The following is a 144,179-nucleotide window of genomic DNA, read 5'->3' on the forward strand; positions in this document are numbered from 1 at the left end:
AATTTTTTTCTCAAAAGGAAAGCGTATTGCTGCAGTTCAATTCTATTTCTATTACAACTATCATTTCAATATCAAGGTTAATTGGTAAACTGCTTTTTGACCCAAGGAAAACTCATATCCTTAACCCCTTTTACTCCCCTTTTGTGTGTAGGAAATTAATTCGAGATCTATGATCAAAGATTTCAATAGAGTAGATGATTATAAATGGGTTTGAATTTTAAATGAGAAAAAAGTAGAGCACTAGGGCAACCTAGCACCACTATCTAGAGAATTTTTCCCTATCTTTTGATAGTAGATCTAGTGTGTCTCCCTGAATTAGAAAGGATCTCACTTGCTTGTCCAATGATCACAACACTAGCATGACCTACGATCGTGAATCGTGACAATTCAGCCCAAACTTTCATCAACAAGTTTTGGTCCTATCCTTTTGCTTAGATCCCTATCTCTAGCTCTATTTGATATTTGTAGCATTTTGTTATTATTATTTTTCTCTAATTGTTTATTTCTTTACCCTAAACTTCACAATTTCATTCAAATTTCAACTCAAAAGGGGGTGACAAAAAATGGTAAATTTAATTAGTGTTTAGTCCTTTCCTAATCGAATTGTGCCTATATCTATTAAATTTAACCCCTTCTTTCAATGTATTGGCTAACTAGCTAAGATTGGTCATTTTATTATCTTAATTGATGAAACCCTAATTTTACCACCAACACATTTTGGTGAACCCAATTCTCATGCTTGTGTTTCTTCTAATTTTCCTTTCAAAATTCATATGCACTTATTTGATTTATATTTTTTATCATTTCTGAAACATATAGCTTATGCACTGCAAAGTTACATCCATTTGATAGCTAGTTCACCACATTACATTTTGGTGAATCTACCTCACTTCATGTTTATTTTTAATTTATTGTCTTAGATATGATTTGTATGCATTTAAACAATCATATTTGCACTTATAAATCATACTTATAAATGAATTACATAGATTTAGAGGTTAAGCTCATAAAAACCCTAATTTATTCTTCTAAAATTGACTCATGGGTTGCATAATTTGTCAATTGTGTTTTTAAATCTGATTGTTGTGATATGTTATGTTTAAATTTAGATGCATCTAGTGTTAAAATTCATAATTCACATTATTTAATTGATTGGTTTATAAAATGTTTGACAAATAAATTATATTGTTTAATCATAGTTTACATTCTGAATCCTTATATTTTCTTCTTTGTGCATGGATTTTGTTACGCTTAGTCCTAAATACAATATTTTAGTGAGAAGTTATAGACCTAAGACTTCCTAAGGTTTCAATACTAAGGATATGGAGCCTCAATTAACTAACATTTTCCATGTGAATGTTGGTGCTTCTTCTAATCGAATAAATTATATCACATATCCCCGTTTACCTCATACTTCTCATGATGAGGATGAATCACTAACTAGGGTTACTATTGACCAATTGGAAAAGATTGATAATAAGTTTAAAAATATTCAATAATGGATGGGTTAACAATACCGAGATAGTGAGGCAATCCCCTTGATTTAAAGATTTAAAAGGATGGGTTAAAGTGATAAGATAGGTGTGGACTTGTTTTGTGGCCTTGCTCGTATTATTGATACTAATATTTTGCTGATAAAAAAATGTGTTAAATTTCTTGGTTAATCTCAACCTATTAACCAATTTAACTAACCATTGCATTCCTTAACTACATTTACATTTTCTATCATGACTACTTATACACAAAATGTTAATCTTTCACATGTTAGTCATGGGCGAAATCCTATTAATAAATATTCTTACACACCTCCATCCACAAGTTCTCCATTTGTTTCACAACCATCTTCTATAACAACATATCCTAATGCTCCTCCTTATTCTCAACCTCCACTTACTTACAATAATATTACTCCTACATCATAATCCAATATGTCCAATTTTAATACATGTACTAAAGAAACTATCAATAGCGTAGCCCAAATTGTTACATCCTTACAACATCCATTGGATTCTTTGAATCAATTCAAATTAAATGGTCCTAAATTTGATGTAGTGAGCCCATTATTTGATGAAATTATTCATGTGGTTCCTCTTATAGATATGGATATTCCCCAATTGAGGGTACATAATGGAAAAGGTAACCCCTTGACTCATGTGAAGACATTTCAAACCTTGTGTTGTGAGTCATACAATGGTATTTTTCTTTACACAACTCCTTATTCTATCACTTCTTTTTAATAATTTGCTAATTCTTTCAATCAATCATTTTAATATAACATTTGTCCTTAAATTATTTTGACTAATTTGATTCATTGTAGGTGAGTTAAATAAAAAACAACTAATTTTATTGGTAGATACAAACATGTTTTGAGTTTACTTTCTTTATGCAATTATGAAAAGTGCTTCATAATTATCATCTTTCAGGGTGTCAATTTGAATCATCCTCTTAAGTGGCTCCAATTGATAATAATGAGAGTTCTTAACAATCATTTAAGAAATTCAAACGCAACAAAGGTTTCATCAATATAAATGACAACATCAGCATTGAAGTGATAGCCATGACATCAGGTGTCACCCCTTTATCCAAGTACTTTAGAAAATAATTAACTCCTCTTTGTGAGCTTTACATAGTATAATATTGAGGTTCATGAGTGATAATTTTTTTCAACTTGCTCCCATCTAACCAATTGACCATTCTACACCATTTCCATTTTCCCATGATCCTAAATATTTTCATCAATATCATTGTCAACTAGGTGATGATAATAAGAAATGTTACTAGCTGATATATAAGATTCAAGAATTTATTGATAACAATACTATATAGATTATGGTAGGTTTGGATGACAAAGTGAATAAGTCTTTATCTCCTCCTAACCAAAACCTCCAAAGCTTCACCAATTTTTTGCCTTCTCATTCTACCAATGTTGTTGAGTATGAGCCACTTTCTTTCTCCCCTAATCACCTTGGTGTAGAATCTAATAATGTTGTTAACATCATTGATGAACCTAAACCTACCAAAGAAATGTGCATTACTTTTGATCCCAGTGAAACTATTCTTGCACCTAACCACCCATTATATATTACTATGAAGATCAGAGAGAAACTATCATGAGTGGTGCTCATTGATCCAGTATGTATGGTGAATGTGATTACCAAATAAAGTATGTTTACTCAATAATTTCATCAAGTAACATATGATAAATATAATGTTACAGTCAATAATTATGATGGTTTTTCTACTATTGGTTTTATTACTCTTCCCATTGAAGTTGGTACTATGTATGTAGATGTTACCTTTTCTATTGTTCCTACATCAAATCAATTTTGTATGAAGTTAGAACATCCTTGGCTATCTTCCATCAAAACTATCCCTTCTAAAATTCTTAAATATTTGAAAATTCCATAATTTGGGGACTATTATAATGATTTATTAGAGCCTTTAAATACCAATCCATAATGAAGTGTGGAAATTTTATCCATGATTACTTTTGCCTAAACAACCTAAGTCCTTAAAGCCATGAAATGACATCCTTTTCTTATCTCATCGAAAAATTAAAAAAATAAGATGATGATGGCCTTGAGTAAACTTAGAGACCCTATACCCATGGATATTCCTCCTCCTCATGCCAAACCTAGTCTTCTTCCTACTCCTTGTATTTCTCCTAGATATTCCACAATCTTGTTGCAAGGTGTACGCCCTTGGTCTCCTTGTGATGTGTAGTGCAACACTCAGTTTTGTGACATGGCTTAACTACCACCCATGTATTCATTAAGTCTTGTGGTTGTATCACTCACTAATAGACTGATCTTTTGGTTCAATAACAACTATGTTTCCAATAAGTGGTAATATAGCCTAGGTCATAAATTCAAACCCCTAACTTGCGTTGAGGGTGATTGTTGCAAGGTGTGTGCCCTTGGTCTTTGAGTGTTGTTCAAAACAATGCTCAGGTTTGTGACATCGCTTACCAACCTCGTATGGATTTATTTTCTTATGGTTGTATTTCACATTAATAGATTGATCTTTTGGTGAAATGACAACTATGTTTCCAAAAACTCCCACCTCCTACATCTTCTAAAGTAAATAATTTGGTATCATCATCTAACTCTCAACCTATTGGGGTTTCTTCCATTCATCTCCCTATAAGGGAAGAAAAGAATCCTATGTCTATTGATCCTCAATATTCATGTCTTGACTAAAACTATAAATGAATTGTTCTACAAAAGAACACCAAAAAGGACATTGTGCTAAGGCTTATTAGCTTGCTTCCAAAACCATTTGCTCCTTGAAAACACCAAATATTTACTTGTTCTCATTTGTCTGGTATTCACTTAACACTAGGAAGGAAGTTCAAATGAAGTCACCTAAATAAATAATTCTAAAAAAAAATGATAGTTCAATTTATTCTTATGTTAAACATCCTATTTTTATTACTCTAGATGATGATAATAATTGAAACATCCCATTTTTATTACTCTAGATGATGATAATAATTTTGTTTATGGTAACGCTATTGATTCTAATGATTTTGATGATATGTATGAGCTTGTTGAGATTAATCATGAGTTATCTTCATATTTTTTGAAAGTATTAACCCTATCTCATAGTAACAAACAAAGTGACTCATCATTAGAGTATGGTCCTTCTTTGGAACTTGTAGTAGTTCCATCTATTGTGTTTGATTTGGCCCATCTTGCATCTTATCCACCATCACCAAATGATGTTAATCTAAATATTGGAAGGAAGATGATTTTATTGACTAGCTTAATTTATGTCATGGACTCTCTTTTATGTGTTTTCTTCTTTGTAATGTGCTTCTCATATGATGTGTTGCTTGATATGTATTTTTGTTATGTTAGGTTCTATTTGGATGATCCTTGTTACTCCATTAGTGCAAAGGTAATAAAGAGATAAAATCTATTGTGACATTCTTGTATTTGTATCTCAATTCTTCTATATATTTTATCTATGTTATGCCATACATGTGCTATTGTTTAAAATTCTACATTGTATTGTAAACATGGGGACAATGTAAAGCATTGATATCTGCTTTTTGGTCTCTTTCATGTTGACTCAAAGAGATTTTTTTTTCTTATCTCCTATGCTCTTCTTTTATTGTGTTTGTAGTTACACTACCTTTGTGGGATGAGGTTGATTCAGTATAATTATTCTTGATATAGATTATTTATCACAAATACTTACCGACCCTAGAGTTAGTGGATCTCTTACATGCTCCTTTTCATATATGTTTTGTGACCACTATCCTTTGATTTGTCTTCTCTTAGGTATCTCATTGTGGTAATGTTCTTGTCTTTTGGATGCATGATACCTTAAAGTTAAATTGCTCCCAATAAGGTGTAAAATTTTTCTTTAATGTAGGGGTGTAATATCTACTCAATGTCACACTTTACACACACATAAATGACATGTTTTCAATATTCAAGTTACTTGGAAAATTGAGCCTTTTTCTTTGTAACTTGGTATTTTCTTTTTCATGACTTGTAATAAGAAAATGTTACTAGGGAAATATAGCCATGCTCTTTCCCTTTCATGTATTGTTCTTTTTATCTCGATATTGGAGTAGTAATATCCTAATTTCCTTGGGGGTTGATGTGTCTTGTCTCTTTCGTATCTTGCTGAAAGTTTTTCAATGCAACTTTGTACTTTACTATGAGTATGCATTTAGTATCACACTCTCTATAAAGTCCGGGCTAAATGTAGCATTATAAACTATACCAACATATAATTCTATCCTCACCTAGACCTCACCTTGGCATTTTTTCTTTCAATACTTGATATTTGCTTTGATTCTGCTCACACCTCCCAAAAAGCTAAAATTTCCCTTTTTCTCTACTCCAAAAGTGATTCTTGATTATCAAGACTAGGGCACTATGACACCCTTGTACTAGCTAAGGAGCATGGCACCAAGGCAACCTAGTCCTCTCAACTAGAACCCAAATTTGGTCCTCATAGCAATCACATCAAGTTAGCAAGAATTTAGGTCTTGTGTCAGCCTACTTCAAAAATTCATATAGTTTTCTGATGGTTAATCTTAAAAGGATGCCTACCCCTCTTATTTGAAAACCTAACATTTGAAGAATCTTAATCAAGATCCTAATTGCAGTTTATCAAATTCAATTTATGTGAGAAAGAAATCAAGCATCCATCAATAATTGAAGGAGAAGTCAAGTCAAATTCAAGCATTCAAGATGGCATCCAATATTAAACTTCTATGATGGCATTATACATCACATCATAAAATCCTTGTGTGAGGATTTAAGCAAGATTCATCAAGGTATACACTTCAATTACAAGCATTCAATTTAAGATCTAGCATTTCCATCAAAAGGAAATCATCTTGCTACAATTCAACTCTATTTCCATTATATTATTTTAATTTCAAGATGAATTCCTTAACTAGCATTTGACCCTATCAACAACCCCTTTTCCTCTCTTTTTGTGTGCAATAAATTGATTAAGGAGCAAAGATAGAAAACTCCAATAGATTTGATGATGACAAATAGGTTTATATTTTCAAGGAGCAAAAATGAGAGGACCAACGTGACCTACCACCACAACACTGAGAATTTTTCTCAATCTTCCAATAGTAGATCGAATGCATCTCCTTAATTTGGAAAAGATCCCACTTGCCTACCCAATGTTTATCAGACTAGGATGAACTACCATCATTGTCTTGACAACTCAACCCAAAATTTTAGCAATAGGTTCTCATCCTATCCTTCTACTTAGATAAATGTTTGTGGCTCTATCTTATATTCATAGCATTTTGTGATTATTATTTTTTCTCTAATTATCTATTTGTTTACCATAAACTTCACAATTTACATCCAAATTTTAACTCAAAATGGGAAGATGACGAATTGCTAAATTTAACTAGTGTTTCAACCATTTTCTAATTGAATTATGGCTAGATGTATTGAATTCATCCTCCTCTTTTAATGTATTGGATAACTAGGTAAGATTGGTGGTTTTATTAGATCTTAATTGATAAAACTTTAATTTTACAACCAATATAGTTGCTTCAATTTGATCCTCAATACTCTTTAAAGATTAGTCATAGTTTATGTTCAGGGACCGTTATAGACTAGTCAATGAACATAGACCTCACTTTTGAGATCAATATCCTCTACACAGTTTCAAGATTTGCATAGCCTAGTTGGGCTCTCCTTATGGTATCACTTAAATATGTGCATTATAACAATCAAATCATTCCTAGAATGCACATTCCAATACATTATGATAAGGATTTTCAAAGAACAACATCAAAACATCTATTACTCTTGCAAAAAATTATATTGTTTTGGAAAAACTAAAATATTTACAAACTCTATAAAATGCTTATGATGTAAGAGATCTTGGAATGGTTCTAGGACTAGAAGAAATAATTTCAATCAAATCAAGGCCTATTTTAGGCTATAGAGTTTCAAAATGTGTAAAGTTTCCTCACAACAATATAAGATATTTCAATATATAAATAAAAACAATTTCCTTACAATAGTGAGACCAATCAATGAGAAAAGAAGATCCTACTTATTTTACCCTATAAAGATAACCTTTCTTAGTATTTTCATTAAATAAATTGCTTTATTCATTAAATAAAAACCATCCCAAAAAACACTCACTACAATAAATATTCAATGAAGATATCCTACTTATTTTACCCTCTAAAGATAACCTTTCTTAGTATTTTCATGAAATAAATTGCTTTATTCAATAAATAGAAACCATCCACAAAAACACTCTCTACAATAAATATTGAACGAAGAGCTCAATAATGATTGATTAAATTATTCGAAAGTGATGTTGAATTAAAAATTGTTGCAACCAGATGTCAGCTTCAATTGAAATGTACATTTATATGACATATATTTCTCCGTAGACCTTGGGTAAGTGCACAAATATGATTTCACATCTATTGGAAGTATTAGACTTAGCCGAAAAGGGAAAATTAGAGCATAAGAAAAGTGATCCTACTTTTCACAAAACAAGATCTCGCTCTGCTTTATAATCCTGAGCCAAAATTGGAATGATATTTTATTTTGTAGTAGGGGTTGAGTTAAAAAAAATAAAAAAATAAAGGAAATAGGATATGTTTTAGTAACAAATAACAAGTGTTGCGATGCAGCTGGAATCCCCGCCTTTTGTAGGAATGGAAAATTTGTTCTATGTTTAAAGCATAGTGATTGCAATTGATTTGTCAAAGCTAAGATCTAGAAAAGAAAGCAGGAAATGCAAGAAAGAGGCTAAGAAGTAGACCTGTGCCTCTTAGCAATCCATAAAATCTAACAAATATCTTAGCAGCCCTCAAAATCTAACAAATATAAATGATAGTTATAGAATATGCATCCTACCCTGAATTGAAACAAGAAAATTTGTGTTAGGAACAAATTCAAACATATTCCTTTCTCCACATCATAAAATAATCAAAAGCTGTGCAATCCGAATTAATAGTGGTGTCACTGCTCTTACCTCCTATCACATCGCATTTTCCAGGTGTTTTTTATCAAAATCACTTGGCAAAAAGTAGAGAAAATACATGATTTAGCCAAATCCGAAAACTGGGAGTTTTACAACATTGCAGGAAAGAGAGATAGATGATCTTTGGGTGAGCTGGTAGAAGCAAATCATCTAATTATAAATAATGAGGAAAGGTCTAGCTAGTTTCTCAAGAAAAGCTATCAAACATCCAAAATAATAAATGCAATTACCAAGACAATTAAATAATGTATACCTTGCCTCTATACTAGTAAACACAAAGTTTCTTTTCATAACTATAGTGATGCAGATATTTTAACAGATCCAAGTAAGCATCTTCCTTGAGAATCAAATACCAGACTCACTTGTCAATTACTTGTGCATTGTTTGTGTAAGTACCCAGTTAGAGCTAAATTAAAATTTTAAAATTAATGAATAGAATAGATTTCCTGTCTCCAAAAACCGGAATAACTACTTTGAATCTCTAATTACTCGATAGTAACAATAAATAAGTTCTCTTTCAGGAAATCCAGAGATACGGCTCCTGTATTATAAATGATAGCATCACTAAAACTTTTTTGTCACAGAATAGATTACGTTGAATATCTGTGAGTACATGGCGACGGGCATATATGTGTCTGTGTTGTTGTTATTGGTCATGACATCTTCTGCTTTTGCTTTTGGTAATATCCATTATTCTTCTCTTTCATTAAATTTCCAAGATTTATTTGGTCATGATACGAGTAAAATGAAATTCTGAAATACTTGCTAGTTTAGAATTTGTTCGGTATTAGAAGTACACTTTGTTTGTTATGTGGCTTGTTCAAATTCTATATTAAATGCATCGATGGGAGCCATATTTGATATTTCTTTTCCATTCCCACTCTGAATTTGTAAATCAACACCAACTATGCCATGATTGTCCTACTGGAATTTTTCCAAAACAAAAGAATTTACTGTGAAGCTGCAGTTTTGCCCTAATTGTCGTGTCAAACTTCCCTTATCTTATTCGGCATTCCCAATAATACTCTCAGCAGAATTTCTAGCGCAAAATTTGTAAATCCTTTGCAAGTTTTCATTTTGGTTTAAGTTGCACTTAGTTCCACTCATTGGTTGAAAGGAGAGCTCTTCAAATTGCACTAAGACTGAAACCCTAAATTGCTTAAGAAATGATATGAACCACAAATCAACAATCATTCTTACATAATTACATTAAGAGCAATGGAAACCCTAATACCTTGATCATTTAATCTTTGTATGTCTAATTAAGAGCAAAGCATTCCTCTAGTATATATTAGCCATGTATATAATAGATACATCGGTAGCTTTCCTGGTTGACAGAGGAGATTGAGGTAATTCTTGTCCCATTAAATAATAGAAGAGACAGCTTGAAAAATATGAATGAAAAATAAAGAAATTAGAACTTTGGTTTACCAAACTCATTGTTGTATGGTTTCTATTTTTATTTTTAAAATACTACATGCATGATGCAGGGGGCATCTCTTGCAGAGTTTATGGACTCTCAACATCACAAATTCCTAGTGCTAAAAAACTATTATAAAATTTTTGGTCGGAGTTTTCAGCAAATCTAAACTTCATGCATTCAACACTATATCCAGTACCCATTATTAATGAGTTTAAAGCATAACCATACCTAAAATGTCTATATCCTAACCTGCAAACAAATAGCAGTGTGAGTGCTTCATACAAATACGTAAAATGCAAAAGAAAATGATAACATACAAAATACCATACGTCTTTATTTTCAGAGAATGCTTTGACTTATGAAAGGAAAGGGTAAAGGAAAATAAGTCTTGCAATGGCTATAGAGCTATATTGGTAACTGCCAATGCATAGAAATGACCTTGATTTTGACTTATCAAAGGCATTTGTTATGACATTACTAGGTACCCGGAATGTTAGAGGAAAGCTTCCATGAGATGATTTGGATAGTGAAGAATGCAAATGCTTACTTTACATCTATTGGATTCCTAAGCTCTCCGGCATGCACACAAACTACTTTGAAAATGCGCTTGCCCACAAACTACTTTGAAAATGTACTCGCCCAAGAAAGAGAGAAAAGGGTACCTAAATTAATATCTAAATTGAAAGCACGAAGAATCTGGCAAAGAGAATGGATCCTAGAAAGTTGGTATCATAGCATTTCCTTATAGCTCACAATGTATACACAATCAGATTTGCAACCACCACAGTCATTAAAATTGCAGTATCACTTTCCCTGAAACTGCAAAATCCGAAAGGTAATAATAAATTTCTAGATACATTAACTGTAATAGAAATATCAAAAATCAAGAAGACCACAGGAACACATAATTATAATTATAAGAAGTAAAACGTTAGAAAAAAACCCTAGGGCTGTCATCAACATAGAATTAAAGCTACAAAAAGGAAAATATTAGAACAGAACGCTTACTGTCGGTGAAAGCACAAGCCTGGTCGAACAAAAAACCTGATGCTAAGCGTAACAAGGAGGGAGAAAAAGATATACTGGGTGCAGGCCTGGAATTTGACGGTCACCCCTGCCTGGAATTTGAATTTTTGATGACGGTTTAGTCATTTCAATGCCTTTCATTTGAAGTTTTAAGAAACATATTAGCTGTCAAAAAATATAAAAGTAGAAGATTGAAGCAATAAAAATCAATGCACATCTTTCTTGGGAAGATATGAAAATCATTAACTTAATGAGAAAATAATGATAAATTAGTAATATATGCAAAAATCTTGAATTTACTAAAGAAGTTTCTAAATTAATACACTAATATATATATTATATTATATATTAACATTAAATGATAATCAATTAATACTTACTAATTTAGTAATAATAAACATATAAATTTTAAATTTATATATATTATGACAAGTTTCTAAATTCCTATATAAAAAATAGAATATATTGTAAAAATTCATATTAAAATATTTAATCAATTATATTCTATCATTTCAATTATGACAAGTTTCTAAGTTCATATAAAAAAATAGAACTATTCTAAAAAATCATATTAAAATATTATAAAATTAGAAACAACTACATCCTTCCATTTCAAAATATTCTAAATAAATTTGTATTTTTTAAATAAACATTCTAAGCTAATATATATATTACCTACTATAGTTTTTTACTATTTATTTATAATTTGAAGTGTCATCTATACGGTTTTAGAAAAAAATAGCATGTCAATGCTACGTTCCACTAATTGTTTAAGCTGTCAAATACGGTTCAAAAGTGAAAAAAAGACCATTTTGCCTGTCAAATTCTAGGCCTGACTGGGTGCTTCTACAAGTAATATTATGTAGTGGTCGACTTACAAATAAAGGGGAAAATGATTAAAAAATACGCAACCAGGTGATCAAAGACAATTTCGACGGCCAGGAGAATGGTCGATGAAGAACCTAAAGCCATGTGTTTGTAATGGGAAAATCTTGCAAGACACTTGTACCTGTCAAAAATCTATTACAATTACTGATTATTATCCTCCTATTTTTGATAGATTATTTGAGCAACAAATATTGGAAAATAACTCAACTACAATTTCACAAACTCATATAAATGCGCAACACAATGAACACAATATTTTCGGAAAATTATCCGTGGAAAAACCCCAAAGGGAAAACCAGTGCTGCGGATGAGAACTATATTAAAACTTCAGCAAATTAAGAGATACAAATACTGCTTGCCTGTTACTAGCAGAGCTTCGATGACCTCCCAATTTCTCCTGCTGAGATTCCACCCTACTACTATCCCAATGCTATCACTGCGCCCTTGCTAACACTGCACGACTACTTGCTAACATTGCAAGTTTCTTCACACAATTCATTCATTCATTCATTGTTTTCCAAATGCCCCCTGACCCCCTTATATACTACTCTCGTTGGAAAACCAACGGCCGAGATTAATTCTCAATCAACAACTAAGATTAAAAAGAACTAAACAACCCTAACCAAATTGGTTGCTAGAAGTTTCTAAAAAGAGTCAAATAATTAATAAGAATTGTTTGAACTCTAACTACATTTGTTAGCAAACAATTATTTACTAATTATTTAGCAAATGGACAAACAATTGTCCAAGCTAACAAACTAACAAACTAACACTCCCTCTTAGCGAGGAAGCTATTCTGCATGACACCCAACTTCTCTCTAAAGAAGATGAATTTCGCCTACCCCAATGCCTTTGTTAGAATGTCTTCTACCTGTTGATCTGTAGGTATAAACTGTAGCTAAACAACTCCACGTTGTACACAATCTCTGATGAAGTGATACTTGATGTCTATATTTTTTGACCTATCATGAAACACCGAATTCTCAGTCAACTTAATGCAACTCTGATTGTCACAAAGTATCATTGTAGTCTCCATCTTCTAACCAAACAAGACTACTAACAACTTCCAAAGCCATATAGCTTCACATGTCGCCATGCTAGCAGCTATGTATTCTGAATTTGCAGAACTCGAAGCCACAAAATTCTACTTCCTACTGAACCAAGAGACAACTCCTGATCCCTAACTGAAACAACACCCTGAAGTGCTCCTCTTGTTTATTGTACTGCCTGCCCAATCTGTGTCAGTATATCCCATCAACCTGATTCCTTCACCTCGAGCATATCTAATCCCATACTCGATTGTACCTTGCAAATAATGTAGTACATGCTTTGCCACTGTCCAATGCACTCCCTTTGGCTCAACCATGAATTGACTAAGAGAGTTAACTGCAAAAGCTATATCTAGCTTGGTGTTGACCAAATACATGAGAGAACCAATCAACTACCTAAATAATGTGGGATCTACATCCTTCACCCTAGATGTATCTACCTTCCTCCAATTCATGATCATAGGTGTAGACATGGCTTTGCAATCTTCCCTCCTAAACCTTTTCAAGATTTCAAAGCAATATTTCCCTTGTCCAAGGAAAATCTCTCCATCTATCTGCCATACCTCCATGCCTAGAAAGTAGTGCATAAGTCCCAAATCCTTCATCTCGAACTCTGCTGCAAGGTCCCTCTTGCACTCTTCTATGAGCCCTAGTGAACCTATTAGAAACAAGTCATCCACATATAGAACAAGAATGAGAATCTCACCCCCAACCACCAAGTAGTAGAGATTAGCATCTACCTCACTCTTCACAAAACCCATTTCCTGCAAGTAATTATCAATGTGTTCATACCATGCTCTAGGAGCCTACTTGAGTTCGTACAAATCTCTCTTTAATCTACACATGTGGGTCTCTTTGTTGTGTGCTACAAAGCCTTCTGGTTGTTCTATGTATACCTCCTCTTTCAACTCACCATTGAGGAACGCTGTCTTGACATCCATTTGATGGATCTGCCATCCCATTTGTGCTGAAATTGAGATTATAGCTTGTATAGAAGTATACCTAGGAACTAGAGCAAATGTCTCCTCATAGTCTATTCCCTCCTTTTGAGAGAACCCTTTTCCCACAAACCTTGCCTTGTATTTCTCGATGCTAACATCTGCACCGTGCTTGATCTTATAGATCCAACATGATCCAACCACAGCTCTATCCATTGGTCTAGGCACTACCTCCCAAACATCATTCTGCATAATTGAAGTATACTCCTCAACCATAGCATCTTGCCACACTTGATGTTGTGCAACCTCCTGATAGCTAGAAGGTTCACTATCTACCAAATGACTAACTAATGCAACATAGTCATCAAACTTGGCTAGTTGTTTCCTTTGTCTACTACTCCTCCTAGGAGTACCCACTAGCTCCTGAGTATTTCTTTGTGTCTGTTGAACCTCACGGTTGTTGCTGCCAATTGTACAAGATGAAATATCAACCTCCATGTCTTCTTGATGCATCTCTTCTTGCACCTGTTGCTCGATACTCTGATAAGTCTCACGTCTTGAGCCTATGCTTGTGCTAGTAACTTTACTAGAGCTTTGGTGACCTTGATTCGGTTGAGTGATCCTTGGAGCTTGTGTTGGCTGCTCACTCTGATCATCTGCTAGCAAATCTCTAGACCTTCTAAATGCCTTTTCCTCCATGAACTTGACATCTCATCAAACAATAATGTACTTGGTCCTTGGAATGAATATCTGATATGCCTTTGAGGTTTCACTGTACCCCACAAAGTACCCTCTTTTTGCAGTCTGATCTAACTTGGTATGTGTATCCTTTGGAATGTGACAATATGCCAAACTCCCAAAGATCCTGAAGTGACTAACATCAGACTTCTTCCTAGTGAATGCTTCCTCTAGTGTCATCTTCCCTAGCACCTTATGTGGAACCTTGTTCAGTATGTATACTTCCGTACTACATGCTTCTACCCATAAGTAATGAGGTAGGTCCTGATCATGTAACATAGCCCATGCTACCTCCGATATGGACTGATTCTTCCTCTCAGCAACCCCATTCTGTTGCGGGTTGTAAGGAACAGTCCACTATCTCTTGATTCCTTCCCTGGTACAACACCCTTGGAATTCATTCCCTTTGTACTTGCCTCCATTGTCTGACTAAAGAACCTTTATCTTCCTTCCTGTCGAGTTCTCCACAAGAGCCTTGAACTCTTGGAAGTGACTAAAAACCTCATCCTTGGTCTTCAAGAAGTATATCCAGGTCTTCCTGGAGAAATCATCAATAAAAGTACTAAAGTACTTATACCCTCTGAGAGATTTCATCGATATTGGTCCACATACATCTAAATATACTAGATCAAGAACACCCTTGGATCTAGTGTCACTCCTTGGAAAAGTTTCTTTCACAAACTTCCCCAACACACATCCCTTACATACATCATCATGCTCTGTGCTCACCTCTGGAACACTTGTCACAATCTCGTGAAGCAATTTAAGAGCTCCATGATGTATATGGCCCATCCTCCTATGCCATAGCTCTCCAAGATCTCTAGGATTACTGCTGCTCATGAGTGCCTTAGGAGTATCAAATTGCAACTTATAAAGTCGACCACTCCTAACTCTAATAGCTATGGGTGATTTCCAATCCTTATGCTTAATCAATACATGTGCCCCTCTAAAGAGTACATTATACCCTTTGTCCTAAAGGACTGATACAAAAATCAAATTCATCCCTAAGCCTAGAACATGCAACACATCATGAAGAGGAATCATCTTACCATTCTCCCTTTGAAACTGAATAGTCCCTTTCCCAACTGAGTTGAGTTTGGACATGTTTCCCATAGAGATCTAGATTCTAGTGCTCTCCTCCTTATAACTGGAGAAGTATTCTCTAACTCTTGTCCTATGAAATGATGCCCCACTATCTATGTACCAAACACTCTGTGAGGTTGAGCTAACCATACATGCTATGAGTGCAAACTCATCTTCCATTCTATTTGAGAGCTCATCTGCACTTGCTGAAGCTACAACTTGCTTCTTACCTTTCTTGTCATTCTTCTTCCTTTCTGGGCAATCACTGACATAGTGGCCAAACTCATGACAGTCGTAGCACTTGATCTTCAACAAGTATTTCTTCTTCTTCTCACCTTGTGGATTTGATCCTTTGTTGGACCCCTTCTTTGCTTTTCCTTTACTCGCTAGGGCAACGTTCTCCTATTCTGCCTCACTTTTCTAACTCTTATTGTTGGCTCCATTAACAAGGCTTAGTCTAAGCTCCTCCTGAGTGAAGTCATTCCAAAGTCGATCCCAACTTGGTAAGGTGTCTCGTCCATTAACAACTTGAACAAAGACATCCCCACTTCTTAGAAAACCCATTTAGGGCTATCTGTACCAACTCAACATCACTTGGTTTATCTCCAATAGCCGCTAACTCATCCTTGACAAGTCTGAGTCTAGTGAGGTAACTCGTCATGTCTTCTCCCTTATTCATATGGGTATTCCTCAACTTTTCTCTGAGAATCAGCTTCTGATTAGTAGTAGCATTCTGGTACAGATTCAGAATGGCATCCCACATCTTCTTTGCAGTATCTAACTTTGCAATATGCGGAACTATATGGTCCTTGACACCATCAAGGATTAGCCTTCTTGCCTTGGAATCATCCTTCTTGTATGTTGCAAGCTGTGTTACATCTGTATGTATACTCACAACAGTGCTAACATATTCCTTGATACCATTCTCTTCTGGCAATAAAGAAATTCTGGCTTTCCAGACACCAAAATTAGACCCTCCATCCAATCTGTCCTGATCTCTTAAACCAACTGAGGCCATCTCAAAGGTTAAAGAAAATAAAAATTCTAAAGAGGTTAAACTAGGTTTTATAAACCCTCAGTTTCCTTCGCCTAGGGTAAATCTCTTCTACCCTTAACCAAGCTCTGATACCATGTGAAAGATCTATTACAATTACTGATTGTTATCCTCCTATTTTTGATAGATTATTTGAGCAACAAATATTCGAAAATAACACAACTGCAATTTCAAAAACTCATATAAATGCGCAACACAATGAACACAATATTTTCGGACAGTTGTCCATGGAAAAACCCTGAAGGGAAAACCAGTACTGCGGATGAGAACTATATTAAAACTTCAGCAAATTAAGAGATACAAATACTGCTTGCCTATTACTGGCAGAGCTTCGATAACCTCCCAATTTCTCCTGCTGAGATTCCATCCCACTACTATCGCAATGCTATCATTGCGGCCTTGCAAACACTGCAAGACTACTTGCTAACACTGCAAGTTTCTTCACACAATTCATTCATTCATTCATTGTTTTCCAAATTCCCCCTGACCCCCTTATATACTACTCTTGTTGGAAAACCAACTGTCGAGATTAATTCTCAATCAATGGCTGAGATTAAAAACAACTAAACAACCATAAACAAATTGGTTGCTAGAAGTTTCTAAAAAGAGTCAAATAATTAATAAGAATTGTTTGAACTCTAACTACATTTGTTAGCAAACAATTATTTACTAATTATTTAGCAAATGGACAAACAACTGTCCAAGCTAACAGACTAACAAACTAACAATACCTACTTGTGGAAGCAAGGCTAAGGCACATGGAATATCAGAAAAAGGTGAAAATGCAAAGATAACAAATTTAATGAAAACATCAATCCAGACCATAGGTTAAAAAAATTATCATGGTTTCTGAAACACCAGTTGATTGGAAAATAGCTACTTGAAAACATTAGTCTTCGCCAAAGGTAGGGACTAATAAATGGGATCGCATTCATTACTAAACATGATCCTAGTCCTTGAAAGTATTATTCTTTTAAGAAAATGCCTAGGAGGTTATTTTCAACAATATTGGCTTCACAATAAAGGTGATCCCACTCCATGTCACCCAAATTAGGCCTCAAGCTTCCTGTATCTTGGTGATTTTTGTCGTCGTTTTTTTGGTTTCTATTTTACTACTATGTTTTAATTCAAAATATTGACTTTTAGTTTAGGTTTTTAAAATATTTTGATTTAACAATGTAGGATCAAAATGTAAATGTACATTGGTGCAATGTTTAGTTTATATCAAAATGCATGATTTTTAAATATCCTCAAGGATTAGATTTCTCAAAATAACATGAGTTAGAAAAGTATATCCAAATGCATGAATTTTTATGTTCATTATCTAACAAATATAAACCATAAACCATGAACCATAAGCCATAAACCATAAACTAAATGCACAAATGTAAGATGAATTTCAATATTCATTATGTAACAAATATAAACTTTTAATTGTAAACCTTAAAACAAATGAAAAAATATACTATGAATTTTGATATTTATTATATGTAAGAAATATAAACCCTAAACCTTAACCCATAAACCAAAATGACAAATATAATAATTTAATTTATTTTAAAAGATTAAATGTGAAAGTTAATAAATATTTATTAATAATCATTTGAAACCCCAAAATAAGATAATTAAATAACTCCATATAAAGAAAAAACTATTTTTGTTTATCAATTTTTGTGCATCTATTTGCCAAATGTTTAAAAAACTTCTTAAAGCAATGTTCTACAAAATGTGTGTCGTGCTCTTTATCATCACTAATATAGAAGTTGTATTCTTTCTTAATGAATAATGCTTCAAATCCACTGTCAACACCATCCAAATCTAGTTGTGCATGTCAATAACACCCATGCATCATAATAGTGAGTACTTTGAAAAGTAATAATCTGATTGATTTTTTTTTTTTATGTACAAAAGATTAATTTTCTGCGAAGTCAACTACTAATAAAATATTTCCAACTGGTAAAGCGTCTCTTAATGTTTGAAATGATTGTGCTTTCCACTTGGAAAAAAATCCATGATGTATGCAACTATGTATCATTTTAAAAAAAAAATATCAATAAATGTTCTAATAAGTATCTCCTCTTCTACAAAATCTAACTTTGTGGATTCTTTACCAATTTTTTTTTCAAACTTTAGTAGTTGTAACTCTTATAATTTACCATGTTTGTCATGTCATTGTCTTAATTTCTCAAAGGCAATTTAGCCAAATCACCATAAGTTTCAGAAACTCCTTATATGCAATCTATTTGACTAGTTGTATTATCATCTGATTTATCATATAAGATGGATGCTATGAATTGACTTGTTGACTTAGGAGGAGAATTTTGAAAATCGTCACTTTCTTCCTTAATCTTTCGAAACACTTGTAGGGATCAAATTCAATATGGTAACAATAACACGTTTCAAAAAATTATTCATCTTCACATAATATGGCCTAAATGTTCAAGCATTGTTTTTCCAATATTTATATGAGGATTTGAATCAAAAAACATCACATATAATTCATGTTTTGTTGTGTATAACCAATGTTTTACATGCTGATCATAATGATTGAACCAAATCCTACATTTGATAACATCTCTACTATTTGAAGAAGGACAAGTATTATCATTCCAAAAAGTTGAGACCATGTTTATAACAACATCTTCAATCCTGTTAAAATGAGGAGCTCTACACATAATTGGCCAATTTCCTTCCAAGGTACTATCATCCAAAATATTTCTCCTTTTCACATATTTTGAGATTGTATTTCTACTAAAATCAAACTCGGTTGAAAGTGAAGAATTTTTTCCTTTTTGGGGCATTTTTTAATTTAGCATAGATGTAAACATCACTTTTCTTAAAATCCTCTTATCTACTAATTGATATTTTCTCCCAATGGAACCCAGACCTTTCCTAACATTTTCAACAATAGCTTTTTGTAACTAAGAATCTTTCCTCTTTTTAATTGTTGTATCTACACCCAATAACTTTAACAAATTTTTAAACTCATTATTAACAAGTACAATTAATGACAGTTGGGATTTATCTAGTGTACCAAGATTTTATAAATGAGAAATTAGTTCCTTTGGAATTCTATTGATGAACTCCTTTTAGTATGTCTAGGTCATTCACTATAAAGTTTCAATTCCTCAACATCCATTACAAGAAAATATCTAAATTTTTGTTAGAAATATTTTTCTTCACCTATTTAGCCAGATTCGCAATATGCTCACCCATACCAGTAAAAGGAAGCAACTTTGGCCCCTCTCCAACCTTGGTTGTTTGGAATTGGGCCTCCTCCCTAGTTTCAACTATGTCTTCTTTAGCCTTGTTTTCTCTAATATCTAATTTTGCATGAGCAACTCCTACTTCAAAACTTACTTCTTCTTGAGCCCATTCTTTAGGCAAATGTTGAATATATATGTAAGAGAGAGAGAGAGGGTTCCCAAAAAGACTTAATGTGAGAGATTGAAAGAACCAAACACTCCAAACAAGATTTCTTTTATCACACCAATTCCAAATGTTTGTTGATCTAAGATAGCACAAACACTCAAAGTTGTGTGTTGTGGTTTGAAATAAATCCTTCAATAGAGAACCCTTATTTTATAATTAGGCTGGGTTATTCATCAAACCTTTACATACAGGGTTTAATAATTTAGAGGAACTGTAATCAAAGGTTCATATCTGGGTCCATCTCCCTTGGATCTTGCTAGAGTTTTGGAGGAATAATATTCTAAATTTGATAGGCCTATTTCTTCGCAAGTCAATAGGACCATCTCATAAAATAATGAAAAAATTGGTAATTACTTATCCTTGTATTAGTATTGAAATAGATTTAAATGTACTTCTAATAGACTCTATGAAAATTTGACTGGGATCTACTACTTGGGTCCAATAGTTGGATCATGGAGCTCTTCTATTTAGTTGATGACTATGTCATGAGTATGGACATCAACGAAGAAAATTTGTTGAGTCTTCATTCAAAAGGCCTCCTCATCAACCACTAAAATTTGATAAACGGATAACCCATTTGCTAGATGGGGGTGTTGGATATTGTTGAGAAGTTTTTTGAGTGATGTGTTGTCATTGATGTCAACATATTCCTTTGTGTGTTATAATGTTACAGTCATATTAAGTGAATTTGTTTGGCCACTGTATTGCAGTTGATTTTTCATGCGTTAAAGGGTTTTGAGATAATTATATTTGGTTGACTCAACTAAATTTTTAGTTCCCCACATGAAGAATTGATCAAGTTATGAGATCTGGTATTGCAGTTGGTATTTCAGTTGTTTAGTGTTTCCCGAGTTTAGTAAATTGATGTGTATTGCTCTATTGTTGTAATATTTATCTGTGAATGAGTGGGATGTGTTTTGAACATTGATGTGTATCCTCTGTTTGAGTGGTTCATGATTTGGTGGGTCATAAGTGAATCTTTCAGTTTGATAGTTAGTTTTGTGAGTGTTCTTCAGAACAGGCAGAGAGATGATGATTCTAGTAATCTGAGTTGATGCAGTTGTTGTAGTGTGATTCACATTGATTGTGGATGTTTATAGATCATGTGGTATGTGTGTTGGTGGTCCACATTGATTGGTGAGCATGTTATTTATAATTTTCCTTGGTATAGTGGTGTTCTTCATGTTCTTCGTGAACATGATGATTGTAGCACATTGTAGATGACTGAGGCATAATTCTTGGAGGTGTTTCATGTTTGAGGTGGTTGTTTATATTCGTACTATGTCTTAGCTGAAAGTGTATTGGTTTGCATATATTATTATAGTGTGTATGATTATATATTTGTAATTTTTGATGTGCATTGAGCTGACCTTGAAATATGGGTTGATGACATGTATAAATATATGTAATAATCATGTGAGAGATGTTTCTGTGAATTATCTATGAGTGTATCTAAATGTGTGTGATCGGATAAGTGTGTGAACAAATTTTTTGAGCTTTCAGAAGTGTGAAGAAGTTTGGCAGAGCAAATTAGACTATGTTCTTAACTAGAACTATACTCAAGCATGAGGAGATGTTATTATTTTAGTTCATGACCTTTTGGATCTAATCTGAATGTTTTGTAAGATAGTTAGTCTTCCTATAAGGTAGTTATCCTTCCTAGGGGTTTCATCGCTTCTTGTTTTGTAATTTGAGCAATGAACTCAAGGGATTGTGCTTGAATGAATGTGAATTCTCCATTGTAATATTTCACTTACTCCTAATAGGGTATTATTTCATTGTGGGTAGTTTCTTACCATGTTATTTCCCTTAACCAAGTTTTCCACATCAAAATCTTGGTGTTATGTGTGTCATTGATGTGGTGTTGATTTATGCTTTCACTGTTAGTTAATAGATCTGATTTGTGTTTGAAGTTGTAGTAAGTTCTTGAGAAATCTTATTCCCCCCTCTCAATTTTTCGGTTACAACAATTGGTATCAGAGCCAGATCCTCTGAAAGAAGCTTGATCGCCTGAGCTGATATAGGATGGACACCTATGCTTACAAGAAGGATAGTCTGAGATTTGATTGATCAAACTACACTCTTTGGAAGAACCGAATGGACTGTCATTTGAGTTGTATTGGAGAAGAGTACTAGAAGATTAATAAGAAACAATATAGTGTTCCTCAGAATGGTCCTAAAATTCCAGATGAAATAAAGGAAGCTGGATATGATATTAGAGCTAAAGAAGCATTGTTGAGTGCCTTGACTAATTTTGAGATGACTAATGTGATGGATTTGCAGACTGCTCATGAGATATGGAAGAAGTTGGAAACCTTGTATGAAGGTGATAGCTATGTGAAGGTTGCTAAGTTACAAAGAATGAAAAGAAAGTACGAGATGTTGAAGATGGGAAAAGATGATAATATTACGTCTTTTATGGATAAATTGAATGTTCTTGTGTTGAATATTAGATGTTCCAGTTGAGTATTGAAAAAATTAGAGATTGTTGCTAAAGTATTGAGATCCTTGCCTCTTACTTATAAACATAAAGTTGCTTCTATTGAGGAGATCTGGACTGTGACAAATGTGACTAGACACATGCTGATTCGAAAGCTTCCTACCTTTGAATTGTGTGAGTTTGGTGAATCTCTTCTTAAGAAAGAATCTGCATTCAAAGCTACTATTTCCGAGAAGCAGAGACATGATCTGAGAGAAAGTTCTACAAAGGTGTGTAGATGTAAAAAGGAGATGAAGGAGATGGAAGAAGAAGAAAGGGAGCTTGAGGAGCTTGAAGCCCTTATTTTTCAGAATATTTTTTAAAGGAGACGATAAGTATGAAGGAAAGTTATCTCTTAAGTGCTTTTCATGTAATAAAATAAGACATTTTGCTTCAAGGTGTCTGGAAAGAGTTTCTAAGAAGCCATTCAATATTTACAAGTTCAAATATCAGAAGAAATACTATTATGTTATTGATGAAGGTGTGATAGATGATGAATGGGTATTTATTGCTATTAAGGAAGATGAACCGGTGCCTACTGATTCTATTAGTTGCACTAATGAAGAGAAAGATCAGGTTGCTAAAGTTGAAGAGAAAGATGAATAGGTTATTCACAGTGGTTGCTCTCATCATATGAAAAGTGACAAGAGTATGCTTGTGAGTATATGGAAAAGTATGATGGTGGTATTGTTAGGTTTAGTGATGACAAAACTTGAACAATCTATGGTAGAGGTTCCATTTCTCTTGATAGTAAGCATAATACCAATGATGTCTTATATATTCAAGGTCTAAAGCATAACCTTTTGAGTGTTTGTCAGATGGTTGATAAGGGATATGACTTGCATTTCAAGAATGGAAAATGTAAGATTTTGAGTAGATATGAAACTGAGATTGCATCAGGTACAAAAACTAAAGGTAATATATTTCACTTGAATGTTGATGGTCAAAGTTCTTTGATTTCTGAGATTGATGAAAGTTGGTTATGACATAGAAGGATGTGTCATGTAAATTTTGATTACATGGTTAAAATAAGTTGTATTCAGGCAGTGAGAGATCTACCTAAGTTAATGAAGCCTAGTAATCCAATATGTAAGGAACGTCAATTAGGGAAGCAAACAAGAGTTAATTTTAAAGTAAACAATATAATTCTAATGGATTATTGGATATTGTGCATACTTATTTGTGTGGTCCTTCTATAGTGAGAAGATTGCAGGGTGACAAATATTTCATGTTGTTGATCGATGACTATTCAAGGATGATGTGGGTTACTTTCTTAAGGGAGAAGTCTCAAGCATTGGATAAGTTCAATATTTTCAAAGATATGGTTGAGACTAAAGAAGGATAACAATACATGGGATCTTGTTCCTAGACCTAAGGATAAAAATGTAATTGGAATTAAATGGGTCTTCTAGAATAAGTTGAATGAATAGGGTGAAGTTGTTAGGAATAAATAAAGACTTGTTTGTAAGGGTTATTCTTAGATGGAAGGAATTGAATTTGAGGAGACCTTTTCTCCGGTGGAAAGAATTGAGGTTCTTAGATTGTTTCTTGCTTATGTTTCTTACAAATATTTTAAGGTTTATCGGATGGATGTCAAGTTAGCCACTCTAAATGGTGAGTTGGAAAAGGAAGTTTATATAGAGCATCTGGATCAATTTTAGTTGACTGATGAAAAGGATATGGTATGCCAATTGAAGAAAGAATTATATGGATTGAAGAAAGCCCCTAGATCCTTGTATGCTAGATTGGATAAGTATTTGATGAAGCTTTGATTCAATACTGCTGATAGTAATTTATATTTTAGGATTGATCAGGATAACATTTTTATTGTTGAAGCTTTTGTTGATGACATCATTTTTGGAGGTAATTATGATTTGTGTAAGAAATTTGTTGAAGAGAGGTAAAATGAGTTTGAGATGTCTATGATTGGTGAAATGAAATTCTTTTTTGGGATTGCAAATTACCCAGTCAAAGATATTTTCATATTTTAGTCCAAGTATGTGAAGAAATTGTTGAAGAAGTTTGGTTTAGATGATTCAAAGCTAGTTGGTAAACCTATGGTAACTGGATTTAAATTGACAAAGGATGATGACTCTCTAAAATAAAATTAGACCAAATATAGGTCAATTATTGGTGGATTATTATATTTAACTTAGACTAGACGTGATACTACAAATGTTGTGTATCTTGTTGCTAGATTTCAAGATAATCCTAAGGAATCTCATGTTCTAGTTGTGAAAAGAATATTCGGATACTTGAAGGGGACAATTAATTTTGGTCTGTGGTATCCTCAAGATGATGAATTTACTTTGAGTTCTTTTACTGACAATGATTGGGTAGGTGATATTGATGACCAGAATAGTACTAGTGGTAGTGCATTTTTTTTGGGTAAGAAGTTGGTTTCATGAGTGAGCAAGAAGTAGAATTCTATCTCTTTATCTAATGTCGAGGTTGAGTACATTGTTGTTGCTAGTAATTGTACTTAGGAAATATGGATGAATTAGGTGTTGAAAGATATCATAGTTACCTATGATGAGCCTATAGCTACATACTATGATAATTCAAGTGCTATTAACATTTATAATAATTTGATGTTGCATTCTAAGACTAATCATATATCTATCATGTTTCATTTTCAAAGAGAGAAGATGAATGAGAAGGAAGTTTGATTGGAGTATGTATCTACAAAGGAACTAATTAAAAAAATCTTTACTAAGCCTTTTCCTAAGGATACTTCTGAGTATATCAAAGAGTAGCAAGGAGTGATTGCCACTCCTGACAAGAACTAAGATGCATGGATTTGCATTAGTCTGGTGGATTTCATAAAGGTATCTTATGATCTGGATTGATAAGTTGTGGTTGGTACTCAAAGGGAGTAGTCATTATTATAATTCAGATGTTTAGATTGGTGCCTTTATCTTTGATGTCAAAGGGGGAGAAGAATCATATGAAAAAACCCAAAGCAATTTGGGGGAGAGAAGCAATAATTTGAGTATGAGTTATTGGTTAGAGGGGGAGCTGATTCTTTGATTTTGGGGAGATTATTGAGAGTTGAATTCTTTCTTTGCATTGACTATTTTTCATATTCATATGTTGGCATTGGTGCCAAAGGGGGAGATTATTGGATATTGTTGAGAAGTTTGTTGAGTGATGTATTGTCATTGATGTCATCATATTCCTTTGTGTGTTTTAGTGTTACAATCTAAGTAAGTGAGTTGGTTTGGCTAGTGTGTTGTAGTTGAGCTATCACAAACTTAAGGGTTTTAAGATAAATATCTCTAGTTGATTCAACTAATGTTTCAATGGTCTACATGAAGAATTGATCAAGTTATGAGATCCAGTATTTTGATTGGTATTTTAGTTATTCAGGGTTGCCTGAGTTTGGTAAATCGATGTGTATGGCTCCAGTATTGAAATATATTTCTCAATGGATGTGTGGGATGTCCTTTAAATATTGATATCCATCCTCAGTTTGAGTGGTTCATGATTTGGATTTTCACAAATGAATCTTTCAGTTTGACAGTTAGTTTTGTGAGTGTTCTTAAGAACCGATAGAGAGATGATGATGATTCTAGTAATATGAGTTTATGTGGTTGTTGCAGTATGATTCATGTTGCTTGTGGATGTTTCTAGATCAAGTGTTATCCATGTTGGTAGTCTGCATTGATCAGTGAGTCGTTATTGATAATTTTTCTTGGTATAGTGGTGTTCTGTTAGATATTTGATTAACTCGAAAGACACTGAGAGTTGGGGGTGAATCAGTGTGTGACCGGTAGATGAAATATTTATACTTATTTTCAACTTTATAAGTGAAATTTATACTGGTAAGCAAATAATAATGCAGTAAAGAGAAACAAAAGAATCAGCATCAATAGACAACATAACATAGATATTTTTGGTGAGGAAACTTGGTAGGGGAAAAACCTCAATGAGATTTGTGACCCACAATATTTACTCACTAGCCAATATGAATAAATATGACTTAGTACAATAGGGGCCTGCCCATGTAGGAAGGCCAACTACTTGGAGCTCACTTCTCAACAAAAAAAATGTAGTCCCAGTGACTACACAATTGGATGGTTAAATTCGATAACAATGTACTACATTAAAATAACATCTTCAATGCTGGATTTAGTACCGGTTTAAGCTCTGTTTGATACCTCTGCCAAAAAGCTTATCAGTAAATGATTCTACTTTCATATAATATTCTTTACTCTGCTCTGCTTCTTACTCGCTCTCAAAATAAATACATCAAAGTGCATAAACAACTATCCGTTATCATATCCCTATCTCATCTCAAATATCGTTTACATACACACATACCTACATACAATACTTAGTTCTATATGTCAATTGACCTACAAGATCTCACACATATATGAGTCTTTATGATACATCATGCCAGCCATACAAATATAATTTACATTACAAACAATATTATTGACAAGTCGGCTTAGACTATCGATAATCTTTTGCCGGTGTAAACTTTAGCTGGTGTAAACTAGATGCCAGTGTCCGTAGGTGAAGTCTATTGTTGGTACAACCTATGAACCATGTTTCTAGTTAGTTACCAATTTGTTTTCACTATTGCCATCAATGACAACATATACCATTCTCATCTGAGTGTATAATTCCAACAATCTCCTCAACACTCATGAGAAAAATAAAAAACTGAAAGTGCTCCCCCTGAGAAAATGATCTCCTTCTGTTCACTTGTCACTATACCTTTCTCTATACATTTTTCTCATTATACCTCTCCCTCTTTGAAATCAATGACAAATGATGTCAAAAGAATTAAAAATTCAAAAATTTACTTAGAACCCTAAAGCTGGTTATGTACAATCTAAAAAATATCTCCCAAAACCAAGTTAAGACCCTACAAGAATTTTGTACTATTGTATATTATTGTCTATGTCTGCATGATCATCTTGGTGAGATAATGCATCTGTTGCTCCGGCCATCTTTCTCCTTGAATTTTTGGTTTGGATAGTGCATTTTGGTGTGTTAATAGATTATCCTATCTTGGACCAAGTTTATTCTTTAACTCCCAGGTTTTCATCTTCAACCTTGCTTTCTCTTTTTACATATTTTCAATTTTTTCTTCATATGTAGCCATTTCCTGATCCAAAACTGATGTTAGTTCCAAAGAACCAATCATGTTATCTACAATGCCATCAATCTCTTTATGAGTTTTCCTTATCTGTTCATCATTGTCTTTTGTGAAATGATGAGGTTTTCAGGCTTCCCAGTAGAATTCCTTGTATTCTAAAAGGGGAATTCAATGCCAGTAGCACTGAATCAATCTGTTCTCTACAATCCTTTATTGTTTTGTCAAAAAATATTCCTTTTCCTTATTAACTCTTTCCTGAATAGTCTCCTCATTTATTTTATCTACTGTTTGAATGTTAGAAGAAATGAATTTGGACAATGTGTCCAATTTACCTATTGAACCAACAATGTGATCTACATTGCATGCTAGTGCAATCATTTGCAAAATAGGTAGAGATTCATCAATAGCCTTAAATGCTAAGGCATTGCATGTAGTTATCTTTTTGATATCTAATCCAAAAGTACTTCTGTTACTGTTGTCAGTCTGAAGTCCACAATAGAAGTACTGGGAGAAGTGTTGGGTTCTACAATAATTTCCTTCTCTTCTACAGATACCTATTCAGCCACCTTAACCACTTCCTTATTCACTTTCTCTTCCTTATTCTCACTCTTATTCTCTATTGGTTCAGATTATGTCCATTCTTGTTCTTTCTTTGCCAGTATCTCAACATTCGATTGAGTGTCAATGACCGGTGAGTTGACATTTTGAGATTCAAATTTCTTCTCCTCAACAATTTTCTTATCCAGTACAATATTGATATCCTGAGTGTCAACATTCATTGTAAATAGAATGTTTGACTCGGGATCAACATCATTTGTTTTCACTTCCTCTAACTTCCCTTCAAGCTGATTTTAAATTTTCATCGGTGCCTCTGCTACTAACAGTGGGGTGTCCTATGCTGGTGGAGGTAAGTTATCTTTTATTGTGAAATTAGGAACACTACCAAACTTACTCTTATCCTTATCTTCTTTTTGATATACCTTAGTGAAGGATTTGTCAATATTTTGTCTATCTTTTTCATCCCTTTCCTCTTTCTCAACAAATAATATGTCCCACTTATCTGCTATTTCATCTGCTATCACTTTTATTCTGCCGGCCATGAGACTAACTAGCCGCTGACCACTTGCAAAAATAGTCCTGTTAGCTTCAATTATTAAACCATCAATTTCTTATTTAGAGTTAATAGAATGAACCACTAACAGTGCCTCAACCTTCAATTTATTATCTAGTTCCATACTACATATTTTGTTAGCTTCAAGTCTTAGATATAAATCATTTGGGATAACATCTATAACTTCAATAAGAACTTTCTTATATATATCTAGATACAAAATTATACTTTCCTCAATGGTATCTTAATAGAATTTTTAAAAGAATGATAGAACCTACTAACATTTCCAAGATTTCCATCCTTAGTTATTTCATTGATAAGATCTTCTAGTGAAAGTGTACCAGGTACCTTTTGTTTTGGTTTCTTTTGTGTGACCTTCTTCTTGGGACCATTGGGCTCTCTCAGAGCTTGTTTCTTCTTTCTTAGAGTCCTTGATTTCTTTGATGATGGAGCAGGTGCCAATGATGGTTTTCTTTTTTTCCTATCCACCCTTTTGAATTCAGTAGCCTTGTCATTATCAAAGTTAGATGAGGTAGTCATAGGAGAAATATGTGCTATGAATTGTTGTTTTGATTTTCTTTCTTGTGCAGCAACACCACTCATTGTTGGCATTACAATAGAAAAGGAGATTGTTGGCATTTCAATAAGGATGTTGAGAAGGTTGTTGAAGATCATTGATATAACCGAAGAAGGATGATTACTATCTTAATAATATTATTTTGTCATTGATTTCAAGCAATTGATTTTTTGACTCAGAATGATGTTGCCATATTTTAAGAAGTATGTTTTGATGAAAATCAAGAGGTCGGTAAGTGACTAAAAAAGAATGTGATAATGAAGGAGAATAATAAGTTATTCAATGGGCAACTGTTACCGAGTTAGACAATGATGAGATCATGTTGTTTTGATTGTTTTGATATCCTACATATGATGTTTAATACTATACTATATCACCGAGCAAAGAACCTAGTCTGTAAACCCTAAGGTTATCGATATCGGTTAAAGAAGGCAGAATGTCTACCGAGTGAAGTTCAGTATTTACCGAGTTATAATAGATCACATTCAATGGATAAAAGCATTATTTAATAAGGGATGTTGATGAGCTGGAGATGAATAAATGATTGGTATGCCGTACATGAAGTATGTTGAGGATCGAAGACATGGAAAATCAAAAAGGAAGACCTACAGCACAGATTGAACCGCAACAACCTAGGACAAGTACCAAGGAAGGAATGCAAGTTCCAAGGAAAGGTAAAACATTTTTTAGATCGAAGGATACATTGAACTTGGTCAAGTTTGAAGATCTGACGGCTAAGATTGATCATGGGAAATGTGATCAAGGAGAATTAGTGGTTAGAGATTGTTTATAAATAAGGAATTGTTGATGAACAATAGATGTGGGCAAATGTATGCACAATGATGCTATAGTAATGTTTACTGAGCATAGAAGCTTGAATATCTGATTGAAGAATAGATTGAAAATCCTAGCAAGCCCAACAAGGGATAAGATAAGTCATATGACAAGATTGTTTTGAGCAAATAGAATCTACTTTAGCATTTCAGATGTGAAGTTGCTGATATATTTTATTACTGTTGTTTATTTTGTAAGTAATAGAAAATCTCTTAACCGAGTGGACTTAATAGTCTTATTTGTAAACCCTCTACCAAGGTAACATTCTAAATGAGTGTTTGAAATCCTTTGACAAGGTCACTTCTAACAAGGTGCAAAAATCTAACAAGTCTAAGGGAAATCCCTTAACTGAGTCACATCTAACAATGTGTTTGTACTATTTAAAAGGATTTTCTTTTAACCAAGCATACTCTAGAAGGGTATATTTCTTAGTGGGTTTGAAATCCCACAGTGGTTTTTCCCTATTTGGGTTTCCACATTAAATCTGGTGTTATATGTGTTATGATGTTTAAGTGTATCTATTTATAAGTATTGAATGATTTACAGTCTTAGTTGCATATCATTAAAGGCTACCGAGGTTGAATCTGTTGAATATATTGGATTGTATGTTTTTATGATTCACCCCCCTTCTCATCTCAACTAACACTCATCAGATCAAGTTTCAACAATCCCTTTGTAACAACTTCAACAAACTTTGAAACATCTTTTATTAATTTGTCTCTTTTCTTCCTCTACTTCTGAATTTCAACATCTTTTTCAATAACTTTAGCATTGCCAAATATATTTTTAGTTGGTTCCAGTGGAGAATCTAGGAGTATCTTGGCATAAGATTCCAAGATGTGTGAATCCACTTCATAACCCATCTCAATTATCTAGATAGTTTTAGGTCTAATTGCCTCCATCCATACTTCATCTCTTTGTCATATTTGTCAACAATTCTTTGAGGGATTATTTCCCTTTGTCTCATTTTAGCTTGAAAGTCCTTAAAGTATTCTTTTACCTGGTTGTCACAATCTAAGCCCATGCTAGTAATTGCCTCCTTTATTTGTTTTCCAATAGAAATATCATAGGCAAAGTCTTTGTAGCCTATACCGGGAATCTCCTTTTAGAAATATAGAATAAAAAATACAAGTAAATTGCCAAACTTGAAAGTTCCCTTCTTATCACCTTTAATCTTATCCAAATTTTCTATTGGTTCATCTTTCAACCACTCACAAATATCAATTTTATCATTGTTCATTATCATCTCATAAGAACTATGAATGCATAGACTGGAAATAGAATTGAGCCTATTAGTATGAGAAACTTTTTATCCAATAACCATACTTGCATATTTGACATTTTTATTAGTTATATCACTAACCCTAAGTGATCTGTTATCTGATGTTGCACTGGTTAAGTTCATGGAACCTCTTTGTTTGGAATTTTCTTTTTCTTCTCAGGCCTAGTGCCGGTAGAAGGTGAACCCGTAACAACCTTAATCGCTTCCTTAGTGATTTTGAAAACTGAGTCTAGCCATAAAAATTCACCATGAACTCTGCTAAGAACATAACAGACAATCTCATCTGAAAATTCAGGAATGTGAAGGATGTCTACGAACCCTAAATATTCCACAATCTTGTGTTGTAGTTTGACTATACCTTTTTTATCTATGATAACATTAATGAACATGTTTTTTAAATCTTCAGACTCTAAATCTTCAATGTTACAATGAATGTATGCCCCAGGGTCTTCAACAAATGCAACTCCCTTCGGGATTTTTGAAAATGCACCAATGGAGTCATCAAAATTAGCTATCTTAGGGATTATCTTAAAGAATGGTTTAGGATGCTTGATATTTTATACAATAGTAGGGTTTGAAATGAATTCAGGAATGGAAGATGAGGAAGCCATTTCATAAGATAAATACCTTTTAACTGAAAACCTTGGATTCCTTGAAAAAATATTGTTGCTTTTCTTTTTGAATGCTAGTGCTCAACTTTTGCGCTCTTTGAATGCTTGAAACCTTGGTAAGTCAAAATGAGAAATTAAAATGCTTTATAACCAAAAAGTTAACTTACAACCATAATAAATGCTTTACCGGTTAATTGAATACTCAACATATCTGTGTGTAAAGAAGAATTATGACTTCTTACCACCATTTGAGGGTAAAATGCACAATCTTCAATTTGTTTCCTTACCCCTAAGGATTATTCCTTAGTTAGATGAAGAATCTTGTGTCAGTGTCAGATTTCTCTGTTTTGCCAGTGTAGAGATAGATTCATCATTTCTCTAATCTCTCTTCTTGACCCATTATTTAGTGAATTCTTGCTTGATTTCATTCACCTTTTCCTTGCCTTTGTTATTAGATCCTTTGTTGTTTGCCAATACATTCTTGCTTCTACAAAATCTTGCAATATGCCTAATCTTGTTACATGCATAACAAGTTACATTGTTTCTTTCAATAGCTTTTCCATAACCTTGCCCTATTTGAGTTCTGGATTGATTAGATAGATGTCCAAATCTACCACAAGCATAGCATTTTACATTCATTCTGCAATTGTCTGAGTTATGACCATATTTATTGCATTTGGAACATTGATTGGTGGATGAGTTTGTATTCTGATTATTTCTAAATCTACACTAATTTTCTCTATGACCAAATTTGTTGCAATTAAAAAAATTTCCATTGAATTTATAAGCACTAGGTTGCATTACCAGTTGGTAGTGATCATGATTATTTGCAGTTTCGTAACTTTTTCCATGTTCAAATCCAAGTCCAACTATTTCTCCATCAGGTTTTTGAATTTTTAGCATATCATCAAGCTTGTTCGAACTCTTTTTGAATTTGTCCTTGTATTTATTTGCAACAACCAACACACTTCCCAAAGTACCAACTTGTCTCATAAGTTCCTCTTTGTCATGTTGCATGTGAGTCAACTCTATTTTAAGCATATCATTATCATAACTAAGCCTTAGAGATTCATCTAATCTTTCATTACTTCTTCTAACCAAATCTTCCTCATTCTTATTTCTATCTTCAATATCCTTACATAGTCTCATGGTTAAATATTGCATCTCATTCTTCATGTTACAGTTCTCTTATCTTAGTTTCTCTACAATATCTCTGAGAGTTTATTTTTCTTCATCATCTTGTTTTTGCAGTTGCACATGTAATTCTTTTCTCTTATTCTTTGCTATGACCAGGTTTTCTTGAAGTTCTTTGATGAATTCCTGAGCAGATCTGAGTTCATCTTCCAATCTGATATTCTTCAATTTTTCTACATCAAAATCTTCAAGAGCCACTTCCAACTATTGTCTAAAACTTTCCATCGGTACTGGTTTCAAAATCTTCCTCAATATGTTAGGCTTCTGCAAATAGAGGACCAAGCTCTAATACAAATTGTTAGATATTTGGTTAACCCCAAAGACATTGAGAGGGGGGGTGAATCAGTGTCTAACCAGTAGATGAAAGATTTAAACTTATTTGCAACTTTATAATTGAAATTAATATTTCGGTAAGAAAATAATAATGTAGTAAAGAGAAAAAAAAGAATCAACATCAATGCACACCATAACACAGATTTTTTTTTGCGAGGAAACCTGGTAGGGGAAAAACCTCAGTGGGATTTGTGACCCACAATATTTACTCACTAGCCAATATGAATAAATATTACTTAGTGTAGTAGGGGCATGCACATGCAGGAAGGCCAACTACCTAGAGCTCACAACTCAACAACAAAAATAGAGTTCCACTGACTACACAATTAGAGTGTTAAATCCAATAACAATGTACTACTTTAAAATAGCATCTGCAATGCTAGATTCGATACTGATTTAAGCTTTGTCTGATACCTCTACCAAAAAATTTGCAGGTAAATGATTCTACTTTCATAGAATAGTCTTCACTCTACTCTTCTTCTTATTCACTCTCAAAATAAATACATCAAAGTGCATAAACAACTATTCGGTATCATATCCCTATCTCATCTCAAATATAGCTTACATACACACATACCTACATACATTACTTACTTCTATAAATATCAAATGACCTACAAGATCTCATACATATATGAGTCTTTACAATACATCATGTCGGCCATACAAATATAATTTATATTACAAACAATATTATTGCCAAGTCATCTTAGACTGTCGGTATAATCTTTTCCCGGTGTAAACTACAACTAGTGTGAACTGGATGCTAGTGTCGGTAGGTGAAATCTGTTGCTGATATAACCTATGAACCATGTTGCTAGTTAGTTGCCACCATGTTGCCACTGTTGCCATCAATGACAACATCTGCCATTTGTTAGAGTTTCAAGCAGATCCAAAGCAAATATGAACTAACAATTATATGCAGATTTAAACACAAAAGATAAAGAAATAAAACAAGACACAGATAACACAAAGATTTAATGTGGTTCACCCAGAATGGGTTACATCCACCATACACAGCCATTTAATATTTCTTATTATCTAGCAAAAATAGTACATCAACCTTACAATGCCTTAAGTATCCCAACCTCTTATATTATGCGTTTTTAGGGCAACAAACAAAGTCAACCTTTTTAGGGTTTTATTACATTATCGAGGTGCTTTCTTTAGGCCATACAAATGTTTCTTTAGCCTGCACACCAAATTCTCTTTACCTTTGACCTCATATCCCTATGGTTGCAACATGTAAATTTCGTCCTCCAAATCTCCATGGAGAAAAGCTATTTTGACATCTAATTGTTCAAGATGTAAATCAACTGCAGCCACAACACTAAGTACAGTTCTAATTGAAGTCATTTTTACAACTAGAGAAAACATTTCATCATAATCTATACCCTTTTTCTATGCAAAACCTTTTACCACAAGTCTGGCCTTATATCTTTTCTGACCTCCTTCCTCCTCCTTCATCATATAAACTCATTTGTTAGGCAAAGCTCTTTTTTCTGTAGGTAAAGGGACTAAGTCCCAAGTCTTATTTTTCATCAAAGAGTTCATCTCCTCTTTCATGCCTAGCTTCCACTATTATTTGGCATCCACCTACATTGCTTCTTCATATTCTTCGGGTTCACCAGAATCAGTTAATAAAATAGAATACAAAGAAGGAGAAAATCTTTCAGGGGGTCTACTTGACCTCGTAGAACATCTAAAACTTGTAGGATTTTGTGGGAAAATCTGTTGTTGCTAAGCATCAGGTACCTGTGACATTTCATTTTTAGGAATCTCATCCAACACCACATATTCTTGTTTGTCCTGTTCATGCTTTGTTTCCTGCATCTGTTCTTTATACATAACCTTCTCATTGAATATAACATCTCTACTTCTAATTATTTTCTGATTTTCAAAATCCCATAATCGATAGCCATATTCATCTATCCCATATCCAATGAAGGTACATTTCCAAGATTTAGCGTCAAGCTTGGTTCTGTTTTCTTTATCAATATGGACAAAAGCTTCACAACCAAAGGTTTTTAGAAAAGAATAATTTACCTTTTTACCAGTCCATGCCTCCTTCGGAATACCACCATCCAAAGGGGTTGAAGGTCCTCTATTTATCAAATAGACAACAGTATGTACAACATTTGCCCAAAAATGTAAGGGCAAGCTAGCATGCAATCTCATGCTCCTCGTGCATTCCATGATAGTCCTATTCATTCTCTCTGACACACCATTTTCATGTGGAGTTCCTAGAACTGTCTTCTGCTTTCAAATCCCATTTAAGGAGCACTAATCTTCAAATTCTTTGCTGCAATACTTACCTCCATTATCCAATCTGAGACACTTCAACTTTTTTTCTATCTCATTCACAACCAAAGCTTTCCATTTCTTAAAAGTTTCAAAAACATCTAATTTTTGTTTTAGGAAATATACCCATATTTTTCCTATTGAGTCATCAATAAAAATAACATAATAACAAGAGTCATCAAGAGATGATACTTGAGCTGGTCCCCATACATCTAAATGCACAAGCTCTAACTTCTCACTCTTCTTCTCTTTCCCAACCTTGAGAAATCTGACTCTTTTCTGTTTACCATAAACACAGTTTTCACAAAACTCTAAATCAATCTTCTTTAGTCCTAGCAATAGATTTTTGGAGTGAAGGGTTTTCATCCCTTTCTCACTCATGTGCCCAAGCCTATGGTGCCACATTATCAAATCTGTTCTTGCAACATCTATTGTTGTTGTCCCTGTAGTAACTTTATCTATAGCAGCTAGGGTAGAGTAAGTGTTACCAGTACATAGATATAATGTGCCTACCTTCACACCTTTAGCTACTACTAATGATCCTTTAGTGACCTTCTACATAGTGTCTGAGAAGGTAACTATGCAACCTTCACTACCTTGTTGCCCTACAAAAATTAAATTTCTTCTTAAATTAGGAACATGTCTTACCTCCTGCAGAAGCCAGTCATTTCCATTCTGCAACTTGATCTTTATCTTTCCTTTTCCAACAATTTGACAGGGCTCATCATCACCCAAATATACCTGTCCAAAATCTCCTTGAACATAATCTAGAAAATATTTTCTATGGGGTGTAGTATGAAATGAAGCCCCAAACTCTATTACCTAGGAATCATTAACATTATCCAAACATAAGATTAAAGCATCTTGTAAAGTATTACTTGCAATATTATCTTCCTTATTGTCATTTTCATTTTTTTCTCCTTCTTTACTTTTTCGAGACCAACAGTCTTTCTTTAGATGACCAGGCTTTCCGCAGTACCAGTAATCTTTCTTTCCTCTAGATTGAGAACATCCTTTCTTTGACTTCCCTTATGACTTCTCATTCCCAGGGCCTTTTCCTCTTTCCTTTGATCTTCCTCTATTCTCCACATTCAAAACACTACTTGATGATGTTGGAGTCTCACCTATGCTTTTCCTTTACATTTCCTCGCTTAGGATAACACCAACAATATCATCAAATACCAAAGTATTTTTACTAGAGACAGAGTTACTTACAGTCATAACCAAGCTATTCCAGCTTTCTGGCAAAGAACATAAAATCAAGAGAGCCCTAACCTCTTATGCAAAGGTAATTTTTACCAAAGATAGTTGACTGGTAATTGTATTAAATTCATTTAAGTGCTCTACTACAAATCCTCCCTCACTCATTTTCAAATTAAACAAATGCTTCATAAGAAATACCTTATTCGAAGTTGAGGTTTTCTCATACAACTTAGCCATTGTCGCCATCAATTCTACAGTCATTTTTGCTTCTGTTATATTGAATGCTACAGATGGTGTAAGGCACAATCGAATGGATCCCAGTGCCTTTCTATCTAAAATGTCCCACTCTTCATCTAACATTGTGGTTGCTTTCTTTGCCTTTCCTTCCAATGGCTGCCACAAATCCTTTTGATACAGGTAATCCTCCATCTGCATTTTCCATAATTGATAGTTCTGGTCATTAAACTTTTCGACCTTGAATTTGGAATCCTCCATTGCTCCCACTCAAATCTGAGAGTCCAATTTACAAAAAACCTCGCTCTGATACCAATTGTTAGGGTTTCAAGCAGATCCAAAGCAAATATGAACTAACAATTATATGCAGATTTAAATACAAAAGATAAAGAAATAAAAGACACAGATAACATAGAGATTTAATGTGGTTCACCAAGAATGGGTTTCATCCACCATACATAGCCATCCAATCTTTCTTATTATCCAGCAAAAATATTACATCAACCTTACAATGTCGTAAGCATCCCAGCCGCTTATAACATGTGTTTTAAGGGCAACAAACAAAGTCGGCCTTTTTAGGGTTTTATTACAATGTCAGTTTTCATCAACAAAAAAAATACCCCGGCAAGGATACGTGCTAAGTGTACAATACTTTGCCGATCAGTCGCCACATTTCAACACCATTCTCATCTGAGTGTATAATGCCAACATGTTCTTCATATTCTTGTTTGACATGATGATTGTATCGTGTTATGGATGATAAAGGTATAATTGTTGGAGGTGCTCATATTGGGTGTGGTTCTTTAGGTTAATACTATATCTTAGCTGATATTTTATTGGTTTGTATGTAGTATCTTAGTGTGTATGATTATATCTTTGTAATTTGTGATGTGTGTTGAGCTTGCCTTGAAAGATAGGTGGATTACATGTATAAATATTTTTAATAATCATGTGAGAGATAGGTCTGAGAAGTATTTGAGAGTTCATCTAAATGTGTGTGATCAGATAAGAGTGCAAAATTTTTTTTTGATCTTTTCGATGTGTCAAGAAGTCTGGTAGAGAAGATTAGACTATATGCTTAACCAAAACTGCACTCAAGCATGAGGAGATGCTACTCTTTCAGTTCATGACCTTCTGGATGTAATCTGAATGTTTTGTAAGACAATGAGTCTTCCTATGAGGTAGTGAACCTTCTCAAGGGTTGCACCCCTTCTTGTTTTGTAATTTGAGCAGTGAGTTCTAGGCAATGTGCCTAAATGCACGTGCATTCCCCATTGTAAAATTTTAGTTACATCTTAACAGGGTATTATCTCATTGTCGGTAGGTTTCAACCATGGGTATTATCTGATTTGTGTTTGAAGCTGAAGTAAGTTTTTGAGAAAATTGATTCCCTCATGAGTTTTTTATTCTAAATAAGCCTCAAAATAGGGGATATAAATAAGGAGTTTTTTATTCTAATGAAGCCTCAAAATAAGGAAGAGGCCAAATGATACTTCAAATTCTAAAGAAATTGAAGGATTGTAAAATCATCTTGACACCTTGAAATACTTATAATAGATTGATTGGATGGCTATACGGATGCATTTTGTTGAAGATCTCTTGGAAGAGATTTGTAGATGGCCACTAATTATTGATAAGCTTCATATCACATTTGACCATAATAGAGATGTTTTTTTACCATTTGTAAAGTTAATGAAACTACTAGGTATATATTATTTGATTGTATTGTTGCAAAGGAAATCTAGTTAATGTTTGGTTTTTCATTTCCATTGCATGTTAGCCCTCTTGATATTATTACCGGTTACATTAAAGGCCTTAAAAAGGTAGCAATCTATTTTGAAATTTGTTATCTTGCGAAATTGTTTGGTATATATGGAAAATAAGAAATGAACAAAGGTTTGAAAGAAAAGAGAGGGTCCTTACTGAGTCTTTTCATAGACTCACACATTTTTTTGTCTCTTCACAGGTGGATTTACTGGTTAGGATGATCAAGGACAAATTCCAAAGATTTCTGAGTGACGACCATATTAGGATCTTTGTACATGAGCTCTCTTGCGGCTACACATGGCATAGACTTAATGTGGAAGGTACACCCTTTGTCAGTTCCCTAGATTCTCTTTTGGAGAAAATCAGAGGCAATAGAGCCCTGATTTGCTAGGAGATGACATACTCAGCCAGGATGAGAGATGACTAGAGATTGGTCTTGATGGAAGGCTCAATGGGATGGGTCTCATGGATGTAAAGAATTGGTCATTTTTCATGTTGTCATAATTTCGTATCTAATCAAATGTATATCATTAGTCAACCCTTCATAGTTAGGGATCCATGAGGGTCAAAATATAATTGTAGCATTATTTTTTGAGGCCACTAAGGCTATGAGAATCTCAGATTTATACTCCTGTTTTGTTTCTCTTTAAATAATATTAAAAAAAAGATCCCTTGGAAGAGCTTCACAAATCTCCTAGGGAGGTCACCATCTAGGGTAATCTTAGCTTACATTATCTACATACATGTAAATTAAAATTGGGATCAAAAGGTTCTTGGCAATTTGGAGACAACAAAGAATTAAATTTTTTGAGTTGAATTTGCCATTGTTTGCATTATTCCCTTGTTAGTGACATTGGGTTAAGACCTTGAAAAAAGAAATAAAAATCTTCCCACTCTAGTGTTTCAACAAAATAATTCCACAAAGAGATGGCTAAAGAAGCCCCCTAAAGTGGGTTGAAAGATATATCAAGGTAAAATAAATTTTATGCGCGAGAATTTGGTGGAGTTAGGATATGTTAAATTAGTTGATTTTTATTTCTCCAATGTTTAAAAATGATGGGAGTCTCTCATAGAAAGTAAAGGGATTGAACAACATCCTTACATGAAATGTTTTTTGTGATTTGATTAAACTTCATGCTCCTGATATTTTGTTTATCTAGAAGTCAAAGGTGTCTATAGAAGGTGATGCCCTGCTAAATGGACAAGGTTAGTCAATGAGAAACAACACAAGAAAACCAGAAAATCGTTAGTGTTAATCAATCAAAAACTAATCTAAACAGGCATATCAAGAGAGACACTAAAAACATTAAAGTATATTTAACTAAAGAAGCAAATATGATGAGGCATCTCCAAATACCTCCTAACATGCTCTTAGCTCCTTCTCCCTTGTTCTTCTCCTCTCCAAGTTCCAAAGTAGTGTAGCTCTCAGTAGCTTTTTGCACTATGGATGCTTATGGAGGATTGAGATTGTAGTATTGCTCTAAATATAAAAATAAAAAGCTAAAATACTAGATGATATTAAAATGATTGATTTTAACCCAAAATGACAAGATATTAGTTGATTATGCTAAAATGCTCTCTTGAAATGCCTATAGCTTAAATGCATACAAGTTTTCAGGATCTGGATTATGAAGGAATGAGCTCTATTTATAGGAAAAATGGAGCAATGGATGGTTGAGATTGAGCAATCTCAACAAGGGTCAGGATTGAATGATTTCAAATCCATGTGAGGGCTTTCAACCCAATCCCAAGATGACAAGTGTCAATGTGAGATAGGTTGAGAGGAGAGGGAATAAGCATTTAATGCTTGAAATGACCTTGGGAGTTTAAAGTCAAGGTTGGTTGAAATGAATAAACTCTTTATTCAAAGAATAAAGCTTTTATCCAATGGATAAACTCTTGTGCAAATGTGAAAGGGATGAATATGGTCAACACAATAAATGTTTGGGGAGACAAGTTTGAAATAACCATAAATGGTTATGTAAGAGCCATAAATGGTCATGTAAGAGCCATTAGTGGTCTTGGAAGACTTTGGGGGTTAATTTGTTGAACACACAAAGCATTAAATGCTTTTCAAAGACTTTGGAGTCTTTGAGAAGTGACTCCATTTTGCTTAGGAATGTGACAATAATTAGGGGATGGATTAGGCTAATTAGGAAGGGGTTAGAAGAATCTAGAAGGGGATTAGATCTTTGCAAGTGGATTTGGTGGGTGAGGGAAAATAGGATTTGTATATGGTGAAAATGGATAACAACAATAACAATATTGAAAGACTAAAATGGATTCAACCACTAAACCCTAGCCTAACAATGAACAAAGATCCACCATAACATATGAAGATAACCTAAGACAATGCAAAATAACTCAAAATCACAAAGATTATACCATCACATGTCCAATAGGGTTTTGATCTCCATTCTTCCTATCTCCATTGATCTTGTTTGATATATTTGCTCTCAGATTTTTATATGCACAAGAGCTCAATAAAGAACGGAATGTGGTTGCAAGTGGAATTGTAGTGTAGCCAAGTACTCCAAAATCAGTCATTAGGATGTGTCATTAGGGATTAGGGTTTGACAATGAAGAAAGCATCTCCTTAAATAGAAGACACAATATGAAATGGAGGGATAAGATTGAGAGGTGTAAAAAGAGAGGTCGGCTAGGATTAGAGGGTAGGTAAAAGAAATACCAAAATAATGAAAGAGGTAGGTAGTGTAGGAATTAAGAGATGAATGACATGTGTCATGTGTAGAAAAAGATAATGAATTAATTAAATAAATAAAGATCTATTTAATTAATAGAAGAAGTAGGACAATTAAATAAATAAAATATTTATTTAATTTAGGAAAGGGATAATTTAAATAAATAAATGTATTTATTTAAATGAGAAATAAGGCTAGAAGAGGATAAATGAATTAATTAAAATAAATAAAGATTTATTTAATTAATAGAAGAATTAGGCTTAGATAATTAAATAAATAAAATATTTATTTAATTAGACATGACAATTTTGAGTGTCTACATTTTGCCCCTCTTTGAGACAATGCGGCTTGTCGCGTTGTTTCAAAGAAGATAAGATGAATTGATATAGAGTTGCCCCAAGATGGGAATTATATGCCCCCTCGAGAGATTGGATGAAAATATCTGAAAAGATTGCAGAGAATCGCTCGATAAGAAAGACGGGATAGAATGGGTTGATTAGATAAAGTGACAAAGTCACAGGATGAAGAATACTGACTCGGGAAATGAAGACAAGGGCTAGGGTAGGCTATAAGATAGACCACGGGCAAAAGACATCCTCATTGTCATCCACACCCTTAGAAGATCATAGTGCAGAGCGAGAAAAGAGCAGCAGCAGTCAGCAGCGATGGCATCCATTCATAGATTCGACCGTGTTCGCCGATTCCAGCGACCAGCCGATGCAGGAGAGCCGGTAAGCACCCGAAAACCTCCTCGTACTTTCACACATTTCAAGCTTTGTCATAAATGCATGTTTAGTAGCAATAAATGCACTAGGAATAGGATAGTTGAAATATGCAAAAACGCGCAACCGCGTCTGTGTCAGTGCCAGGCGCGTCTGCGTCGGACAGGCGTGTCTGTGTCGGGTCTAGGCGCGTCTGTGCCTGGAACCGTGTTTGTGCTGAATGCGGACGCGTTTGTGAAATGTAGAAGCATCTGTGCACTGTAGGGGCGTTTATGTCATGTAGGGACGTATGTGCTCCCTGGTCGTGTTTGTGCATGGTATAGGCACGTTTGTGTTCAAAAAACGCGTCTGTGTTGCAGAAGCACGTTTATGCAGTCTATAAGCGCGTTTAGGTGTTAAAAGCGCGTTTGTGTGTTAAAAGTGCGTTTGTGTGTCAAAATGCATGGTTTTAGTCTTTTAGGTCAAACCGGCAGTTCTGTGATGAACATACGCTGTCGATTGGATAAGCTGCTGAGAGGATACACTCAAGCAGGTCCTCTAGGAAGAGTAGAATAGATCAAGGCACTTTGTGATGAACAGGGAGCACCAAGATAGGCAGCACTTTGTGATGAACAGGGAGTGCGAATGTGAGTGACACTTTGTGATGAACAGGGAATGTCACACACGTAGTACTTTGTGATGAATAGGAAGCACTACTAGGGTAGATAGCAACACTTTGTGATGAATAGTGAGTGTCACTAGGATAGATAACCAGATGCATTTAGGTAGCAAGTAGCATTTTGTGATAAACAGTGAATGCCATGATAACTGACAAAATTGATTGTGACTGCAAGAGTATTTGCCGATGTTAGAGTCACGGGAGAGATTCCCGTCGACTCAGAGGTTGCGACCAGAGTTGTCGATCCAGGATAGGATTTCCATTGAGGAGATGGGTCTTACACATGTGCTATTTGTGCCTGAGTTTCGGGCAAACATGGGTTTGCTGACTGCATTGGCTGAGAGATGGCACTCTGAGACATGCACGTTTCATCTGCCGATGGGTGAGATGACAGTTACATTAGAGGATGTCTACAGGATTCTGCATATCCCTATTGATGGAGAGTTGATTCCATATGATCGTGACAGTGACAGGGAGGCATTGAGACGGGTCTTCCAGGATCCCGGGTTGGAGATGCGAGGAGGTCATGTAGCCTGAGATACCATGACTGCCACAGGTTTAGCTTTGCCAGCGGTTATTGGAGGAGCTATCAGTGGGTACTTGTGTCCAGACAGGGCCACACGAGGATTGGCAGTGGGCTGGGGAGGGGCATTGGAGACGCTGATGACAGAGCACACTAGGTATGCATGGGGGCCATGCGTCCTGGCACATTTATATTATGAGCTGCATCAGTTTGTGTACCACGGATCAGTGGGTTTGGGCTGCGGCGTGACTCTCTTGCAGGTGTGGGCTTATGAGCACCTTCCCATCACATGACCCATTCATTTCAGAGGCAGAGGACAGGGACGGAGCTTCGTGCACTTGTACGACATGATTACTTCCCAGCCTCGGATTGGTAGATTGGAGCATTGGAGGCGCGTCATAGATGACATAGACATGGTCATCTGGAGGCCGTACCTGGGGTGCGAGGAGTGGGATGACGACATATTGGAGCTACCCTATGCATTCAGGAGCAGGTATCTGATTGGGCGGGCGCCCTATATTCTGGAGAGGCAGCTTGTCGATAGGGTATGCAGGCAGTTTGGGCGGATTCAGCGGATGCCACGAGGCTGGGGCATGTATGCCCGCACAGTCAGAGATCAGGTACAGTTCAGGCCACTGCTATCATATGATCAGGCTGTGACACAGCTGGCAGAGATGATGCCGTTACCATGGGACATGTGGCCAGAGGTAGAGGATGCAGAGATGGACGCAGAGTACTCTGTGTATTGGGCAGAGCATCCATTTCTGAAATTGACAGATCTGGGAGAGCTGCTGGAGGGAGAGGTGGGAGGGGATGATGATGATGGTGGAGGAGATGGAGGCAGGGGCCGACGGAGGTGGAGGGGAGTGGTGGGAGAGAGGCGAGTAGCACCTCGGAGGGAGGGAGGACAGGAGAGAGCAGCTCCGGTGGTGAGAGGATGGGGTGGACTGCCCCTACAGGTACCAGCAGCACAGGGTCCTAGACAAGGACCGAGACAGGTGCAGGCAGAGGGACAGAGACAGGTACAGCCACAGGTACCTAGACAGGCACAGGGACAGGCACCTGTAGAGGAGGAGCCACAGGCAGAGGCGGAGGGGGGAGATCCTGAGGAGGATGAGCTGCTAGGGCTGAGAGAGATCTGCCAGGGCCAGGCAGATGAGATTGAGGATTTGGTGCGGGAGAGAGATCACCTCAGGATCAGGGTCAGAGACACAGAGCGGGAGAGGGATCAGGCCATCCAGAGATATACTGAGGCCAAGACAGCTCTGAGGGCAGGGAGGCGGGCAGCAGAGGATGCAGGGGCAGGCTACGCATATGTCTTGCGAGCCGGAGAGGAGATCGCCTACTAGAGGGATCTATACTATGCAGCCGTGCCAGCAGATCAGCGGGCTAGGAGCTTCCATAGATCGTCGCGCACAGCAACGGCTACGAGAGGGAGTCGTAGGAGGCAGGCATCCAGCGGTGGGGTCATGGGTCCTCCACCACCACCAGAGAGACAGGGGGATCTTGGAGCGGGTCCATCTACAGCTCAGACTCCGTCGAGGCCAGGCGGCTCCGAGGGAGGGAGTTCATCATAGCCATAGAGGGCTCCCCATTGTATCAGTATATGTACCATTGTTGTATTGTAGACACCCGCGGGTGATTATTTTGTAGCCATATGATTCGTTTGACATCATTGTATCATGACACTTTTGATTATATATGAGAGATGGTCCATTTTTGCGGCAGCTATATGCATGTGTACCTTATGTGATGAGATGTTTCTTATTTGAATGGATGCTTATATGATGTAATGCAATATATTTTTGTTCTTTTATGTTGTATATGTAATGCATGATGTACATGTGAATGTATGTAATGCAGATGAATATGATAATGCAAATGATTATTTACATAATGAAAATGTGAGATGTGCTAACATGTGTTATATGCAGGATGTGATGCATTTATGATAGCTATATGTATGTAGGAAATGCTTATATGTAGTAATGCAGATGTAGCTATATGAAATGCAAATGTTTTTGGTGTGTCATCATACTCAGTCATGTGATAGCGGGCTACGCGGACTCGAGAAGGACAATGGAAGTCAATCAAGAAAGGGGGATGGAAGACAGAAGATATGAACGTGAAAGAGCTTCTTGTGCGTTATCATCATTGAGCTTATTATGGCAAAATAGGTTATGACAATCGAGGCATTTGTTCGACCCAGAAAGTCATTGTACCTGTTTGCATGGAGATAAGACAGTCACAAACAAGGAATGCCCCAGTTCATACTAGACTCACAGTGTCCTCATATCCTTGTACAAGTCATAGCATTACTAAAAAGACAATCCACAGACAGCAAACAAAATAGGTGACGATACCCCATCCTCGCCTTTCTAGTCAAAGACATCCTGGAGATAGAATCTCTAGTCAAAGACATCCTGGAAAAGCTAAAAGACATGTCACCAAAAAGATAAAATCAAAAGAAAACCAAGACTCGACACCAACATCCACTGTAGTCCTCAAGTTTAGTGTCTCTTGTCACTTGTATAAGTCATGTTTGATTGTGGTCACAATGTTCACTTTCACAAAAAGGATAGATTAACACTGAACCATATGTTGTCTGAGTCTGTTGAAAGATTTGATTTTGTTGAAGCTCATTGTTGCTGCTGTGTCTCATTTGAAACTGACTGAATCCATGAAACTGATACCTTATTGCGGAGAAGATGGAACTTTATTGTGGACTGGCGATGCAGATGTTGCTTTATTGCGGATTGTGCGCGGATAGACTTGAAGGAAGCTGGAAGAAACTGTATTCCTCAAAACATGTGATGTTCTCAGTTCCACACCCATTACTAGATGTAGGAATTGGCCGTAGTCACAGACAGGATCTGATTTATTATGGATGGAAAGGGAGTGAAAAAAGGGGGGGTTATGGATGGCTAACCAATCTTGGGTAGATCAATAACAAGCCATGATGGGAATGGGTAGGTTTATTGTGAGTGAATAGGTTGTGAGTGTGTGCAAAGTGAAAGATGAAAGAGAATCCTGAAGGAGAGAGGAGCAAAGTCTCTACGCATGGCGCTGGTGACCTAGTTTTCACCATGGTACTTGCCCAGGGCGCCACCGAAGTGGTTTTCACCGTTGGAGGAAATTATTTCTCTTTACTTTTTTGGATTTTTCAATTTTTTTGTTGTCACAAGGCGCCTGTTTGCCAGGTTTTCACCATGTAACGATTTTTTTGCATTTTATAATTTTTTTGTATTTTTGAATTTTTTTGATTTTTTTGTATTTTTGAATTTTTTGATTTTTTTGTATTTTTGAATTTTTTTGATTTTTTTGTATTTTTGAATTTTTTTGATTTTTTTGTATTTTTGAATTAGGATATTCCAACGAGCTATGTGTAGAACCTGCGAAGGTGCATGCTGTTGATAGGATCCTCCAAGGGTTCACCTTCTGTAGTTGAGAGCTGATATGCCCCAGATCCATATACTACTGTGATGATGTAAGGACCAAGCCAGTTTGGTTCGAACTTGCCCTTCTTATCTCTGTCTTGCTGATTCTTGGGGTTCTCTCTGAGGACTAAGTCACCTACCCCAAATGTGCGAGGCTTGACTTTGTGATTGTAACTGCGATTCATTCTTTGTTGGTAAGCCTTGAGATGATTAAAAGCAGTGTGCCTTCGTTCCTCCAGCAGTTCTAGTTCTTGTAAGCGAGAGACCCTGTAGTCTTCATCATTGATTATGTTTCTTAAAGAGACTCGTAAAGAAGGTAGCTCGACCTCAATAGGCAAGATGGCTTCAGCGCCGTAGACAAGTGAGTAGGGTGTAGCTCTTGTAGGTGTGCGGACACTTGTGCGGTAGGCCCAAAGTGCAGGATTGAGTTGGACATGCCAGTTACGGCCAGCGTCGTCGACTGTCTTCTTAAGGATTTTGAGAATTGTTTTATTAGACGCCTCAGCTTGGCCATTACCTTGGGGATAATATGGTGTGGAGAAACGATGGGAGATATGGAAGCGCTCACAGAGTTCACGAACATCCTGATTTTTGAAAGGACGCCTGTTGTTAGTGATAATGGAAGTAGGAATCCCGTATCGACAAATGATGTAGTTCAGGATGAAAGTAGCGATTTGTTTCCTAGTAACTTGTGTGAGAGGAACGGCTTCAATCCACTTTGTGAAATATTCTGTGGCTGTGATAATGAATTTATGTCCATTGGAAGAAGGAGGGTGAATCTTGCCTATGAGATCGAGTGCCCACTGACAAAAGGGCCAAGGAGATGCAAGTGGCTGTAGTTCCTGTGCTGGTGCATGTATAAGGTCTCCATGAATTTGACACTGCTTACACTTCTTGACAAACTGATATGCATCTTTTTCCATAGTATGCCAGTAGTATCCAGTCCTGATGAGTTTCTTGGCCAAGGTAGGACCACTAGTATGCGGACCACATATCCCTTTGTGTACTTCTCGTAACGCAATCTGAGCTTCATCACTCTCTACACATCTAAGGAGGGTGCCATCTAGACCTCGTCGGTATAGGATATCAGCTAGGATAACGTATCGGGAGGATTGGCGAATGAAAGTGCGGCGTTGGTTGTTCGATAGATCGGGAGGTAAGATATTGTCACGAAGGTATGTGAATATGGAACCATATAACTGGGATTCAGGACCAACAACACATATCATTTCCGTAGGAGTGATCTCATATGAAGGAATCAGCAGGTTGTCTACCAGGAACTCATAGCAGGTCTCATTTTGCGGTAGATCAATGAGCGAAGCAATTGTAGCCATGGCATCTGCAGCACGATTCTGTTCTCTTGGTATCTGCTCAAACTCTATCTTTACAAAGTGTTGTTTTAGATCATCTACCAGTTGTTTGTAAGGCATTAGCTTTTCATCTTTTGTGTGATAATCATTGGTTGCTTGACGGATGACAAGTTGAGAATCCCCAAAAACACGAAGTTCTTGGATCTTCCATTGAACTGCAATTCTGAGCCCAGTTGTTAATGCCTCCTATTCCGCTATATTGTTAGTGCAAGGAAATGATAAGCGGTATGACTTTGGTATAGAATCACCTTGGGGAGTTATAAAGAGTATACCCACTCCTGCCCCGTGCTGTGTGTATGAGCCGTCAAAGTATAGTTGCCAGGGCTTTGCATGTGATATTGTTAAAATTGCTTCATCTGGAAATTCTGACTGTAGAGGAGCATCATCTAACATGGGAGCATCTACCAGTTGATCTACAATTGCTTGTCCTTTTATAGCTTTTCTCTCCACGTATTCAATGTCGAATTCACTCAAGATCATTACCCACTTGGCCAGCCGCCCAGTAAGTGTAGCTTTGTTGAGAAGATATTTTAGTGGATCAATTCTGGCAATCAACCTAGTCTTGTGAGTGAGCATATAATGTCATAATTTCTGTGAAGCAAAGACCACAGCGAGACATGCACGCTCAATTGGTGTGTAGTTCAGCTCATATCCCACCAATGTGCGACTGATATAGTAGACCGCTTTTTCCTTGCCGTCAGGTATTTGCTGTGCTAAAAGTGCCCCCAGTGCTGTTGGAGTAGCTGATATGTAAAGTAGCAATGGTTGATCTGGAATTGGTGGCATCAAAATTGGCGGGTTCAAAAGATAGTCTTTAAGTGCCTGAAAAGCCTGTCGACAGTTCTCATCCCATTTGAACTTGATGTTTTTGTGTAGTAGGTGCTGGAAAGGGTTACACTTATCTGCAAGTTGTGCTATGAATCTTCATATGGACTGGAGTCTCCCTTGTAAAGACCGAAGTTGACTGATATTCTTGGGTGGCGGCATGTCCAAAATAGCCTTGACCTCTGCTGGATCAGCCTCTATTCCTCTTTTAGACACAATGAATCCTAGGAGCTTCCCGGAGGTTACTCCAAAGACACATTTCTTAGGATTTAGTCTTACCTTGTACTTTTCCAACCGATCAAAAGCAACTGAAAGTATGTCCAAGTGTGTATTTCTGTCTATTGATTTAACCAAAAGATCGTCAACATAATCTTCCACGGTTATGTGCATGAGATCATGGAAGATAGTAGTCATAGCTCGTTGATACGTGGCACCTGCATTTTTCAGCCCAAAGGGCATGACATTCCAACAGAAGGTTCCCCATGGACAAGTAAATGATGTTTTATGTTGATCTTCAGGTCCTATCCTGATTTGATTATATCCAGAAAATCCGTCCATTAAGGATAACATCTCATGGCCTGCTATGAGATCAACAATTAAATCAATGTTTGGTAATGGGAAATCGTCCTTTGGACAAGCCTTGTTGATATCCCTGAAGTCTGTACATATTCGGATGCTGCGATCTGGTTTGCTAACAGGTACTAAGTTGGAAATCCATTCGGGATAATCAATTGGGCGTATGAATCTGACATCCAGTAATTTCTCCAGCTCTGCCTTGACTAATAATGCCACTTGTGGATGCATTTTCCTCAATTTCTGCTTTACTGGTTTTGCCCCCGGTTTGACTGTTAAATGATGCATTACTAAATCCGGGTCTAGTCCAAGCATATCAGCATAAGACCATGCGAAGTTGATTTGTCGTTCCTTAAAGAAGCCTATGAATCTTGCTCTCTCGGCCTCTGTCAATGATTGAGCCAAAAATATGTTATGTGGAACCTCTGCTGTGCCAATGTTTGTCTTTATAGTCTCCTCTACCAACATGGATGATTTTTCCTCATATGATGCTGGGAGAATGTCAAGCCTTCCATCTTCGGGCGCCTCAGAGAGGTTTTCACCCTCAGATACGTCCTTTCTTTTTACTTTTTCGGAGTCAGATAGTGCCACAGTGTGGTTTTCGCCATAAGACCCTTGTTTTGTTTTTATTTTCACATTTTTGCGACTAGAAGGCCCGACACCCTCACCAAAGTATGCCATGTTATTAAGCTCTATGGCGTATCCTGCTTTATGGTCTCTAGGAGGAAGATCATTGCGAATGCCAAGATAATCGACAATAGCTTCATCATTTTGAAATGTATCAAGCTGTGCTGGTCCATCCTGATCCCAGTCAATGAGTTGGGGGTGAACAAGGGGAAGGTCTTTAGTGTTTTCAGGGTTCGCAAGGCTAATAGTGAAGATGTGGTTATATTCAGGTATGTCCAGATAGTCATCGAGGTCGTCAATGGCACTCTCCTCATCAGTTTCGATCGTGAGTGAGTCCAAATCATCATCACTAGTAGCACCCTTAGGAACAGGTGTCCTCATCCTATGTGATCTTGACCTAGGGCCTTGAAACGACGACTGTGCGGAATCCTCATGGGTTGGTTCTTGACCAACTCTGAATTTCTTGTAAAACTCCTCCTCCTCTGTAGGTTCCTCTGGCTCTCTAAATGTCTCGTTGAGCTCATAGTCGCTGGAGGATTTGTCTAAACCCCATTCCCATTCATTGGAATCTATAGAATAGTCATCTTCTTGTTGAACTTCAGCCACTTTGACTCGCCATATCTATTTTGTTCTTTTATTGTGAATCTTGGGATTTAGAAAACCAAGCCTCTTGGAGCGTTCCCTTCTTGTAGTTAGCTCAGGTTGTAAAGGCTCCATGACACCTTCTTTGCGTAGTCCAAGAGGACTTTTTCCATCATACCCGAATCTTTGCAGAATTTTGAAACCTTTGCCATAGTTCTCACAGGGTATTATAATTTTATCATGTGTATCCTCTTCAGTGTCCTTATATAGCATTTTATATAAATTTTCTTCCTCTAGTTCACCCCATTTTTGAAAGATGGTAGGATCCCATTTGAGTAGCCTAATGGAGATTTTCTTATTAGGATGTGGCCTCCCATATTCTTTTGGAGAGCTCAGGACTTTTCGTAAAAACATTGTCTGATTCAGAGTGTATTCTCCCATGCCTTTTTCTTGAAACTTGCCTTTTTTTTGGATGTCGAGGGTTTTAATGACTCAGGATCAATGTATGCCGAAGAAGGAGTAGCCTCACGATTACTGGGAATGATAGTTTCAGTATGTGATCTCAAGTTATTACAATATATGAATGGATTTGGATCACCATTGACTGTTACCTCGACTCCATTATGAGGAAACTTTATGCATTGATGGTATGTTGATGGGACTGCCCTCATTTCATGAATCCAAGGACATCCTAGCAATATGTCATACGTGAGATCAAGATCTAGGACTTGACAAACCACATCCTTTGTGACTGGCCCTATTCTTAGCGGTAAGGTGACTATGCCCTTGGACGAGCGCTCTTCATCATCATAAGCCTTGATTGTGATTTGGTTTGTAGCATTCACAGCCTTGTCAGAATATCCCAATTGTCTTATGGTACTCAAGGTACAAATATTAAGACCTGCTCCTCCATCTATCAGGACTCGCTTTATTCGGTGTTTATGTATGAAAGCTTCAACGTGTAGAGGTGCATTATGTGGCTGACTTATGGAGGCGTCATCGGCTTCTGTAAATATGAGGGAGTGTGGAACGGATAGGTATCCCACCATGGCTTGAAACTTGTCCACGTTCAGATCAGTAGGGACGGCAGTATCTCTCAAGGTTTTATCAAGGATAGCTTTATGTGCAGGAGATATACGTAAGAGCTCAAGAATAGAGATGAGTGCGGGTGTTTTCCCTAATTGTTCTACAAGGTCATACTCAGGCTTAATTGATAAAGGATTGGTATTCTTAGTGGAGGTACCTGGCAATGTAATCTTACCTCAACGGGTTGTAACATGACATTCAGAGGTAGATGCGGACGAAGATCCCACACCTTTTAGGACAATTTTGGGTCTTTGAGAAGGATTCTCAGGATTTTTGTTTTTGATAGTAATGGTAGAAATATGATTGTCCATTGAGATGTGATTGATAGTAGAATCATAATTGTAAGGTGCTCTAGTGTAATTGGCTTGATCATCTGTGACTTTGCCTTTTCCCTTGTCATGTTTTGGGAATGGTTCCTTAAACATCTCATGCTCTTGATTAGATGAATGTCCCTCAATCTCAATGTCGCCTCTGTCAATGAGATCTTGCACAATGTTTTTCAATCGATGGCAATTACCTGTCTTGTGACCCTTGCTCTTATGAAACTCACAATACTCATCATCATTCCACCAATTTGGTTTTACCTTTGGTTCATAAGGAGGAAAGTCTGGAACTGTAATCACTTTGTTTGCCACAAGCTTTTTGAATACTGATTCAAGTGGTTCCCCCAATGGAGTGTACTTCCTTCGAGGTTTAGAAGTTGTTTGGTTGTTCACCTGATTGTTGGTAGAACTTGATCCAGAAAAGATGAACTTGGGTCTCACTGTGTTGGCATCAACAACACCATCATTAACTGTGTTCTTGTTCTTGTTCCAAAATTTTGGTTTGTCCTTTCCTTTGAAGTCCTCTTTGTTTTCTTTAAATAGTTTGATAACTCCTTGTTCAATTAAGACTTTTTCTGTTGCTAGGCCCTTTTCAATGACATCCTTGAATGTAGACAAACAAGCTTTTCTGAGATCATAGCCAATAGCTTTATTAACGTTTTGTGTGAACATCTCCACCATCTGTTTTTGCGGGATTTCACAAGAGCATCGGCTAGCTAGGTTTCTCCATCTCTGTAAAAATGTTGCGAAAGATTCTCCTTCTTTTTGTTTCGTATTGCACAAGGTAGTAACTAAGACATCTGTTTCAATGTTGTAAGAGAAATGCTGAATGAAAGCTTCTGCCAAATCGCCCCATGACTTAATACCAGGAGGTAATTGAGAAAACCATTCCATAGCCTGATCTCCTAAGCTCTGTGGGAACAACCTCATTAAGTATGTTTCTTCTGCCGCTATCTTAATGCAAGCTGTGAAGAATTGTCTTATGTGTGCCTTGGGGTCTCCTCTCCCTCTATATTTGTCAAATTTTGGTGTTACAAAGTGCGGAGGAAACGGAGGCATTGGAATGCTCTTATCGAATGGATAAGGGCATATATCTCTCATAGTATATGTGGGTTTTGATGTGCCCATGTCTTCCACTTTCTTTTGTAGATCTCTAATTTGTTGCTCCAAATTATTTTTGGGAGGAGATGGATTTCTTGTAGCATACCCCATGTTTGAAACACCCATTTGAGGAGGAGCTTGTTGCATGTATGGATGATACTGATCGTAGACATGTCCATATGGAGGTCTATATTGTTGCGACATGTATGGAGCACTTGGCATAACTTCTTGTTGAGGGACCCCATATCTATTTTGTGTGTATAAACCATATTCAATAGGCCTTTCATTTTCCATTGTGTTGCCCCCAATTTTGACATGGGGTCTCCTTGTGTCAAAATTTTGAGGATGTCCTTGAGTATCCACTCGTCTTTATGGATCTATACCTTGAGCATGTGTTTGAGCATAGGGCCTCCATGAGGGTCTTTGATTGTAAGTATCATATGCTTGAGCTTGTGTATGTGGGATCTCTGGTTTTTGAAGCAAAACTGATGGTGACTCCAGCATCATATTATTCGGTCCTCTATTTCCTCCACTATTTGGTCTCCTTTGATCCATGTTGAGTTGAGTTTGCTGTGAGGGTCGACTTTCCATAAGTTGAGATAAGTCAAAATCATGTGGTATTTTAGCTCCACTTTGTGCCATCATGTTTAAAAAGTATTGACGATCTCTCCTCATTATCTCTTCAACCAATCTATTGAATTGAGGATCCATTATGGATTCTTGTATGTCTGCTGATAGTATTGAAGAATTGTCCACTGTGTCATTGTGTGTAGCATTGTTTATAGTGTTTGCGCTCTCCACATTTGGATTGTGTCTATAAACATTCATGTCTGGTAATGTAGTGTGCTCAGGATTGTAGAATAGATCATTGTCATACTCATAAGAACTCATGTTTATGGATTCTTGAGCTTCTTTAGCTATTCTCCTAGATTTTTGAAGGCGGGTTTCAACCATGAACTAGGTGTTAGACCAAGATGTGAGAAACTAGATGAAAATGACAAGAGTATGGAAGACCAAGAGTTGTATGGAGTGTAAATGAATCTTGAGGTGTACTTGCAATGTCCAAAGTGTAAGACCAAGTATGTAAGTAGTAGAGTAGGTGTGACTTCCAAAGAGAGGATAGTTTCTCTTGATGAGGTAAGCTGACCTTGACTCTAAGTAACACCAAATGAGACCCAAAAGTAAGAAACCTTGATGAGGGACCACTTAGCAAAGTGTAGTAGTATGTAGTGTGTTGAAAGAGTATAGTGAGGACAAGCAAGTGACCTTTTGACTCAAGTTTAGACAATTGTGAATGTAAAATGAGGTATGAAGCAATGATGGACTGTGTGAAACCTTAGAACAGGCCGAATGCTAGATTAAACCTGAAGAGACAACCTAGGAAGCTCAAATATGCCGAAACTGATTTTCTTTGTTTGCTTGACTGTTAAAGTTTTCAAATCCTGACACAGACGCCTCTGTATACTTCACAGACGCGGTTTTAAGACACAGACGCTACTCTGTTTGACGCAGATGCTGTTAAAAACACAGACGCTATTCTGTACTTCACAGATGCGTTTATCTGACACAGACGCGGTTTGAACAGACACAGACGCGTTTCTGTAACCTTAGTGCAATCTTTCCTATCTGTGAATTTGTTTTGCTGTGACTAAATCTGATTGTTCGACTGTTTTTCGTGACAAGAGGACACAATGTTGATAACTCAATGTTTGCAGACTGTTTAGACTCCAAAAAGTGTGTTGTTTGATGTAAAAAGTTTTTGCATACACTTGAAGACACAAAAGACACAATGTTTTACTGTTTTGTTTTGAGTGTTTGAGTGTTTAGCATAAGACAAGCACAAATCTTAGGGCTGGCCAAGACAATAGTTGTTGATCCCACATAGGGCTTTACCCCCGAGGCTACGCTATTCAGAGCAGATACTTAGATGCTTGACCTCACTGGCTCCACCCTCGGCACTCACTTCTCGGGTTAGCCAAGCATCAGTCCCCATGAAAACTCCCCATGGCGACCTTTGTATCTCTACTAAGAACCGTATGTGTGTGGGCCGCTACCAGAGGTCCGACCTCCTGCCTCAACAACTAGAAGGATTTGGGCATCTAAAACAAAGAGGTGCTAGTAAGGGCATCCGCTCGTGTGGCCATACATGCGGCACTTTCAGCTCTGTAAATACAGAAGGCTCCCAGCCGGTAGGGGTTACGCCCTACAAATGATCAAATAAATTTGATCAAACGGGTTTATGGGGAGACATAGTGTCGGTACGAACTAATCAGCACACGTTATCCATAGTTTTCACCATGAATACATTTGATTATAGTGGTTTGGATGAGGTGGGTTTTCCTCGCTACCACTTGGGTCATTCTCTTCTCACTAGTAGTCCTAATGACCACACGGGAAGACAGGCCCTCTAAAGAGTAAACAAAAAGAGCCTATTGCTCAAGACACAAAAGACAATGATTCAATTTTAGTGCACCAATTGAAGTGTTTGCTAAGCTATGAAACAAGGCACACAATAAAAATTACAAAACCCTAGCTAAGGCCCTGCAACAAAATTGTTAGTAGTTTGGGTTGTTTCAAATGATAACCCCTTCCTGCAAGCACACAAGTTAGGTAAATTTTAGAAAACCCAAAAAGACTTTGTGAAAAGGGGCCTTCAACAAAACGTATTTAGCCCCCAAAGCAAGCTGCACAAAACCAGGTTAGCTAGATCTACAAGGTTAGCCAAAAATAAACCAGATCTAAAACCCTAAGTACAAAATCCGAAAACCCGAATCAAAGAAACTTGAAAAATTTGCAAAACAGAAAGCACAGATGCCTTTATACTAGACACAGACGCGTCTGCGCGACATAGACGTTGTTCTGTGATTCACAGACGCGATCAAAGGTCACAGACGCGACTCCAGAACGCAGATCCGATAAGATCAGTCACAGACGCGGTTAAAATTTTCAGACGCGATTCGAAAAACCTGCAAAAATAAAGATCTGGCAAAACACAGGCGCGATTCACGATATCACAGACGCTTCTGAAACACAAAAACGCAATCCGAACACTCGCAGACGCGGAAAAAAACCTAAAATGTCATCGAAATCGTCCGATCTGCAACTTCAAAAATGCAAAATCTACAACAAAAATGTTAAATGCAAAGGGACAAGAGTCCCACCGGGCGTGCCAAAATGTATATGGTGAAAATGGATAACAACAATAACAATATTGAAAGACTAAAATGGATTCAACCACTAAACCCTAGCCTAAGAATGAACAAAGATCCACCATAACATATGAAGATAACCTAAGACAATGCAAAATAACTCAAAATCACAAAGATTATACCATCACATGTCCAATAGGGTTTTGATCTCCATTCTTCTTATCTCCATTGATCTTGTTTGATATATTTGCTCTCAGATTTTTATATGCACAAGAGCTCAATAAAGAACGGAATGTGGTTGCAAGTGGAATTGTAGTGTAGCCAAGTACTCCAAAATCAGTCATTAGGATGTGTCATTAGGGATTAGGGTTTGACAATGAAGAAAGCATCTCCTTAAATAGAAGACACAATATGAAATGGAGGGATAAGATTGAGAGGTGTAAAAAGAGAGGTCGGCTAGGATTAGAGGGTAGGTAAAAGAAATACCAAAATAATGAAAGAGGTAGGTAGTGTAGGAATTAAGAGATGAATGACATGTGTCATGTGTAGAAAAAGATAATGAATTAATTAAATAAATAAAGATCTATTTAATTAATAGAAGAAGTAGGACAATTAAATAAATAAAATATTTATTTAATTTAGGAAAGGGATAATTTAAATAAATAAATGTATTTATTTAAATGAGAAATAAGGCTAGAAGAGGATAAATGAATAAATTAAAATAAATAAAGATTTATTTAATTAATAGAAGAATTAGGCTTAGATAATTAAATAAATAAAATATTTATTTAATTAGACATGACAATTTTGAGTGTGTACAGGATTTTATTAAAATAAATTAATTTATTTCAATAAATATGTGCAAGTTGCATTTGTAGGAAAATGCAAGTGGCGGGATAATGATTTAAATAAATGTTTTATTTAATTTATTTAAAAGAGGAAAAGGGGGATTTTAATTAAATAAATAGATTTTATTTATTTAATTGATTTTAATTTGATTTAATGAATTAATTAAAATAAATTGAATAATTTATTTAATTAATAGGAGAATGTTTGGAGATGAATTAATTAAATATCTATTTAATTAACTAATGGCTAGTGGATTTTTAATCAAATAAATAGCAAATACTCATTTAATTAAAATGGACAGATTTGTGTGACTATAGAAGGTATTTCTTACATTGCTTCCAAATTATGGTGGTGTTATTATTGTTAATGAATTGGTTGCCAATGGAGTGTTTTTGGTTTAGTCTACTTTTGGGACTCACAAAATACTTCTCCTAATTCATGGATCTCTAGAAGCTATTCTATGTTATTGTGGCATCTAAGCTTGTTTCTAGAGAACTATACCGTTCTACTAATTTTAATGTCCTTGTTGACACTCTTGGAAAATTGTTTCTTTGGCCACATATTTGGAATGTTTGGTCCTAGGATCCCTATTACCATTAGATCATGGATGTGTACTTTAATGTGATTACTAGTCTAGAGAAAAAGAGGGGTGGGTTGAATAAGATGTATCCCTCCTCCTAGGCCTTTAAGGGTAATAGTTTTCTCTAAGAATTGATTTATATTAAACCTAGTAATTGCATGTACACCTAGATCAATAAATGTTGAGAGGATTCAATATCTAAATGTTTGGATAGGTTCTTAGTCTGTATATTTTGTATTGGCAACTATTGGAATATCAACTCTGAAATTCCACATTGGAGTGGATTTGACTACTAGCCTATTAAATTGTTTGCACCATTATTTGGTGACTCTAAGAATCCTTCCTTAAAGTTTCAAATTTTGTGGCCCTACCAAGTAATTCATTAGATAATAAGTTGAATCTTTGATGGATTGGCTACAAGATGGAGATGAAAATATGGTTTTCTTCTTTAAAGCTCTATTAAGCTCAAAATGTATGGGAACATGATCCCCTCTATTATGTTGTCCATGGCGCTCAATTATCTTTCCTTTAAGATATCTCTAAGGTGGTTATTAGATATTTTTCTTTCATGTTTATGGAGGATTATACTCTTGTTGATGAGGAGAACCAAAGTTTTTACTATATTCCTCATGTTGTTTTCAATAAAATGAAGAAAGGAAAAGCCCCTACCCTTGACAAATTCCCAATAGAATTCTTTCAAGAATTTTGGGAGATTATTGATTATGATTTGTTGTAGGCGGTGCAAGAATTACATAGGAGAAAATAAATGCTGACATTAATGAACTCTACATTTCTTGTATTCATTCCAATAGAGAAGAGCTTACTTTGTTTGAGATTTTTAGGTTGATTTTTCTTTGCAATTTAGTCTATAACATGATCTCTAAAATTTTCATAAAGAGACATAAGCCTTAGCTCAATACCATTATATTTCCCAAGCAAGGGGGTGTTGTAGGAAAAAAAAAATTTGATGGTGCGGCCATTGCTTCTAAGACCATACATTCCCAAAATATCTCCAAGGAGAAGGTAATGTTCATAAAATTATAGATGTACAAAGTGTATAATAGTGTTAAGTGGTCTTTTCTATACAAATATCTCTTTTCCTTTAGCCATGGCTTAGATTTCATTAATTGGTGATGTGTTGCATCAAGACTAATTCCTATACTATCATAATAAATAGTGAGTCTTCATAGCTATTTTTTACCTCTACAGTATTTTAGTAGTGGGATTCTCTATCCCCTTGTCTTTTTATTATAATGGCTTACAGTTTGTGATGGATCGTAAATTCCTAGGTGTGAGAAAGGCTTATTTATGGTTGGAGATGGGATGACTTCTTAGAACCATAATTTATCTACAACTCGTGGTTGATACTAATTTGATGGGAATGACATAAATTAGGGAATAAACTAATGTTAGAAGATCCTTGGATATCTATTTGGCAGCTTTGGTGCAAAAATTAATGAAGTCTTCTATTTATTTCTTCAATGTTGCCCCACTCATTAAAACTATGATTTTTTAAATCCTTTGATTCTAGGTTGGTTCTCTTTCTTTTGTTGATTTGGGCATTATTCTCTAAGTTGTACCCTTTCCTCGAGAGACCTGTCATAATGTGCTAGATAAATTCCAATAAAAACTCAGTCACTGAACACATGGCTGGCTTTCTTTTGCTAATAAAGTGTTGCTTTCAAAGATTATGGGCAAGTGATACCAATTTATAGACATATGGTGCAAATCACTCCCTTAAGATCCATCAAGGATCTATATACTCTTTTAAGCCTACACCTATGAGTTGGTAACTTGGAATTATAAAAGTAGAGCTTGGTTAAGTTGAAAAATATTTGTGGACCAAAGCAGCAGGGTTGTCTTGGTCTACAACTATCTTACATCATATCTCATACCTTTGTAACAATGCTTTACTAAACTTGGTGTATTAATTTTACGATAAAAAATGGGCCAAGATCATCAATTCCAAATACTTGAAAAGTGAGAGGGATGAAGATATTCCTAGAGTTTTCTTTGTGGCTAAGGGTTCTATGATTTGTCATATTCCTAAAAAGGGGTTCAAATTCATTAAGTAGGGTCTATTTTAGTGTGCAATAGGGGATATGAAGCTATTTCTTAGAATGATTTCTCAGATGGTTTTCCCTATTTGGGTTAGCTATACACACCTACAAAATCTATGTTGTAGTTTCTTGGAGGATCCCTAGGCCAAAGTGGAGGATTTTAAAGTTGTTTAGTGATTGGGTGAGATTGAGGTGTATAGGTGGAAGGAGTCCATTGAATGACTATAGGGGGGTTCAACTAAGGATCATGAGGAGTTATCCTATATCTTAGTTGGATGCATTTGTAGTTCTATAAGGAGTAGAGATATCTTGGATTGGAGTGCTAATTTGAGAGGTGTTTTCTTTTTGTAGTCTGGCTATTAGGAATTTCACCACCAAAACTATGAAGGAGTTAAGATCCCTTTGTGGAATAATTTATCATGGCCTAAATGTAACTTCTTTTTGTGGTTAGTTGCCTATAATAGATTCCCAACTTAGTACAATATTCAAAAAGAGGTATTTTAGTGACCGTCAAGATTTTTCATCTATCGTGCAACAAAGAGGAATGGTCCTCCCATATATTTTTGTAGTGCACTTGATGTACTCTAGAGATATTTGTCACTTTTTTTGGGGTCTATGGAAATAGATGTGTATTCATGCCTCTTCCATTACTAACTTCTGGAGAACTTTGCAGAGGCCTCCATCCAAAACCTTCTTTCTACAAGTAGCTTGGACTATTGGGCATTGTTCCATCATATAGAAAATTTGGCTTGAAAGAAACAAAATAATATTTGAAGGAAGGAGTTTGGGTACTCAACAACTTCAGATTAGAATTTTGGAAATGATTTAAGACATTATTCTTTCTATGTGTGAGGACTCCATCCCCTTATAATCTAGACAAATTTATATGATCAAGGGTTTTAGATTTTGAGAGAAGACGCCTATTTCTTCTACAATTTGGTTGAGTAATTCCATTAAGAAAACAAAGAGAGTGGGTAGGTGGACTCTACCTCCCGAAGGTATATTCAAAATTAATTTTGATTGGTCTTCTAGGGGGACTCTTATCCATGATGGGATTAGTGGAGTTAGAAAAGAAAGTTGGTTGGAGAGGACTTATGTGATTAATGGGTGTGTTGACCAGGGTTCTACGGGGGTTTTATCCTTTGTATTGGTGGGAGTTGTTGGTTAATTCTTTGGACCCCCTAGTTGAATTGCATGAACCCTTCGATTATATTGTTGCTTTCTTTAGATTGAATAAATTTTTATCCCTTTAATTAAAATATAAAGAGTTTACTATGACAAGGGTGCAATAAGATATAAAGAAAGCTAAAAACAACAAAAAATACATAAACCCCAGAATATTCAAGTTCTTGTCTTACTCCATTATAGTTTAGTAATTATTACACCACTATTATAAGATTTAACTCTTAAGATGCTTGCCCTTAGTTTCAATCAACTCAGTGGAAGCATGCCAGATTCTCGTGGAAGTCTATCTTTGTTGGGGGGGTTATGGCTTCAAGACAATCAAATGAGGGGTAATTTACCAGATTCCTTGGACAATATCACTTTACTCACAAATTTGAATATTGCCAGTAACCAATTAACTCAGACCATTTCCACTTCACTTTCTCAACTTTCCTTCCTACATGAATATCTTGCTGATGGTAATCATTTCAATGAAACCATCACTTCTTCATCATTTGAACAACTAAACCTATCACTAAATTATTTGTAGTTGATTTTAGAAACTTACTTTCACAATCTTACAAGCTTAGAGTGCTTGTATTTAATAGATTATGTGATAAATATTAGCAAAACTTGGATTCCATCCTTTCAATTAAAACGATTATTTTTAGTATCATGTACAATTGATGGTGAATTTCCAAATTGGATTTCAACTTAATTTTCACTTGAATCTTTGCAGTTAGTTAACACATGTCTTGTGGGAGAAATTCCCTCTTGGCTATGGGAGAGTAGTCCTCTGTTGTACTCTCTAGATATTTCAAGAAATTAGCTAGAAGGAAGCCTCTTCTCAAATACTTCAATATATATGCAATTAACATATCTAGATGTGTCTAGGAATGCATTCAGTGGGCACTTCCATCAATTTGGTCTCTTAGTATGAAGGTGTTACAACTCAATGACAATTTTTTTAGTGGGAATGTTTTTTCAAGTCTAGGTGGATTATCTCGACTTGTTTTATTAAATATTGCAAACAACAACTTAGTTGGACTTATCCCTATAAGTTTGCCAATGCTCTTTCCTTACAGTCCTAAATTTGGGAAATAATAGTTTGGAGGGAAGCATTCCACATGATTTTAGTAAGATAAGTAGATTATATACATTAGTTGTCCACAAGAATAATCTAAATGGATCATTCCCTTCCACATTAGCAAATTGTTTAGATTTGCATGTTCTTCATATTGGGAACAACTTATTTAGAGGTAAAATACTAGCATCAATTAGAAAATTTTCAAAGCTAAGAGTATTGGTGATGAAGAAGAAAAATTTTATAGGTAGTATTCTGATGGACTTGAAAAGAACTGAGAGGGAGGGGTGAATCAGTGACACCAAATTAAATACTACTTTAAACACTAACCAGTAGATGAACTTAACAAAGCTTTTAAACACAATGCATGCAATCCATAAAGATATAACAGCATGCACAAAAAGTAAATCATCCACCATAACACAAGTGTCTATACATGGAAATCCCAAATAGGTAAAAACCACGGTGAGATGAGACTCACAAGTTAACTATCTACAATAATAGATAACTGATCGGTTAAGGTCTACAAAGTGCTCTGCTAGGAGCGAATCTTGATAGAGATCCCAAAGCTTGGTTAGAAGCTTATACAATGTTAAGAGTAGTACCCTGTTAGGAGTAACCATGCTGGAGGATTTAAGAATCCAAACTAATGGATCACCCTCTTAGAGGATTTATACATTGAAGCAGGTTAGAGCTTACCCAATTAAGGGATTTGAGTTTATTGTAATGGTTAGAAAACAACAAGAATGATTTGATTTGTTCTGAGTAGCACAATACTTGCTTGATCAGATCCTTCTAATTACATTCAACATTTCTCTTCAACATACCCTTTATCTTAACACTTATTGCTCTTCAAAAAGATTTCTCTCTCCAAGCATACCATCTATTATTTTCTCTCTTCACATTAAGTTTTATAGAGATGATGATATATATAGACATTCAGATTTCATGTCGGCTTAGGAAATCATAACACAATTACCTAGATGCAATGTATCTGGACAGGTTCTCGTAACTCATCACAATAATTAGCGCCAAGTAGTTGGTGTTGGTAACTCATCACAAAAATCAACAAACACCAATGGAACAATCAATACCAATTTGAATAAAACATATGAACCATTGTCCTTCAGTCTCTGCTTGATCTCCATCTTGATCTTGATTTTGATGCTGACTTAGTATAACCATAGGTTGTCTCTTATGCACATACTGGTTGACACAAAGTACTTGTTAGAGATAAACCTCTAACATATTGGTTAACAATGTAAACATTTGAAGTTACATCGATAGTCAATATAATTATATGTGTGTGTGAGAGTGTTTCATCAATGACAACAAGTGATGAATACATTACAATCATCATCAAGCCAACAATCTCCCCCTTTGGCATTGATGGAAACATGTAGAAAATTTTACAGTAATACTGCTAAGTGTGCATACACAACAAATTTACACATATACTCATACTTCCCCTTAATGTATGTATAAATAAATAAATTTCAAAACACACGTACATATTTCTACACCCCCTTTGACAACAATGCCAAATTGAAAACGCAAAATATATATATATATATATATATATATATATATATATAGAAAATTTATAACACAGTGTTTAGCATATACAATAATAACAAAAAAAACTGTATCAAATTTCAAGCATAAGCAATTCTCATGAAAATAATATTGTAGCCTGTCTTCAATTGTGACAAAGTGTTTGTCAGGGACTCCAACAGGTTATCAATATACTCGAATGTAGAAAACAACTGGGAATGAAATTCTTCCATTGAGTCCAGGGTGTTGGTTTCGAGGGTTGCTACAATAGCTTCTGCATTGGAGTAGGCTCTCTATAATATGTCTACTTGTGATGTGAGCAGACTCTTGAGTTCCTTTAGAGACCGAAGTCTCTTAGCCTTCTCATTATCATAGAAATGCAGTTTGTTATGCAAATCATCTACAGATTTGTTAAATGCAAGTAGAGAGACCTAGAGTGGGACATATGCCTTGCATACCCTTTCTAGCTCATGCTCGGTTTTTGTTTGTCTTTTCAAAATGTTAGAATAAAATAAAGAAACATTAGAGGTGGAAGCAAGATAATTTTCTCCTATTTCAATAGCATTTCTCAATAGATCCTTATTGTGCGACAGAGCCATTTCCCCACTATCAATATCTGTTGCCAGTTTATCTCCAAACTTCTTCTTGTGATTCTTTTCAACATACAGTTGAGCAGCATCTTCTAGTGACTTGATGTGATTAGATGCATCTGCAACTAACTGACCCAGTTTGCTAATGGGTGTAGAAATATGTGCTATAGTTGTTTCCGGTAGTAAACCACAAAAAATTTGTACTGCAATCTGAATTGTTTCTACCTCAACCCTTTTTTCTTTCAGTCTCTTCTTATGTGCTCTAGATTGTATAACATTACCAATATTCATCACTTTTTATGTGCTCAAAGTGTTCATATCAATAGGTCTTGAAATACTTAAAGAATCATCATCATCATCATCATCATCATCTTCAAGTTGTTTCTGCTTTGCTGGTTTAGGGGATACAACCTTAATGATAGCTTTCTCTATATTCTTCTCTGTTGTTGTTTCTTGTGATTGTGTGACAGCACTTTCAGTAGTCTCCTTCTGAATTTTTTTAATTATCGATGGAGATTGAGGCTTCTCCAGTTGTTCTGTTGCCAGTGGATTGACCACTTTTAGTTGAGTAGCCGGTTGTTTAACTAGTGTAACCTATACATTTGTGATAGCTGGGGGATCCATATCTAGTGTAGTGTTGTCTCTAGATAAGTCCACTATGTTTCGAACATTATCATCCACAAGAATAATGGAATCATCCTTCTTCTTGAGTGGATAGACCTCATTAAGTTGAACAATTTCCTCTTCATCCGTTTCTGGTAGAGTAACATCATCAGTAGGATTAGCCTCATTTTTAGAATGGATGAGTACTTCCCTCTTCTTGATTGCACAGGCTATTTGATGTGTCTCAAATTCAATACTTGCCCTTTTTCCATTAAGAAGTTTCAATCTTCTTGTTTTCAAAGAAAAATGTACTTTTTACTCATCAAATAAGGTACTGACTTCATCCATAGATAGGTTAGGAAAATATTGTAAAAATATTTCATCAATAATTTCTTTTCCCAATTGAACAACTTCCTCCCATTTGTCTAAAAGAATATTATACAAAGAGATTGAAATATCCTTTTCCAAGTCATGTAGAAATCTTTTGTAATGACCCAAATAAGTGATTACCTATTGGATGACTTGCTTCTACTCATCTTCAGTGAAAGAATCAAAATGTTCTTTGACATTGTCCAACCTATTACTCCCCAGTGTCTTCAATGTTCTCTCAAAAATTGTATCAGGTTTGTAAGTAGATACATCAATAGGTGTAGTTGTCTTTGGCACTACCTTTACCTTCTTGGATGTTTTGCCGGTTGCTTTCACCTTCTTTGGTTCTCAATCAAAATCCAATCCCTCAGACACTGGTTGCAAAATCAATTTCCTTCCTCTCTTCTTTGTCTCTTTCTTAACATATACTTTGGGTTCCAATTTCTTTTTGGTTAGGACAATCCTAGTTACCCTAGTACTCTTTTTTGTTGGAGGTGCTTCATTAGACTTTTTATTCTTTCCTTTTGTACTTTTAACAGGTGCGGTTTTGGTTTGTTCAGGCGCCTGTTGGACTACCACAATGTCTAATTTTTCCTACTTCTTATCTATAGGTGATGCTACTAGGGTATTAGCATAACCAACAAGTAAGTCATGGCTAACCTCATAACTCATATCTTCCATTTCTTCTTCTCTAGGCTCAATTTATTGCATTAAGCAAAGGTTAGTGGTAATGGTGAAGATTATGTCCTTCTTAAAGTGTTTTACTACATCTTTCAGTAGCCTCATTCTCATACTCATCTTCTTTTGGAACTCATTGAAATACTTGTTCAGAGAAGCATGAAAATTATTCTTTAGAGCCTTGATGATATTCTTAATTTGTGCAGAGACTGGTGAGTCCTTTGACCACTCAATGTCTCCAATTCCTAGTAGAAAGTTTTGAAAGTAAAAGAATAGACTAACTAATAGTTGACCATACTTGAATTTTAGACTACTATCCTTTTTGATAGATTACAAATTCAAAAATAGTTGTCTTCTCATAGCTTCATAGAGATCATAGTTTGTATTATCAACAATCATTCTATGAGCTGTGTGAACTCCTATAGATGGAACACTATTAAGTCTATTGGAGTAAAATAATCAGTAACCTATCACCATTGTTGCTAGTTTTACTGTAGTGTTCTTAATATTATTGACAGAAAAGGCAGGGCTATCAGAAGTAGAACCGATTAATTTGAAGATAGTATCCTTAGAAATTTTCCTTAACTTAGGTACTTCACTGGTTGATAAATAGCTAGTCACAACCTGAATAGATTCCTTTGTAATTGTGTGAGTCCTTTCTAAGTGTATGTTTTCTCCATGAGCTCTACTCAAAATTATTCTGATATGTGCTTCTTCGAAATATTCAAGAAAATAAGAGGCATTATCAAAACCTTTTTCAAAAACCCTAGCATATTGTGTCATAATTTTACCATCCTCATCACAAAGTGATTTGAAGTGTGTGTAGATGTATAGAGACCCTAAGTCTTCTAACTTGTAGTCTATATAACCAGACAAATTACCTTTGACCAAAACTCTGCTTGGAACTTGCAACAATGCATTATATGACATCATTTGTTCTGCCTTTGCAGCTTCCATAGGCTCAGAATTGATCATCAACCTCTCTATAGACTTTGAAGTAGATGCCATTCTAGAGAAACAATATTCGAGGTAGTATGTTCAAAGAAATACCTTTTTTCACGTAGGTGCCCCGTTTATAGGTTGAAATGCCCAAGTGCACACTAGTTCGGCTTTCTGTAACCTTCAATTCAGCTCAATTTCTCAAATCATGAAACAATTCGATGATCAACAACAACAGAATCTTACTTAGCTTTGAAATCACTTCAAATTTCTTTCTTGAATGAGTTAGGGTAAAAAACAATAAAGTAAAACTCACTTTTATCCTTTTTACCTACTGCAATAAATGCTCGCCCATTAGGGTTACAAAACCTAATTTCACCACTCAATTGGAAAACTAATTGATAATAGTTTGACAAAAAGTTACCTAAATTCCATGATTCAAAATTCTTTCCCGCTCATTTTTTTTTACAAGGGGTTCGGACATATTTTACCGTTAAGCTCCCCTTAGCCATATTAAAAAGGCTTAAGTCACTGGTACAGGGTTCTCTTCACTGGGTGAAGGAAAAACTTCTTCTTTAGGTTACTCATTACTTTTCTTCTTCCAAGTTTGATTCATTTCCTCTCTAGTTTCTTCAACATTAAATTTCTTCTTTCCTTTTTGATCCTTAGAAGAGTTGACCAGTTTGTTGTTTTTGGATCTATATAATTTTGCTAAGTGCCCCGATTTATTATAGTGATAACAGGTCATACCAGATACTCCATGGTCCTACATTTTCTCTTCCTATTCTTCTTTTGCAGTTCATAGCCATATGAACAAAGTTATTACAGAAGGTGCAAATAACATTTGTTACCTTTTAAATCTCGAATGGACTAAAGCAGTTGTCATAGGATCTTTGCCAGTTCAATTTTACCCAGTTATCAAATTTCCTTATCCAGTTACCATTGGGTCTTGTATGCATGTGTGGCACATGATTGTTTGCTCCATATCTGCACTCAACAGATCTACGTCCATGCATTCCACATGTGAAGCAATGACCTTCAAATTTATTGAACACATACCTAGCATTGTAGGCATTTTAGTTAGCATTTTGATTAGGTTTGTCCCTACAAACATTTGTAGTGTGAATAGGTTTATGGCAAATGAAGCAGACAAGTTTTGTGAGGCCCTACCCAGACTCATCTTAGCATTTCAGTGATTTTCATGTTGAGACTATTATGGATGCTTTATTTTTATGCATTATGGATTTAGAACTTATATGATCCCATGATTTGGATAACATTGAAGTATATTGATGCTTCATTTCTATGAATTATAGATATATGATTCTAGAATAGGATAACTTTGAGATGTTGTATGTCCTTATTGGATTTGCAGGACTTTATTATGATGCTAGAAATAGGATGCATATCTTATGTATGGATCAAAATTATGAGGATTATGATAATTGCTTATGTGGATTGATTTGGATATATGATATATTGATTTGTTTAATGTCAATTGTATATAGAGTGTTTGATGTGTATTCTTATTCATGTGTTTAATATCATATGAGACTATTGGGAAATACTAATGTGTAACTAAGATGCATAGGAAAATTATCCATATGACCATGGAAATATTATGGACAACCAAACCTAGACCTATGTATGTTCGTAAAACCAGGGGTCGTCTATTTGGAGAGACAACACCCTGTATGTATTGTATTTTATTCATGAAAGTAAATGGTGCATGTATGTTAAAGTGTATTTATAAATTTGTTTAAATCCAACAAGAGACAATTTCCATGTGTAATTATGTAATTTATTTTATTGTGTCACTTGACACATGTGTTGATTAGTGTCTTGATTTTGACTTGTCTCTTGGAGGGAGATTGTTTCAACAAAAGCCCTTTTCAAATATTTAAGTGTGGTCCCAAATTTGCCTTGGGTAGAGAGTCTTGGGAGTGGTCAACTCAGGTTTGACCCGAAGGTTAACTTCAGATGGGTTTCTAAGAGGTCAAATGGACTCCTAGGATTAGTTTAAGGATTTTTCCAAAGGTCCATAGGGTATACCTATGGGTAAGTGGTATTTTTAAGCATGTGACTACTCCCATGTGAGTGTTTAGTCACCTCAAAAAATGGTTTTCCCAAGATGAGCAAAAATTCAACTTAGAAGATTCCTCCTAGGTTAGATAACCTTCATTTCTTGTGTCAGTTTCTCTTCCCCACCTTCTCTTTCTAGTTTTAGTAACCTGTAAGAGGTTGGGAAGACCAACCAATGGGAACTCTCACTCCATCCAAGGGGTTGGGAAGAGTGAGAGAAGCCTTCTTAGGCAAGGATTAGGGACTTAGTGAGTTAATCACCCACTCTCCATCTTTGGAGATTGTGGAATTTTGAAAAGAAGAGTTTTAGGATAGAATTTTGGCTCAGTGTTGGAGGGAAGATTTGTGGAATTGGGCTGCTCTTCCTCAAGCTAGTTCTAGAAAACCTTTAGGTAGATTGAAGGTTGGTTCATATTCTTCCTTTCATGTTATTTATTTATGTTTAAAGGATTACTTGTATGTAAATGTGGTTTTCTTGTATTTCCTTTGTGAAAGATTATGTGATCTTCCTTTTATTTCTTTTATGCATTTTTCTTATGTTGGGAGCATCCAAGGCCTTCTACTCTTGGGAGAGTAGAATGGTCTTGGGGGTGGAAGGAGTTTGACGGCCTTAGAGTGAGAGGCTCTCATTATGAGAGTGAACTCAAGGGTTGTTTATGAAACCCTTGCTGCATAGCCTTGTTTATGCATTTAGGGGTCATAAGGGGAGAAAGTATGGCATGTATGCCTTGGGGGGCATAAGGATGTGGGGTTAATGGACTTAAGTTGTATTTATGGTTGCCATGAGATGGCTTGCAATCTACCATTCTTGCAGTTTCCTCAAGGTATTTGGTCCACTTCCACCCTTGTAAAAACATCACATTTTGTGGTGGAGTTTAGTCTTGGTTGGGAAAGTGTTTGTTGAGTTGTTTCCCTTTCTTGTTTGTGTTTTCTTGAGTGTAACCCATCTAGGGCTTGATTCTCCAAGCTCGAGGGTGGCTTCTAGTAAGCCTAGGCTAGGAGGTGACCTCTCCATGGTCATAGCCTTAAGATTTGTTGTAGGTTTTCTTGGAAGAGAAGGAAAGGAAAAGCTAGGGAATGCCACCATCATAATTTGTCTTAATTGTAGATGAAAATGTATTTATTTATTTGAGTCCTCATTTAATAGAAATGAGAGACTAAGTGGGGTTTATCTTCCCATTTGTAAAAGCTGCTATTTTGGAAATGAAAGTAGTTTCTATTTCATGTCTTAGAAAAAAAAAATGCATTCTTCTATTGAGCTATTTTGCAAAATGAAATATTTATTTATGGATTGTCTTTTATAGATATTGAATAATATTGTTTGCATTATCTTGTTTTTAAATATAAAAGTCCATTCTATCTCTTTATGCATATTGAAAATCATGAAAATAAATGGAGTAGAATAGCATGAAAGTTAGTAAGTTTGAAATGATCTCTTAGTCCTATTTATTCTTTTCCAAATACAAATATAGTAAAATAGATTTTAGCATGGAAATTAATGTTGCATTTAACTTGGTAATATAGTTTTAAATGAAATTCTAGCTATGTTAATGTTGCTATAATTTATTTGTTTTCTATATATATATATATATATATAAAATGCAGCAGATGAAGATAGGAAAATTAATATTTCTATAGTTAACCCTATAATATTAAAATGTAAGAGAAATACATTTATTTTATTATACTAGGATTTTCCTTATGTGTTAGTAAATAAGAGATATATTCACATTAGAGAAAACTAATAAGTTGCATGCCTTGTATAGCAAAAAAAAAATAGTTAGTCTTAAAATGCTTGCTACCATTAAATCACTGTCATAATATTTATTTTTGTTTTTAAAAAAAATATACAGATTAAATCTTAGGCAAAGGAAGTAAAGAACTTTCACAATGCTAGTTTTAGTTTTTAGAGGAAATAGTTAGTTTTTATGATCTACATTAAGAGTAAAAATGAGGATAAAATCTAGAACGTATATACAAATATTAACCTTTCAAAAAAAAAAAAGAGATGAGCAGTGCATTTATTTACAATTAGCCATCCTTTTATTCTTTTTTGCATGATTTACAAAGTTTAAATAAGTTAAATATATATATATATATAAATATATATATATATAAATATATATATATATATAAATATATATATATATATATAATGATTAAAGCAAAAAAAAAGAATTATAAAAAAAAATATGAAGATTTCGGAAGAGGGCCAAACCACTGTGTTTATACACAGTGGTCGGCATGGGGAAGTGTCGCCACTATGGGTAAAGACAGTGACGACATGGGTCGTACTATGTTTACACATAGTGTGCGGCACGGGCTGCCACTGTGGTCGGCACGGGACCACCACTGTGGGTAACCACAGTGGGCAGCACCTGGCCGCCACTATGGGTAAACACAACGGTGTCCGGGGAGCCTTCCCACCCTATGTGCCCAATCTCCCTCCCGCACCACTCTCAGAACGCCTCCACTCAACCCTCTTCAGCCCTGCAAACAGATGAGCGCTAACCCAAAATTCAGGTTAGGGCAACATAAGAAATTTTTTTAAATGGGGTGAGCATGGATAGTTGTATTATAATATTTTTTCTTAGGGTTTGTTTATTTTATTTTTATGTGTGGATATTTTGGAAGAAGGGGCGGGGGGGGGGAAGCCCTATTGAAATTTTGAATAGGGTACCCTCATTTTCTTATTATAATTTTTTTTTTTCCCTAAGTTGTTGTTCCTTTTTTAATATTATGTTTCATTATTGACCATATATATTTATATATATTTAAAAATATATATATTTATATACATTGTGTATGTATAGGTTTAGATAGAATTGTTGATTTAATTTGAAATGGGTTTTTATTTCTTCACTTATTTCAAATCAATCAGCTCTAGATTTTAATATATATAAGTATGTTAATAAATTTTTATAGATGTTTAAATTTAAATCTTTATTTTGGAGCTTTAAATTTATTAAGAATTATTAAATTACTTTTGTAAGATATTCAGCCATAGGGTATTATTTTTAGTCCACCTCAATTTTGGCCTTTCTAGACTAAATTTTATAGTGCAATTTATACTATGAATTTATTGGCCCTTTAGTTGCATTTTAGGCACATTATACATATTGCTCAATTGAATAATAGGTTTTAATAATCTAAGTGCTAGGACTAATTTATTTAGTTCCTAAAGCAATAAAAAAGGTTATTGGAGATAAATAATATCTCTTGTCAATTAAATTAGAGATTTTTGTTTAAATAAATTTATTTATTAAAATTGATGAACTAATAATAATTCTTTTGGAGAGTTAATATTCCGCATTTAATTTAATTTATTTTTCACATACTTGATTTAGATGCTAGAATAACTTTAGTTGAAAAGAATTCAACATAGTTAAGACAAGACTTAATTATTGTGTTTCATTTTAGCAAACTTAGTTTTATTAGGTTGTTATTTTTATTAAAAAAATTATTCCATTTGTGGCCAAAAGTTTGGGCATGACATTTTGGTATCAGAGCAAGGTTTCCAACACTAGGAACCTTTCTCCATTACGTTTCGCTTTAATTATTTAATTAATTAATTATATTATATTTATTTTTAATTAATTAAATTTTTTCTCCAAAAAGTTATTTACTTATTTCATTTTCTCATAAGGATGCCTCCGACTATGTGAGAAGCTCGCAAATGTGGTAGATGTCCTAGGCATGTACGCATGGCACACGAAGAGGTCGATAGGGAGGAATCAGTTTCAGAAAGGAACCCAGAGGCTCCTCTTGAACGGTTGGTTGACCTGAACCGAGACATCTTATTAGCACTTCAGAACCTGATTGGGATAGTTAAGGATAGACTTCCAGTAGTTGATCATCATGTTGAAAACTAGAACTCAGGGAGCCATAGATAGGGAACAGAGTAGGAGTCCACCTCCTAATCCCGTGGAGAGTCGAGATGGGCATGAGACTGAGTCCATTCATCTACCAGGACCACTTCCTGTAGCAGTGCCAGTGTGTTATGAGAGATCACACCGTGATCTAGGGGATCTTATCAGAGAGGTTATGCGCCTCCAACCACCATCTTTTGGGGGATCTACCAACGGGGTAGAAGCTGAGGCTTGGCTTTTGAGCCTAGATAGGTGCTTTGCATTGTGATCCTATGAGAGTAATCTAAAGGCAGGCGTAGTAGTCCACCTATTAAGAGGAATGGTCTCCACATGGTAGAGACAAGAGGAATACAAGTGTGGCCTAGTCGTAGACACCCTCACATGGGAGATTTTTACGGAGAGGTTCAGGGAGAGGTACTTGTCAAAGCATTGTAGACAACATAGGGTAGATGAGTTCCACGACCTCCAGCAAAAGGGTCTCTTAGTGACCTAGTATGAGAGAAAGTTCTTCGAGCTCTTACCATATATGGACTACCTGAAAGACAAAAAGCTTCTTGTCAACCATTTTATCAGAGGACTGAATGCCAGCATAGCAGGACCGATGAGGATGGCTGCTCCAAGGAGACTTTGGGTTGCTGTGAAGAAGGCCTTGATAGCAAAGGAGATTCTGGTCAGGGCACAAGACACGAGGGATCAATTTCAAAACTGAAACCCTATACCCTAGACATACAAGTTTCAAAAACCCCATTGGAAGGGTAATAGAAGACACACATCAGGGTTCTCCAAACCCCCTCCTCCGCAACAGTCGCAATAGAACTAGAGGCAAAGGCCTCCGCAGAGTCAAGAGGGCATAAAGCCCGAGTAGTGGCAGTCTCAAGGTTAGAGGCGAGATTAGTGATCCCAGGTTCCTTACACACCTTCGGTGAGGACTCAGCAGTCCTCCAGGAGTGGGTACAGTGGTTCTAGTAGGACAAGGGGACAGTCTTTCTCTAGGCCTCAAGGCATGCAGTTTCAGGTGTTTCAAGTGTGGGGCCATGGGGTATATGCCGAGGGAGTGTCCTCAGGGTCAGATGGTAGGCAGTCAGCAGGTGGTAGCATCAGAGCCTACAATTGGGGATATGCACAAGTCCCATAGGGTCCTCACAGTGGTAGACAATCACCAGGCATAGCACTAGGCCATAGTTATTGAGGCTACAGGTATGATCAGGGGTAGCAGTGTATCTATATTGTTTTATTTAGGAGCTATTGACTCCTTTATATCTCCATTGGTTGTGCAGCACTGCAAGCTAGTGGCAATTAGACAAGGTGTCAGTTAGGAAGTGGAGTTAGCTTCAGGGGCTAGAGTGTCAGTGGAATCAGAGGTTAGGGGATGTTAGCTTCAGATCAGTAATACCACCACCTTAGTAGACCTTAGAGTTACACCACTCAGATCTTATGGCATCATACTTGGCATGGATTGGCTTTATGCCCACAGAGCTAACATGGATTGTCACCTAAAAGAGATTGAGTGTGAGGATGATCATGGTTTACTCATAGTAATCACCAAGATTCAGAGACCTATGTCTCTTCATATGATTTTCGTAATGTAGCTTAATCAAAGCATGCGAAAGGGATGTCAATTATGTGCCTTTACCATCAATTATAGAGAGGAAGAGGATGAAAAGGAACCATCTATTGATGACCATCCTATCCTTAAGGGATATTTAGACATGTTTCCTTGAGAGTTACCTGGTATGCCGCCCCGTAGAGAGATTGAATTTCATATAGACCTTGTACCAGGAGCTGAGCTAGTTTTGACAACACCTTATAGGATGACCACAAATGAGCTTAATGAGCTCAAGATGCAGCTTGAGGAACTCCTAGAGAAGGGCCACATTCATCCTAGCATATCCCCTTGGGGTGCACCAGTCATCTTCATGAAGAAGAAGGATGAATCTCTTCATTTATGCATGGATTACCTTCAGTTGAACAAAGTAACCATCAAGAACCAATATTTTGCCCAAGATCGATGATTTATTCGACCAACTTGAGGGTGCCAAAGTATTTTCCAAAATTGATCTGAATTCAAGGTACAATCAGTTGAGAATAGTGGAAAGCGATATCCACAAGACCGCATTTTGCACTAGATATGGCCACTATGAGTTCACTATGGTTCCATTCGGTCTTACGAATGCCCCAGTTATTTTCATGAGCCTCATGAATGGGGTATTCCACACATTCCTTAACCATTTTGTGATTGTGTTCCTTGATGACATATTGATATGTTCTCGGAATGAGAAGGAGCATGAGGAACACCTGAGACAGGTTTTGCAGTGTTTGAGGGATAATCAGTTGTATGGTAGTTTGTCGAAGTGTGCTTTCTTTAGATCAGAGCTCAAGTACCTTGGGCATGTTATATCTGGTGATGGGATCTCAGTTGACCCATCAAAGATTAGAGCTATTATGGATTGGCCAGTGCAAACCAGTGTGACCGAGGTTAGGAGCTTCATGGGCTTAGCAGGTTATTACTGATGCTTTGTTGAGGGATTCTCTAGAGTCTCACATCCTATTACTTCTCTTCAGCATAAAGGAAAGAAATTTGAGTGGATAAAGAAGTGCAAGAGGGCCTTTTAGGAATTCAAAAAGGCACTTACTAGTGCACCTATCCTTGTAGTGTCAGATCCCTCAGCTGACTTCATGGTTTGCACAGATGCTTCCCTATAGGGCTTAGGAGCAGTCCTCATGTAGGATGGTAGGGCTATAGCTTTTGACTCTAGGAAACTTAAGACTCGTGAGCTTAAATACCCTACACATGATCTTGAGCTTGTAGTAGTAGTGCATGCACTTGTGAGGTGGAGACACTTCCTTTTGGGTCATCATTTTGAGCTTCATTCAGACCATCAGAGCCTTCAGTACATATTCACTTAGCCAAATCTTAATGCACATCAGAAGAGACGGATGGAATTCTTATGCCAGTATGATTTTGACATTCACTACATCAAGGGGAAAGGAAACATAGTTGTAGATTCCTTGAGTAGGAGATGTCATGATGTATACTCCATATATATGGGAACAGACTTGAGAGATCGTATATTGCAGTAGTTGCTAGAGGATGGATGGTATTTAGAGGTTTGTCAGGTGATACAATCTCAGGAGACCCTAGAAGGGAAGTATGTTGATTATTCCTTGGAGTTCAATGGACTATTATGCCATAGAGGGCGCATCTATGTACCTTCTTCCAGGGAATTCTGAGAGTTCATTGTGATGGAGGCTCATAGAGCTCCTTATGCAGTGCATCCTTGAGTTAAGAAGATGCATGCTGACTTGAGATAGTTATATCATTGGCCAAGAATGTGACAACTTATTGCTGAGTTAGTAGCCTGATGCCTTATGTGTCAAAGAGTCAAAGCGAAGCACTGCCATCTAGGATGGTTGCTCCAGTCTCATGGTATACTAGAGTGGAAGTGGGATACTATATGCATGGATTTCATCATTGGTCTCCCCATGTCATCTCATCACCATGATGCCATCTTGGTGATAGTTGACAAGTTGATCAAAGTGGCCCACTTTTCACCAGTTTGGACTACCTTCACAGCACCAGCAGTAGCACAGGTGTTCTTGCAAGACATCGTCAGACTTCATGGCATTCCACACAAGATTATTTCTGATAGGGATTCCCTCTTCCATTGTAGGCAGCTATGTGCACCAAGCTTAATTTCAGTACAACCTATCATCCGGATACAGATGGTCAGACAGAATGGGTTAACCAGGTGTTAGAGGATATGTTTCACATGTATGTCATGGATCATCAGACCAGATGGGAAGAGTACCTTCCCTTAGTGGAGTTTTCCTATAAAAATGGGCATCACACTTCTTTGGGGATGCCACCCTATAAGACATTATATGGCAGGCCTTGTAGGATACCGTTGAGTTGGGACCACATAGAGGACAGAGTTACTATTGGTCCTAAGATAGTTTGGGATATGGAGCAGCAGGTGGATCTGATTAGGCGACATCTTAGAGAGGCACAGGATAGACAGAAGAAGTATGCAGATGTGAAGAGGATAGATCATAGCTACTTGGTTGGAGACAGAGTCTTCTTGAGAGTGCGACCGCATAAGAGTCCAATTTGTTACAAAAAGGGTTCTAAGCTTGCACTTCGCTTTGTAGGACCATTTGAGATCCTTGAGAGCATAGGACCAGTTGCCTATCATTTAGCATTGCTACCTAGCCTGTCATGCATCCACGATCTATTTCATGTATCAGTTTTGAGGAATTATATCTATCATGAGTCTCATACTTTAGATTGGGATGCGTTGCAGGTGGAGTCGGATGGGTGGCTAGCTTTGGAGCCCATTCTCATTTTGGCATGCCGGATGCTGGCCATTCGAGGCCGAGAGCTGGACTAGGTTAGGGTCCAGTGGGATTGCTATGATGAGGTTACAGCCTCATGGGAGGACGCAACATGTATGAGATCTCAGTACCCCCATCTCTTTGATGAACTCCAAAAGGAAGTTCATGCCTAGAGGGGGAGGGTGTGAGGCCCTACCCCAACTCATCCTAGCATTTCAATGATTTTCATGTTGAGACTATTATGGATGCTTTATTTTTATGCATTATGGATTTAAAACTTATATGATCCCATGATTTGGATAGCATTTATGTATATTGATGCTTCATTTCTATGAATTATAGATATAGAACTCTATATGATTCTAGAATAGAATAACTTTGAGATGTTGTATGTCATTATTGGATTTGCAGGACTTTATATTGATGCTAGCAATAGAATGCATATCTTACGTATGGATCAAAATTATGAGGATTATGATAATTGCTTATGTGGATTGATTTGGAGATATGATATATTGATTTGTTTAATGTCAATTGTATGTAGAGTGTTTGATGTGTATTCTTATTCATGTGTTTAATAGTATATGAGACTATTGGGAAATACTAATGTGTAATTAAGATGCGCAGGAAAATTATCCATGTGACCATGGAAACATTACGGAGAACCAAACCTAGACCTATGTAGGTTCGTAAAACTAGGGGTTGCCTATTTGGAGAAACAACACCCCGTATCTATCATATTTTATTCATGAAATTAAATGTTGCATGTGTGTTAAAGTGTATTTATAAATTTGTTTAAATCCAACAAGAGACAATTTCCATGTCTAATTATGTAATGTATTTTATTGTGTCACTTGACAATGTACTGATTAGTGTCTTGATTTTGACTTGTCTCTTGAAGGGAGATTGTTTCAACCAAAGCCCTTTTCAAATATTTGAGTGTGGTCCCAAATTTGCCTTGCGTAGAGAGTCTTGGGAGTGCTTAACTCGGGTTTGACCAGAAGGTTAACTTCAGATGGCTTTCTAAGAGGTCAAATGGACTCCTAGGATTAGTTTAAGGGTTTTTCCAAAGGTCCATAGGGTATACCTATGGGTTAGGGGTATTTTTAAGCATGTGACTACTCCCATGTGACTGTTTAGTCACCTCAAAAATTGGTTTTCCAAAGATGAGCGAAAATTGAACTTAGAGGGTTCCTCCTAGGTTAGATAACCTTCCTTTCTTGTGTCAGTTTCTCTTCCCCACCTTCTCTTACCTTTTCTCTTTCCAGTTTTAGTAACTTGTAAGAGGTTGGGAAGACCAACCAATGGGAACTCTCACTCTATCCAAGGGGTTGGGAAGAGGGAGAGAAGCCTTCTTAGGCAAGGATTAGGGACTTAGTGAGTTAATTACCCACTCTCCATCTTTGGAGATATGCAATTTTGAAAAGAAGAGTTTTAGGATAGAATTTTGGCTAAGTGTTGGAGGGAAGATTTGTGGAATTCGGTTGCTCTTCCTCAAACTAGTTCTAGAAAACCTTTGGGCAGACTGAAGGTTGGTTCATATTCTTCCTTTCATGTTGTATATTTATGTTTAAAGGATTGCTTGTATGTAAATGTGGTTTTCTTGTATTTCTGTTGTGAAAGATTATGTGATCTTCCTTTTATTTATTTTATGCATTTTTCTTGTGTTGGGCGTATCCAAGGCCTTCTACTCTTGGGAGAGTAGAATGGTCTTGGTGGTGGAAGGAGTTTGATAGCCTTAGAGTGAGAGGCTCTCATTATGAGAGTGAACTCAAGGGTTGTTTATGAGACCCTTATTGCATAGCCTTGTTTATGCATTTGGGGGTCATAAGGGGAGAAAGTATGGCATGTATGGCTTGGAGGGCATAAGGATGTGGGGTTAATGGACTGGAGTAGAATAGCATTAAAGTTAGTAAGCTTGAAATGATCTCTTAGTCCTATTTATTCTTTTCCAAATGCAAATATAGTAAAATAGATTTTAGCATGGACATTAATGTTGCATTTAACTTGGTAATATAGTTTTAAATGAAATTCTAGAAATGTTAATGATGCTGTAATTTTTTTTTTTCTATCATTTTAAAATATATATATATATAATGCAGGAAATGAAGATAGGAAAATTAATCTTTCTATAGTTAACCCTATAAGATTCAAATGGAAGAGAAATACATTTATTTTATTATACTAGGATCTGCCTTATGTGTTAGTAAATAAGAGATTTATTCACATAAGAGAAAACTAATAAATTGAATGCCTTGTATAGCAAAAAAAAAATAGTTAGTCTTAAAATGCTTGCTACCATTAAATCACTATCATAATATTTATTTTTGTTTTGAAAAAAAATATACAAATTAAATCTTAGGTAAAGGAAGTAGAGAACTTTCACAATGCTAGTTTTAGTTTGCAGAGGAAATAGTTAGTTTTTATGATCTGCATTAAGAGTAAAAATGAGGATAAAATCTCGAACATATATACTAATATTAACCTTTCAAAAAAAAAAAAGAGATGAGGAATGCATTTATTTACATTTTCCCATCCTTTTATTCCTTTCTGCATGATTTACAAAGTTTAAATAAGTATATATATATATATATATATATATCATTCCCTACATATATATATAAATGTACATATATATATATATATATATATATATATATATATATATATATATATCTTTAATGATTAAAGAAAAAAATAGAATTATAAAAAAAAATATGAAGATTTCAGAAGAGGGCCTAGCCACTCTGTTTATACACAGTGGTCAGCACGGGGAAGTGCCGCCACTATGGCTAAAGATAGTGTCAGCACATGCCGAACTGTGTTTACACACAGTGTGCGGCAAGAGCCGCTACAGTGGTTGGCATGAGGCCGCCACTGTGGGTAACCACAATGGAACGACTTCCGGCCGCCACTGTGGGTGCCCACAGTGGGCACCACCCGACCACCTTTGTGGGGAAACACAGTGGTGTTCGGGGAACCTTCCCACCCTACGTGCCCGATCTCCCTCCCGTGCCACTCTCAGAACGCCTCCGCTCAACCCTCTTCGGCCCTGCAAACACATGAGCCCTAACCCAAAATTCGGGCTAGGGCAAGATAAGAAATTTAAAAAAAAGGGGTGAGCATGGATAGTTGTATTATAATATTTTTTGTTAGGGTTTGTTTATTTTATTTTTATGTGTGGATATTTTGGAAGAATGGGGGGAGAAAGCCCTTTTGAAATTTTGAATAGGGTACCCCCATTTTCTTATTGTTTGTTTGTTTTTTTTTCCTAAGTTGTAGTTCCTTTTTATCTACTATGTTTCATTATTGACCATATATATATTTATAAATATTTAAAAATATATATATTTATATACATTGTGTAGGTATAGGTTTAGATAGAATTGTTGATTTAATTTGGAATGGGTTTTTATTTCTTCATTTATTTTAAATCAATTAGCTCTAGATTTTAATATATATAAGTATGTTAAAAAAAATTTATAGATGTTTAAATTTAAATCTTTATTTTGAAGATTTAAATTTATTAAGAATTATTAATTGACTTTTGTAAGTTATTCAGCCATAGGGGATTATTTTTAGTCCACCTCAATTTTGGCCTTTTGAGACTAAATTTTATAGGGATATTTATACTATGAATTTATTGGCCCTTTAGTTGCATTTTAGGCACATTATACATATTGCTCAATTGAATAATAGGTTTTAATAATCTAAGTGCTAGGACTAATTTATTTAGTTCCTAAAGCAATAAAAAAGGTTATTGGAGATAAATAATATCTCTTCTCAATTAAATTAGAGATTTTTGTTTAAATAAATTTATTTATTAAAATTGATGAAGTAATAATAATTCTTTTGGAGAGTTAATATTCCGCATTTAATTTAATTTATTTTTCGCATACTTGATTTAGATGTTAGAATAACTTTAGTTGAAAAGAATTCAACATAGTTAAGACAAGACTTAATTATTGAGTTTTATTTTAGCAAACTTAGTTTTATTAGGTTGTTATTTAAAAAAAAAAATTATTCCGTTTGTGCCCAAAAGTTTGGGCATGACATGTTTAAAGACCTTCTTACCAGTAGGCTTATTGATCTTAGGAGAAGATTTGTTCTTATGATTGTTTCTCCTTGTACCAAAGGATTCACTTTTTTCAGTTGTCTGAAAATAAAGCCCAGAGATATCACCCTTCATTCTTTGTGATTGAATTTGTTCTTCCAGCATGGTAGAAATTTTGACAAACTTCACCAACTTCTCATTGGCTTCAGTAAGTTATTTGATGAGATCATCATTATGCTTAGATATGTTCTCTTTTAGAGATGATGAAAGCTCAAGATCTAGGTGTAGGTTCTCCTTTCCTTCTCTTTCAGCAATCAAATTCTCATGCATATTGTCTTTTTCTTGTTTGATCTTTGTAATCTCTTCATCTTTTTCCTTGATAAGATCTTGAGCAACTCTTCTAGCTTCCAGTTCCTTACTCATACGGATAGTGAGACCTTCTAGCTCTCTCCTCAAATTCAGTTTCTCACTATTTAACTTTTAAACTTCCTCTACTAAAGCATCTATATTGGCTTCATCTAAAGAACTATTATTAGATATCTCTAATAGTTGTTTAGATAACTCTCTTCATTTGACTTGAGAAGCTTTTAGTTTGACCCTTAGGTTTTCAAGCTCATTTCTACTAGCTTCTAGCTCTCTAGCCATCTCAAAGTAGCTCATATCCCCCATGATGGTTTCAAGGATCCCTTCTAAGTGGTTAGGCTTCAAATAAGATAGGCTCTGATACCAATTGGTGGACTTGAAAAGAACTCAAAGGGGGGGGGGGGGGGGGGGGCGCGGTGGGTGTGAATCATCAACACCAAATCAAATACTACTTTAAACACTAATTGGTAGATGAACTTAACAAATATTTTAAACACAATGCATGCAATCCATAAATATATAACAACATCCACAAAAAATAAAGAACCCACCATAACACAAGTGTTTATACGTGGAAAACCCAAATAGGTAAAAACCACGGTAAGATGAGACTCACAAGTTAACTATTTGTAGTACTAGATAACTGACTGGTTAAGGTCTACAAAGTGCTTTGCTAGGATTGAATCTTGTTAGAAATCCCAAAGCTTGGTTAGAAGGTTATACCCTATTAAGAGTAGTACCCTGTTAGGAGTAACCTTGCTAGAGGATTTAAGAATCCAAACTAATGGATCACCCTATTAGAGGATTTATATATTGAAGTTGGTTAGATCTTAACCAGTTAAGGGATTTTAGTCTATTGTAATGGTTAGAAAATAACAAGAATGATTTGATTTGTTTTGAGTAGCACAATACTTGCTTGATCTGATCCTTCAAGTATACTCAACATTTCTCTTCAACATACTCTTTATCTTAACACTTATTTCTCTTAAAAAATATTTCAATCTCCATGCATACCATCTATTTTTTTCTCTCTTCACATTAAGTTTTACTGAGATGTTGATATATATAGACATTTAGATTTCATGTCAGCTTAGGAAATAATAACACAATTTCCTAAGTGCAATGTATCTGGACAAGTGACCATAACTCATAACAAAAATTACCGCCAAGTATTCGGTGTTGGTAACTCATCACAAAAATCAACAAACACTAGTTGGAATAATCAATACTAGTTTGATTAAAACATATGAACCGTTGTCCTTGAGTCTTTTCTTGATCTCCATATTGAACTTCATTTTGATGCCAACTTTGTATAACCATAGGTTATCTCTTATGCACATATTGGTTGACACAAAGTACCAATTAGATATAAACCTCTAACATACTAGTTAATAGTGTAAACATTTGAAGTTACACCGGTAGTCAATATAGTCATATGTGTGTGTGAGAGTGTTTCATCAATGACAACAAGTGATGAATACATTAGAATCATCATCAAGCCAACATATTCCTCTAGAGATAGGCCAATTAATGAATCTAAAAATATTTCTTCTTTCATCCAATCATATATCAGGTTCTATTTCACACACAATTGTATCATTAAAAGCAATGACAATAGAGAGTCGAGATGGTTATGTATTGTCTGAGCTAGGAACTCTTTATCAAGATGGATTGTATATGACATTAATTGGAATAGTTCAACACTATGAATATATTCTTCCCACTCTCACATCAATCGATCTCTTAAACAATGTACTGGAGCGAGAAATTTCTTCTAATTTGGGGATTTTGAAGGGGTCGAAGTTTCTAAATCTTTCAATGAACAATTTGACAGGCACTTTTCCAAATAGTTTGGGAGAATTTGAATATTTGGAGTCACTAGACCTTTCAAGGAATCCATTTTCAGGACAAGTCCCTATAGATCTCGAGTTTCTAGATTCTTTGGGATCACTAAATTAATCAAACAACAAAATTTTTGAAGGCATACCACAAGGATGACATATAACTGACACATTTAATGAATCCTCTTATTCAGGAAATCCACTTTTATGGGGATGTCGCCTACCCAAAAATTGTTCTTGGTAACAATTTTCTCCACCCGATCCTCCAATTTTATATAACAATGAAAAGAAAAAATTTGAATATCCTTGGTATAAGGTGGTAGTTGGGTTGTCATATGGAGCTTCTTTTGGAGGAGTGATATCATTGATCCTCGTAAAGGTGAGATGGAGAAGGAGATACTTCAATAATTTTTTTAATTAAGGATAAATAGGTTTTGAGGGTACCTGAAACCCCAAACAACAGGTTTTGAAGGGACCTGAAACTCTTAGATTTTACCAAGATTTGGAATGCAAAATACTACACTTCCAAAGATAAAAAACCATGGAAACCAACAACTCAAACACATCTAAATAGAATAATGTCATCCAAATATTAGCACAACCACAAGCAGAAAGTGTCAGCCAAACAATCAAGGTATAGCCAATACAAAATAGGTTGGCCACACCATCAAGGCTATAACCTCAAACTATAAAAATAAAAAGTAAATGATGAGGGTCTAATAGGAACCCTCAGCCAAACAACAGGGATATTCCCAGCTCCCTTACCCTGTAACAAAAAACTCCAAGCAACAAAATGCTAGCCTAGACCTTAACCAAAAAATAACCATAGTCTATACTGGGCCCTTGAAAACTATCAACATCTAGCCAGAGAAGATTACACAAAAAAGCATTAAAAGATGAGCTAAAACATAGGGGTTTTGAAAGGCTCCCCTAACCTTCAGAATGGGGTTTTATATGGCTCCCAAAACTACTAGGATGAAGCCAACAACCTCAAATATTCTGATAGTTGCACCTCTCACAACAAAGAATTTATCCACCCCAATAGGATATCAACCCACCTTAATAGGGGCTAAAAGGTAGGAAACCATCAACAAAGAGAACAAAGCTTCAAACCATGAACCAAAGTCCAACCACCAAAATATGGAATCACAACGCTTGGCTAGAAAATTGGGTTTTAAAAAGTCTCCCAGAACCAAATGATGAAGAAGAGGCTTGAACAAGTTCAAATCCAAGTAGAAAAGAAAAAGCAAAATCTCCACCTCAATAGGAGAATAGGGGTGGAAACTCTTCAGCCAGAAAATAGAAGCAATTAACCATTTGGCCTTGACAGATAGGTTGTCACCAGCCACCTACCAACACCACCTAGATTGCACCTCAACACCCAGCTCCACCTCAACAGGAGGGAGATTGTCTCCAATACCATCCATTTCTGCCATCGGATAAATGAAAGGCCACCTTAATAAGGAAAAATGAAGAAAATCTTGATAAACTTATAAGGCATGGAGAGGGCAGGGGCGTGAACCAGTGCAAACAAAAACTTAATAAATCTGATCACTACTTTCACCAACTTGAAAATCAATAAGAATGCAAGAAGTATAACCACATAAGAAAACATCAAACAAAGTGTGCAAACCATTACACAATGATTTTTCATGTGGAAACCAAAATGGGTAAAACTACTGTGGGAACTAGTACCCACAAAGATCTTCTAACTGCAGTATAGAAATCTAATCAGTTAAGGTCATACAACAACCCTATTAGGGGTACACCTGGTTAAGAGTGTTTTATCTCGGTTAAGAGCTATACAATAAGGCCTGTTAGGACCCATCCTTATTAGGAGCTACCCACATTACTGGGATTTACAAAGATAAGCTAATGTGTCACCTGGCTAGATGATTTCACCTTTAGACCTACTACGATCCTACCACACCTTGTTAGGAGTGACCTCGTTAGAGGATTTTCTTGCTGCAACTGTTAGGAAGATAACAAGTTCAACTGATTTGAAGCTAGCACCTCTATGCCTGATTAGATCCACTTCTGCTCATCTTCTATCACCTACTAAACATCAAAACCTAACTTATCCTTCAACCGCATGATCAAGTTCTCACTCTTGATCCATGAAATCATACAATTTACATCGGTTTATAAAGAACTTGGTTAGGTCAGTTAAGAACCTTGGAACAATTTCCTAGGTTCATTAAATCTAGTCACCTTTTACATTTTCCCACTCATTACACTTTTCTTATGTTGGAAAAGTAATTCATAAATAAAAAATATAACAATAAGTCTACCAGTTACCGACCAAACTAACTTTGCTATACCGGTTCTCTATTCTTCCTAACTGTGACTAGAAAATTCATCATAACTCATTCAATACACTGAATCTGCTAATGTGGTTTGGAACATAGGTTCATGTTCCTATTTCCAACACTCCTATATAACCACAACATCTAACTCTTCTCTAATCATCCGTACCAGTCACTTGATCATCGCTATGTTCATGTTTACCAGTTGACAACAACTTAGTAGTTTTTCTATCTAACTAATTCCACTACCGATTAGGCTATACCGGTTGGTCTAGATGACCTAAATGACTAAACAAACATGGTTTCCATCAATTACAATACAACTAAAGTCAATAAACAACCTATTACAACTATATCATCATCATAAAACCATCAATCTCTCCCTTTGGCATTGATGGCATCACATTACAACAATCATAACTCAACTCAAATACATGTAATACAAACTCCCCCTTAGCAATTACATGCTATTACAAAATTTTGACTGACTTATACTACTCCCCCTTTGATAGCAATGACAAAGGTAAGAAAATACATTTGAAACAAATGAATACAACACACCAAACTTTGCATTACCAAATGTATAAGAAATCAAAACTTTATAATTTCATTTTCAGAAAAACATTAGCAAAATTAGTCTTCAATATTTTCAAATCATTCTCCCATGTCTCCAAAAGATTACATGTAATTTCAATGTGTGTTTGGACTTGGTATGCAAGCTCTTGCATAGCATCAAGTGTACTCATTTCAGATGTAGTCAAATTTTCCTTTGTCTCTTTGTATCCTCTTTGCAAAATTTCTAATTTGGTAATTAGATGATTCTGTAGAGAGAGGGCAAGCCAAGAGATATTGCAAGAGAAAACACAAATGGAACCAAGAAGACAACCTATTAAAAAATCTTCAAATAAACTCCAAGACAAAGGAGGAACCAAAAGAACCAAAAGCAACCCTAAAAGGCTAGCCAAATAAAGCAAAAAAAAGAGGGAAAAGGGCATTGAAAGCAAACAATGCACCCCCACCCTCATGGCTTTACGCCATGGTTCCGAAAAGAACACCTCCACCATGAGAAGGAATGGAGAGACAACATACAGAACACCCCACCCCAAGGATAGAAGACAAACCAAGGGGAAAGGAAAGCTCACAAACCCTATGAAGAGTCATGTTACTGAAATACCACCTGGGTCCCAAATCTTTACCCTACACCAAAACAAAGAGGGGAAAAAAGAGACCCCAGAACCATCACTAGAGGAAACCCAAACACCTTCAGATGCCACCATTTTGGGTCCCATAATAAAGTTGATACAATATTGATGTTTTTGTTTCCATGGATGAATAATTTCACAATATGAAGGGATAGATCTACAATTGATTGATATGTCAGAGGTAAATTTTTTTAAAAATCATTATTTGAAGTACTAATTGTTATTAAAAATATTATAGTTATAACATTCAAAATGAAACTAATAATTATTAATTTAATAATAGAATCATTTGATTGTTATTAATATATAGTTGTGTACATGAATTTGTTTTGCATGATAGTTTCTTGTCATACCTACCTTAATAAAGATGTGTTGATGTTGTTGGTCTCACTAAGCCATTTATCTTATATATGCAATCTATTTGTGTTAAATCAAGACTATATAGTTTATTTGTTATAATTCGCTTATCTATTCCAAATAGTTTTGTGAAGGACCCACCCATAGTAGTAAGTTCCTATATTTCTAGAAAGAAAGAAATAATTTGAATTTATTTCTAAAATTAACTATTTTATTTACAAATGTAAAAGAAAGAATGCTTTCCACTAGCAATCTACTTTTAAAAAAATATTAAGGTGCAAATAATATATGAAATGTGAAGACTTTATATTCGTAAAAATCATAAATATATTCATGCTTCATTCAACAAGATGAGATGTCTCAAAATTTTCAACTTCTTAATTTTGTACACTCGTGGATTCCCATTGTTCATTGGCTACTCATGCTATTCAACACCTTTTTCATGGAAAAGATAGAAGATTTATATTGTAGCATTTTAGGTGTTGAATTGATTTTTGGTGCCCAAACAATTTCTATTATACTTGTTGTTTACGCATTATTTTTTATGAATAAATATAATTATTCACAAATAAATATTTATATATTAAAAATGTATAGTAATTAATAAATAAAAATTTAAAATAAATAATTAAAGAAATAGACTTAAACTTCACCCACAAATAAATTTAATTATAAGAATACACTTAATTATTACATCTTAAATATAAACCTTTATTATAATCCTTTATTTAATTTTTAAAAAAATGTATTAGAACATGTTCTACACTCCAATATACATCTCTTTTACATAGGATTAGAAAAATGTACTTCCAAGTATCCCAAAGAAACTTTAATATAATAAACTTAAAATTGAAACTTAAACTAGGTCTCTCTCTATATATATACTAAACTTTTAGCAATTTAATTACGAAAATTAAGCTTAAACTTCACCTACAAAAAAATTAAATAATAACAATGCATTAATTTGTTACCTCTTCAATATAACCTTTGCCCTTTTTAAAAAATTATTAACTATCTTTATTTCATTTTTTTTTTTTGAGTTTTGATATTTGAATACTGTATATATTTTTTATTGGAATTGTTAATATGTTCTGATTAATAAAAATTGAGATTGTAATGCCCCTCCCTTTTCGTTTATTAGTGATTAGATGTAAAAATAATTACATTTAAATATATTAAACTGATTAGGCAAATGATATAAAGGCATATGAATATAAATGTATAATTTTATTAATAATATAATCCACAAACATAATTAGTTAATTAATTTTTTTGTCAATTAAGATTAATATTTAAGTTAAGATAGATTGATTTTTTAATTGTTTGAAGGCGATTTAGTTGTGACGATTGGGGGAAGTTTATAGCTTCCCAATTTATTCTGAGTGGGGGTTGGTTGCCAGGGGAAGGAAGGCTGGTTGCGAGAAAATTCTGGAGAATTGGAAGGCAGGAGACATTGCTGAAAGAACATGGCCGGATTGAAGGATTCAGGACTATCTTTGGATTTTGATAAATTGCGAGGTACGATCGAAACTCCTTCCATACTGGTTGTCTGAAACGGTGTTCCTTTATGGTTGCATAGAACTCAGGAAAGGATCATAGACTGGGAGAATACCTCGATAGGATTTGTTTGTTGTGTATATGTTAAAGATATTAGTTTCCCACAATCCATGTTGGGTGTGTGTGTGCAGCTTTCCGTTAGATCAAAATCCAATACGCAGGATGTAATCTGTCTCAAATGGATTGATACCCATCACCCAAATTCTGTGATATACGTTTCGTTCGGCAGCACCGCCATCAAATCAAACGAGCAGCTGGAGGAATTGGCAATCGGGTTGGAGAAAAGCCGGCACCCCTTTCTGTGGGTGTAAGACATAGTTCTGCGCTATGAGTATATTTTCTCTACTCCCGCATGCATAGACCTCTCAAAACAATGAATTAGAGGGAGCAGTTGCTTCTGATTTTAGGAATTTGAATGGGAGGCTTCTAAATCTTTTAATGAACATTTTTTTATGAATAGGTCTTTTCTATTAAGTATAAATATTAAAGTACATATTCACAAAAAAAGATCGCGGGATACAATATCATTCCGTGAGAATGACACAACAAGATGCCAGAATTAAAAAAACAAAGTTATTCATCAAAAACCTTCCTCAAGAAGCCAAAGCAGAGGCAGTCGACGGACGAGGATCAAGATCATCTTTCTTGCCCCATACATCAGCGGGGTCAGGAGTCGGGTCCGACACGGACCGCCCATCTTTACGGTCTTTGTCTTCTTCTATTTTCTCCCGCTTGGGAGGCGAAATCGCTAGAGCCAGGTGGGGAAACTTGGATGCGGTGGCAAAGGTCCACCCATAGCCATCACCAATAGTAGGAGCCTAAGTCACAGGAGCAGCAGAGGGCCACTTCGAGATAGAGTCACGATGTGAAGGAGAAGTTGAGCGATGTCTCCACGCAATGTCTCTCCCGCTAGAGCAGTTGCGAGGAGCTTGGGACCATGGGGTCTTGGAGCGTCACATGAAGGAATTGCAACCATGACAGTGGCCATGAAGTAGAGTGCAGTCGACAAAAAGAATCTGGCAGCACTCTAGCAAACGCACAAGGGGCATTGCCCTAGTGCTAGAGGAGCTCCTGTAAGTGGCCCACCTCCAGAGCCACTTTGTCAACTTGTACCTGAATCTGCATTAATACACTATTACAAATGCACGCTTTAGCATAGAGTCAAGCATTGATATCCAAAGAGCTATGAGTAAAAAGATTTGTGTTTCTATCTTTCCAAAGAGTAAATAGGATCTTCATTCTGAAAGCATGCCATATCTAGGAAAATTTGAAGGGGATTCTAGGCGAGTCGCCCAAAAGAGCCATATGCCAAGAAAAAGGCTCAGGCCAAAAGAAATCATGGATCCAGCTCTAGTACTATTGAGCTCTTCTACAGAACCAAGAAATGTGCATAAAAATTTCTGGGTGATCACAAAAAGGGCATTGGGGATCAGGAACCCCGAAATGCTTAAGTCTGGATCTGAAAGGCAACCCTTGAAAAAGCACACACCAAGCAAAGTGTGCAATCTTGGGTTTAGTGGTGGTGGACTAGACAACAAGAAACTTGAGTCTCTAGGAATTCTAAGAAGATTGCAAGTGCTACCACTAATTGAAAATATGGACAATAGGCAAATGGGGAACCAACCAGAGATAACCCATTTTGGGTTTGTAACTGGTGAAACAAGTCCAATAATACCACTTCCAATCTTTCCACCAAGGTCAGACAGACTAAATGTCAAGCTTATGTAGGCAATGTGATGGTAAGGTTGAGACCAGAAGGTCATAAGTCTGTCGATTTGGTCGAGACAAATGAAATTGGACCTAGAGGTCATCCCATGAGCAGAGACTCATAGAAGCTCTAGAAAATAGATCCTTAGGTGTTCGAATGTCGCATTTGTGAAAACACGGAGCACCAACACCCTGGACTTTGGCCAGTGGTAACCCTTGCACTTGAAAAAGAGGTGACCACTAGAGGTTGTGTTGATTCATGGAGATCTCGTCGCAAAAACCATCACTTGCCCATCAAAGCCAAGGCTTGATAGCTCACCAAGCACACCAGATACTTTTAACAACAAAAGTACCATGGATTTGAATAGGGTCTTTCATAATGAGGAGAGTTTAAAAACCAATCGCCTTCCAAGCCAGCCTATTGGTAGGAAATCCTGAAGAAATGCAATGCCGAAGAAGAATTTTCCAAGCCTCATCAACAAATAAGGCAAGCCCTTGTTTTTGGTTAGAAATAAGGCTGAGCCCACCGGACTCCTTGGGAAGACAGCAATACTCCAAGTGACTATGTAGAAATGTGAGATTTTGCCAAGATCAAGAGCTCAATGAAATGTACAAAATAGAGACACAATATAGGACAAGAATAAACTGTATTCTCATCAATAGAAAATGATCAATAATATCAAAAAATACATACAATATATATGATCTTGCTTATATAGGCAAGGCTAGGGATATGGGAGCACACAAAAATGACATGTGGCTCAATAAGAAACAAGGGTAGGTAGGAAATAGGTGTGGGTAGGTAGGAGAAATAATATAATAGTCCACATGAGGTGGATCACCCACTGAATGTGGAGTAACAACAAGATCAACACCATAAAAGGTGGAATTTCTCCTACACACACTATCCCAATGTGGCACAAACACCCAAGTGTCTCATACCCAAACTACTATGAAATGCATTTCCTAAGTAAACTTAAGTAAGTGTAATATTATCCATGATGAATAATTATTTACACCAACACCCCCCCTTAAGTGCAACTTAGGGGAATGCACTTAAGTCTACAATGCAACTAAGCAATGCAAGATGGGTCCTGGCTACGAGGCCATGTTAGGTACCCATGTACAAATGCAAATGAAATCTCTCACAAAGTGGGGAAAGAGAGAAAAACCCAATGGAAAAAAACCCTCCCTCAAAAGAGAGATGAAAACATACAAGAGAACTCTCATAGAAGAATGTGAGGAACAAAACCCCATGTGAGGAAAAATTCCCCTCCATATGAGAGAAGAAGAGAAGCTAGGAAGCCCCCCCTCAATGTGGAATCTGCACCAATGATAGAAGCTCGATGTATGAAGAAATTGCTCCACGAACGTCGAACAACATTCCTCCCCTTAGGAAGAAACAAAACCAAAGGTGTATCCATGAAGTCTCCCCAATCATGAAGGGAAGATGTATGAAGAAAACTCATGATGAAAGGAATCTCTGAAAACTGCTCAAGTGTCCCCATGTCGATGCTGAAAGATACCCCCTCCAAAGGTGGTAAACTATGCCACACTGCTGAAAAAGGCACTCCAAGATCTAGTGGAGATGGATGTAGAACATGTCCCAAAGACTCACATGTCTCCTCAAAACATAAAGAGACCTCCTCCAATTGTTGCACATAAGCATCCACAATCATGTCAACCTTCAAAGAATGATCATGTAGAGAATGAACAAGAGGGTCAGAGTGTTCCCTCGCAACACTCAAAGAAGGATCACCTTCATCAAAGAGAAGATGAATGTCATCAATGATGTCTCCCAAATCCGCAATGTAGGATTCCATAAATAAACCTGCAATATCAGTCAAGTAATCATCCCATGAATCTGAAGCTGGAAGACAATGAATATCTTGCTACACTGAATCACATGAAGGCAAAATTGTCGCACTATCTGCATCATCAGGTGTAATAGGTGATGTGATATCAATATGAGGAGATGAAATACAAGACTCAAGAATGGGGTTACATGTGAGAATCCCCATGTTCAAGTGTCCAAAGTTCTCCTCAAAATCTGAACCATCACAAGAAGTGTGATCAACATGTGTAGAATCATCAAATGTGAAATCATCATCATCAACAAAATTTGAAAAGGAGTATAACCGAGATGCATGATCAACTACCCCAATCACAATGATAGCTCTAGTCTCTAAGTCTCTAATGAAAACTGAGTTAGGTGTGAACTCCACAACTCTCTTAGTTGCGCCATGTGTGATTTGATAGATAGAAAGGAGATTGTTTGTCAAGTGAGGTACACACAACACATCATTGAAGGAGTTATCCCCAATGTCAATAGATCCTTTCCCAATCACATCCATGTATGTATGATTGCCCATCAAAATCTGTGGCATGGTGCAAGGCTCAAATGTAGAGAACATAGACTGCGAAGATGCCATATGATGAGAAGCCCCTGAATCTAGAAGCCATCTCTCTAAATTATGACTAATAGTAGCACATAGAGCTTTTCCTTTTCTTGTCCCAAAAGAGTGAGTCTTCCCACTTGTAGTAGCCATGAATGCTTTCCCTTTTCCTTTTGAATGTGAGGAAGTGGAAGTTGATGAATCATCCTTCTTGTAGACTTTAGGCAAATCAATGTTATGCTTTTTGATGATATGTGTGAGCTCATCAATCTTCTTAGAATGGCAACGATGCTCCTCATGACCAATCTTTTTACACTAAGAACAAGTAGGTCTCTTCCTCTTTGGTGAATTATCTTTCTTGGAAGAGGATGAATCTCCTTGTTTTGGAGAAGATGGTGCTTTGTCCTTAGGCTTTGATTGCCATTTCTTCTTGTTTGAGTTGTCCTTTCCTTGATTTCCTTTGTTCCCTTGATTTGCCACTAATGCTTGAGACTTAGAAGCCTTAAGAATGTCCATGCTTATCAACTTAGTTTGTTCCATCATCAACATTTCATTGAAAGCATCAAATGTAGGCATTTTGTAGCTTGAACCCATTGTCATCCTATGGGTTTGGAAACTAGAAACAAATGCTACATATTCTTGTGGAAGCTTGCCTATCAAGTTGAATATCAATTGAGTATCCTTCTTATCAATGCCACAATCTTTGAGTTGTGCCCTCAACTCATTTGCCTTAGTGACATAATCTTGTATAGTATCAAAGTTCTTGGGATCTAACATGGTGAGATCACTATCAATTTGATATCCCCTAATCTCATCAACTTGACCATACAAGTCTTGTAACTTTTGCCAAGCATCCTTGATTAGAGTACACTTCTCAATATGAAAAATGAGATCCTTTGATACATACTTTCTTAAGGTACCAATTGCCATGATATTTTTAGTGAGCCAATCCAAGTGACCAACTGGATCAAACTTAGGATCAGTGGGAGCAACAATAGTTCCATCAATGTAATGAGTGAGACCTTTTTCCATAAGTTTACTCCAAGCATCAATTTTCCAAGTAGCATAATTATGAGGAGTTAAGAGAGGAAACTTAGAAGAACCCATAGCAGTAAAAATGAAGGAATACAAGAGCACAAAAGCACAAGAGACACCCCCCAAATTCAATCAATCAAAGTACCCCCCCCCAAAGTGATGATTTTGGCACTTTATACTTAGTGCGATTACAATGAGCCACTTGAAAAACAAGGCAAAGTGGACTTATGATGCAAATTTTACAGCTTCTCAAATGAGATACAAGAGACATCAATCAATAGTGCAATGACTCTAATTGAGATTCAAGCAAATATACAAGTACCAAGAGAGCCAAAAATGGCCAAAATCTGAAAGTACAATTTTTACTTACAATGGCATCAATCTGATAGCATCATGTGAAAGTAAATGAAAAAATACACACTTTCAAAAAAAATGGCACCTGAAAAGGAGGTCGTATGACCCTAAATGAAGCCTCTGAAGTTGCAAAAACTGGGATTACTCAGGTACAGTCATCAAAAACTACATTTTTTGAAAAAAAGTACATAAAAATCAAAAATAAAATTCACCACTGCGGAGTGCACGAAATTCTAGGCCATTTAAAAAAAAATTGCATCGGAAAAGGAGCAAAAATGAGCAAGTTATGGCCATTTGAAGTTGAACTGCAAAATCAAAAAGCTCAATGAGAGGGGCCTACAAAATTTTTGAAAAATGATGACGTGGTGCTGATGTCACCAAGTCACTGTGTTAAATTTGATGGCCATATGACCATCGCAAAAAATTCACCTCCCTGCTGACTGGGTGTCCGTATTGTATGGATTTGCTGACTGGGCGGCTCTACGTGGCAGATGACGTGGCAGATGACTGTGCATACGGGTTTTACCCGTGGGCCAGTGGCCGCTTGCCATGTGGCGGATGCAGGTCCTCCTAGTTAGTTGACCACCAGGGAGGGAGGCGCTGCCGGAGGCGATAGAGACCGGCGGGCCCGGTGCCAAGAGGGCCGGCAGCGGGCCGGGAATCGAGGACGGGGGCTAGTGTCGGGAGGAGCTGGCGCGGCGGCGGCGACGGCGACGTGGACGACAGGTACAGGCGTGGATGACGGTGGGATGATCTGCGGGTACATAGCGCGAGTACAATAGACCTATGGAGTCCGGCCGGTACGGGCTGCAACCTGCATACTGTGGGTACGGGGGGGTCTGCGGACCCCCAAAAAATGCAGAAAAAAACCCTTTTTTTTTTTTTTTTTTTAATTTTATTTTTGATTTTCCGAAAAAAAATTTGAAAAGATAAATTATTTTTTTGAAAAATTAATAAAAAATTTGGAAATCCGTACAATAATAGCAAAATTGGCGAAAAAAATTTTCTCACCAAAATAGGCCGACTTTATAACCAAAATTCATGGAAATGGCCTTCTGGACGCAATGGCGGGGTCGAATCTGGTCTAGGACGCCTCCAAAAGATGCTGCTCCTCAGATATGCCTCTTGACATCGCAATAATGTCTCTTCAAAATGAATCAATGAGCCCCCAATGGCTCTAACACCATGTGAGATTTTGCCAAGATCAAGAGCTCAATTAAATGTACAAAATAGAGACACAATATAAGACAAGAATAAACTGTATTCTCATCAATAGAAAATGATCAATAATATCAAAAAATACATACAATGTAGATGAGTTTGCTTATATAGGCAAGGCTAGGGATATGTGAACACACAAACATGACATGTGGCTCAATAAGTAACAAGGGTAGGTAGGAAATAGGTGTAGGTAAGTAGGAGATATAATATAATAGTCCACATGAGGTGGATCACCCACTGAATGTGGAGTGTAACAACAAGATCAACACCATAAAAGGTGGAATTTCTCCTACACACACTATCCCAATGTGGCACAAACACCCAAGTGTCTCATACCCAAACTACTATGAAATGCATTTCCTAAGTAAACTTAAGTAAGTGTAATAATATCCATGATGAATAATTATTTACACCAACAAGAAACCTTGATGGTTGGACCTAGAGGCCCAAAGAAAAGCCCACAGAAGTTTTTCCAACTTCACATAAGAGGCCTTAGAAAGAGCTCAACATGAAGAGTAATAGACATGAGTGGCAGCCAAAACCTTTGAACAAATTTACTAGCCAGAGAGAGAGGCTTGGTAATCCAATAGGCCATTTTTTTCTCAATCCTAGCTAAAATAGAATTCCAAAGATCCATAGGCGAAGCTTGAATTGCAAAAGCAATACCTAAAAAGAAAATTTTTTTGCCATGATGAAGCCATTTCTAGTCATATTGAAGAATCCAAGGAAGGGTGGGAAGAAAAGACTACCCACAACATGGGGTCATGTGCCATCGAATGGCCAAATGAAAAGTCGAACAAAAAGTGTCCAGACATTGAAGTGCGACCTGTATATTGTCTTCTTCCTTAGTGAGAGTGAGGAAGGAGTCATTTGCAAAATGCCCATTAACAAGTTGAGAAAGTGACTCAAGCAAGTAGATACCATGGACATGCCCAACAGAGATAGCATTAGCAAGTAAGTATCCAAACCCCTCCACTGCAAGAACATATAAAGTAGGAGCTAGAAGACATCCCTAGTGAATCGATCTAAAAAGGTCAAAAGCCTCAGACTGTCGACCATTAAAGGTGATACTAGGAAAGGCATCCCTAAATAACATCTAGACAAACTAAATGAATTTGGGGCCAAAGCCAAGAGCTTTGAGCATAGCGAAAATAAATGGCCACTCAATGTAATCATATGCCTTAGCGAAGTCAATCTTAAGAAAGATTTCCCATTGTTTAGAGCGTCTGGCCCAGTCCATTCCTTCCCAAGCAACAGTAATATTATCCAGAATAAACCTGGACTTGATAAATCTAGTCTGCTTTGGATGAACAATAAGAGGCAGGAGATGATGAATTTTGAGAGCTAAGGCTTTGACAATGATCTTATACGATACATTGAGCAAGGTAATAGGCCTCCAATTGCAAATGTCCTCCAGATCCCTAGCCTTAGGGATAAATTTTATATTACCCCAGTTAAGCATCGCTTCGAGGGACCAGAAAGAAAAGCTTCACAGTAGGCCTTATGAAGGTTAGGACCACCACAAGGCCAAAGGGATTTGTAGAATTTGCAGGGGAAACCATCACACCCAGGGGATTTATCATCCACCATAGAAAAATAGCTTCCTTGAGATTGTCAATCATCAGTAAGAGATTACAAAAAGTTTGTTGAGACACGGAGAGTCATTTGGAAATTGTAGACATATAAAAATTTGCATTAATTTGTCTGCATTTAATTTCAAATTTCTCTTAACATTGGGTGAGTAATTATTACACTATTATTTCTCCATAATTCATTATTCATAATTCCCACCTTTCATTATATTATTATTAATATCATACCATTTATCCATTAAATTTATTAAATAAAACATTATATCATATTCATGCATTCACCTTATATACATTTATCTATTTATTTAATAAAACCCTTAAATATCCCCTCCTACCACTTACCATTTTCCACTTACCATTTCCCATTTACCACTCATCTTCCCTATACCACTCATCTTGCATTATCCCACATTCATCCCACAACATGAACTCACCCAGAGAAATTCTATTTAAACAAAGCCCCCTCTCTTATTTGATATATCTCAGCTTTATGCGTCAAACTTAGGCCAGTTTGCAGTCCATTATCATCTTATCTACTATCTTTGCATTCTCAAATCTCCATTTCCTTATAGCTTTTTGCATAAGTGCTTCTGAGAGCAAACATATCAAATGTGAAATCTTGAGGAATAGGAGAGCAATGGAGGCAAATTCCTGTTAATGCATGTGTGTTTCTTTGTTTATTTTGGCTTTGCATGTGTGTGTTTTGCAGGTACTTCAATGTTGGATGTTGGAAGAAGCTAAATCCATGATTTAGTTTCCCATTTCCTCCATCTACAATTGGCACGCCCAGTGGGACCAAATAGTTTGTCCCCTTTGTTGTTCTGATTTTTCGCTTGATAGCTATTGTTTATTTGTCCTGATTGAGACTGTCTTTTGAATACATGTATTACATGTATTGTTCATGCTCAAATCTGATATGGTTTGTGTGCTTTGTCTTGCTCATATGTTTGCAAATTAAAACAACTCCAATACTTGATTATGGTTGCATTTTGGATAGATTGTGATATGGTTTCAATTTAGTTTATATGCCTTGTCTTTGCATCCCTATTTTGCAGGTTATATACGTGAAGCATACCCCATTCTGCAATAATGGCATTTCCTGGAAGAGCATTCCTTTGAGGCATTTTAAATCAGTTCACACATATTTGCAGATTTGAAATAGTTCATATGCCTTCGCATTATTTAGTCTATGTTGTGAACAGTTCACATGCCTTAATGGTTTATTTGCTAGATTCTTTCCAATGCATACATCTGTGTGAGGCGTTTGTTTTTTAGTAGTTCATTGCATCCTTCGAACACGTACCTGGTTTTTGCATAAACATTAAACATTTGCTGCATACATATTGATGTCTGGTATACATTCTGTAGATTCAGGCATTTTTTTTCCAGGTACATACGTTATATTTGAGTTGTTTTTCTATTTAGCAGTTGGCTGCTCTCTCTATGTAGCCCTCTTCACAGCTCACACATTCAAACATTTATTTCTCAAAACAGTTTCATCCTTGGTCTACCATCCACCTGTTGTATTCTGCAGAAATAAATTTAAATACCTTGTTCTGGCATTAAACAAAAAGGAAACAAATTACACCAAATCATGTCTTTGACAACTCATATGCAGGAAAGTAACGTCTAATGAGTGTGCTGCAGGGAGGAAAGTAACGTAGAGTCTTTTTCTTTAAAGTAGTTTTCGGCGTTAGTTTTAAAGTTCTATGCATTAGATTTAAAGTTAGCCTTTTTAATTAGTTTTAACTTTAATTTTAAGTTAGCTTTTATATTAGTTTAGTTTTACGTAATTTACTTTTTTTCTTTAAGATTAGTTTTAAATTACTTTTCTTTAAATTAGATTTTTATTAGATTTTTAAAATTAGATTTTTATTAGATTTTTTTAGATTTTAATTAGTTTTTTCAGATTTGATTTTAATTAGATTTTTTATAATTTGTTTATTAGAATTAGATTTTTAAATTGTTAGTTTAGATTTTTAATTTGTTAAGTAGATTAAATTTTAAATTGTTGTTAATTAGACTAATGTTTATTTTTGTGTCAGTGTGTTTTGATCTCTTTTTGTGAACTAATCTTTGTTGCTTTGTGTGCTTGTGCAGGTCCTCTCTTGTGACATCTAATCTCGTGTGTTGAAGATCATATCTTGAAACTACTAACATTGTTTGATGCAGGACGCATGTCGAAGAAATGGTGATTTGAAACAGATTGTCTGATTTTTAGATTAGATCACATTTCGAATTGGTGCTTTAAAATTTACTAGTGTCTTTCGTGTTTTGAGCATTAGGCTCTTTTGTGTTTACCTTTTTAGAGGGCCTGCCTCCCGAGAAGCCCTTAAGGCTCGGTGAGAGGGAATGACCCAAGTGGTAACGGGCTAAAGCCAAGCTCTTCCGAACCACTATAAATAAATGTGTTTGTGACAAAAGTTGCAAGCAACGAGTGCTGATTAGTTCATACTGACGGTATGTCTCCCCATAAACCCTATAGAGCGCAAAATCTATAGGCTAGGAGCCTTCCTTAACAGAGCATACGCCGCCACATGTATGGCCACTCGAACGGATGCCCTTACTAGATATCATTTATGTTAGAAGCCAAAAACCTTCTAGTTGTTGACGCAGGAGGTCGGACCTCTGAAGCGGCTCACATTCTTACGATTCTTAGTAGAGATACAAAGTTCGCCACGGGGAGTTTTCATGGGGACTGATGCTTGGCTGCCCCAAAGAAGTGAGTGTCAAGGGTGGAGCCAGTGGGGTCAAGCATCTAAGTATCCACTCTGAATTGCGTAGCTTGGGGTAACCCCCCAAGTGAGATTCAACAACTATTGTCCTGGTCAGCCTTAGGAATTGTGCTTGAATGTGTTTTTATTGCAAAATCAAACAAACACTATGTCTGCCATGTTTTCTGAATGTGGGCACAAACAAACAAGAACATTTCACAATCAACACCACACTTGACATTGAAACACTTTACAAAAACCTTGGTCTAAGCTTTGAAGTATCCATCCACATTGTAAAACAACATTGTCCTTGAAACGTTGAACTTGTGTTCTCAAAACAACCATTTCAAATCTCTTGAGACATTGCTTTTGAAGTTTTGATCTTGTAGGTCCTCACATAGTCACATCATTCTAGCTTTCCATACCCTCTTCGATCCTTGCATAGTCTTCACCTAGTTGCACCTTTCATCCTTGCATATCTTATTTAAGCATACCTAGTCTTTGCATATCCCCCTAGATCAAACCCATGCATAATCTCCTTGGATCATACCCATAATCTTTGCATAGCCTTCCATCATCACTTTAGGACATAACCTTAAACCCTGCACAAGTTCCTTAGGTCATTTCATCATTGGTCCTAACATTTCATTATTATTTGCATACCAAAATCCAAAACAAAACCAAAAATATTGCTTGCACTTAGGATTTCTCATCTTAGGTCTGACATCAACTTTTCATCATCAATCCCCCTTATCACTTGAGGTGCATCTTCCTTGAGTTAGGAAATCTATTAGTGTCTTTGAGTTGGTATTCCGCTTGGAGTTCATCATCTCCTATTATAGCATGCCCTCTCTTTGATAACTTATCCTTGTGTCTATCCATCATAGCACAAGTCAAATCCCACATTAGATATATTTTCAGACCTAGAGTATCCTTAGTCCTTGCATCAAACATCCTCATATCTCATTTAGGGTTTAGTTGCACATCACTTTCCTATCATATAGATCACATTTTGCATCAATCCTTTAGCACATTCCCATCTCAATCATGCCACATAGATTACATTTTTACATTGATCCTTATCACATCCTAATCTCACTCATATCATATAGTTCCCCCCTTTGCACTTTAGGGTTCACATCATATCTAGAGTCTCATACATTATCCTAGGTCAAAGATCAGAACTATCATAAATATCCATTGCTACCTTGGCTCAACAAATTCAAGATCTCAAGAGAGAAATATATGACATTCAAGTTCAACAAAATGAATCAATGACCCCTTTTGAGAAACAAATTCATGCTATCAATAGTGACAAACTTCAAGGAATGCTAAAATGACTATATAAGGTGGAACAACAAATAATTGAAAATCAAAAGCCAAATCTCAAGAAAGATCACATGAGTCCTTCACCAAGAAAACAAGACATTTCTTCCAAATATCCCTTAGATAGATAGTTTACACCTTTGGGGCAATCTATTGAGTTAGCTTTGAAAGAGCTTCTTGACCACAATCTTATCATATTGCCTAACAAGACTACATGGGGATGTGAATTTTTGAGCAATTATTGTGAATATCATAGACATAACAAACATAAGACTTCAGATTGCATGGAACTAAAACATAAGATTCAAGACCTCCTTGATAATGGTATCATTGAAATTGAAGATCCTAATGACTCATCTATAGAGAAACAAGGTAGTACTCCTAAGAATTATCAAAATAATACACCTATGTCTAGCAAGGCTCCACATGTGGCCTCCATCTCTTCCATGATGCCTTCATCTCCTAAAACTTCTCAACAACAATCCATACCATCTCCTTCAAACAATGAACCTAATGGTGAAACTTCTCATGTGGAACCTCCGAGGCTATCAACAGTACAAATCCAAGCTAACCCATTATTTTATACAAATCCTTTATACGATTCAGATATCTTAGATCCTATGCCATCATGCACTCCAGTTCCAATCATACCCACTCTAGAAGGCCCCATCCAAAATGCTTCACCATCATGCAAAAACAAGAACACCTTCCAAGAATCCCCCATGCATATCGCAAACACTACCCCTTCCTTAGAAGTGGCTCCATGTCAAGAGGATAATCTGAAAAATGAAGAAATGAGTTCTATCATAAATCAAGATCAAGACACCAAAACTCTCCAATCCCTTCCAATGGTTGAAAAAGATCCTACCTCCCTAGAATCCCATGATGATCCCCTTGTACCTTTCTATTTCTTCCAAGATGATCCCCTTCCATCTCAAGAGAGAATCATCCTTCCAAATCCTATTCCTAATCCACTTCCTAAGCAAGATCATGATGCCTCTTCCACCTTTTCAAATGGTCCTACTCAAAATGAAGTGTCAAACACCCTTCCTATTTTATGCAATGGTCCTCTTCCATGTCAAGATCAAAGTATCCCTTTATTCCCTTGTCATAATTCTCCATGTTTGCCTCAATATTCCATCATTCCCATGAAGCCCTCTCATTATCCTATCATTCCTTTCAAGACACCTCCACCTCAAAGTGGACTTGCCTCTAGCATCAAAAGTAAGAAGAAACCCTTTGTTAAAAAGATCTTCCAAAGCATGCATTATCAAAGAAAAGGGTTAGACATTCATGAACAGGGTATATTAGGACCCCTTGATATAAAAGAAAATCTTGATTATAATGGCTACATTGCTCACTCTCAAGATGTTGGTATCCCTCATAAATCCCACATTTATCTAATTAAATCCAAATGCATGCCTTCCCCTTCACCCCTTCCATCTATTTTAGGTCCCTATATCCCTCCATCCCTTATGCGGGATCAACAAAGGCACACATCTTCAAGCATCTTCCATCCATCCAAAATACCTTCATATCTTTCCTATCCATCTACACATTTTTTTCCTTCTCCAAGCAATTTGGATGCCAAGCATACAAGTCACGAGTCAAGCAATCCACATGCATTTAAGTATCATCATGTCCCATCTAATCGACATGTATAAACAAATAAAAATGTGATCCAAAAAGAGAAAGAGATATACAAAAGTCCACAAAGGCCCGTTGAGAAAAAGAAAGAAATTTCAAAAACCATATGGGTTCCTAAGGTGCTTATAGAAGCAATGCAATCCATTTCCAAAACGCCACAAAGGCCCACAAAGAAAGAAGAAAAGTCAAGATGTGTATGGCTTCCCAAGTCTTACATCGAGACAATGCATTCTAAAGTATCACAAAAAAATGAAAAATCAAGAACCATGTGGATTCCCAAGTCGCTCGTACAGGACTTGCACACTAAAGAAAAATCAAAATTGGCTTTCAAGTTTGTTACCCCAGCTTCTCCCACATCCACTATCCTAAAACCTATTTCACCTCCTACATCCATTTTGGCTCCTTGTGTCCTAAAATCCTCCTCAACCTTTCCATCAAAATCACAAACTCCAAAATCCACTACTCCTCCACTAGCCCACCACCCCTCAAGGTGCGTGCCAATGTTGATCTTGCCAGCATTTCCGTCCAGCCATGCACAATTCTTCCAACATCCCATCCATTATCCAAAAATTATGTTCTATCCTTCCATCCCTCTTATCCAATCCTTTGCATAAATGCTTATAACCTTTTTGTCTTATCATCCATTTCATCTCCCTTTACCATCACCCTATTGACATCTTTGAACATACCTTCAATAGCCATGGATCATTATAGAACATCTTTCAAGGATATTATCTAGAGAACAACTTGATTCCCGAGTCATATCTCCTATCAAGTATCCATCATCTTCCAATAGTTCGAAAAAAGTCAAAAACATGAAAGAAAGAAGTCAAAATCAGAAAAAAAAAAAAATGAAAAATAAGAGAAAAAGAAAAAAAATAGTCAAAAAAAAAGAAAAGAAAAGAAAAAAAGTGAAAAATCAAAAAAAAAAGTAAAGAGAAAAAAAATAAAATCGTCCATTGGTGAAAACTTGGCAAATAGGCACCTTGGGCAAGTACCATGATGAAAACCTGGCAAACAGACGTCATGTGTAATTCATTATTTTCTTGCATTAACTCACTGGGGGCAAGTTCCATCCATGTGTGTCCATTTATTATCCCCCATCCTCCATTATCCCTCATTCACTCTATATCCATCCATATCCCTTTTTCCACCTTTGATCTTGACAAGGTTAAGGATCTTTACAAGCTTTTGTGTGTCCTATCTATTCCACTTGATCCACAGCCTTAAGCTCCTATCCATTATTTTGTCAATTGCTTGCTTCCATCCATCATTACCCCCTTTTGATCTTGCTTATCATATCTGCCTCCTAGCCAAATCTATCCCTTGATCTTGATTCAAACTAAGGACATAAAATGTAACAAACCTCTTGGCATGGTCATTTCTTTGGACCATATGACATTAGTTACACCATACCCTTTCTTTATATTGCTATATCCGGTCCTTGAGCTTGGATTAACATGCTACCTTATTCTAAGATAGTACTTGACAATCACATAAGCTTTCTCCATCATTTGTTTATCCATTCATGTCCTATTCATTCATTCATCCACTCAAAATCCCTTTTACCTTGCTAGACACAAGGGGCAAACATGAAAAAATCTTAAAAATCATAAAATGTCCTGAAAAAACCTTAAAAATCATAAAATGTCCTGAAAAAATCTTAAAAATCATAAAATGTCCTGAAAAAATCTTTAAAATTATAAAATGTCCTAGAAAAAATCTTAAAAATCATAAAATGTCTTGAAAAAATCTTAAAAATTAAAACATTCATAAAACCCTAAAAATCATAAAACTCCAAAAACATGCAATAAACATTGCGATGACACAAATACTTCAGACAAACATGCAACTTTGGAACTTCAATAGACTCATGACAGGATGAGACTTAAATTGAGCAAACAGGACAACATCTGATCAACTTATACACCTGAACCCATCAACTGTGAACAAAAAAAATCATTCAACGTAAAACATATTGTTTGCTTATTTTCTCTTGGTTGTTTCTGATTTTCCTTTTTGGTGACATGTCTTTTAGCTTTTCCAGGATGTCTTTGACTAGAAAGGCGAGGATGGGGCATGTTCACTTGTTTGCTGCTTGCGGGATGTTCCTTAGAAATATGACAACACGTCTTAGGACATGATCACTTAAGATCATTGAGGACATATTGGTCTAATACACACTAAGGCATTCCTTTACTGTCTGATATGTTTTCTTTCACGCAATTGGTGTGACTGATTCATTTGGATCTAATTGATATCCAAAGATTTTTTTGCCTTTTGCTATAATAAGCTCGATGATGATACAAGCACTTAAAAAGCACAATACTTCTCATCACCTTTCATATCCTATTTCTCATCATTCTTCATAATCATCACTTTTCTCTTCTCATCCTCCTTTTCATCTATCTTTTTCATCATTTCTTTCATCATTTTCTTCATTCTTCTTATTGCAGTGATATCGATCAAACACTTTATCCAACCGATGCATGTCTTTGAATCTTTAATCTCTTTTTCAACCAACGTGCTTCGTGCAATCTCAATGCCCCTGAAGTCAATCAATCAATCAATCAATCAATCAATCATTAGATCACCTTATCTTGTGCTAACATCAATCCCTATCAGCTTAATCAGCTCAATCAGCTCAATCAGCTTATCAACCTGGCTATACTGTTCATTCCATCAATTGTTCAATTACGCCTCATCAATTGTGCATTTCCATCCAATGTACATCTCATTCTAATTACTTGCACAATATCAATCATCCAATCTTTCTCTCCCACGATCTATCGAGAGACCAATCTCCATCAATCTGTTCGATCAATCTCTTGAGGGGGCATAACCAATCAATCATCACCCTTACCAAGACACCTATGGGGCATATATTAGTTGATCATTTTCTTTGAAACAACGCGATAGGCTGCATTGTCTCAAAGAGGGGCAAAATGTAGACATATAAAAATTTCCATTAATTTGTCTGCATTTAATTTCAAATTTCTCTTAACATTGGGTGAGTAATTATTACACTATTATTTCTCCATAATTCATTATTCATAATTCCCACCTTTCATTATATTATTATTAATATCATACCATTTATCCATTAAATTTATTAAATAAAACATTATATCATATTCATGCATTCACCTTATATACATTTATCTATTTATTTAATAAAACCCTTAAATATCCCCTCCTACCACTTACCATTTTCCACTTACCATTTCCCATTTACCACTCATCTTCCCTATACCACTCATCTTCCATTATCCCACATTCATCCCACAACATGAACTCACCCAGAGAAATTCTATTTAAACAAAGCCCCCTCTCTTATTTGATATATCTCATCTTTATGCGTCAAACTTATGCCAGCTTGCAGTCCATTATCATCCTATCTACTATCTTTGCATTCTCAAATCTCCATTTCCTTATAGCTTTTTGCATAAGTGCTTCTGAGAGAAAACATATCAAATGTGAAATCTTGAGGAATAGGAGAGCAATGGAGGCAAATTCCTGTTAATGCATGTGTGTTTCTTTGTTTATTTTGGCTTTGCATGTGTGTGTTTTGTAGGTACTTAATTGTTGGATGTTGGAAGAAGCTAAATCCATGATTTAGTTTCCCATTTCCTCCATCTACAGGAATAACAGCTAAGCGATCTTGCAAAGCTTGGGCTCTGGCCAGATAATTTCCCTGCCCTGTGAACACCTTCTCATAATGACAGACAAAAGCTTGCATAATATCAGGCAGCTCGGTGAGAAGAACATGCCCTTCTTTGATTTTTTTATTCCCTACAAAGGTATGATGAGCACACAAAGCCAGAAAAAATTCTTTGGAGGCCCTATTGCCCACCTTGCGCCAATGTAACCTGGATTTAATTTGAGCTCCTCTGGAAGAATAGCTATCTGTAACTTGTTCTTTATGACAGAACTGAGCTAATCGAAGTTGCAGGTTAGAATCAAAAGGATTCAAGGCTAGAGCTTTTGTGGCAGCACAAAGATCTTTGGTGGTCGTGGCATACGACCACCTACAGTACATGGCAAGTTGTTGACCATAAATGCACATAAACCTTGCAGAGCAGGTAATGTCATCATTCCACCATGCAATCCAACCACTGTGATGATGAGGCCTGGGCTCTAAATTCCAAACCCTTTGAATGTGGGCCATTATGGCTTGATGATGTAGGAGAGATGTGTTAAGATATAACTGCATCTTGGAAGGACGTTGCCTAGCTGGCTGCCATTTAATGCTAAAAGTTATGGGGAAGTGATTGGACAACGTCACATCAACAAGAGGACTGACGGGAAAATCTTGATCTTCAGAAAAAGTAAAAAAAGATTGTGCAGTTATCATAACACAATCAAGCCTCTTAAATATTCTGTGAAAGAGAGCTCTGAAATTAGACAAAGTGTGCTAGACCCCACCAATGTAGCGATGGTTTGTGTTGGGGTCGAAAAGACCGAGCTTATTACGCATATAGTACCGGGGTTCCCTCTCACCAGTTGTCCATAGAAAAGGCAAAATTTTGTCCTTATCGGTTACCACCTCAACCATATTGAAGTCTCCACACATGACCCAAGTTGCAAGAGGCAGATTATCAGCAATCCAACACCATAGGTGTGCTCTATCAACTACATCATTGGGAGAATACACATTAACAATCCCAATGAAATGATTATCAATTCTCACAAAAACCCATATAGCGCATTGCATGGGATCAAAATCATGAGAAATAACTACAAAGAGCCAATGAGGTGAAATGAGAGTAGAAAATCCACCTCAACCAGCTTCGTGTTGGGAGGCAAAAACAATGCCATTTGGCCAAATAACACGACATTCAGCAGTGAGCATGAAACCAACAATTTTAACTTCCTAAAAATAGAGAAAATCCAAGCCTGCAACACATTGATGAAGATCTCAAATAGAATACTTTCTGGTGAGGTCTGTGAGACCTCGAACATTGCATGAGATGTAATTCATGAAAACTCTTGCATATCATCATCGTCCCCAAGATAGGAGAATCTATTGCACAAAAAATATGAACTGAGACCGGGAAGAGACTCCCCGACAAAGATAATTTGTCATTTTTTTGAAGCATCATCCACAATCTCAACATGCCCAAAAGGGCTACGAGAATGACGCAGAGAGTGTGAAGCTGAAATTACAGATGCAGCCTGAGGAGTGCAAACTCAATGGGGTCAAGCAGTACCCTTAGAAGAACCCTTCCCCTACTATTCAGGGTTTGAAACTGAAGCAAACGATGTAGAGACCGCTTGGGTAGACAGTGTCTGCGTAGGAGGCTCTGCCATCGGCTGGGAACTTGAACAAATGAGTGACTTTTGGGTTGAAGCCACATAGTTTTTGCCTTTGCGAACTACAGTGGTGCATTCATCCTTCTTAGCTCCCTCCACAAGTTGAGATCTGGTCTCCTTAACATGGGGTTCTATTTTTGGAATAGCCAAGGGACAATCCCTGATTTTGTGTTCCATTGACTAGCACCGATACCAAGTATTGGGAAGGTACAAATAAAGAACTTTCTAGGTGAAGGTATTTCCTCCCAATTTAATATCAATAGTTTATTTTAGGTCGCGTGAAAGGTCGACCTCAATGCAAACCCTCTTTTGAGGGCAAGCATTAAAAAAATGGTTTGGCTCAAAGAAGACAACTTTGCCAACAAACTGAGCAATAGTTTGCATGAAAGGCCAACAAGGCAAAGGAAGACTAGGGAACTCAACCCAGACTGGGACTCACAAATTTTTTTCATCCAAGATAGAAAAGTCTCGAGACCAGCACCCATGAGAGAGGATAGCCTAAATGGAAGACTAAACGGTCCATGACCCATGAGAGAGGATAGCCTCAACATGGGAAGGGTTTGAAAAGCGAAACGAAAAGAAGCCCTTGGTGAGGCTTTGGACACTAGCAAATAGGACTCCATGAGGAGACCAGGCTTTGGCGACCCTGTCACGAAGGATGCTTTGAGGAGGGATCCTACCCACAAAATAGCCTATCAAAGTGCATTTTTCAAGCCACTCACAGGCATTATCAAAATCTTGAATAGGAAGCAAAACATCAGGCAAGGGCATACCTTGTGAAACACTTTTAAAACATATTTGTGAGAGTTCTTGTTCTGATGTGCCATGAGGGTCTGTCGCAGAAACTCCAACACCAGCATCAATTGTTGGGCTAAAGTTGGTCGGAGCCATAATAAATGCAAAAGTCTCGTAGTAAATGCGGTCTGAAAAAGTAATACGCAACCTCAAATCCTACCAGAATATTTACAATTAGTTTGATAAATGAACAATTTTAATGCGACTATTCCAAATACTTTGGGAGAAATTAGTAAGCTAGATTCATTAGACCTTTCACAAAATCATTTTTTAGGAAAGTCCCTTTAGAGATTGAATTTCTAAACTCTTCGGATTCACTAAATTTATCGAACAACAATCTTTTAGGAAGTATTCCCCAAGGATGACATATAAGCAACACACATTTGGATAATCCTCCTATCAGGCAATCTGTATTTATTGGGATGTCCACTACCCAAAAGTTGTTCTTGGCCACAATTTTTCCTCCTCCTCTAGTTTTAATGAACAAAGAAATGAAAAGAACTAAATATCCATGGTATGAGATAGTAGTGGGGCTACCATAAGGCATATATTTTGGAGGGATATTGTCATTGATCCTTATAAGAATTAGTTGGACAAGGACTTACTTCAATAAAGTTCAGAAAATTGTAAAGTTCTTGTTTCAATGGATGAAACATTTGACACTAGGAAAAAATATGCATATAGAATTCAAAGAAATGTGAGAGGTAGGCTCTGCAGTTTCTTTTTCTTTGAAATATTCAACACAATACAAATTATTTTAATGTTAAATTCAATGAGAAATCAGTATTAAATTTGTTAGACAAATTATTATTAGCTCTTACATTTATTTTCATTTTTGCAGCTATGACCTCAAGAAAGGAAATATCTCCTTAGATGGAGTTTATTGCTACATGTTATCTTCAGCACAATATCTATGAGTGCCTTGTTACTTATTTATTGTAGACACTTACCTGATAGGATCTTCTGTCAACTATGCAATTGCTAATGGCTTTGCTAATGAATCTTTCACATGGTTGCTTTTTTTTCTATGTATAAATGCTAAGATTTTGGTTTTGATGCCGGTAATACCTTATTGCTTCTTTGTTATTAGTGATTTTACTATTATTTTTGTATACCACCTCTATGGTCATTTTAGTTGAAGGCGTGTATTTTTTATTGGATTTTATTACATCAATTATTCTAAAACTCTTATGATTGTCTTAGCTTGTTGGTTGTGCTACTTTTATGTCTTTATGTATAGTTATTATCTCTAGCTTAAATAGATAAATCCTACTTGGCTACTCTGGTCTTTGTATAATTGTACCTTATGTTTCAATTGCTACATGATTTTAACATATTATACTCAACTTTAATTAACATTAAAAAAAGTTAACATTTTGATGATTTAGGTAGATCATGAGTACAACATATTTTATAATATATCTATTTTATTTGGTTGCCTAAATTATAAACTATGCCAACAAATGCTATTATAAAGAGGAATCTTATTGTTAGCAAAACTAATTTGAAAATTTGGTTTTTCTTGGTCAAATTTATTATTAATTGATTATAAAGTTCTATGCATTCACAAATTTAAATCTAAATTTTTCTTTTAGTTATTGCATAATATAAAAGAGTCTCCACTAGTAGAAGAAAACTAAGAAATCGTAAACTTGACAATATGACAAAATAAGTTAAAAAATGATAATTATTACTAAGCTCAAACTCCCGAGCCACTCAACCCTCACCAGCTTCTACTTGACGCTTTCCTTGTCTTCTCTATATTCCAATTTTCTTGCCAGGATAGATTGCCAAGGATGGTATTTGCAGAATCTATTACTTTTCTCTGGCTAAATCTTGTCCAAGAGGATACCAAATTCACCGAAAAAGCGAATAAGATCAAATCTGGATCAATCCCATGGTACTCAATGTGACAGTCTCTCAAGGAATGAATATAACTATAGCAATGGTACTCAATGCGACAATCTCTCAAGGAATGCGTGATGCTGTATCATTCACATTTGGGTGTAGCGCCTTTTTTTTTCCTATATGATAACAGTGAGCATAACCTGGAGGAAACTGTGGATACTCTAGAATGTGAACTCAATGTGACCAGGTATCGTTGGCCATGTAAAACTGTTGGAGATTGTAATCTCAACTACCACATATGAACCTGTCACCTCCGACGACTCTGCATCCGCACTCAATCTACAACATTAAAGATATGCATTAAGATCAACTCTCTGCATAGATTCAAATGGACTGCACATTAACTACTTAAAACTCTTCAAGTTCCCATCTGTTGACCTCATATCATCAATGACAACATATAAATTCATTATCACTTCTTCAATAATTGTAACAATTTTTATTATATCATCAAAGGAAACACAACAATTTGTCAACAATCAAAGATAAAAAATATTGTTAGACATCAAGTTGACATCAATAACAACACATATTGCCAATAGTATTTGATTATGAAACTTTTAGATATAAGAAAATTTGTTGAAATCATGACGTGGCTTTGCTAATGGTGAGCCCAAATGAAGTTATTCTTTAAAGACCCTTGTGTAATTCTTTTTGTTTTATTTTAGTACCTATTAAAATATTTCTATGGATGGACCCATTCTATCTTTTATGATCTGACAACCCCTATCCTTGAAGTAGAATGAATTTCTAGGATTTTGTAGCTCAACATTGAGACAAGGGAACAATACAATAATTCTAACACAGGATTTAAACACAATAAATGGACCTTTTATACCTTGTTTACCTTGTTCCTCTAATTCAGCTAAATTGAAGTGCAATATTTAAGTTGCACTTGATGGGTTCTTTGGATGATGGATTGATTACAGAATGTGCCTTCTCTATATTCCAATAGCATGACTTGAGGATGTGACGTTTTAAAAGGAAAATGATTGCATGATGATAGCATAAGAGTGTAATTGTTCACATAGAATGGAAGGCTATAATCTATAGTTTTTTCATGAGGAAAAATCAAGGACTAAGATATAATGTTAATAGACAAATAGAATTTAAAGAATATTGATATATCATGAACTAAATATGTAATCATACAACATGTGTCATTTGAGGTGTAAGAGCTTGGAATATTCAAATGTGTGATACAGATTGCACATATGGTAGATATGCTCACACATGTGTGAGAAAAAGGGTAGGAATAAGTCAACAGGTCAATGGGTGATGTGAAATTTAAACATGATTACAACAACGTGTGCTCAAATATGTGGAGAATGGAGTGGGATAAGGTGGCCTACTCACAAATGTGGGAGCATGAGGAGGATAGGGACATATGACATAGCATATTAGAATTAGACTTCAATCCATGTAGCTGAATTAAATGGTTGAAATATTTAAAAATATTTTTGAGAGGCATATTCATCATTATCATAATCTTAATTTTAATGATTGATAAAATGAATTTCCATGAAAATTGCAAGAAAATTAATAGGTACGTAATTTTTACAATAGATTGAAGCATGCGAGGATTCAAGCTTGTTGGCAATATGAAGGAATTGATTATGTGTTACATTGATGTTTGTCATTGATTTCAACACTAGCTTATTTGGTTGTCTGCTGACTTTCGGTAGAGTGGTTGGATTGTGATGATCATTCTGGTGATCATGTTTTGTTTGTGGAATGGGTTTGATTTGGTCATTCATGTGGTTCATATGTGTATCACATTTAGTTGTTTCTGGATTTGGTGATCCAGAAACTATCATATATTCTAGTAAGCCTTTTGGTTATCGCTAAGGGTTTTATTGACAGAGCTTTGTTTAAAATATTTTGATAGATTCGATAAGTGGTGCTGATGTGGCTTCTAGAAGGTCTTCAGGATGTTGATGGTTGTCATGTTTGTGTTCTAGTTGTTTGGTGGTGTTGCTTTTGACTTATGGCGACCTATTATAGGTCTGGTGCTCTCCTTCTTAGGTTATGGACTAGTTTGTGTAACATGTTGATGGATGCTCCGGATGCATTACTAGTTGGATTTATTTTTTGGATAATGTTGTTTCAGCCTCAAGACAACTTGGGTTATCATTGGTTTGCATTTTTATGTAATGGACTTATTGTGTTATCTTTTTGGTGGTTGGCCTAATTTTTTAGGTCACGGGTTTGTATAAATATGATGTAAGATCTCTTTGTAGATCATGGTCATGGGTTATGGGATTATCTGTGTGCGAATAAATTTGTAATTATATGTAGAGGTTTTGATCTGTCATAGGTGATTGAATTTGGTTTATGTAATAGGTTTGAGACATCCGGTATTGAGCTAATTGGAACTATACTCAGGCATAGGAGATGTTATTCTTCCATTTCAATCTTCTTCCTGGATTGTAGTCTGATGATTTCTTGTAGGCAGTGAGACTCCTTTGTGATGAGTAGTGCACTTTGGGCAGTGTGCCTTCCTGCATGTGCATGCCCCTTATTGAAATCACATACTTACTGTAGAAGTATCATCTGACTGTGGGTAGGGTTTTCCACTGTGGTTTTTCCCTTTACCAAGTTTTCCACGTACAAATCTGGGTGTTATGTGTTGTGAATGCATGGTGTTTGGTTTATGGTTTATGTTTGTGCTTAATTGATATATATCTTCTATTTTGGTATTTTTTAATTCATTTTGGTAAAAAAATTTAAGTGCTTAAAGTTTCATAATCTATTGACAAAAAATTCACTTGCCCTCTCAGTTGTCCACCTATTATCTTAACAATTGGTAGCAGAGCCTAGTCCTCTCTATAGAATCTTAACCACTTGAGGAAGATCCTATGAAATCTAATCATTCAACTTCAATTTCTTACCTGAAGGACAACCGTAGGCTTCAAGGAACAAATTATAGAGTATGGAAGCTTTGGATGGAGACTCGTCTGAGATGTCTTAGCAAAGAGATTTGGGAGATTATTTAGAAAGGCTATACTCCTTATGATCAAAATTTGGTAATCCTGCATAGGCTAACTTGGATAAGGACATTGAAAATTATTGGATAGCTAGATGATGTAGAGTGGGAAACTAGAAGGTAAGAAGACCCGAAATCACCCCTCTATGCCTTGTCTAAGACCTATTACAACCCCACAACTAGGGTTCAACACACACCAATGCAACCTATCACCTACTACACTTCCTAAGGAGGGTTTGGACTGTTCACCAACTAAGATCACTCACCCTAACCTTCCAACCAAGTTTAGAAGTCTCCTTTTTGTACACAGGTCAAGAAACCCCTATTCAGGCCTAATCCTAGTAGCCCTCCTAGATCGGTATTTCCTAAATAATTCAACATTCTCCCAAAAAACTCTAGGAAAAAATTACAGATTTGAATACCCTTTTTGGCCTTACATCCAATCCCAACAGATTGAGACTTGAATTTGCTCCAGCACCCCTAAGAACCTACTGAGTTTACAGACCTAATAGGCCTAATTAGGTTTGTTTTCCGAAGAAACTACTTGAAAATTGGGTTGCAGAACCCAAATCACCACTTGAAAATGTTCCTTAGGCATTTAATAGACCAAATCCACCACTAGACTAGTCACCAAACACTCCCTAGGTGATTGTTTTTTCATTCCTCCTTGTACGCTAGACTAAACACATTATCTTGTTTAGCCTAGGGCTTGGTGGAAACCATACCAACCCTCACTCCTAGATTCCACCTTTTTGAAATTCCAATGTACACCCCCTTAATGTGCATTTTCCAAAAGTTTGTTTAATTCTGAAAAGGAATTTGCAAGTTAGGGCCACATCTTTGGTGAAACCCTATGAACCGGGGTTTGGGATGATAATTTTTGTTAAACTGCCCACAACTCACTCCAAACTCTATCAGTTGGAGTCAGACCACTTTCATTCAAACCTGCACTCACACCACAATAAAACCAATTCAATATTTCATTCAAGTAGATCCTTTGTCAGATCGTATGGTATGGAAAACTATGGAAACTGGGTAAAATGAGAATAGTCTTCTTATTCAAACCACCAAATCTATACATACCTCATCCAACAACAACATGGATGATCTTAGATGCAAAAATAGGCCTTTCCCTAATGGCTACAACTATGTTCCAATTGGTTATGGCCATTGTAATCTATTTTCCCAATCGGTGGAAAAAGTTGCTTAGCAACTTTTGACAATTTTGTGTTTTTGACACTTTTGACATGCCAACATGCCTAATGGACTTTTTAGACCTATCCTAGGCCTAAAAAAACCCAAGACAACCTATCAATATGCCTCCCACACTACATGAACTCCATGGCCTAAGTTGGTCTCTAGGTTTATAAATGACTTTAGCACCAATTGGCCTTACAAGTGGGTTCTTTATTACATCCAAAGGATCCAAACTGATCCAACACATTATCCTAGGGTCTAAGATAGCCAATCCAACACTCAAATAGAAAATGAAATCCAAAGACCAAGAGGGTGCCCTACACCATACTCTTGGGGCTAGAAAATACTCAAGTCTCTTGAGTTGGCAAATCTGGAACCTTACATCCAATCTTCTCCAAAGCCTGCTCTAGCATCCAAGTTGCATCTTCTAAGGGTTTTTCCTTCCATTGGACTAGGTACTCATAGTAGGTATGCCTCCTTTTATTATTACTCACTCTCTTGTCAAGTGCATGCTCAACTTCAAGTTTAGGCTGCTTAGGTAGGTCTTGTAACATCTCTTCCTTGCTGGAAACATCTTGACTTGCATCACACACATCAGTAACAGGACCTTTATATGCATATATATCTAAAACATTTAAAGCATTAGAGATCCAATATCTGAAGGAAGATCAATCTTGTAGGCATTTCTGCCACACTTTTGAATGATTTTGAAAGGACCTATCTTCTTCATCATCAACGTGGTGCATCTCTCCTTGGCAAGTCTCTCCTTCTTGAGATGAATCATCACCACATCTCCAACCTTACCTTTTCCTATCTGTTGCATGCTTGTATCTGTTTGAGGTTTGTTCCAACCTATCCTTTACTTGTTGGTGTATGTCTCTCATCACTTCTACAAAGTTCTTTGCTTGTACACTTCTTCCTTCCAATTTCTTCACATCTCTCAACTCTAATGCATCTCTAGGGTGTGACCCATACACTATTTCAAAGGGACTTTGACTAGTGTTCCTATTCACTGAGTCATTATAAGAAAATCTTGCATGGGAAAGTATTGAATCCCATGTAGCTCCTTGATCCTTAGTTAAACGCCTTAATAGGTTTCCAAGTGACCTATTGATGACCTCACTCTATCCATCAAATTGGGGATTATAGGATGATGTAAATTACAAATTGGTACCCAACCTTCCCCAAAGTGTTTGCCAAAAATGCCCAATAAAATTATAATCTCTATCTGAGATGATTAACAGTGGTAAACCATGTAACCTTACAATATCCTTGAAGAATACACCTGCTATGTGAGATACATCATGGATGGTTTTACAAGGTAGAAAGTGAGCTATTTTTGAAAATCTGTCAACAACTACATAGATACTATCATAACCCTATCTAGTCTTTGGGAGTCCTAATACAAAGTCTATGTTGACCGAATCCCATGGCTTGTTTGGTATGGGCAAAGGAGTATACAAACCTACATTTGAACTGCTACCCTTGACCTTTTGACAAATCATACAACCATCCACATAATTTATGATCTCAAACTACATGTTTTCTCTCAGGGAGCCTTTAGGGATGTAAATGTTAGGACTCGGAGGCAACTGAGAGGGGGGGGGGGTGAATCAGTTGTCTATTAATTTCAACCCAAATATAACACAACCAAACTTAATGCATAATACTGGTAAACCAATCTTTATGTCAGTTAACAATTTAAGAGTTAATTGCAATACCAATAAAGTTTAATGCATCAAACAGAAAGACAAATAACATCCACAACACATGACATAGATATTTGTATGTGGAAACCCTGAAAAGGAAAAAACCACAATGGGAAACCTTACCCACAATCAGATGAAACTACTGTAGATATTATGTGTGTACAATATGGGGTCTACACATGCAAAAAGGCCAACTACCTAGAGCTCACTGCTCAATCACAAAATGGGAGTCACACTGACTACAATTGGATGGTTAAATCCAATGATAATGTACTGCACAAAATAACATCTTCATATGTTGGATTCAGTACCGGTTAAGCTCCGATTTACCTTCTTCAAACCTTTCTTGAATATTTAAATGATATCTGTGTGTATAGCTCTACTTATATTCGCATATACCAAAATACCTTATGCTCTACTACTTATTACATTCCCATATCAATCTCACAAATTAGATCTTACATAAATACAAAAATATAAGACCAAATGTGTAGGTCAGCTCACTAAGAATATTACAATAAAATCAATTACAAATGAATCAATATGCGATGCATCATGTCAGCTCAATGCAATAATAAATCATCTTCATAATGTGTCGTACTGATCTGGAATAGATAATGATTGCTGGTCCATAACCTAGACCTATTTGTCGGTAATAGAAAATATGCAAACTCGATTAGACCAATAACCAAATCACCAAAACAAAGTGTCCAAACAATGTCTTCGACATAACCAAGTAATCTCCAAGTCATCCTTAGTGCCGGTGAACAATATAACTTGTTGGTGAACTAGATACCAGTGACTGTGCATAAGTCACTGAACATGTCGGTGAACATAACCAGATATCTTTGAGTGTTGATAGGTGTTGAAAAGTGTCAACATCAATGACAATACTAGTGCAACACATCCAAAATACCAACAGCAAAGATGGCTTCCCTTGAAAAGTAGACCTTCCTATAAAATAAAGTCTGAGAACTCCTTATGGTGCTTGTCACCCATTTCCTTACATACTTGGTATGCTTCTTTGAAATCCTCATCTCCTTGGTACATATCCTTCATAGAATTGATGCTTATGCTCTCCAATTGAACCTCCTTTACTGTCAAGTTCCTCCTGCTAAGGGCATCAACTACCTTATTTGCTACTCCTTTCTTGTGCTTGATGGTGAAAGTTAATGCTTGAAGGTATTCCATCCACTTCATATAATGGTGATTCAACTTGTCTTGTCTATTCAAGAAAATCAGAGTATGGTTATCAGTATAGACTACAAACTCTTTTTGTAGCAAATAATGGATCCACTTCCTCAAAGATTGATCCATTGCATACATCTCTAAGTCATAGGTTGATTACTTTTGTTTGGCTTCATTCAACTTTTCACTAAAGAAGGCTACTGTTCTACCTTCTTGAGTCAAGAATCCTCTTGCTCCCTTGTTACTAGCATCACATTCTATGGTGACAACCTTATGGAAATTAGGTAGAACCAATATAGGCTGCCCTACTACCGTTGTTTTCAAATACTCAAAGGACTTATCTGCTTTAGTAATCCATGCAAACTAACATTTTCTACCCCACTTTATAGTGTCAATCATAGGTGCACATACAACACTAAAATTCTTAATAAACTTCCTATAGAAGCTTGCAAGACCATGAAAACTCTTTACCTTACTTGCATTTCTAAGTGTAGACCAATTCAGGATTTCTTCCACCTTGGATGGATCCATCTTGAGGCTTCCCTTGGAGATCACAAAATCAAGAAACACCAACTCCTCCTGCAAGAAGACACATTTTTCCAAATTGATCTTCAACTACTTTTCATTCAGCCTGTTCAATACCAAATCCAAATGTATTATATGCTCATCCCTATTCTTGCTAAAAATCAAGATATCATCTAGGTACACAACCACAAAATGATTGATAAAGGGTTTCAAGACTTAATTCATGAGTCTCATGAATGTACTAGGAGCATTTGAGAGGCCCATTGGCATAACTAGCCATTCATAAAGTCCTTCATTTGTTTTGAAGGTTTTCTTCCACTCATCTCCCTCTCTTATCCCAATTTGATGGTAGCCTCTCTCCAAATCCACCTTAGAATAGTACTTGGCTCCTGCTATATAGTCCATCAAGTCTTCTATGTGAGGCATAGGGAACCTATACCTAAGTTTGATCTTGTTGATGGCTCATGAATCTATACATAATGTCCATGTGCCTTCCTTCATTGGGGCCAATATTGCAGGGATAGCACAAGGGCTAAAACTTATCTTTATGAATCCTTTCTCTAGCAACTCATGTACTTTCATTGCAAGTTCTTCATTCTAATTAGGGGTCAATTTATATGCTGCTTTGTTGGGAAATGTAGAGCCTGAATGAGGTCAATGTAGTGACATACATCTCTGAAAGGTGTCAAGGTCTCTGGTTCACTCCCTTCAACTATACCCTTGTATCTTTCCAACAACTCTTTCGCCTCTTTAGGACTTGTAGTCCTTTCTTGCACCTTGTCTTCTCCTTTCTTCCTTACTTCTTCTCTTTGGCTTCACCACTATGGAAAAGAATGGGGTATCCTTTGTTAGGATTCCCAAAGATACTAAGAGGGGGGGGTGAATCAATATCTAATTGGTTTACATAATTTCTGAATTTATTAAGTAATTTGCATTCCAAAACAGTGTACTAGTAAACAAGTATTAATGCAGCAAATATGAACAATAAACACAACATAGAAAGCACACCATAACACCAAATATTTGGTGAGGAAACCCGGTGTGGGAAAAACCTTGGTGGGATTTGTGGCCCACAATATTCACTCGCTGGCCAATGAATGGATATTACTTACAATGATGTACCTCCACATGCAGGAAGGCCAACTGCCTAGAGCTCACTGCTCAAGTACAAAACCATGTCTCACTGACTAACAGAAATGGCTTATGGAAATCCAATATAATATACTGCTACAAAAAGTATTTGTTATGCCAGGTTCAGTACTGGTTTAAGCTCATACAATAATCATAAACCTTTCTACAAAATCTACCTTAGTATTTTCTCTACATATCCATGTGTCTATCCTCTATCATATATGTCTAATACTCTAAATGAGCTACAAGATCTCATACTTATATATGCCATGTCGGATTACAAAAGATATTACAATTGAATACAATATACAATAATCAAAATCTTGTTGGCTAGGGTGTCAGTAAATATTCTTGTCGCTGTCAGTGAACTATCTATCATTGTAGAGTCTTTTGGTGCCTGTGCCTACTGCTGCCATAAGATTGCAAGTTTGACATCAATGACAATACCTTCAATCACCAACAATTCTCATTGGAGCATGCAATGCCAAGAATCTCCCCCTTTGGCATTGATGGCAACACTCATGAGAAAAATTCAAAATTGTATACAAAAATTGAAGTCCAAAAATCTTACCAAAATCATGTGCTCCCCCTGAGCAGATGATCTCTTCTACAAGTCATTTTTCTCAGTACCTACTACTCCCCCTTTGACATCAATGACAAAGGTTGTCAAAAATTGTCAAATGAGTAGTGCTCAGCTAGAACCTCACAACCGGTTGGTTAAAATCTGAAATAGGTCTTCTAATACCAAATTCAAGCTCTAAGTGAACTTGTTATTGTCTTTTAATGCTGCCTTTGTTATTTGAATGGTACCGGTGAGGTGATGCATTTTCTCTTCTGGTGTCTTTTGTCCCTGAATAACTGCCTCAGAGATCTCTTTCCTCAAAGAGATGAGGTTATCAAGCTTAGGACTAAGTCTGCATTTTAGCTCTTTTGCCTTGCCTTTTATTCTTTCCTTCTCCTTTTCCAATTTCTCAAGTTTCTCCTCAAATCCAGCTATCTCCTATTCTATAATTGATATTGGTTCTGATGAACCAGTGATATTGTCAGCTATATCATCTTTTTCTTTTTGCACTTTGCTGATCTCCTTATCGATATCCATTGTCAAAAGATTAGTCTTACATGTATCTCTGTATAGTTCCTTAAATTCCATTATTGTTTTGCTCAGTTCCAGTAAGAGGGTGTCAATGTGTTCCATGCACTTCTTTATTTTTTCACAAAAGAATTTCTCTTTTTCCTTACTAATTTTCTCCTTAAATGTCTCTTCATTTATTTGATCAACAGTCAATATGTTGTCGATGAGGTACTTGGAGAGTGTGTCTAATTTACTCAAAGAGCCCTTATTATCTATATTGCACTTGGGTGTGATCAATTTAAGAATGGGGATGGTATCATCTATAGCCTTATATGCTAACACATTGAAATCTGTGATTTTCTTAATTGAATCTAATAATACCTTAGTTACATTTGTTGGTCTAAATTTAATCATGGAAGTACTGGATGACTGACAAATTACCTTAACAATCTCCATTTTGTTGGTGTGAGTAACCACTTTGCTTGCCTCGACCTCTGGTGGGTCAGTTTGTGCTTGCATTTCTCTCAGGAAAGGTTTAGGCTTCTCAGTAGTTGCCTGTGGCATTGTCTCTATATGTACCTTAAGGTCAACCTGTTTCTTTGTGCTCTCTATTGCCATTTTTTCTGATGGTTTCTTAGTGATATCCACTGTCGGTGTCTTTGTTTGTACCTCTGCACTATCCACTATCGGTGACTTAGTAGGTTTCTCTGTATTTTTTGCAGCCAGTTTCACTGACACTGTTGGTTTCTCAATATTTTTATCAATTGTATTGTCAGTATCCATGTCACTAGCCAAGGGATCAACTGATTGTTCTACTTGCTCAGCTTGAATCCCAATCTCAATGTTATCAGTCGGTGTTTCAACTTCAACATTTTTAGTTGGTGGCTCAGTAGCCACATCTTTCTTCACCTCAGTTTTCTCCTTATCAACAACAATATTTACCTCCTGAGTGTCTACGTTCATTGTGGATAAAATTTCAGACTCAGGATTTGTATCCTCATGTGGAGTCTCCACATCTTTAGTAGTCGGTGCATCAACAATTTGTACCGATGGAGTAACAGAAGGAGGTGGTAAATTATCAGGTACTTTTATACTTGGTAGTCCACCTTCCTTGGCTTTTCCCTTATCTTTATCCTTTTGGTAAACCTTGAATTTTTTTGGCCTTTTTAGTTCTTTGTGTTTCTCTTTCTCCACAAAGAAAATGTCCCATTTATCTGTTTCCTCTTCTATGATTTTATTCACTTTGCCGACCATTAGACTTACATGTCAGTGATCACTAGAAAATACTATCTTGTTTGCTTCACTTATCAATTCATCAATTTCTTCCACAGCTTTAACAGGGTGAATAGCTAACAGTTTCTCAATCTTTATTTTCTTGTCTAGTTCCATAATGGCTAACCTTTTGGCATCAAGCCACCTATACAAGTCACTAGGTAAATCATCTACCACCTCTATCAAAACTTTCTTATAGATGTCTAGGTGTAAGATGATACTATTTTCTATGCTTTCTTTTTCCTCATTTGAAAAAGTATCATACAAGTTCCTAACATTAGACAAATTTACATCATTTGTTATTTCATTCAAAAGATTGTCAAGAGGAGGAATAACCTATTTTTCCTTTTTCTTTCTTGGTGTCATCTTCTTTGTTGGGGGCCTCACTACCTGTTGTTTCTTCCTTGCCTTCTTAGGTGTAGGAGAGGATACTGGTGAATATTTTCTCTTCCTATCTACTCTTTTAAACTCAATTGGGATTTCACTTTCTGATGAAGTTCCAACCAGTGAGAGATGAGCTTTCAGTTGTAACCCTTCCAAATCACTTTCTTTGATATCGGTGATATTCATTATGTTTTCCTTGATCTCTTTCACCTGTTTTGTTGCACTTCTGATATATTTCTTCCTTTTCTTCCTCTATTTTAGTGTTTACACACCACTCTCTATGGTTTCGGCATTATCAAACACTTCTTTGTCTAGTTCTCTAGGGGCTTCAAGTAGGGCTTTGGCATATGTTTAAATAATGTTCACATCAACCTCGTAACCCATCTTTGTCACCCAAATAGTTCTAGGAATAACTACCTCCATCCAAATTTCATCTTTCTTAATTACAAAAGAAATTTCTTTCTAATATTTGTCAACAATACTTTGTGGTAACCTTTCCCTAGTCTTCATTTTTGCCTTAAATGCTTGGAAATACTAAGTTATTTTGTTGTCCTTATCTATTCCATGCCAGTGAAAATATCCAATAGTTGTTTCAATACCAGTATGTCATAACCAAAGTCTTTCCTGCCTATACCTAGAACCTCTTTGTAATATATAGCATTAGGCATACAAGAAGATTGTGAAATCTGAAAGTACCTTTCTTATTGTAGCATCGTAAATTGTACGCACTTGCTAGGGTGGTACAATTTCACACCTAGTTTAGCACCCGCCTTGGCGCATTTTGCATTTTGCATTGCATTTCCCCTTTAGCACTTAATTAATTAAATTAATTAGGTCTAAGGTTCTATTTTATCATCTCCCATATCATAAAGTTGGGCCCTTTCGTTAAAGTGTGCCCTTTTCATTTTATTCCTCCAATACATCATTTAACCTAAAACCCTAATTAGGTCCTATTTCGAACTTGGGGGCTTGATTTCGGGGGACAAAACATCTCGAAATCACCTGTAACTTTGGGATTCTCCCTAAAATCATCATATCCGATGGCCCAAAAAATTTGGTGAAAAGTTGTCGGGACCATGGCGCTCGGAGAGGACCATGGCGCCCGGAGTGCACATGGTCCCGGACATTTTTCCCGAAATTTTAGGAGCACAATCCAATCATAAAATAAAGCTTAACCCCAAGAAATTGGTGGGATATTCAATCTCTAGGTCGGCCAAAAGTTGAAATTAAGACCTAGGGTTTCATATATAAGAGCTCTCTTTCTTCATTTGAAAGGATCCGAAAATTTGGTTGGAGGGACCTTCTATGCAGCGAAAGAGCAGATCTTTGAAAACTTCAACAACATTCAACATCCTTCTATCAAGCATTTATCAATTTCATTCATCCATTTAGGGCTTGGAAGACATTGAAGAACAATAAGAGATTACCGACTAAAGATTGGCTTGTACCCCTCCCTTGGGGTTGGGTATGATTTCATGTTGTTTTCATGTCTTTGCATAAGCTTCAATATATCCTTTATTCATGCTTTAGATCACTTTGCATCTTGATTTAGAGCATTTACATTATCATTTACAAGCAATTAGGGTTTACTTTCTAGGTTGCTCTAGTTTGCTTTCTTGCATTCTAGGACCTTGCACACACACTAGGTCTACACACACAATACATTTTACAATACAACTTGGCTATTCGTGGAGGTGGAAATCACCGAAGCAGGGGTTTGACTAAGGCAAAACCCTATATAGCTGCCCAAAACACCTTTTCAGATATAAGTGCAGGTTTCAGGACTCGGACGACGCCGCAGGTTGAAGATCCGAGAGAAGAAGACTGAGACCGACCTTCCCACCAAATTTTAGAGCAAAAGACCAGGATAGGGGCATGGGGTGCCCTGGTCCTACCAGGACAGGAGTGCTGGGCACCCTGGTCCCTAGGATAGGGGCGCTAGGCGCCCTGGTCCCTCTGTCAGACAGCATTTTCAGCATTTTTGACAGCTTTTCCAGAGTGCAAAACAACAGTTTCCGGAGCAGTTTCAGGGGTAGAATTAGGACAGTGGCGCCCGCGCCCCCGTCCTGATCATTTTCAGTCAGATTTTAACTTCGGGTATGAATTTGCATTCTTGTCTTGTCCTTGTGCTTACAGCTTTCCATTGTTTAAGTTCAATTCTGCAATCTTGTCATTAGTTCATACTTGCATTTTGGGGTTAGGAATTGAACTTGCATCATTTTATCTATCATTTGCAACAAAGGAATAGAAATCCTAATAGGTAGCCTGTGGCTCTCTCTTCCACAAAAAGAAGTAGCCGATTGTGTGATACCTCTAGGCTCTTTCGTATTCCACAAGTGTGTGGTTGAAAGTGAGATTAGGGCATGTTTGCTTAGTGTCACTTTTTCCCCTACACATTTTTGGTGAACCCGACGTGAACTCCAATCTTCTCTAATTCTGATTTATTTATCAAAATTGAGTGTTTATGCTATTTACAAGTTTTAATTTCTTGCAAGATTCAAAAAAAAAAAAAAAATTTAGAGGAAATTTTTGCTAAAACCCTAAAATTGAACTTGTGGATAGCTTAATTGGGATCAATAATTTCAAATCTGATTTAGGAACTCATTTGAATCATAAATTTCATTTTCTAAATCTACATTCTAAGTGCTTGCATTGGTTAAAATTAAACATTTCCTTCTATTTTGCATGTGTTATCATTTGAAAAAGGAAAATTGTTGTCATGATGCATTCATTTCATAGATGTGATAATGGGTTGGCTTCCCTTGTTTCAATTTTTCCTTCTCCTAAAGAACCTCCCCCCATCTATAACAACATTTTAGTGCCTAAAAGATTTACCATCAATCCCTTTGAGACTCTCCCATGCTCTAAGGATGAAGACTTTAAGAGTGATCTTGACAACTCTCCTAAAATGTGCCCTTCCTATTTAGCTATCCTAGAGGAAGAGAATGATATCATAAACACCCTTCTTAATGTTACTTCACCTTCCCTACATGATGCCTCTCTAAGTGAAAAGGTATTGATGGACACTGACTTATTTTCTCCTAAAGTTGGTCCTTCCAATGAGGGCATGTTAGTGCAACAAGAGGTTATGAACACTTCTTTCAAAGATCTCCTTCCTAAGCACGAATCTTTGGAGAAATATGTTCATGTTCCTCCTAAAAAACACTCCCTTCATGAGGATTCTTTTGTGCAAGAAGATGACATTATCCCTACATTTCCTATTGATGGCACTTCCTTTTCCAACAAAATTCCCACTAGAGATGATGAATTAATGATAAATGCTTACCCTTCTCCTAAAGTTTGTCTTACCCATAAGCATCCCTTAGAGAAAGAAGATGAAATAATAGGCAATTTCCTTAATTCTCTTTCCCCTAAAGATCATATTGAACATATTTTGAGGAAAGAGGATGAGTTTAACACATCTATTGATGATCTCCCTCCTAAGGATGAGGAATTAATAAACAATGTTATCTCCTCTCCCGAAATTAACAATACTTCAAACATTCCTTTCAACCACTTCACTATTTGGGATGAACCATCAGAAGAAGGTGTAGATTATTCTCTCTCCCTTGATAATTTCTCACCTTCCTTGAATCTCAATTATTCTCCCTCTAAAAATAAAGCATCTCCCTCTCCTCAACTTGGTTCTTCTCATAAGGATACCCTAGTTCAAAGCAAGATGGTTAACATCTCTTTCAAAGATCTCCCTCTCAAAAGTGAGACTTTAGAGAGTAATGTTGATCCTTCTCTTAGAGAGTTTATTCCCTGTGTAGATCCTTTGATGATAGAGGATGATATGACCTTTCCTAGTATTACTTTTCCTACTAGAACATCAATGCCTACCCCTTGTCTCTCTCCTAAAATTGATTTAATCCATGATAAGATTTTAGTGCAAGAGAAGACTATCAATAATTCTTCCAACACTTTTGTTCATTCCTCTAAACCATCCCCAATCAATTTGATACATGTGAATGAAACACCTAACAAACCTCTCTTCACTGTCCAAGGTGCTTGTCCTTCTCAAAATTCTCAACCTTCAAATAACCCTATCTTAGTGGTTCAAGGTGGTTATGATAATGATTCTTTTTGCACTCCTAAGAAACCTATTATTACTGTGCAAGGAGGTTATTCTACTAAGAGCCCTTATGAGTATGCTAAGCAACTGAATAGCGAGAGTTATCATGTGGTTGCTCATACCTATAACACAAGAAACAATAGGCAACCTAATCCTCCTCCAATTAGCCCAACTTTGCTTCCTCCTTCCCAACCTATTCTTCCTCAAGCTCCTCGTATTTCACAAATGCTTAGTAAGGACTATGATCTTATTGAACAACTTAAAGCTACCCTTGCTAAGATATCCCTTTGGGATTTGATCCAAACTTCTTCCGCTCATCATGGAATGTTACAAGATGCCTTGAAAGATTTGAATGTTCCTCCACCTAATACATCTAGTAATATAGTGTCTTTCGCTAACTCTGTGATGAATCCTAAAGCTCAAATTGTGTTTACTCAAGATGAATTGCCTACTAGTGAAATTCAACATCAATATGATCCCTTGATGATTGTGGTTATCATAAATGACACTGCTATAAGATGAACACTAGTAGATAATGGCTCTGGCCTTAATGTGTGTAGCATTAATCTATTGCATAAGATGAATGTGGATACATCCCTTATTGAGCCTGACTCTCGTCCCATTCGAGGCTTTGATAATGTGGCTAAGTCTTCATTAGGTATTATCACCTTACCCATCACAGTGGGGCCTGTTACTTTGCCTACTCCTATCCATGTTATGTCAGGAAATCTAACATACAACTTGTTATTAGGGAGACCTTGGATTCACAGTATGCAAGCTGTCCCCTCTACATTGCATAGACAAGTTAAATTTATTTATAATAATAAGACATATACCTTGATAGGTGATACTAATTTTCAAGCTTGTTTGCAAACATCTACTTCCAAAGGGAGTTCTTCTAAACCTTCCTCTTCTAGTGATGACTCTTTGAACAAGATACCTATGGATGAATCCTCACTCTCTAATGATCAAAATTCTTTGGATGAGTCCAAAGCTCCTGAAGAAGATCCTTCTCGACTTGAGTCTACACATGAAAAGGCTTTTGATCCTGAGAAGGTTCTCATAGAAGACGATTGGGGATCTCTTGATTTCAATCCCACCTTTGTAGGTGAGTATAGGGTTCCTCCTAGAGAGCTTAAAGTTAAAAAGAAGGAAGAAACTAGAGATCAATCAGTCTTACCTGAACCTATGAGCAATAATTTTGTGGCTACTTCTCAAACTTCTTCTCCTCACATCTTTAATTCTGAAGAATTTGATTCTTTGTCTTATGAAAAACCACCTTCCCTTTCTGAAATGGCTAATCGTTATGGTCATGGTTTTCATATTTTGGCTAAGAGCAGCTATAGTGGAAATGGTTGTGGCAGAAATGAACAAGGAATTAAAGTTCCTTTAGAACATAACATGCATGAATATTCATTTGGACTTGGATATAATCTTTCTAAGCCCACCAAAGTAGCTAAAAGACCATCTCTCAATGTGAATGCTATATTTAGTAGTGATGATGATCTCACTTCAACTAAATCATCTTCTACTTCTATCAACTCTCATTCCCCTCATAAGGAAATCTTGGCGATGAACAAATCTCTTTATGAATCCCCTCAAATTTCTAAATCCACTTATGAATCTTTATCTCCTATTCATCATAAAGTCCTTTCCTCCAGGGATAAGGCTCTAATAAATTACACTCATCCCTCTTCTAAGATTTCCTGTGACTTTTCTTCTTCAATTTTTATCATTTTATACATGTTTTTGATCTCACTTATAGTTGAGCATTTAGCATGTCATATTTAAATACCTCATTCAAACTATCATGTCTTTAAATAACATTAATGGCTATTATGTTGCTCATCATTATGTGACATTGGTAGCTCATTTACTAGGGGCTCATTGTCATTCATGATGGTACAATTTCAAGTGCAATCATATTTTTGAAGCAACATAATAGCCTAATTTTCTATGTTATCTCTTGTTCCTATGGGGACAAGAGTGATTTCATACATCTCTTCTTTTTATGGTTAAAATTTCCCTTTGGAATAATAGTGTGGAAATATTGATCATCTTTTCTTTAGAATCCTCTTTTCCTAGATATGGGAGAAGATGTGTATTCTCTTTCTTATCCTACCCACTTCTTATGAGGAGCATTTTACATACACTAATGTCTTGCTTGCATGAACTCATGTGAGTATGTAGTACATTTTGTTTATGTCTAAATCTCTCCCTAGAAGATTGTGTAAGTCCTTCTCATTGACCTTATCCTTGGGAGGAAATGATCTTTTCTTATTTTTATCTAAGGATCCACTTTTTCCTATTTCGTGGATGGTGTGAACTTTATTACTTGATGTTATTCCTTGTATGAATTTGTTGTTGTTTGTTCAAGGATTCTCTCTTACAAGAGGTGTAAGTCCTTGACTACAACCTCTTTTGCACTTAGTAAAATACATCCATAATGAATTCACTCTCCCAATTGGGTTAAAAAGAGCATCATCCTTCATCAAGAATCACTTTCACGTCGCAAAAGAAGGAAGTATAGCATTCTTATTCTCTTCTTTGTCTTATTCTAGAAGATGTTATATTTGTCTAAGACAATTCCTCTTGGGGATAGGTATCTTTTGTACAAAGATATCTTCTCCTCTAAGGATCTCCTTTACACATACTACAGGATATCCCTTTTCAACTATCTTATCCTTGCTTAAAGAGTGCAAAACTCTCTTGCTTGGATCTATGACATTGTTGCATTTTTGGGGTATCTTCTTTTGTGATGAAGGTAGGTATCCTTGTTCTACTTGGCTTATGACAAAAACATTACACTTTTTGAGAAATGGGTCATTCTCGGAACCAGAGCACAGACTCTTAGAGCGAGATGTCTCCATTTTTCTTTTATGCAAGGTGATTATTCTCGGAACCAGAGCACAGACTCTTAGAGCGAGATGTCACGCTTTTTTACTATACATATACAGGTTGTAGCATACTCCGGCATAGACTCCTATGAGGTTCTTCTAACCTCACTTACACACACATGCACGAGGTTGAGTGGAACTAGTGACATAAGGCTAGACTTTCTCACTCTCCTCCCTTACATGGATCACCTAGACAGACTCTAGGGGCTAGTTTTCCATGTCCTTTTCCCATGGATCACCTAGACAAGATCTAGGGGTGAGAAGTCCATGTCTTCTCTCTCACTATTCTTCTCATGGATCACCAATGTGTGTATTCATTCTTTTTTCCTTCCTTTTCTTCTCTTTGCATTTTGTTTCCATTTACATCCTTCATCTTGTGTTAGAGAACTCTTAAATCCTCACACTCTTTGTTGTGTTGGAATTGAGATTTAGTCCTCTTTCTTACCAAATGATTCTCGATTAGTTTTTGATCTCATATCAAATCTTCTTGTGAGCATTTGTCATCAATATTCTTTAACAATTCAAAGTGGTAAACATGATACCCTGTTTCAACTCACTAAAATTACCAAGCCAAAACAAGGGGGGGCATATAGCTACCCTCAAATTTTCATCACCTTCCTTAGTAAGCATTAGGTGATTTTGTGATCTAACGTGTGTTTTGTAGGGTGCGGTTCCTAACTGTGTACTGCATATACCACTGGGGGCTTCGTTCGACAGACTTATGGATATATCCTTTTTCAAATAATGTTTACTTTTCTCTACTTTAGCTTTCATATGCACGTAGTGTTCATATGACTGCTAAAGTGGGGGCTAAATGTAGCATCGTAAATTGTACGCACTTGCTAGGGTAGTACAATTTCACATCTAGTTTAGCACCCGCCTTGGCGCATTTTGCATTTTGCATTGCATTTCCCCTTTAGCACTTAATTAATTAAATTAATTAGGTCTAAGGTTCTATTTTATCATCTCCCATATCATAAAGTTGGGCCGTTTCATTAAAGTGTGCCCTTTTCATTTTATTCCTCCAATACATCATTTAACCTAAAACCCTAATTAGGTCCTATTTCGAACTTGGGGGCTTGATTTCGGGGGTCAAAACATCTCAAAATCACCTGTAACTTTGGGATTCTCCCTAAAATCATCATATCTGACGGCCCTAAAAATTTGGTGAAAAGTTGTCGGGACCATGGCGCTCGGAGAGGACCATGGCGCCCGGAGTGCACATGGTCCCGGACATTTTTCCTGAAATTTTAGGAGTGCAATCCAATCATAAAATAAAGCTTAACCCCAAGAAATTGGTGGGATATTCAATCTCTAGGTCAGCCAAAAGTTGAAATTAAGACCTAGGGTTTCATATATAAGAGCTCTCTTTCTTCATTTGAAAGGATCCGAAAATTTGGTTGGAGGGACCTTCTATGCAGCGAAAGAGCAGATCTTTGAAAACTTCAACAACATTCAACATCCTTCTATCAAGCATTCATCAATTTCATTCATCCATTTAGGGCTTGGAAGACATTGAAGAACAATAGGAGATTACCGACTGAAGATTGGCTTGTACCCCTCCCTTGGGGTTGGGTATGATTTCATGTTGTTTTCATGTCTTTGCATAAGCTTCAATATATCCTTTATTCATGCTTTAGATCACTTTGAATCTTGATTTAGAGCATTTACATTATCATTTACAAGCAATTAGGGTTTACTTTCTAGGTTGCTCTAGTTTGCTTTCTTGCATTTTAGGACCTTGCACACACACTAGGTCTGCACACACAATACATTTTACAATACAACTTGGCTATTCGTGGAGGTGGAAATCACCGTAGTGGGGGTTTGGCTAAGTCAAAACCCTATAGAGCAGCCCAAAACACCTTTTCAGATATAAGTGCAGGTTTCGGGACTCAAACGACACCGCAGGTTGAAGATCCGAGAGAAGCAGACTGAGACCGACCTTCCCACCAAATTTCAGAGAAAAAGACCAGGACAGGAGCACGGGGCGTGGGGTGCCTTGGTCCTGCCAGGATAGGGGCACTAGGCGCCCTGGTCCCTGGGACAGGGGCACTGGGCACCCTGGTCCCTCTATCAGACAGCATTTTCAGCATTTTTAACAGCTTTTCCAGAGTGCAAAACAGCAGTTTCTGGAGCAGTTTCAGGGGTAGAATTAGGACAGTGGCGCCCGCACCCTTGTCCCGAACATTTTCAGTCAGATTTTAACTCCAAGTACGCATTTGCATTCTTGTCTTGTCCTTGTGTTTACAGCTTTCCATTGTTTAAGTTCAATTCTGCAATCTTGTCATTGGTTCATACTTGCATTTTGGGGTTAGGAATTGAACTTGCATCATTTTATCTATCATTTGCAACAAAGGAATAGAAATCCTAATAGGTAGCCCGTGGCTCTCTCTTCCACAAAAAGAAGTAGCCGATTGTGTGATACCTCTAGGCTCTTTCGTATTCCACAAGTGTGTGGTTGAAAGTGAGATTAGGGCATGTTTGCTTAGTGTCACTTTTTCCCCTACACACTTATCTCCTTTAATTTTCTTCAGATTATCAATCAATTCATCTTTCAACCACTCACATACATCTATTTTAGCATCATTATTAACCATATCATATGCAGTCTTCATACATAGACTAGAAAATGAGTTCAGTTGGTTAGCATGTGTGGTTTTGTATCCTAATATCTTGCTAATGAATCTAACATTGTCATCTTTCACATCATTAACTCTTAGGGATCTGATGTCATAAGTTGCACCAGTTAATGTCATCACTGTGTTGTTTGAAACTTTCTTGGTCTTATCTGGTGTGTTACCGATGGAAGGTAAGCCAGTCACATCCCTAACTGCTTCTCAAATGATTTTATGGATAGAGTCAAGCCAAAATAATTCTCCATGAACTCTACTAAGTACAATAATCACAACTTCCTTAGGAAATTCTAGAATGTCAAGGATTTCCACAAAACCTAGGGTTTCTATTACCTTATGTTCCGGTTTCACAGTTCCATTCTCATCACAGATAACATTCTTGTACATTTTCATGATTTCATCTAAACCTAGTTCCTCAATGTGGCAATGTATGTATATTCTTGGGTCTTTTGCATATGCAACTCCTTTAGGGATTTTTGAAAATGCACCTAGGGTATTGTCCTACTTCGCTACTTTAGGGATAATTTTGAATATGAGCCTAGGGCATTTAATCACTTTTATAACAATAGGGTTTGCAATGAATTCAGGAGCAGAGGAGGAAGCCATTGATAAATACCTTAATCTTCCTTTTAGGTTTGGATGCTTGAAAGATCTTGCTTCACTTCTCGCTAAGGATTCCTTCGCTCAATTTTTTCACACTCTTAGGAAATTTGAATGCTCGGTAAATGAAAAAGAGGGAAAAAAATTGATTTATAATGTCTTTTCCTTTAACTACCACAATAAATGCCTGTTGGTTAAGTGAAACTTAACACATCTATCAATAAAGAAGAAGTTTATCTTCTTACCATAAACCAAGGTTAAACATTCATGATTTTTAACTTGTTGCCATACCCCCAAAAGAATTCTTTTTAGTTGCATGAAGAATCTCCTGCCGGTGGAGTGATACTTTGTTCTACTAGTGAAGGAATAGTTTTAATTAGTATTATAATATCTCTTTCTAATCCATTGTTTTGAAAATTCTTTCTTTACCTCATCAACCTTCTCTTTACCTTTCAAACTTGGTCCTTTATTATTTGTCGATGAGGTCTTACTTCTACAAAATTTTGCAATATGTCCAATTTTGTTACAAGCACAACAAGTCACATTGTTCTTCTAAATAGCCTTTTAATATCCTATGTCAGTATGTGTTTTGCATTGATTAGATATGTGTCCAAATCTTCCACAAACATAGCATCTTACATTCATTTTGTAGTTTTATGAATTGTGACCAATTTTGTTGCATTTGGAGCATTGATTGGTGGGTGCATTATTGTTCTGATAGTTTCTAGATCTACACTAATTTGATTTATGTCCATGCTTGTTATAGTTAAAGCATTTCCCATTAAATTTGTAAGCATTAGGTTGTCTTACCAATTTACTGTGATCATGATTATTTGCAGTGTCAGAGCTTTCACCAGCTTCAAAACCAAGTCCATTAGTGTCTCCATCAAGTCTCTAATTTTTCAGCATGTTATCAAGTTCCTCTTAAATTTTCTTGAATTTCTCTTTGTGCTGATTTGCAATAGCCAACTCATTTTCCAAAGTTCTCTTCTACCTCATAAGTTTAGTTTTGTCATGTTCCATGTGAATCAAATCTATCTTTAACATATCATTTTCATGACTAAGTTTTTAGTTCTAGCATCATTGAGTCTCCTAGTCAAGTCATCTTCATTCTTCTTTCTGTCCTCAATGTCTTTACAAAACCTCATAGTCATAGCACTATTTTCTTGTCTCAACTTGTTCACAAGGTCATTAAGAGTTTCCTTTTCATCATCATCACTTTGCATCTTCTCGTGAAGTTCTCTTCTTTTGTTTCTAGCAATAGTGAGATTTTCTTGAAGTCCTTGAATGAATTCTTGTGCATTCTTCAGATCATCTTCAAGTTTGATATTCTTCAACTTTTCTACATCATAATTTGCAAGAGTTGTTTCCAATTGCTTTCTCAAGTTTTCCATCTATATCGGTGTTAGAATCTCCCTCAAGCTATTAGGATTTTGAAAATAGAGTACCAATCTCTAATACCAATTGTTAGGATTCCCAAAGATACTGAGAGGGGGGGTGAATCAGTATCTAACCAGTTTACATAATTTCAGAATTTGTTAAGTAATTTGCATTCCAAAACAGTGTGCCGATAAACAAGTATTAATGCAGTAAATATGAACAATAAACATAACATAGAAAGCACACCATAACACAATATTTTTGGCGAGGAAACCCGGTGTGGGAAAAACCTCAGTGGGATTTGTGACACACAATATTCACTCACTGGCCAATGAATGGATATTACTTACAATGATGTGCCTATACATGTAGGAAGGCTAACTGCCTAGAGCTCACTGCTCAAATACAAAAGGAAGTCTCACTGACTTACAAAAATGGATTATGGAAATCCAATATAATATACTGCAACAAAAAGGATCTGCTATGCCAAGTTCAGTACCGGTTTAAGCTCATACAATAACCATAAAACTTTCTACAAAATATGCCTTAGTATTTGCTCTACATATCCATGTGTCTATCCTCTATCATATATGTCTATCACTTCAAATGATCTATAAGATCTCATAGTTATATATGAGTCTTATTACAATATGTCGTGTTAGTTTACAAAAAGATATTACAATTAAATACAATATACAATCATCCAAATCCTGTCGGCTAGGGTGTTGGTAAACATTCTTGTCACTGTCAGTGAACTATCTATAGGTGTAGAGTCTGCTAGTGTCAGAGCCTATCAGTGCCATAAGATTGCAAGGTTGTCATTAATGAAAATACCTTCAATCACCTACAATTATCATTGTAGTGTGCAATGCCAACATCCTTCTTTTTGATGACCTGCATAAACTCCTCCTTACCTACTAACATGACACTAGTCACAACATGGTTGTCCTTACCATCATCTGGTAGTGGGGTCATAGTGTATTGCACACCATCTTTGGTCAACTTGTAGACATTTTTCTTCCCATCATGCCTTGAGTCTCCATCATATTTCCATGGTCTTCCAAGGAGTAAATGGCAAGAATCCATCTTTGCAACATCACACAAAATCTTGTCTGTATATTAACCTATTTGAAAATCAACCCAAACTTGTTCACTTACCAAGGCTTGTTGCTCTTTGCTCAACTAGGATACTTCATAGGGGCGGGAGTGAGGAAGTTTCTTCAATCCAAGTTTTCTAACCATCTCTATTGAAGCAATATTATTAGTTGAACCTGAGTTCACAATGACTCTACATACCTTTCCACTTACCTTGGAAGTACTTCTAAACAATGACTTCCTCTGTGGTGGCTCCTTGATAGTTGGTACCTTCAAGAGGGTCCTTTTGAACATTAGACACTCCCCTTGCTCTAGATCTGCATGCCTTGAAGGTGAGTTCACACTTTGGGTGTCCTCCTCTTGTGCCAAATGAACTCTTCTTTCCCCACCTTGATTCTTATAACCTTGCTTTTCTGGACATCTTAAAGATTGGTGGCCAACTTGATTACATGTGAAGCATCTTCCGGTGAACACATTTGTTCCTCTACCTCCAAATCTACCTTGGCCATTTGGTCTTCTTCCTTTGAAACTACCCCTGTGACTTGGTTATCCTTCTGATTCCTGATTACTTGACTCTCCTTGTAGTTTAGGAGATGTTCCTCTTCCACCAAATCCGCCTCTTCCTATAAATTTTCCTCCTCTTCCTCTACCTTGTTGGTCTCCCTTTCTTCTAAACTTTTCTTTAATTCCTAATGCCATTTGATAGCATTTATGAACTATCTCAAGATTAAAGAGACTTAGTTCATCTTAAATGGCATACTTGAGGCCATTCATGTACCTTGCCAACTTTTGTTTCTCATTCTCTAGCACTTTTTCTCTTAAGGAGAGTTTGTGAAACTCCTTGGTGTATCCACTCACATCCAAATCCTTTTGTCTCATGTTATGCAACTTCTTGTGCATTGTCACTTCATAATCCTCAGGTACAAATTTCCTTTTCACCTCTACTACCATCCTCTTCCATGATGAGATGGGGTTCTTCCCTTCTTCTACTCTCTCATTTTACAAGAAGTTCCACCAACTAAGGGTGGATCCCTTCATCTTAGACTTAGTAGTCTTCAACTTTTGGTTCTTGGGCACATCTTCACACTCAAAGTGGTTCTCAAGGCCTTCAACCAATTCATGACTTCCTCTAGGTTCATCTTCCAATGAACATAGGTAGGCTTTCTTTGTCATCTCAACTACATACTCTGTTGAGGGTTTCAAGGAAACTTCTCTGATCTATAGGTATCGTCTCTCTTGCCTGCAAAAGGGAATCATCATCATTCCCTTCTTCTTCTTCATCAGAGTCTCCTTTCTTTTTGTCCATATTACCCTTCAACCTATCCAATTATTTTCTCATCTCTTTGCTTTCTACTTCCTACTCCCTTACCAACTTGGCCAATTCAACATTAGTCATCCTTCTCCCATCACAAGTGTCTTCTCCTTCTGACATTGTGTCAATCTTCTTCTTCCACCCTCAACAAACTTTATGGATCCAATACCACTTGATGTAAAATGGGAAACTAAAAGGTAAGAAGACCCAAAATCACCCCACTATGCCTTGTCTAAGGCCTATTACAACCCCACAACTAGGGTTCAACACACAGGTATGTGCAAGATCATGGTGTGCCGAAACAACCCCTTAAGTGACAATGAAATTTCAGAAAATCAGAGTTATGCAACTTGACATGAAAATTTGAATAATTTGTAGAAAATTGAATGTAGTTTCTAAGGTACTAGTTGTTTTTTGGAAGAAAAAAATTCCTATTTCATGAAAATTTCAAATTTCAATGTAGTGGTACTAAAATTTCAGGAAAAAGATAAGAAGTAGACATATGTTTGACTAACCTAATCACAATCAAATCATAATATTTTTTCATAATATTTATAATATAAGTATTAGACTCATGTTCAAATGTGACACATATTGTTTTATAATTTTTTATAAAGTAAATAATTATTTATGATTTTTTTACTACAGCTTTTCAAAAATTTAGAAACTCCTACGTCTGACCACCTTAACTTGGTCAAAAACTTATGAAATTTTTTTTTTAATAATTTTTCCCTATAGTGGAAGATGTTAGGGTTTCAAGCAAATCCGAAGCAAATATGAAATAACAATTATATGCAAATTTAAATACAAAAGATAAAGGAATAAAATAGGACACAGATAACGCAGAGATTTAACTTGGTTCACCCAGAATGGGTTACCTCCACCATACATAGCTATCCAATCTTTCTTATTATCCAGAAAAAAGTACATCAACATTCCAATGCCTTAAGCATCCTAGCCACTTATAACATGCATTTTTAGGGCAACAAACAAAGTTGGACTTTTTAGGGTTTTATACCCTGGCAAGGATACGTGTTGAGTGTATAGTACTTTGCTGATCAGTTGCCACATATCAACAATCTCCCACTTGGAGAATGATTAGGCTCCACACCAAACAATCTCCCACTTGGAGACTAATACTACATGACACCATTGTACATGCAACATCCGCTGGATAAAACACTAGGACTTGATTGGTATAAATTTTACAATTATCAATCAAGAAGACCAACAGAAACTGATGAAGAAATCAGCTTCTCATGTGGAACTACCTTTATGAACATATCGACAAGACTCTCACTTATGTGAATATTCTCAAGCTATAACTGACCCTCCTCCAAAACAGTCCGAATGAAGTGGTACCTGAGCTAAATATGCGTTGTCCTTGAATGAAAAGCAGAGTTCTTCGCAAGATGAATGGCACTCTAGCTATCAGTATACAATGGGTGATCCTCCTGTGTCTAACCCAATTCCTCCAGAAAACATTGTAACCAAATCATTTCCTTGCTAGCTTCTGTAGCAGCAACATACTCAGCTTCAGTGGTTGAAAGTACAACAACCTTTTGCAGCCTAGAAATCCAATTGACTGTAGTTCCCCCTATAGTAAAAACATACCCTGTAGTGCTCCTCCATGAATCAATATCACCTACCAGATCAGAGTCAATAAATCCACTCAGAGAAGCATTAGATCCTTTGAAATATAATGCCTTTGTAGTGGTTCCTTTCAAATACCGAAGGATCCATTTCACAGCATTCCAATGTTCCATACCTGGATTGCTCATAAACTTGCTCACAACTCCCACTGCATGTGCAATATCTGGCCTTGTGCATACCATTGCATACATCAGACTGTCAAAAACTAATGAATATGAGATGTTAGACATTTTCTTTACCTCTTCTTGTGCCTTTGGGCACATCTCCTTAGTCAATTTGAAATGACTAGTCAAAGGTGTACTAACTGCTTTTGCATCCTGCATGTTAAATCTTTTCAACACCTTCTTGATATACTCGCTTTGGGACAAATTCAAGGTTCTATTTTTTCTATCCCGTGTAATCCTCATACCCAGAATTTGCTTAGCTACACTCAAATCCTTCATAGCAAATGACCTGGCTAATTTATGTTTAAGATCATTTATGTGTGTAGACACCCAAAAATGGTCAACGCTTGCGAGGTCATACTTTAACATTTGCGCATTGCCTCATTTTGGGTTTTTGCGTCGCATTAACATTTCTCCTATGTCACGCACTTGGTCTTTATCATTTGCGAACATCGAGTCATTCTTCTACATTTTTCAATCATCTCATCCTCGAATTTGGTCTTGTCGACAACATTATCCAGTCATGATTTTGATCAATCTTATCCTATCGCATCAATGTGCGTATTCAATCTTATCATTTTGGACATTGTCAATCCTAGTTAGGGTTTTGTCCTCCTGTCAATCTTATCAATCTTATCATCAATCTTGTCATTTTGGACATCGTCAATCCTAATTAGGGTTTTGTCCTCTTTTGAATCTTGTCATCATGTGATCGATTTGTCATCGATCGTTGTCATTGTTCGATCTTGTCATTTGAGATTGATTTATCATCGATCGTGGTCATTTTCAATCCTGTCGTTTTGCAATATATTCTGTCATCGATTCTTGTCCTCTTGTCAATCTTGTCATTTGGCGATCGATTTGTCATCGATTGTTGTCTATCTCAATTATGTCAATTTGGATCAATTTGTCATTGTTCCTCGTCAATTGGCGCATTTATCAATCAAATCATCTTGTCGCATTGGTCATTTATCAATCCAAAATCAAATCATGATCAATTCAATTATCTTTGATCAAGACCTAATTCATCTCTTTAGGGTTTTATGATTTATTCATTTAACCTAATTTGTCATTTCTTCCTTTAGGATTAAATAAATTACTTATTTATCCTAAGTCTTCTTATTACAATTAAATCTTTATTTAATTGGCTAATTATTCCTCTTTGTGAATTGATTAATAAATGAAAAATTATTAATTAATTCACTAATTCCTAAATTCTAATTTCTATCAATTTCTAATTCCTAATTTGTCATCAATTTCAATTTCCTAATTTTTCAAATTTCTAATTCCTTTTCCCTCCTAATTCGTCTCCTAATTCTATGGGAGTGACATTTCAATTTGTCATGAAATTGTCATAATTGACAATCAATCAATTTGACATAGAATGTGTCATAATTTTTCATCAATTATCAATCAATCAAATTGTGCATGGAAAGTGCATAATTTGTCATAATTTGTCATATTGATTTGCAATTTCCATTTGAATTGCATCATGCTAATCTTGTCATTTATCCAATTTCTCTATAAATTGGATGTTTTTTTCAATCAAAGCCCCTTCAATCACTTCATGAATTCCAAATTGCTATCAAACTACTGAATTTTCGTTCTAGTACTCTTGAACTTTTCATCAAATCTTGCTTTCAAATTGTGTGTGCACTTGTAGGTGAGATCCACAAACCCATTGAAGAGGAAAGAACAACAATGGAGCCGCATGGAAGGAGTATTCAATTCTACATCTGGTTTGCATAATGTTTTCTTTTGAATGCTTCATTTTCATACCTTCATTGAATGTGCTTTAGAATTAGGTTCATTGCAATGAGTATTTCTTATGATTGAGCTATCATGTTTAATGTTTTGATTTGATCTATATCTTTTGATGAATCCTAATTTCTACCCCACATTAACTGGTGAACCTGACGTGAATACTAACCTTCTAACCATTTTACTGTGTTTTGGAGTGCTTCTAAGCTGATTTGCAGGTCAAAAACTCAAAAACAGAGCCGTGCAGTGCATTCTGGATACATCCTGTGCCTATGTGAAGCATTCTGCGCCTGTGTTGAATCATCTTGCGCTTGTGTTGAAGACTTCTGCGCTTGTGTCAGACATCTTGTTCCTGTGTCATGACTTCTGCGCCTGTGTCAAGTCCAGATCAGAGGTAAAAAATGCAGTTTTTACTTGAAAATTTTTATATGTTTTAGTAAATTGCAATTTTGAGGGTCTTCGGTGCATTTGTGGACAAATATGGTGCCCGTAAACATGATGAGACATCATTGATGTTTCCAAAATTTGGTTCTATATTATTTGAATACCTTTCCAACGCATCAAACGGTTTGTAATTCGGAGCTAGGATGAGAAAGTTATGCCTTCTCGAAGTGGACTGAAATTTTGATAGTTTTCATAAATCAAATCATCTGTGCTTTGGATTTTGGTACTAATTATTTGTGCAGGATCTTCGCATACGCATGACAAAGACTAAAAATCAAACTACTAACATGTGTTATGCAGATTCGATGGTCAAAGACAACAAATCAAACATCTAACTTGGGTTTTGCAGGTTGCCTTGGAGAAACAACCAAATTGTGTGTTTGAGATTTTTAATTAGGCACTTAGTGATTTATAAATAGGTGGAAATGAACCTTTGTTTCCTTTGATTGTTAAGTATGACATTGGAGTAGGAGAGTATGCTCTCATCCTTTATAGGGTGATCAGAAATCCAGATCTTCGATACCATGCTTGTCTTGTTGATTGGTTATCTCCATTAGAGGGCCTGCCTTCCCGGCCACTTTGCTTTAGCAAGCAAGTGATAATCATGAGAAGGGGACGACCCAAAGTGAGTACGGCTAGAATTCCTTGGCATTCTAACTCACTATAAAAAAATACCCGATAAGCGAAAGCTTTGAAGGAAGTGTTACGTGGGAATTGTAGTTACTTGGGAAGTGATGACCCTTGGACTCTTTCTCATATCAACATCTAAGTAGGGCCTCTTGGTCTAAATCGTGCTTGCGCGACTACATTTGTTTGGTATCTTGATGGGCTTAATGTCTCAATCATGCTTGCATGACATCAAGGAGTAATGCTTAACAGAAATCCTTACTACATACCTTGTTTTTAGAGGCCAAAAACCCTTCTAGTTGCTTGAGAAGGACAAATTCAGATACTTGGAAGAGATACTAAGTTCGCCATGGGGAGATTCAATGGGGACTGATGCTTGGCTGCCCTGAGAAGTGAGTGCCGTGGAGGGGAGCCCGTGGGGTCAAGCATCTATGTATTCTCCTTGAATCTCATAATGAGTCTACCTCTCAAGTACCTAATGTCTTTGCCTACCATAAGAAATGTGGAAATGAGCATGAGTGTCTTGAGTCTAAGTTGCAATATCTTGTATTCTTTGCTTGTCAAAAGTTGAATGTTATCCCATTTCAAAAGCAAAACACATTTATCAAAACAAGATTAAACACAAAAGATATTCATACAACAAAAATTCAACAAGATTCAAAGATCATCTTCCTAAAACATGGTTGTCAAACATTTGTCAAAATCTTGTCTCAACATTCATGTCACTTATGTTTAGGTTCATCCTAGTTTGCATTTAGCAAAGTCATTGTCAAGTATCAAGGTTAGGTTTCATCTAAGTTATACTCTTGTGCATATCAATAAAAGTCATCCATTTGCATATGTCCTCTTGCATTAAAGTCATACCATTGTCATACATTCATATTTCCATACCCTAAGTCTCTTCATTAAGCCTAAGTCATTGTCATATCATATTAAGATCATTTGCATATTAATTGTCCTTTTGCATATAGTGTCAAACCTAGGTCTTGTCATCCTTAAGCAATCCAAATCTTTGATAAACCCCAAGTCATTGTTAAGAAGTCTAGACCTCATCAAGTCTTTTGTCCTGTTTGTCATCAATATCATTTCGTCAAACCTAGCTTAGTATCCAAGCATATAGGTGAGACATTGTCAATTTGTCCTTTTGTCATTTGGTCCTTTTGTCCTTTGAGGTCTAGGTATCATTTCAATATCCTAAGGGTCTCTCTTAGATTTGCATTCCAAAAGTTTGTCAAAATCTTCAAAAACACCAAAAACATAGATTGCATTTTCATTTATTTAGGTTGCATTTAATTGCATATCATACATTATACTTGAAAAATTCCAAAAATATTGCATTTGCATAGTGACATGTCTATTGAAACAAGGTTCCAAGCACCAATGATGCAACAAAGTTTGACATATCAACCGACAATGCAATCAAATTTTAATCCAAGGCAATCACAATTATATCCAACCCAACAACAAGGCAATATCGGTCAAACTTATCATGATGATTTAAATGTCCAAATACAAAAACTAGAGGAGAAACTAGCTCAAGAAAAGGACATATTGGAGCAAAAAGTGATAAACAGTGAGAAGATAAGATCTCAAATGTCCAAAATGTTTCAAAAATTTCCAGGTCAAAATCCAAATTTTGAGCCAATTAATGTAAGATCTCTTCTTGAACGATCAGACATACCAGCTCTCCTCTCCCAAATAGAGATGATGAAACAATTACAAGAAAGGAGACAACATCAATTTCAACATTATGTGCCTCCACAACAAGAACAAGAAGGTGTTTACTATCAATCATATTTTCAACCATCACAACCAATGACACAACCAATTGTTCAACATATGCAACCAACACAACCAATGGTTCAATTTCAACAATATGTCCAACCAACTATACAATGTCAACAAATGGTTCAACCAATGGTGGAATATCAATGTCAACAACCACAATCACCAATTCAAAAAACAAACTTGCAACATGCACCAAGCCGAATTTTGAACATGTCAAACCAAAATGATCAACATCTAGTTCAATATCAGAAAATGACATCAAATCAAAAACAAGTTCAAGTTCAATCAACATATCAATGTCAACAACTGCCACAAAACATTCAAAAACAAAGGTTGCAACACACACCAAGCCAAGTTTCAAACATGTCAAACCAATCTGATCAACATCAAGTCCAATATCAAAACATGACATCAAATCAAAAACAAGTTCAAATTCCAAGTCCAATCATGTCAAAACCTAAAAAGAAGGGTGGCCTTATTGCAATGCTCTTAAGGAAACGACTAAGTGAGTCTTTTGAGGAAGATAAAGATAATACACTTATGTCTAGCAATGCCTCATCCCCCCGCAAGAAAATTGACTCTCTAGTGGCATCTATCCCTACACCTTTAAAAGTTTCACAAGAACCTTCCATATTGTCCTCATTAAACAATACACCCAAGGCTGCAATTATCCAAGAGCTATCCATAATTGATTGCCAAGATAATCCAATTCATGATGCACATCCTTGTCATGTTTCAGAAATACAAGACCCAATGCCACCATTCACTTTATTGCCATTACCTGTTTTAGAGGACCCCATTCAAAGTCCCTCTTCCTCATGTTCAAGCATTGATTCCTTGCCAGAATCCATCGCAAATGTTCAAAGTGCATCCCCTTCATGCCAAAGCATTGATTCCTTGTCAGAATCCTTCATGCATATCCAAAGTCCAACCTCATGTCAAGAGGATAATTTAGAGCGCGAAGAAATGAGTCCTAAAGCAAATCAAGATCAAGATCC

The sequence above is a fragment of the Cryptomeria japonica genome, chromosome 11 (genome assembly GCF_030272615.1).
Source record: "Cryptomeria japonica chromosome 11, Sugi_1.0, whole genome shotgun sequence".
In the NCBI taxonomy this organism is placed as follows: Eukaryota; Viridiplantae; Streptophyta; class Pinopsida; order Cupressales; family Cupressaceae; genus Cryptomeria; species Cryptomeria japonica.